General features: G+C 33.2%; 10 protein-coding genes and 1 long non-coding RNA gene across 11 annotated transcripts in view; 5 read left to right on the top strand and 6 right to left on the bottom strand.

The window, feature by feature from the left end:
• Positions 1–10718, bottom strand: part of LOC133171916 (C-1-tetrahydrofolate synthase, cytoplasmic-like) — a 21889-nt gene extending 11171 nt beyond the window's left edge. Inside the window, exons 1-17 of the mRNA XM_061306712.1 lie at positions 10624–10718; positions 8657–8741; positions 8247–8360; positions 8097–8156; positions 7623–7699; positions 5879–5979; positions 5502–5638; positions 4842–4953; positions 4577–4746; positions 4298–4356; positions 3988–4161; positions 3633–3769; positions 3035–3264; positions 2793–2895; positions 2009–2085; positions 1440–1580; positions 1163–1231 (exon numbers count right to left, since the gene is read on the bottom strand). Of these exons, the coding sequence (XP_061162696.1) occupies positions 1163–1231; positions 1440–1580; positions 2009–2085; positions 2793–2895; positions 3035–3264; positions 3633–3769; positions 3988–4161; positions 4298–4356; positions 4577–4746; positions 4842–4953; positions 5502–5638; positions 5879–5979; positions 7623–7699; positions 8097–8156; positions 8247–8360; positions 8657–8741; positions 10624–10658 (1881 nt within the window). The 5' untranslated portion in view covers positions 10659–10718. The remainder of the gene's footprint in view (positions 1–1162; positions 1232–1439; positions 1581–2008; positions 2086–2792; positions 2896–3034; positions 3265–3632; positions 3770–3987; positions 4162–4297; positions 4357–4576; positions 4747–4841; positions 4954–5501; positions 5639–5878; positions 5980–7622; positions 7700–8096; positions 8157–8246; positions 8361–8656; positions 8742–10623) is intronic.
• A 5392-nt stretch (positions 10719–16110) lies between these two features.
• Positions 16111–22609, top strand: LOC133171863 (tetratricopeptide repeat protein 12-like). The gene is made up of 2 exons (XM_061306657.1): positions 16111–16222; positions 20279–22609. Exons 1-2 carry the CDS (start codon positions 16145–16147, stop codon positions 22406–22408), a joined length of 2208 nt encoding a protein of 735 aa, XP_061162641.1. The 5' UTR covers positions 16111–16144; the 3' UTR covers positions 22409–22609.
• A 1036-nt stretch (positions 22610–23645) lies between these two features.
• Positions 23646–31104, top strand: LOC133171927 (signal recognition particle subunit SRP54). Its single transcript, XM_061306722.1, has 15 exons — positions 23646–23954; positions 24267–24358; positions 25317–25401; positions 26106–26210; positions 26406–26530; positions 26619–26769; positions 27315–27374; positions 27524–27612; positions 27759–27859; positions 28103–28189; positions 28315–28388; positions 28737–28845; positions 29363–29533; positions 30016–30111; positions 30351–31104. Exons 1-15 carry the CDS (start codon positions 23877–23879, stop codon positions 30440–30442), a joined length of 1515 nt encoding a protein of 504 aa, XP_061162706.1. The 5' UTR covers positions 23646–23876; the 3' UTR covers positions 30443–31104.
• Positions 31105–32028: 924 nt separating this feature from the next.
• On the bottom strand, positions 32029–42699 carry LOC133171853 (BTB/POZ domain-containing protein KCTD3-like). Its single transcript, XM_061306649.1, has 20 exons — positions 42597–42699; positions 42400–42453; positions 42063–42108; positions 41899–41972; positions 41567–41625; positions 41114–41194; positions 39579–39687; positions 38733–38878; positions 38512–38599; positions 38199–38383; positions 37742–37857; positions 37314–37401; positions 37094–37210; positions 36609–36779; positions 36156–36311; positions 35882–35978; positions 35634–35766; positions 35119–35167; positions 34577–34726; positions 32029–32873 (listed from the first exon to the last, which is right to left on the bottom strand). The coding sequence occupies exons 1-20, from the start codon at positions 42635–42637 to the stop codon at positions 32770–32772; spliced, it is 2064 nt and encodes a 687-aa protein (XP_061162633.1). The 5' UTR covers positions 42638–42699; the 3' UTR covers positions 32029–32769.
• Positions 42700–43433: 734 nt separating this feature from the next.
• Positions 43434–45836, top strand: LOC133171841 (phosphatidate cytidylyltransferase, mitochondrial-like). The gene has a single exon (XM_061306640.1). The coding sequence runs from the start codon at positions 43582–43584 to the stop codon at positions 44650–44652; it is 1071 nt and encodes a 356-aa protein (XP_061162624.1). The 5' UTR covers positions 43434–43581; the 3' UTR covers positions 44653–45836.
• Positions 45837–57278: 11442 nt separating this feature from the next.
• Positions 57279–59540, top strand: LOC133200024 (actin-binding Rho-activating protein-like). The gene is made up of 2 exons (XM_061335793.1): positions 57279–57378; positions 58737–59540. Exon 2 carries the CDS (start codon positions 58750–58752, stop codon positions 59188–59190), a length of 441 nt encoding a protein of 146 aa, XP_061191777.1. The 5' UTR covers positions 57279–57378; positions 58737–58749; the 3' UTR covers positions 59191–59540.
• Positions 59541–61473: 1933 nt separating this feature from the next.
• On the bottom strand, positions 61474–131001 carry LOC133204113 (von Willebrand factor A domain-containing protein 2-like). Its single transcript, XM_061339874.1, has 14 exons — positions 130986–131001; positions 130710–130823; positions 130312–130425; positions 129915–130028; positions 80359–80478; positions 75380–75496; positions 71280–71393; positions 70045–70617; positions 69266–69879; positions 69084–69112; positions 63750–63825; positions 63480–63560; positions 62964–63038; positions 61474–62581 (listed from the first exon to the last, which is right to left on the bottom strand). Exons 1-14 carry the CDS (start codon positions 130999–131001, stop codon positions 62348–62350), a joined length of 2391 nt encoding a protein of 796 aa, XP_061195858.1. The 3' UTR covers positions 61474–62347.
• Positions 71587–74799, bottom strand: LOC133171827 (uncharacterized). The gene is made up of 5 exons (XR_009718877.1): positions 74689–74799; positions 73782–73898; positions 72720–72836; positions 71808–71924; positions 71587–71677 (listed from the first exon to the last, which is right to left on the bottom strand). It is a non-coding gene; the product is annotated as an uncharacterized LOC133171827 (long non-coding RNA).
• LOC133171804 (uncharacterized) lies at positions 105594–107513 on the top strand. Its single transcript, XM_061306607.1, has 2 exons — positions 105594–105762; positions 106218–107513. Coding segments are annotated over exons 1-2 (1125 nt in total). The 5' UTR covers positions 105594–105760; the 3' UTR covers positions 107341–107513.
• Positions 107840–110064, bottom strand: LOC133171815 (uncharacterized). The gene is made up of 3 exons (XM_061306617.1): positions 109920–110064; positions 109559–109679; positions 107840–108940 (listed from the first exon to the last, which is right to left on the bottom strand). Exons 2-3 carry the CDS (start codon positions 109652–109654, stop codon positions 107924–107926), a joined length of 1113 nt encoding a protein of 370 aa, XP_061162601.1. The 5' UTR covers positions 109655–109679; positions 109920–110064; the 3' UTR covers positions 107840–107923.
• A 2274-nt stretch (positions 131002–133275) lies between the features above and the next one.
• Positions 133276–140423, bottom strand: LOC133204102 (matrilin-2-like). Its single transcript, XM_061339862.1, has 10 exons — positions 140349–140423; positions 137891–138122; positions 137705–137749; positions 136827–137381; positions 136155–136265; positions 135961–136080; positions 135771–135881; positions 135055–135171; positions 134815–134928; positions 133276–133283 (listed from the first exon to the last, which is right to left on the bottom strand). Exons 1-10 carry the CDS (start codon positions 140421–140423, stop codon positions 133276–133278), a joined length of 1488 nt encoding a protein of 495 aa, XP_061195846.1.
• Positions 140424–144179: the final 3756 nt, after the last annotated feature.

Below are 144179 nucleotides of genomic sequence, written 5' to 3'. Positions count from 1 at the left end.
TAAATATAATTCGTCGTAGAAAAAGGGGCCGCAGAAAGTAGTTTTGGCACATCATCCTTTAAAGGTAATTTTTTAATAAATGAATAAAGTAACATGGAAAAAGAAAATAGATATTTGAACCCAAAGATCAGAAGAGTAAGCCTAAAATGGATCAGACATTCTAAATGCACTTAAAATTAATTCATATGAGCTTATTCAATTTGAACTATTATAGTATTTAATGATGTGTTAAGATATAGAATCTTCAACAATCTCGCAAAAATAAGGTGTTGCGACAATAAAGTGTACTCACTAGAGGTTAAATGATAGTCGCAGACTATCTAAAATTGTCGGTAGAGTGCTACCGAAAGATTGACAGAATTTTAATTCGCAGCAAACAAATCCATTTTGTGCCATTTCTATGCATTTTATAATTTCTAGAAGGGAAGATAACTTTAAATTTCAGTCATGAAAATGGCTGACGAAACGGAGACTGAGAGCTACATATGTACCCTTACCCTGGGCAATGCAGTCAGACGTTCAGAAGTGTTTATCATTTTAAACCAATCCTTTCTGTTTATAACTGCATCTATTAGTACTTGAACTTGAGTTGTATCATTTACTTAGTAATTAAAGCCTAAAGAAAACATGCCATTTATGATTTTAAACTAGAACAGTATTACAAAAATTAAACTAATTTTAGATTTATTTATTTGAATGAAATTATTAAGTTAAATTATATACTCTCCAATCATTTTTTACTATGAATCAAAAAGACGTTCCAATTTGATTTGATAATTGATCAAAATTTTCTTAAACACTTGTACTTACTAAAATATTTTATCAATGAAAATTACACTCTTGTAAAAATAATATCTAATATATTATTAATTACATATGATGCTAGTCAAATACATGGTTATGTAAATCACCAAATTTACACAACACCTTACTTTCTCGAAATTGTTTTTGGTATTTATAAGTGAGACAAAATTTTCAGGAATTTTGCTTATTGCTATATGATCTTTATGAATAGAATTAAATGCAAGAATGAAATTTTTACTAGAAGAAAGTCTCCTGTAATTATGTGAAAACAAAGTTTCTTGCAAATAAAAAGTGATTTACAATACATGTATGTGTCTGATGCATGATGAATTCACCCTACTTCACCTTAAATACTCACCTCCAGTGTTTGCATAAGATTTGGTCGGATGGCATCCTTCATCAATACAGCTAATGCCCCACTTACACCCTGGAAGAAAATAATCATATGCCAGTAAACTGCACATTTTACTTTTGACCCAGCTCTGATATATATAAGCAAAATATTCAATGTGCAGTTGTACATCATACATTGTCAGGTGCGATCATGAATATGTACTCTCTGCATGTGCATATTCAGTGATCCATCCTCAGATGATGTCATTGCTTATGCTTGCGAGGGAATCATGAATACATACCAAGTCATCTGCTGTGACTGGTACCCCTGCTTTGCTGGTTCCTACCACCATTTTCCCTAGCCTCTCTCTCATGTCTTGCAGGCCTGTTGTCAGTGCAAGGATTGCCATGATTTCACTGGCTACAGTGATATCAAACTGACACTGAAAATTTTACAAAGGTTCCATTTTATTCAGGTATTTCACTCAAATTTTTTGAATTTAAAACACTTGTAGCAATATTATACAGTCAAACCTCGTTATCTAGAACTCCATAGGACCAAGAAAAAAACTTCGAGATATTTGATGATTCGAGATATCGAGGGTAAAATGCATAAAGAATAAGATGTTGGGACTTCCAAATCACTTCGACATATCCATGGTATTCGAGATATCAGTGTTCAAGATACCGAAGTTCAACTGTATATTACTCAACTCCAATGAAATATCTTAAGGAAAAAGTTTTCCATTTTATCAACAACAGATTGATCTACACAATCTGTAAACATAATCCAAGTTCTGCTTGATTCCATTTTTACAGTTCTTTACAATTCTAACTTATATACCACAAAATCAGATTTATTAAACAATACCTCTCGGGTGTGACCTTTCTCCAGTGGCCCTTGACCAACTGTTATTTTTCTCAGGAACCGGTCATTTGTATCCATCACTGAAAATATTAGAAGTATTAACATAAGTATACATATGCATCATGTATTGTAAACAACAAGTACATGCTGCAAAGATGAAGAACAATACAGTTATTCACCAAATACAAGAGGTAGCATGAATATTGCTTTTTTGAGGTAGATTAAATGATGAAATAGACCAAATGAAATCAATATATATTTTATGATAAGATATTACAGAGTTTTGGGGATGCATGATGTTGGGAAATAAAAATGTCACAAAATAATACCTGAAGCATCATGCCATTCTTAAAATCATAGTTATTGTTAGCAAACAAAGGATTATGTTACAACAATTAGAAGAATATTTTCAGTAATGGCATGACAATGGTGGATACAGTTGAACATAATTTAAATAAATAATTACCTACAGATTTTTACCTAAATGGGGATTCACTTTATCACACATGAAGGAAGTAATTTCCAGATCAAAAACAATAATACCCAGTAAAATAATGATATTTTTTTCAGTTCTTTCCTACGAGAATACAGTTAAACTTCATTATCTCGAATTTCATGGATTTCAAATACATGGATATATCGAAGTGAATTATTTGAGTTCCAGTCACTTTTTTTTGCATTTGAACCTCAATATCTCAAGTTTTTTTTTCTTTTCTCAGTTCCATTGGGTTTGAGATATCAAGATCTTTGTGTATATATAAGTATCTACAATAGCACGTGGATTTACCTCTCTGCCATGTAATGGTGGCTGGATCAAGGTCAAGCCGCACAAACTTGTTGATTTCTTCTGGGGTTAGTTCATTAGGGTCTGTTTTGGCAATTCCAAGTTTCTATTAAGGGGAGCAACTCAATTGGTTAATTGAATATTTTTTTTCTGCACAGTGCTTCCTACTATTAACAATAAACAAAAACAATCAATTTTTCTAACTTTCTTAATTTACAACAAACTATGTTATTCATCAACTGTACCTGTAGCCTGGAAAGCTGGATTTTGGAGAAGGCACGTTTTCCTTTGTTATCGGGAACAAGTCTGCGATACAAGTCCTCGTCTTTCTGTGTGCTCTCATGAAACATACGAGCCTCAATCTGAGCTGCCAATAGATTATTGGCTGCTGTGATGGCATGAATATCTCCTGTCAGATGCAAGTTGAACTCCTCCATTGGAATGACCTGTGAATACCCCCCACCTGCAGCGCCACCTAGTAATTAAAACAGAGTATGGTAAAATATGGTCACACAAAAAACAATAAATTCCTTTAATTTCTTTCTTCACAGATAAAAATTTAGTGATTATAGGTGGATTATAAAAAGTATTGCAAAGTAAAAGTAGACAGTCTCATTTATCTTCATTATATATTAATAAAGGGATAAATATAATATTTAAAATTACAAACAGATTTCAGACAGCATTGCATGGTAAAAAGATATAAGACCTTATCCCATATTAATATTTAATGAAGATAAATGAGATTGTTTATTTTTACTTTGCAATACTTTCTAAAATCTTTCAATAATCACTTTATACTTTATCTCTTTACTTAAATATATGACAGGTATATATTTATACCTTTAATGCCAAATGTTGGCCCCTGGGAAGGCTGCCTGACACAAGCAAACACATTCTTCTTCAGTGCTGCTCCTAATGCCTGAGCCAGACCAATGGTGGTTGTACTTTTGCCCTCACCAAGTGGTGTTGGTGTTATACTGCAAAAAAAGTAGTTTAATACATTAAATATCTTGAAGTTGAGTGAAGACATTTTTGGCAAAAAAATGTTATTTTTTTATTTTATTTTTTTTTCAAAAGTCTAACAGCAAAGAATGATGCACTTATATCATTGTGATTTTGACAAAGTTAAAAATGTAATACATATACACATCCTATGTAGAAAATAAATGGAGAATAATCTCAGATAGTACTATACCCTGTAACAACAATGTATCTGCCATCTTTCTGTCCCTGTAGCCTTTTGAGGACATCCAAGGAGACTTTGGCTTTCTTCTTCCCATACAAGTCCACCTCTTGTGGGAGGAGGGCAATCTCCTTTGCTATAAGTTCCACATTCTTTGGAGTCTGTGACTGGGCAACTTCAAGGTCACTATTAATTAAGTTAAAATACATACAATGTATAAATCTGGGTTATCTCATGATCATTGGTAAGTGAAATGCCAGATAAAGTTTCAAATTCTGAATCAATGCAGTAGATGTAGCTGATTTAAACTTTGACCTCTGACCTTGGAACTGGAGTTTTGCAGTTCAAGGGCAGCAACTGTAAATTCCACACACCATTACCCTGAAAAAAAGGATACATGTATGTAATGTACATTGTACATAGTATGGAACTCATATACATGTATATGTACATGTATCAATAGATACATGTATTGGGAAAAATGAAGAAAGAAAATGTTAATCTAAATTGAAAGCATATTTTCACATTAAACCTAATAATTCTGACATCGTCTTGGGAAAAAAACTGTAGATAAGGAAAGATCACAGTATTCTTGAAGTACCCCTGATCTCTCCACCATTCTCTTGGCCTGCTCAAAAGTGTTCTGCAGTAACATAGCCACAGTCATTGGTCCCACACCCCCAGGGACAGGGGTGATCCAGGAGGCAACACTTTTAACCTCCTCAAAGGCCACATCACCGACCAAACGTTTCCCAGACTTCTTTGTGTCATCTTCAAAGATATAGATGATCTTGACAAATTTGAATATTTAATTTTTATTTTTTTTAAATAACTGAGAAATGAGAGAAATAAGGGGAGATGATTACCTGGAATGGAATTGATGCCACAATCTATGACGACAGCTCCAGGTTTCACCCAATCCCCTTTCACAAACTCTGCTTTTCCCACGGCAGCCACTAAAATGTCTGCTGTTTTCACCTTTAACAGTGGAACCATTGTGTCAATATTTTATTACTATAAAACACAATTAATGATGAAATTTTCATTTATGTGAAAGGTTGTATAGATAGATCTGCAATGCATTATAATGCAAAGTAACTCTTCTAACTCATCTTATAGAGGGTGCACAAAAAACTATGCTTTCTTAATAAATTCTGTAATACTGTACGTGTACATAAATTGGTGTATTCAAAATTTAGCATAATCACTAGGTATGGAGTTGTTGGCAAAATCATGAATTAGTGCTATATATGTCTGTAGCGTATATTGTATTTACAAATGATTTCTTAGTGGTATTCATGAATTAGCGCATTGTTGTCTGCGCCAAAGTCGCTAAAATATGAAGCCTGCTTTTTTAAGTACACATACAGTAATTTTGGTATCATAAAAATTAAATCAGAAGAAGTGAAAGTGATTTACAATAAAGTAGATGTTGTTGGAAAGCAACCATGTAAACACCTTTCATTTCTGTTACTGATTATTGAAAAAAATTCATCTGGATAAAAAAATAGGCTCAGCTAGCTTACAATATCTGGCAGATTCTGTGTCTTGGAGTGGCACACTGTCACGGTAGCATGGTTCCATTTTAAGAGGTCTGCCATAGGGGACCCTACAATCTTACTGCGCCCCAGAACCACGGCAGTTTTACCCGCCACCGACACACCTAGTGAAAATTACAACAATTATTTCACCTAGTTTTTTTTTTTAAGATTCATGGACAATAGAAGTTTTTTTTCAGTCACTTTTGATAAATAAAAAAAGGTCAATACATGTACAATACTTTTGAAGCCCCTGACAATAGCAAAGTTTAAAAAAAAAAATACTTCAACCTCCAGGGCTTTAATTCTACTGAAAGTAAACAACCCTACTTAGAATAAGTAAATTCCGAGGTGAGTACACTCACCAGATTTTTTAATAAGCTCTAGACATCCCCTTGGAGTACAAGGAAATATACACTCCTGAAGGTCACCTCTGGCCAGTTTTCCAGCATTGGACTCATGTAGTCTAAAACAGAATTACCAGTTATACTTAGTGATTATAGGTGTGTGGCATGGAAAAAGTCAAATGGTTTTAATGGGGACAAATATAATTCAATTTTAATTAACTTTCTTGCAATTTTACTGTTTTTGTGTCATTTTTTTCCATTTGTTTTATTTTCTGTGGTTCAAGTAAAAGGCAACATGAGGTAAAAAATGTTAACAAATGAGAAAGGTTTAAGTTGGTTAGGAATGACATGATTGGTAATATGCAAGTAAAGCATTATTGATTAATATATCATACTGACTATAAAATATTTCTACAAAAATTAAAAGATTTTTATCTGGAAGTATTTCATTCAATGCTTAATGAAGTTCATCATTGTTTGAAATTTTTGCACTCATAATAATTAAGAAGCAGCAAAATTGAAACATGCAATTTCTGAGATGCAAATACTCCAAGATTGGTTTAGGATATCATAACCATTAAATATTGATTGTGGGCATTGTGTACTTTAAAGAGCAGATTGTAAATAGATTATCAGTTTTAGAATTTTAAAGTGGACAGTCTTCCACATTTCAACTCCATTTTTGCACAAGCCTGTAACTCTGCCTCATTAAGCATTTATTAAGCATTTTTTCTTTCTTTCCTTTTTTTTCATCTTCCATGTTGACAGCCTGCTTATTTATTTTCTTCAAATTCTCTGAAAGTACTAAACATACCTTCATCACAGAAAGAGTTACAACAGTCAACTGAAATTGCATATTCCAGATCTACATGTATATCTAAAACACGTAAGATCATGGTACACCCTACATGCATTTTACTAACATTTATTTAAGGAATCACTGCCTAGTTTGTTGGGTATGCCAGGGCATCAATGACAGTTGGAAACATGGGATAACAGCCTGTTTTACATTATTATCCCACCTTTCCAACGGTTGTTGATGTCCCTGGCATACCAACAAACTAGACAATGATTCCTTATATTTACATTAATTTATATGTGACTGAAATAAAAGTGTAAAATTAAACAAAAAATGCTGTCTAATAGATTTAAAATACACAAGGCATTCCACGTTAATTTCCATAGTCCCTGCCCACTGACATCAGATATAAAGACAGTCATGAGAGATTGACATACGGATTAGGTACTCAAACTTTCAATGGCAATTCAATTTAAGTAATCGAGAAATCAACACACCTAACTTTCAAAGAATTATCACAGAAAAAAAGAGTTGGAAATGTAAATATTTTCTATCAGTTTTTATTTTTTGTTTGTTTGTTTAACATCCCTTTTGAAAATTTTTCACTCATTTTTAGACACCACCAATTGCCGGTGGAGGGCTGCAAATTCAGACCTGTACTCGGCACTTAAGGCCTTGAACAGTGAGGGATCTCTTTCATGCCAGCAACTACTGGGATACGGGACCTCGGTTTATACAGTCTCAAATCAGGGTCTGGTCTCCATGTCCCGCAGTGGGATTCAAACCCACAACATAAGGATCATTTTCTTACTTGTGGACTCTAGAGCAAATGCTCTAACCACTGCACCACACGGGCAACTATCACCTTATAGCTTTAGTTTATGAATTCATAACTTCATTCATATACATGTACATGTATCACAAAATGTTTTATATCTATTCACTTTTGTTCTTATAACTTACCCGTCAACATCCTTCTCTGGTTTAATGGCATTGGTGACCAAGTGTGAATCTATTTCATTTACAGAATCCAAGGGCAACTGAAATAATGTTGTTTTATATATATAGTCAAACCTTGTTATCTCAAGCTCAATGGGACCAAGAAAAAACTTTGAGATATCCTAGTATTCGAAATATCAAGGAGCAAATACTTAAAGAATAAGTGGTTGCGACTTCCAATCCACTTCAACATATCCATGGTATTCAAGATATCAGTGTTTGAGACACAAAAGTTCAACTGTATATTTTTTAAATAACAGAAAATCAATGTGAAAGGTTGGTCCTGATCCTTGGTATGAATAAAATTTGATGTTCATTTTTGACTTCTAAGAAGAAGAAGAAGAGTATAGGTATCTATATTTATTTATAATTTCATCAAAGAATATTTCAATATTGCATTCAGATGTAAACAGTAAAATAGACAGGTATTAAACTCACCTGAACAACAATTCCATGTATACTTGGATCAGTGTTAAATTTCTCCACAGTTTGAAGAACCTTAAAAAAAAGTGTTGATTTGCAATCTGGATTTCATTCATACATTTTTTTTAAATGTCAAAATACTAAAGACAAGACAATGAAGTAAACCTCTGTCTGTGTAGCTGTCTGTGGAAGTTTGGCATGGGTGGCATTTACTCCAACTGTTTCTGCATTTTTGAGCTTCTGCTTAATGTACACATTAGAATCTTCTCTATCCCCTACCTTAAAAGTTAAACAAATAACATTTTGGTCTATTCATGACAGTAAAAATATTTTATACATATATATAAGTAAGGAAAGAGCCAATACTGTAATCATAAAGTACTTAAGTGGAACACCATTAGCTTTCAGATTCATATTATGCATACAGCTAAAAATATATTTTTAAAGGAACATGAATTTTTAAGATTTTTAATCAAGAATATGAATATTTTAATGTTTTGTATTTAATGCAATGGTTTTTATGGTGCATCAGTAAAAGTATTCCATGATAGGGAGGGTCCAGGGCAACTCCTGACCTGTACAACAGCTAGTCCTGGTAGAAAACCGGGTTTAATCTTCTTGTAGCTTTCAATATCTGACTTGAGTTTTGCTCTTATTTCCCTTCAAATTAAATAATCATCTTATATTATAACCAACATTACATAATTAAAACATTTTCTGATTTCTTTTCTCAATTATAGGGCGAGTTCACCATGCATCAGACACATGCCTTGCTTCAGACAATTTTAATCAATAAACGTGCATCCAATCTGAATGTCTTTGTGTTATGACTTGTATCCTTCTTAAAGAGGCTGATTTAATGATGCATATTTTTATTATCACGTGAACATAAGAATACCGCTAGAATGGCCTTGAAGTAACATCATATATGACATTATCAAAGGGGAGTAACCTATATGACATTATCAAAGGGCAGTAACCAGATTTTTTTTTGATTTTGCAAATTTTTGGGGCTTTAGTGAAAATAAAAGTTTCAAAAGTTTCAAAGAGTTGTTTTTCTTTCACTAGACTTCAAGGGAACGAGTCTATCTTGCATGAATTTTGCAAATGATTGATAATTTTATTAAAAAAAATTCATTTCAAAGTTTGTATTCACTAAAATTTCTGAAAGGTGTTTTTTTTTTACTATTATGTTAATTATTTCACCATGCACCATACATAATTTAACCATTCATGCAACACTTTCTGATGCATGGATAACTACTTTCCTTTTCACATAGAAATACATTTATTACATTTTCAACAGTGAAATACTGTAATTTATTTACTGAATAAAAGTGATATTCTGACACAGTGTGAAAGGATATCAAAATGGTATTCTCACAGTGTGAGAATATCAGAAGTGCGGCAAAACTTACCATTTTCCTTCCCTTCACAAATAGTGTTTAAAAAAAATCCCCAGCCTGTTATGAGTTAATGAGCCATCCTGACAGAAACTAATAATTATACTGCAAAGTTTTTCCAAATATGTCATTAAAAATCCATGTTTACAACGTTTTTCAATCTCGCAATCACTTAGCTATCAACTATGACGTCACAGCCTATGACACAGTGTTACGAAAAGACAGAGGCAAAAGGAAAATCTTAGAAAATGTAATAAAAAGAAAATTCAATGTTTTGAAGATGAATATGGAATTTATTTCACTTGTGAGACAAGATTTTTTTTTTTATATTTTCACTCGTGCTTTGCACTCGTGAAAATATAAAAAAAATCCTGTCCCACTCGTGAAATAAATTCCATATTTGTCTACAAAACATTGAATATCCTCTATGTATAAAACCCAACTGAGAGATGTTTTTGTAGAAGTTTTAAAAAAAAATACAAACTCCACATATTCAGTGAAAATACAAGTTATCAATATATGACAACTAGAAGTTGGCTCTCTTTATTTCTTCACTAGAAGATGATAACCCGGAGACCAAGACGAAGTTGCCATATTACAAGGCATTGCATGGCCTGTCCTATTTAAGGCAAAGTGATGCAACTAAAATCCCTCCACATTTGTGATCAAATTAAAATAGAGTTTATTTTTGAATGAATCCTAAAAATAAATTCATGTCACCAATTTAAAAGCATGTCTGGTATTTAAAGGGCCACCACGATAAAGGCAGGACATTTTCCCGGTTCAATATACCGTTAGTCTCATGCATGGTGAATTATCTCCGATCCATGGTGATTTCTGGCTCAATCACAGAAAATCGTTTTTAATGGGTATTTTCTCAATAAATAGCATAAAACTGGGTCACAAATTCATATTTTAATCACATAATACATGTAAAGCTCCATTTTGATAATATCAGATCAGTAGCGATATCGCTAGAATTTGTTAAAGTATAAGGGTGATGCTTGGAACTCGCAATGCTCACCCTATTTTACTTTTACAAATCATCGAGTAAATTCGGATTACAGATAAAATTTCACGCTAAGATTTTTAACAGACAATGACAACAGTATCAATGAATAAAGCACAGCTTGTATTACTCTGAAACATCCTTTCCACTTAGAATATTAGCCATTTTGTTCCAACTGTGCTATTTTCTGAAATGTTAGGTGGATATCATTCCACGCCGAGACGTTCCAGGTATTGAAACCATTAAGGGGCGTAACTCGAAAATTAGTTTGTCCTTTGGACTGCAAATTTTCTACATAATTTGCAGCCCCAACGACAAACTTTGCTTCAGGTCTGTTTTATTTTAGGCCGTGGTAAATAATAACTTTGATTAACGTTCCTTAGTTCTTTTAAAAGGTTCCCTTCAACAGCTGTTCAACACATGTTCAAGCCGACCAAAAAACTAACCTGCAATTTCATTTGGGGGGGGGGGGATAATCTCATTGGGGGCACGATCGAGCAAAACATTCCTTGACGTTTTCTATAATATACTACATGTATTCTATATATCGACAAAGTTATTTACGGCGCCCCCCCCCCTCCCCCCCCTCGGTTCCTACGGATATGATGAAAAATGAGAAAGCAAGTCGACTGTACTCTAATCACGTAAAAATAAATGCAGTTAAAAATTACTTATTAGAATAGACTTGCATTTCTTCAATTTTTTTTCTTACTCGGGACTTTTTATCTGTTTCTTATATTAGAAAAGATTTAGAATGCCGTGGTTTAACCCTAATGCATTCCAATTTTTTAGTGACTGAGAAGAAATTTTGGTACACATGTTTGTTTTCTTGTAAAGTGAAAACCTACCTGCCCGGGGACGTAAAACCAAGAACTTATTTTCTGTGGTCTTATGTCAACTTGTTATTAACTTACTGATTACCTCCGCCAAGAGTTACATTGTGTTTTGTGTGTTTTCAGCTGTCTGTCATCTGTTATCAAGATATATTTCCATGTAGAGAAAAGATATGCACCCTAGATTTAGAGTGAACTCAATAAACTGATAAAAGCGCAAGCTATGCAAATAGAGGTACAGTCTCTGAAACGTTCTACTTTTCCATTTTTTCGTCCGCACTCCGTTCGTTCACCGCTTGACTTGTGGTCAGGTAATTGTTAATAAAACATTCAATCTCAGAAAGTCGGTAGCACAGGTAGCTGCATGCATGGCCTGTCAATCAAATCAGTAGCTATTGTTTTTAGTATGATTGACAAGCGGTAAATTACTGATCTCGACTCAGGTTGATTTTAAGGGAGTGAACATTGGTGAACGTAAAATTGGGGGTTTAACTGTACATTCATCGTGCATTTGAGCTTGCGCACGCTCACTGTTCACAGTTTTGCGTTCACCGTTCATCAATCGCCTCGGTTCACAAAGCGTTCAGCGTTCGTTCACTTTGCGCTCACCGTACGTTCAGCGTTCACTCATCGTTAAGTCTTTGTTTTCTTCATTGTCATTCGGAGCTCCGCAGTGAAAGATCTTTCTAAAGGGAAAAAGGAACGTGTGCGCAAGGGTACAGGTTTTGAAATTTAATACTGGATTGATATCGTATTTTTAAAATTCGTTATTTATGAAAGATATTATCTGACATTATTCATTGAATAAATATAAAGAAAAATGTTGTTGTAAGAATATTTGAAAGATCTTATTAAAAAGATTAAATAAAGATACGGCAATATGCATATTTCAATCGTGGCAAGATTTTGTTGTTATTCGGGTGACCAATCAATTAAAAATAGAGAGATGAGAGAATAAGTCGATTAACAACCAACTAATAGCAAGATAACTATAAACAAAAAATATTTATTTCTCATGAATTAACATGATTTTCAGTTACAACTTGTTCCGAAGTATATTTTATGATGAGAACTATGTTCATTAGATAACCTTATGGATTAAATACATATGTAATACCACAGTGTTGTGTACATTTGTAGTATGATAAAAAAAAACAACAGTAATTGTAATATACGAACACTCATATTTATGGCAGAGCTGAAAGGGGATCAGATGTTCCATAAAAGTCCCTCACTGTAACTACATGTATATGTTTGCTGTTTGAACTAATTATGAGCCCCCCCCCTTTTTTTTTGAAATTCGATGATGATTCAGTTGCTTACGCAGTATTTGCAATATAATTTAATTAACATTAACTAAGAAGTTAATGAGTTTCATGAAATAAAAAAGTAATAATTTGACAGTTTTAAAATATACATGCACCTATGAAAGGTTAATTATTCAATAAATGTAAGTAATTTGGCAATCATGATTCAAAATACACGTGGGGTGGCGAAAGTTTGAAAAGTGACTGGAAATCCATGCGTCTTGATCAAACCAAGTATTATGTCCGATGTATTTTTATTTTTTTTTTTTTTTTTGAGAAATGTTGGAATCAGTTTACCAAGACGATGTATCAAACATGGGAAACACAGACTTTCACAGCACATCAGGCGCGGATCCATGATTTTTTTTCCGGAAGGGGGGGGGGGTGTCAAAAAAGAATCCAACTAAGAAATAAGTTCTTGACAAGAAATTAAATAAATTAAAAATAAAACTAAACTCCTTTCCCAGACGTGAAAAACCTATTTCGTATATATTTATGCATGTGTTTGTGTGTGTGTGTGTGTGTATGTGGAGGGGGTGGGGGTTGAACTGCTTTCATTCACTTCTTAACATTCACATATACATGTATATATATGATCCTAATAACTTCACAGGGTCCGCGTTTTCTAAGGGTCGGGGGTACAAGATTATATTTTTTTTTTAGGTAACTTACTATATACAATTAACTCCTCAAATTTGTATGAAAAAAATTATGTCTTAATGCATGTAAATATAGGTCGTGAGAAAATGCTTTGTAAATAAACTTGAACTAAGTATGTCAACAGATGGAGAAGAAAGTGCAAATTTATGCATGTTAGTAGGTCATTGCATCTATTTGTGAAAGTGGTTCGTCATGCAACAAATGTGCCTTTAGAATAAACCTTATATATACTTTGCAAAGGAATTCCAAGGGGTTTAGAGTATGTTCTTCAGGAGATATATATGCTTTTAAAATGAAATGGCACTTTAGAGCACGGTCAATTTTCAGAATTCTTCGTTTATTTCTATATTTATTTGAGTCTCACGTTGCAATGGAACAAAACCTAGCCTGACTTAAAAAAATATCCTCTATATATAAATCAAAAATAGGTAGGGGGTTTGAATCCAGCGACAATTTAAAAGTTAAATGAATCTGTTAAGTATCTGATGATGACACACTGAAGTAAAAAAAAGTTATGCAGTCATGCATTTCATTAATTGTCATTTTTAGTGTCTTAATTTAATTTTTTTCTTTGAACTGTTCATTTTGATAACAAGTTGTGTTCTCGGTTGGAACATAAATCAATTTAGACTACAATATATGATGTAAATGAACTAATTAGAAGAGCTAATAATACTCCGAATTCAATGTTAAGCTATAGCATTACTTGAATACAATTAACTCCTCATGCATTTGTCTCTTGGTGCCAATCAATGATGATCTATAAAAAGATAACGTTTTACCGGCGCAATTGAAAATGAACGAGATTCCTCGGTATGGAGTTATTTGTAGATATAGATCACCAGTCGTGTCCCATATGATTTTGATTTTTCTCCGTTTTAGGAAAACTAGTGTTTTTTATCCTCTTTCTTTACACCTCACTAAAATATTCACGGCGGTTGATGAGAAACTTCAGGAGTACGTACTGAACTACAATATATATTCGAGAAGTTAAACTGTGTAAATCAGATGTGGATACTTAAAAACTCCAAGGGACTTGTAAAAAATTTGAAATGCCATTATCACCTGCATATGAAGTTTATGTCTCCCAGTTGATTCGATACGCAAGAGCATGCTCTACGTACGAACAGTTTCTAAATCGAGGCAAGCTATTGACAAATAAGTTGATGAAACAAGAATATCAACAGTCTCGTTGAAAGTCAATATTTCGCAAATTCTATGGTCGATACAAAGACCTTGTCAGCAAATACGATTAATGTATCATTAAGGCGAATGTTGACTGACATTTTTCATACAAATTGTTAGGCCATTATTTTCACTGAATTGTCTACGGATTTTTCCGTTTGCCCAAGTTTGACAAGGAGCACGCGTCGGGTGAAACAGGGGATGCTTACTCCTCCAAGGCACCTGATCCCACCTCCTGATGTTTTAGAGGTCCGTGTTTGCTCTGCTCCAAATTTGTATCGTTTAAATGGACGTTTGAGCTTGATTACTGTTCGATATCTTCATATTTCATTCTAAATTTTAAAATCATTTATGCATAAATAATTTTAAATTAAGAGTGTCCATTCAATGTATTTGTTAAGGTGCTCTGCAGGTTTCATGCATTTAACTCGACCCAATACATCAAAATTGGTGAACAAAAATCAGTACGCCTTTTCAAAAGACGTATTAATGCAAAGAAAAAAAACGTAATAACGTGAAGTGAAAGGCATTAAAAAGCCTTTTCACTTCGCGTTCTAGCGCCTTTTTAGCGGTATTATGCATTTTTTCGCGTTATAACTCTCTTTCACTCCGCGTTATTACGCCTTTTTCACATTATTACGCCTTTTTTCACTTTATTACGCCTTTTCATTTTTTTCCCCGTAGATTGATCCCAATAGGCTTTCGTAAAATTAAGCCATTTTTGATAAAAATACATGTATATTATTTCAAAAGAATTTGATGCAATGAAATTCAAACGAATACAAATACGGAATAAAAGAGAGAGGGTGTCTTATTAAAAAGAGAGAGAACAAGAACAAATCATTAGATAAATTTGACGTGGATAAGAATGTTGGATATTTTAAAAGATTTTTATAAACCCACCAGCTTTTGAAAAGGCGTTATAACGCATGTATACTTTAACGCCTTTTAATTGTTTTTTTTTTTTTACCGTAGTTTGATCCTAATAGGCTTTCGTCTACACCAGAGACAAATAATATGTCCATAGGACATGAATGCCCCGCCGAGGGTATATTAGTAATGCAACATGAAAATTTGTTTTAGTGTATGAAATTTGATGAGAATATCTTGAATAGTTTCTTTAAAATTGAAATTGAAATTAAAAAGTTGGATATAGATGATAAATTCTCGCCAAATTATAAGAAAAGTGAGGTCAAGATGTCTCTGTCTACACGAAACATTTTTAAAATTTTACTTATAATTTTGGCTGCAGATTGACCCCCCCCCCCAACTACCACCCCCGCCAAGGCCAATGAAACTGGTACTAGATAGAACGTTCTATCGTTTCAAATGATATTGTCCTATGGACCCGGTTGTGGAGAGGGCTTGTCCCGAGACACAGTTATATTAAATTCTAACTACCGGGCCTGGTACATGTAATATATCAAGTTCTAGTAATATTGATATATTAGCTATATAGTATATTTAGAATTCTTGTTTCTCCGTCTCAATCTCAAAGAGGGAAAGTTAACAGCGGGGTAACTGAAAAAAAATACGATCTTTGGAAAGGGGGCTGATTAAATTTTTAAATTTTTTTCTGATAGAGCTTAGGCTGGATTTACTCTCGCTCTACGTACAACCTAATACCGGAAGCGAGAGTGCGTGGTTGCCAGAGAAAAGCGTCAACATGGCGGGCGACGATATGATGAAAGATTCGAAGAAATTAGATGAATTCATGAACAAAGTGGATGAAATTGAGACTTTGGTACGGCATACATATTGAATGGACTTTTTAATTTGTGTGTTCTGATGTCTGTCGAAACCATCAGTTAACTTTTTCTGATTGTGGTGATGTTGACTTCGACTTCGAGAGGAATTTTCTAGAATGTTTTCAAATTGAACTTGTCTTTATGTAGATGTAAACACAGATTCAGTACAATCCCTTGATTTAGCTTTATAGCTTGAATTAGCTATATAGCTTTATTAAGCTATTCAGAATAGCTTGATTTAGCTATTTTATGTATTTTTTCAGCATGTACCAAAAGCCATACCTAGGTGCAGTGACAGTGTTCAACCTTAAACTGTTCTGAAAACAATGCATATAAAAATTGCTCATCAAATTGTGTCTCCTTGAGTCTCTTTGAGAGACTTTGTACTCAAAAGTTTTAAAAGTTTTGGTTCTATATAAAGATTTGATTTGATTTGTGACCACACAGTTACTTCTCGAATGAAATATTTTGGTAAACAAGATAATTGATCAGTAATAATTCAGCACAATGTGAAGCAATCATACCTTTCCATGCCTCAATGCACACAAGGTGATGTACAGTTATGTAAACAATGGAAATACATCTTTTGCTTAAAAGTATTCAAAAGCTGCAAATTAAAACTATCTTTGATTTGGGTTGCTTTTTTCCTAGCCCATAGAGCATACATGAATAGTTAAAAACTAATTTGTCTATTTCTTACCAAAATTTTTTTTGTGAAAAACTGCATATGTTTTACGGTGTAATTGGGGCGAGTGCAGTTGTACCATCAAAAACATATACTCAACTTACACTTGTAAGTTACAAGTTGTAGCATTGATGGATCTGCCTCTTCAAACTTCAAACCGCATGAGACACAGTCTACACTGTGACGTCACATGACGTCGGAATTTACGAAGACAGTCGAACCTCTGATTGAATGAGACTTTATTTATACAGGGTCTTCGCAATCATAAAGAAATACATTGTAGAGTAGATGCAATTACTATTTTTTGTTTCTTTTAAGCTTTATGCAAAGAAATACAAGTAAACGTATGTCTTGGTAAGGAACATTTATCCTTGGTCGTTTGTATGTTTTGTAATAATTTCGCATGGAACCCTGGTAGCGAAGGAATTCTTGGAATGTTGCAGCAGAAAATTTGCTTGACGTATGTACAGATTTCATTCCGAATTTCCTATGTTCTTACACATTAGTCTATTGAGCTCGCTTTGCGAGCAGCGCTTCGCCCTGCACTCGCTATAAATAGCTTTATCTCATACGTATGGTGGATACTACCCATAAGTTTTATCCATGGGTATGTGCTTTATCAATAGTGCTTCCGGTTTCGACACAATCCCTCGGCCTCACTTCAAATCAAGATGTAAATTTATCAAATCTTCTAATCGTGAAATTTCTGTGTTATCAAATGAATGCTAATGAGCAAAAATGTTCATTAAAAACAAGAAAAACTCATTACACTTCAGTGACTAGCAGTTAAGTTGTAGTTAGAATATTCCTTTGACCATGCAGGAAAGTCTAGCCACTTTCAACAAAGCTTTCTTGCATTATACTAACCATATAACTTACCATGGATCTACAAGTAGCCTAGCACTGCCATACACAGAATGATTTCAGAGGACAAATCATGATTCTTTGGTCCTTATGTACAACACTATACACCTTCCAGTCAAAATTTTATATGAAATAAATCTCAAAAAGATTGTAACAGATTCAAAGATTTCATATTCTGTACAGTCTTGATCTACAAATAACTTTCGGCATGCCAATATCAACAGTGCGACATCATCTATTTATGTGTCATCGATTTGGGTTGAAATTATTCATAGTTTTACAGGGATTTTCTCAAAGTTTTGTTTAAAACAAAAATCACATGAGATAAATACAACATCTATAATTGTGTGATTTGATATTTGCTTTATCCAACTCGTTGAATTAGTGTATATTCGCTCGGCAAGCATTGTGAATATACGCTATTCAACTCTTTGGATAAAGCAAATATCAAATCACACAATATAGATATCCTTTATTTATCAATCTATTTTGAATAGCTTAAAAAAGCTATATAGCTATTTCAAGCTATATAGCCAAATCAAGAGATTGTACTTGACCTGATACAAGTATTAGATATTTGGTCCTAATGTGATAAATCTAAGTTGTATTATAAAATTGAGTTTAGACACTGAGAGCCCACAATAAATAAGATACCGGTAAATAAATAAAAAGTGTGAATGTTATGTTCATAGATGACTTTAACATTCTCCCTACGACACCTTGACAAATAATAGGTATCTGGTCATACTTTTTCTAATCATAACATTTACAGTAAAAGATAAAACTATTTTCTTCTATCTTAATTTGGGGAACCAATTTTTGCATTCAGGCAAGTCAAAGTTTGAGTACACTTGCCCTTCAGGCAATTAAATCTGAAAGTTAATTTGTATCCCTGGATAATCTCAATTATCGGCACAACCTTTGTGCAAATAACGTGCAATTAGCATGCCCGTCGTGTGGATAATCTAGGTTATCAGCACGATTGTTGGCCTAGTTTAATAAGGCAAGATATTTAGCTCCAAATTAAAGGGCATACCCTCTCCTAAAAATTGTACTGTAGTCATTTTTGGTTTCAGTGAAAATGCTATGGAAAAATTATGTACAAAACCATGCATGAAACACTTGTCTTTATCATCTTTTTTCGGTATCAACTGAGGCAAAATATTCCTCCTTGACTTGAGACATCGTTTTACACCATGATATGCTATGTACGGCTCTTTGGAATGGCTAAAAGACTGTTTTAAGAATGACATTGGAAAATATTGTATGTTATTTATAGCATTTATAGTTTTATAGTATTGCATCTAATAATTAGAATCTTTAAACACAATGAAAATCTTATGATTTTAGCATGATTTAATTAACTATTGAAAAGGGGCATAACTCTGTAAATCCAGAAGTAATCAATAGAAAATTCCCATTTTTCATGATGGCATAATCTTGAAATATTTTGGAGTCTATCAGATCATTACTTCAAATAGACAATATAAATTTGAAATGGTTGATTTGAATTTAACTTCATACTTTTTTTGTTATTTTGGAAATATTAGAGTATTTTAATAGATAGTGAATACAGAGTTTAGAAAAGATGTACATTATTTTCCTTTATATTATTTTTAAGTACAGTAAAATTCGCTTATAATGAAGTCACTGGGACCTGTGAAATTACTTCGCTATATCCGTAATTTGTTATATCCGTATAAGGAATTCGTTAAATTTTAATAGCTGGGGATCCAAGAAAACTTCACTATATCCGTGAATTCGCAATATCTGTGTTCGTACTAAACAAGTTTTACTGTATGCACTGGTCATTTCATTTACTTCATAAATACTAAATATAATGATTAAAATTATACTAGAGATTTACAGAAATTTGACCTATGTACAGTTCTGAGAGCTTTTACTGTAAAATTTCATTATTATAAGACATGGAATCTGTAATGAATTTTTTTGTAGAGTATAAAAGGTTTAACTGCATATTTAAATGACATTATACACAGTTCAATTCATTTCCTCTTTAATTCTTAAAAGTAGAAAAATGTTGTAATATTTTAACCAAATTTTACAAGAGTAATGTCCACTTTATGTGGTATTTATCATAGAATATTTATCAAATTATGTAGTCCAAATTTCCCCCTCATCTTATTTTTTTTCAGTTACCACATTTATTTTGTGCATTCTAGAGTTTATTTATAACAAAAAAATTCTATTGCAATTAGTTTGATGTTTAAAATGATAAATTGACAAGACTAATCTTGAAAATATAGGGACAATACTCACAAGAGTTATGAAAAAAAATACATGTATAGGCATTGACAACTTTGTCAGTTCACTGTTCTGAAACATGTTGGTATAGACTTAATTAAGATCAAAATTACCAATAGGCTCAATTTTGGGTTTACAGTAGTTTAGATTAATAATTATTGTTTGCCTAGAATGTGATTAGAGTAATTTATATCAATTAATTTGAAAAAGTGAAATATAAATCTTTTCTTTTTTTTAGGTCAAAACTCTCAAATATGGAGAGGATAAGGATGTCAAACAAGCTATGCAGAAAGCTGATGAAATCATTGCCAAAAACCAAGCAGAGCTCAATGAAAAACTGAACCAGACAGAGGAAGATGAGGAGGAGTCCAAGGAACCATTACCCTCCACTAAAACAGGGTTCAGTAAAACTGTAATCAACAAGTCCCCCTCCACAGCACCAGTTCCCAGTGGTCCCCAGCCAATGGCACCACCAGATCAACTAGGTTTCATGGCAGCAATGGAAGCAGATGCAAGAGAGAGGGCAGAAAGGAGAAAAGTTGGTGAAAAGAAGGCTAATGAGTTGAAAGAGAAGGGAAATGAAGAATTTCGACAGGGAAATTATGAGAAAGCACTGGAGTTCTATACAGAGGGACTCACTCACATCAAAGATCATCTTGCCCTGTGGACCAATAAGGCACAGACCAACATAAAATTAGGTAGATATGAAGATGCTCTTGTTGACTGTGATTGGGCAATAAGGGTTTTCAACAACAGCATGAAAGCCCATGTTCTGATGGGAAAGGCTAATCTTGGTCTCAAGAAATACAAGGAGGCAAGAGAGGCTTACAAGAAAGCTCTTGAATGTGACCCAACCAAACAAAATCTGATCAACGACTACTTGGCAGAAGTTGATAGGACAGAAAGGACACAGCAGGAGGAAGATAAGGCAAAGGAAGCTTTTCAGGCAGGTGAAAAAGGCCCTGTAGCTTTACTTCAGCAACTCCAGAAAAAAGACCAGCTTCCTATTTACTACAGCGGAGGATTCCAAATAATGCAAAATTTCCTGAAAAACAATGAGCAGCGGACTCTCTTTAGAACAGAGGGAGGATTCCAAATTGTTAATGAACATCCATGCTTCTCTAAATGTTTTTCTGCTTCACCAAAGAGCTTATCAAAGGAGGAACTAGATATGTTGAACTCTGGATTGTGCATGTTCAGCTTGGCTTGTGAAGAAAATGAGAAGAATCAGGAAGTTTTCTTGTGTATCGAGGGAATGCCTGAAAAACTGATGAGGTTCATGGAAGTGAAAATGAAAGGTCTAGGTCGTGTTCTGAAATCCAGTTGTGTGAAGATTCTTCACACAGTGACAATATCGGTGACTGGACGATCATTGGTGTTTCAGAAGTTTGACATTTCCAGATTACTTACCATTGTGTTCAATTTAATCAGAGCAAATGATGATGCTGCATTAACTGCAGGATGTGTTCTGAACAACCTGGCACTTGACAACAAGTTTAAGCAGCAGCTAAGAGATAAGATTGAAATCAGTGTGATACCGGCTTTTGAAAACCTTCTGAAAGAGGGATCTAGTAAACAGTCTGTTCTACCCTCATGCGTATCCACAATCACCAACCTCTCAACAGATGTTGTCATCAGGAAAAAGATTTCCGATAGGAAAGATCTCTGGAAAATCCTTTTAGATGCTGTCTCTAGCCACAAACAAAAATTACCTCAACCTATTAGTGTGGAGCTTGTGGAAGCTTGCTTAGGCCTCATATCTAATTTGACCCATGAACAAACTAGTATGAACTTTAAGGAGTTTAGTCTTCCCATTTGCAAACAGTGCCTCATGATCTGTCAGTCACTGAAACACTACAAGTTGATGGTATCTCGCAGCCTAGGAATCCTCAGCCACATCTTACCATACTCCATTCCATCGGTAGACTGGTTCTGTGACAATGGAGGGGTGGAGGTCTTGATGTACATTTTGAAGAATGATGAAGAATCAGCCAATAGGAAGTTCGCCCTGAAGGCCCTTACAGGCTGCACACAGATAAATGACCATGCTCGAATTTTCGTTGTGGACCACAAAGGATTAGGTACTTTGATAAAACAGCTGAAATGTGAGGATGAAACTGTGATAGGAAATGCTGCTCTCTGTCTCAGCCATTGCACCCAGGTGCCCAAAGTGTGTGCAGCCCTGGCAAAGACAGATATCATTAAAGACCTCTTGGTTTTGGCACGAGATGGAAAGAAGTCTGGTCTCCAGCAAAACTGTGCCATTCTTATAGCAAAGCTTGCTCAAGGTGATAAGAGGCACCTAGAAAGACTAAGAGAACTTCATGGAATCGACATTCTACATGACTGCATGAAGTACTTAAAATGATAAAGTGCATTTGTCTTATGTTTTAAAAATGTATTAAGGATTTATTTGGAAAGGTGTGAACAAATTGGATTAAGTTGTACTGGTAATATTTACCAGTAAATATACATTCATAATGACATATGAAGCTTTTAGAAAAGATTCATGGTGTTCTTTCTACTTTTTCTGTTTAACCATATGAAGTGAATCTGTTTATAATATATTACCATAAAAATATACCCTGTTTTGATAATTTTACATATAGTGAAGTTATTTTGAAAAAAGTGAACTTGGAACAAATATCAGTGTTGTTTTGAAGCAGAAACCTCTAATCCCCTTCCAATTCTTCTACTTACTTGCCTGTACTTACTCTGACTAAAATAGCATTGCTAAAGGGAAGCAAACAATTTTTTTATAACACTTCTAAGTATTTTCTATTTTAAAAGAGGAGACATATTTGTTTTGACTTGGTTATCATTCACTAAAAATATTTCAGAGCCAATTTACTCTTTAACCAGTTATTGAAATTGCTCGTGACCTAAAGATAAATTTAGATCCTAAGCTAAGGTCATATCTCAAAGGTCAATGTCACTTAAGGCAATGTATTTCAAGAACACTTGTTCATGCCCTTATCCAGATGACCTTTAGGTGACATGATTTTTATTTGTGAAATTCTTATCTTTAAGGTCAATTATCAATGGCCATTGAAGTAAATTTAAAAATGATTAATCATGGCTATAACTTTGGAACCAGTATAATTAGAAAGCATTAAAATCATGAGTATAAGTTGCTTATAACTAAAGGTCACAGTGCATCATGCCTTTGACTTAAGTCATATCTAAAGTCAGGGTCATGTTCAGGTCATATGACCATGGTCAGGGGGTAAAATTTAGGAGGGGAGATGAAGAGATAGAGAGAAATGAGACATAAAAAAATAGCATGTACATCTTCCTCTTCTTTCTTCTTCCTTTTGTGGAGTGTATTCTTTGACAAATTGTAACTGTTAGTTTCTGGTTTGCATCTCATGATCTGGGTGTAATATTATTGGAGAAATTTAAAAAAAAATAATGCTGTCCTTTTCAATTTAAAAGTTTTAATGTTGCTTCAATGAAAATACTTTGGAATAAAAATTGCTTGTTGAAAAGCTAAGCGATGCACAATGTTAAGGCGAATAATTTTTGGTACGAGTTGTTTATTCCGGAAGTTGGACGTGGAGAAGAAAATATTGCAACAGAAATTGAGAAAATAATTTTCCAGAAAGTCTTGATACTCGAATGAGAAGCGGTTTCAGCGAGAGAATTTCCACTTATTTATTGGAGTGTACGTCACAGAACATTCTGTAAACTATGAAGACTTCGTAGTGATTCAGATATTATTTATATTTGAATTGAAAGGAGAGACATATGGTTTTCTCATAAAAGAGAAAATCCTGGTTACAGCTGTTCCTTATTTTTTCTTTGTAAATCAACATCGTTAAACTTTTGGCAGCAAGATGGTTTTAGCAGATTTAGGAAGGAAAATCACATCCGCTCTGCGGTCTCTGGGCAATGCCACCATCATTAATGAAGAGGTTGGTACATGTCAATATTATAATAAAATACATGTAGTAACTATAATCTTTCAAACACTGTCATGATTGGCATTCCCAATCTTGATTTGTAAATGGGTAAAAACTACTTTCTTATTTGTTTTCTGGAATTTCTGAATAAAAAAGTTATCATCTACAGTCAACACCTTGAATGTGTACATGTATTCAAAGAGGTGTGCTCAATATTTATAGTGCCACATTATGCTACAAATTCTCATGTCTTTCATGTTTGATTAAATATTGCAGGATAAATATAAAGGTATTACATGTAATGTTTAATTTTGGAATTTGCAGGTACTAAATGAGATGCTGAAAGAAATTTGTAAAGCATTAATTGAAGCAGATGTAAATATCAAACTTGTCAAGACTCTCAGAGAAAATGTCAGGTACAGTATAAATTTACATAATCATGTAGTGCAGATGGTTTCAGAGGTGAATGATTGCACAAGGAATTATTATGAGTGACAAGGTTTGACATTAACTTTTATGAGTAATAGACCAGTAGAGCTACTTCCCATATTTTTTACTAGCCCAGACCAATTGCAAAAAAGCCACTAGCCCTGACCTAACTTGTAAATTTACTTCTTATACATGTAACCTGGTAACTTTTATAAGATAACATTTGTTTTTCTTTAGATTCCTCCCAACCTTTCCATTTTTTTCTCTCTCTTCAGTTTTTTTTTTTCAGTGAATGACATGAAACCAAGTAATTATTTTTAATAAAAACATTGTTTCCCAAACATGTGTCAAAGTCATCAACTACTGCAGCTTTAGATGGACAGTATGATAAATCATGGCTAATTGAGTCAGGTTAATCAGGACATAAAATATATAACATTAAAAGTGTTCAAGAACGTTTCAATGAACTTTGATAGAAAAAAAATTATTCTAAATATAAATGAACTTAGTCTAATTAAAGAATACAATATACAATATCTAAATGTACTTATATCAATGAATCAACTCTGTTAACAGCACCTCTTTTGACCGTGACTTGTCTCTTACAGCTATGACTAAAATAGAAATTGTGTCAATCAGGGAAATTTTCCTTTACATTGTGATGGCCATTTTTTTTTTTACAATTGACACATAAAATTTATTATAATATCTATTTGAAAGACTGAAATAGGGGTTTACATTTATTTCATCCATTCAACCAGCTACCAGTCAGCCAGGTCACATAATTTTACATGACTAGACCTCTCATCTACTAGACGGTGTTGTTCGGATGTGCCGTTATAGTGTTAAACCCTGGATGAATGGGCAATGTGGTGAATGAAAATTAGGTTTATGAAATGACAGAAATTAATATGAATACTCAAAAAATACAATGCTTTTTTCTAGGTCTGTCATTGACTTTGACGAAATGGCAGGTGGTTTGAACAAGAGAAGAATGATACAGTCAGCTGTTTTCAAAGAACTTGTAAAGGTAAATAAAATATCATATTAAAATGGTATTTTCAAGTATTTTAAGGGAAAAAATTCAATGTTAAGTGTAAGTCTAGATTACAAATGTACTTTCAAAATGTAAGTAACTTCTTTTGGTTTCATTATTTCCAGACCTGTTTACTCTTATGATTTTGCCGTATTTTTTACGGATTTTGAGTCCAAAATACGTCTCACCTTTAGATCTTATGAAAATACGGAAGTCGGAAATCCGTTTGTTTGGACTTGAGCAGGTAGTTTTCGTTATGATCTGTCCCAGTTTGAAGCTTTTTAATCGCTAAAAAAGAGAGAGATTTCAAACACTTAAGTTATGTTGGGTTGCTAAAACGCGGTGGTTTAAAAAAGAAAAATGGTAATCAGAAATGTAGTTGTTCTCTAGTAATATATGTAAAATTGATGGAAAGTGAAATCTTACTGGCAAATGCCAAATCTCACTGACAAATCAATTAAAAACTACTGAGAGACAAAAGTATGGGTAAACAGGTCTGTATTTCACAGTTAGTAAAAAATAAAATAATGGCAATATTTTGCATTAGTTGGGGACTGTCACATAACACATTTAGCTTTCTGTTAATTTTATATCACATTGCAGTCAGCTGGAACCTGTTAGACTATAAAAAATATGTAAAGAAAAAATTATATGTTGATCTGAGAATAAATTTAGTATATTTTTTATTATTAAAATAGCTGATTGATCCTGGTGTTAAGGCCTGGACACCCACCAAAGGAAAAAACAATGTCATCATGTTTGTTGGACTCCAGGGGAGCGGTAAAACAACAACATGTACTAAAGTAAGAGTGTTAGGCTTGTGTGAAAAGAGATTGCATAAGTAAACAACATTTTTTCTAAAAACTGGAATTTTTAAATTGTAAGGAGATTCATGTATTAGAATTTTGATTTAGCACTAAATTGCATTGAATTGGATTCATAATCAATGGAATACATGTACCTGAAAATGTACTTAAATTGAATATTTTAAATTTTAGCTTGCCTATTATTACCAGAAGAAAGGATGGAAGACGTGCTTAATTTGTGCCGACACTTTCCGTGCAGGAGCTTTCGATCAGCTGAAACAGAATGCCACCAAAGCAAGAATCCCCTTTTATGGAAGGTAAATAACAACCAACCTAGAAAAGCCACTTTTATAAAATGTCATTTTATGGGTGTTTGTAATTGATGTTACAATTTTTTTCACACAGTTACACAGAAATAGATCCTGTGTTGATAGCACAGGAGGGAGTAGAGAAATTCCGATCGGAGAATTTTGAGATCATCATTGTGGACACTAGTGGTCGTCATAAGCAGGAGGATTCCCTGTTTGAGGAAATGTTACAAGTCAATAATGTCACTGTAAGTTTAATTTGGTTTTGTCATAGTTCATAATTTACATTAACTGATATAAAAAAATAATAAAACAAATAATAAAATAAATAAAGCCATTTGATTTTGTACAATCCCTAGATACATGTATATAGATTTAGAGAAAGCATATCTACCTAGCACAATATGCTTTCTCTATAAAGGTCTATATACATGTATCTAGGGATTGACCTCATCAGAAGGCTATATTTGTATACATACTAATTTCTTTCTACTAATAAATGAAAATTATTATGTTCATATGTGGAAAAGTCTGGAAAAGTTTATTTTCTTGTACTAAAGTGTGCCCCTCACTCCATATCAGATTAAAGTTGATAGGGAGGTGGGAAATGAAATTTCTTTGTGAGCATATTTTTAAAGAATAGAAAATGAATAAAATACAGATTGTATTCAGTCATAATGAAGAAATATTCCAGTGTAGGGATTTATGACTGACCAGTTGTTCTGACAGATGTAATCAATTTTCTTCATGTTTGTTGTCAGAAGACTTTAAAAATGTAGATTTTATTTTATAGAATCCAGACAACATTGTGTTTGTGATGGATGCTTCCATTGGTCAAGCATGTGAGGCACAGGTAAGCTTTATTTATCAAATACAGTGTGATTAACCTTGATAAGTGTACAGTAGTTACAGAAGAAAAATAAAATGACATAAATGTCATGATTATTTTCATGAAGTGAAAAATGATGGAGAGAATTCATAGAATGACTTTTATTTGTGTAGGCCAAAGCCTTCAAAGACAAAGTAGATGTTGGTTCTGTCATTATAACCAAACTGGACGGCCACGCCAAGGGAGGAGGAGCACTCAGTGCGTGAGTATTTGATATACTTCTTGTTGTCACAAATGAATCTCAAGAATTCATGAAAAAGAAAGGGAATAAACTTGGGACCTGGGAGTAATTTATGAAGTGTGTTACACAAGAGTTAGTTTGAAAAATTAACCCTATTTTTCTTGTAGGGTGGCAGCCACCAAGAGTCCTGTGATATTTATAGGAACAGGAGAACACATTGATGATTTTGAACCTTTCAAAGTTCAACCTTTTGTTAGCAAATTGTTAGGTAAGACTTCTCCCTGAATATTCTACCTCAAAGTAATTTATTTGTCATTTGAAAATGCTAGGTCTGAAAAATTACAGGGTTGAAGACAATGGATTACCATAACAAACTTCCTGTACAAGAAAGAGTTTTCTTGTACATGACTTAATCACTTATTGTTCCTAACTGTGCATCTGATTTTGATAACATTTAGCAAATAGATAAATGTTTAAACAAATGTCATCAAACAGCTTCTAAACTTTTTAGGTATGGGAGATATTGAAGGTCTGATAGACAAAGTAAATGAACTCAAGCTAGATGACAATGAAGACCTAATGAAGAAGCTCAAACAAGGTACATTCATTGAAGTCAAATTTATTCAACATTTTTTGAGACATTTGACAAATTTAATGTAATACAGTGACAAGCAACTATTTTTCACTTGAGAAAATGTAAGCAAAAATTGTATTTTAATCTAGGTCAATTCACATTACGAGACATGTATGAACAGTTCCAGAACATCATGAAAATGGGTCCCTTCAGTCAGATTATGGTGAGAAATAATTTTTTTTTTATCTAGTTATATGTAAATTTGTGGGAAAATTGATTTCTTAATTAAACTGTTGTCTAAGAAATAATTTGATAAAGCAATTGAAGAGTCTTTTATGAATTCACCATTATGTCAGTATATTATATGCATCAAACTCTCATGTTCTTTTTGCTTGTTAAAAACAAACTGTGTGGTATGCCTCTCTCATCTGTCAAAGCAGATGCAAGTTCATGTATTTATTTTATTACAAATCACAAATCAGGCTACACTATAATATTAATATAAACAATTGTAGACTTTATACTGTAAATGTAGATCATACTTGTAATTTGAATTTTGTGTTCTTGACAGGGCATGATTCCTGGGTTCAGTTCTGACTTTTTGACAAAAGGAGGGGAACAGGAGTCGATGGCCCGCCTAAAGAAACTTATGACCATTATGGACAGCATGAACGACAAAGGTCAGGATCATATATAATTCATATTTATTGTCTATAAAATTTGTCTTTAGGGCCATAAAGAATTAAATCTTAAAGCTCAATGTATTTTGAGCAAGCTGTCAACAAGCAAACATAAAATACAGCCAAACAGTACTGTATAACAGCATTTTTTAGTGGGGTGCAACTTTGGCTAATTTTACTGGTTTGGTAGTATCCCATTAAATTTCAATCGCTTAATTTGCACCAATGGGTGTAAGTACTAAACACATGGAAGATATAGGTTTGATCAGTCTGTTGTTAAACATATTTTTCAACTGGTATTAGTTATACTCAAATTCTTGTGTAAATTGTATTGAACTATACTGGAAACTCTCTACAAGATGAACTTGATCTTATTTGAAAACTTCACTGAACTCCTTGTCAGCCAAAGAAAGTTCCACCAAACTTATACCTTTGAGGAAGCAAAGAAATCTGCTTGGGTATATGGTATTCAACAAGGTGATATATGAATGAGCTAAATCTTCTTTCTCTTTAATAGAGTTGGATAGTTTGGATGGGGAGAGGTTGTTTACCAGACAGACTGGACGTATACAGAGGGTAGCAAGGGGAGCTGGGGTGTCGATAAGGGAGGTAAATGAGTTGTTGACCCAGTACAAGAAGTTTGCTCAGATGGTGAAGAAGATGGGAGGCATTAAAGGACTCTTTAAGGGTAAGCATTCATAATAGCTTTCTGGGAAAAGTATTCAAGAGAAATATTGAGTAAACATGTAAAGATAATTCTAAATATACATGTACATTACATTTTAACTATGCATATATTGGGGGGGGGGGGGGGAAGTATGAAAAAACCTCTGAGTTTAGAAAAAAAATGTACCATACACAGAGACTATGCTGTATATTCACTTTACTTAAGGTTCAATGACCCTCTAAAAAGAGATAACTCTCACTAAGATTAATGACTATTTTTTCCTTTCTAAAAAATCATGTTAAAAGACCATTTCTGTCAAATTATACCATGCAAGGTATGCTGAAATTTTATGCATTTTAGTTATGAATATGATTTCTTTTGGAAAATTATTAAACATTAAAAATCAATTTTTTAATGAGTAAACAGAGGGATGCTCAACCTTAAAATGTCATGTACATAATAAAACACAACATTAATCATATTTGATTTGTATGCACACATAGGTGGAGACATGAGTAAGAATGTGAATCCATCTCAGATGGCCAAACTGAACCAACAGATGGCAAAGATGATGGATCCCAGAGTTCTACAGCAAATGGGTAAGCTGAGCATTTTCGTTAAAAAAAAGAAGGAGGAAACTTTGTAACAAAGTTTTCATTTTGTTTTGTCACAGATCTTGTCTAAGCTACAACACATAAATTTGATTCTAGGTTTATTATACATGTAATAATACAATGTATGTCAAAATTGATGATAGAATTAAAATTCACAATTATGTATATTTTAGGAATGTGTTAAGTTATTAAAAGTCTAAAAATCTACCTCGTTTCCCTTGTAGGTGGAATGCAGGGACTCCAGGGCATGATGAGGCAATTCCAACAAGGAGCTGCTGGAAAGTTCGGGAATATGTTTGGCAACATGGACAGATAACACATGGGGAGAAATGAAGAGAGAAATCATTGTACTTGGATTTTCCTCCAGTATTGTGCTGTGTTTTAGGTCATCGAGTCTCTTACTGTCTGACATCATGGATTAAAAATTGTCAAATGGAGATAAAGTCATCATTTCATGAACTTCAACATGTTTATCATGTGCCATTCTCATTTATTATGTGTATGTACTGCATATTTTGATGAAGTCTGAAATACATGTACGTCTGAATGTTCTTTTGTAATGTACTGAATGTGCATGTACATGCAATTTCATGGCAATAGGATGTTACATATTTATACAATATAATTAATTTTTGTGATAACTGAAACTATGTTCATGTATTTTATTAGGTGATTGGTCTGATAATTTTTCCAATGTTCACATTGTTAACAAAGACTTATAGTTGAGATAAATGAACTTACCAAGACTTGGATTTTTTTCCCTCCAACATTAACTTGGGTAGAATTAAGAGGACTAATGTCCCATAGAGGAAGTGCAACTTGTGTCATTAAAGTGAAATATTGCATGGAGTAAAGATTCCATAGAGGTACCAGATTTTCCAAGCTAAAAGGTAATTACCCATGCTTACGAGTGTGAAATGTAGGTTAGATGCAGTATTTGGATTACCAAAGGTGTATTCAATAAAATGTCCAGAAATACTTCAATGTCTATTTTTTTAATATCATTTGTACCTGTATTAAGTTGAGAATGGATTTAAAGACCAGCTTCAACCAGTCAGAAACGTTAATGTAGATGCAGCATTGAACTCGGTATTCATACACCCTATACAGTGCAACACACACACAGCAAAGTGCCAGGAATGAGAAGTTTTGATTCCTTATAAATTTAAATTGTCATTTCTGTTAAGTATATAATTTGTATAAACTACAGGGAATGAACATCACATAGTTGTCAGCATGAATTCATTATATGCATGTTCACTGTAACAGTGTTTCACTGTACATGGATGCTTGCTTTGTGAACCACTTGTAATCTGAAAACGAAGTTAATCTTGGATTGCAAACAGAAATAGGAGTACAGTTGAATAAATCTCTATCTGATTGATGCATGTCATAGCTTTTTTACTACAGAATCATTGAGATTGGCATTGCATGCATATGTATCATTGGTATGAATAAAAACTTGCACTTCTGTGCAGCAAGCTGATGTATATGTCAAATAATTTGGAATGATATACAACCACATGTACATAGTATATCTAAGGAAATTTACATATAATTTTTGGAAGAACTAAAGCTCCTTTTTAAGAGAAAATAATGAATTCTGCATTGGAACTTGACAATATCTTATTAAATTTCATCATACTTTCACAATTTTCAAGTACATGTACTTAATTACAATGTATTTTAGCTGCTTATAATTTGTGACTGAACAACTCCAATAAAGCACATCAAAGGATAAATGAAACCAGCAGATGGACATGAATTAGTTCAGGGCTTGCCAATCATATGAATATATTGAATACACAAATACACATGCGCTACTAGGGACAAAGTCATTCTTCTTTCTTTAAAAACGAAGAAACTATACTGCCCTGCATTTTTAATGAATTCAAAGAATGCAACAGTTTTAAACATTTTTATTTTATGCCATAATGGAACAGTGATTGCTATACATATTAAAAACAAAGAATCAATTAATATAAAACATCGTAAAGACTTGTACATCACATTGTCAACTTGGAGAGAAAATTAATTATGCCTCTTGCATACTGTAAATCATTAATTTTTCCGACACCTTATTTTTGCGAGATACTTGTATAGAATTTATATAAAGCAAGACAAAATTTTCACAAATTCTGGTTAATGTTCTACATAATCTATACTAATACAATTAAACCCAAGAATGAAATTTTCTTGAAGAGATGGCCTCACATAATTAAGCGAAAATAAAGTTATTGGAAGTAAAACATGATTTACAGTATTGCATGTATTTTTCTAAACGTCTTCACACATAAAAATAGTGACAGTAGATTAAAAAGGAATTCTTTTGATCAGCAAGACCTGTCAAAGATCTAAACAGTTGTACGACAATCCACTCTAAAACGGTGAATTAAAAAGTTCGCATTTTCACTGAAAATGTAAAGATTACATAATATCACTAACATACAAACTTATCACACAATTTAAATAAGCAGATCCTAACTAACTTAATGTAATGAAGCCTTCATATTATACATGTAGGTGTTAATGAAGCATGTTCAGAAAATGCATTAAAAACTTCAGTATAAATATCTTATTCACTAAGTATGCTCCTTTCAACTGAGTCATTTGAATGCTGCTTCTTTTTTGTCCTTGTTTTGTTCATATTCTTGTGACTTGTGTGTCTGTCTCCACGGTTTCCATGTAGTCCCCTCCTGTGGCCCCTTCTCCAAGACTGTCTGTTTCTGACTGCATAATCCATGGACCTTCAAATGTAAGGGTGTCATAAGGCATTTCAATTTCTTTTTTTTGGGGGGGGGGGGGATCCTTAAATTTTCAATTCATTGTTTCCATATAGTAGCACTTTTACCCATATTATTTTCACAAGTTGGAGTTTTCTCCCTTCTTTAATGAATATGATTTTTTAAAAATATTTTTATGCCCCCGTATCGAAGATTTGGAGGTTTATAGTTTTTGCCCTGTCCATCCTTCTGTCTGTCTGTCTGTTTGTCCGCAAAAACTTTAACATTGCCCATAACTTTTGATTGGTTGGAGCTATGGCTTTCGTATTTCACATGTGTATTCCTTGTGACAAGACCTTTCTTTGGGTGCCACCATAACTGACCTTTTGACCTTGACCTTGGAGTTTGACCTAGTTTTGCAAATTTTTCCCCAACTTTAACCTTGGCCATAACTTTTGAACAATTGGTGCTAGGGCTTTCATACTTCACATGTGTATTCCTTGTGACAAGACCTTTCTTTGGGTACCATCATATTTGACCTTGACCTTGGAGTTTACCTACTTTTGAAAAACTTTAACATTGGCTATATGAAACTTTTGAACGGTTGGTGCTAAGGCTTTCATACTTAGCATATGTAATCCTTGAGACAAGACCTTTCTTTGCATACCATCAACTTTGACCCTTTGACCTTGGAGTTGACCTACTTTTGTAAAACATTCACATTGGCCATAACTTTTGAATGGCTGGTGCTAGGGCTTTCATACTTCACATATGTAATAACTGTGACAAGACCATCCTTTGAATTCCAACAACTTGGACCCTTTGACCTTGACCTTGGAGTTTGACCTACTTTTGAAAAACTTTAACCTTGATCATAACTTTTGAATCGCTGATGCTAGGGCTTCCATACTTCACATATGTAATCCTTGTGACAAGACCTTTCTTTGGATACCAACAACTTTGACCCTTTGACCTTGACCTCGGCCTTTGACCTACTTTTCAAAAACTTTAACCTTGGACACAACTTTTGAAAAGTTGTTGCTAGAGCTTTCATATTTAACATGTTTTTCCTTGTGACAAGACCTTCCTTTGGATACCAACAATTGTAATCCATTGACCTTGAACTTGGAGATTGACCTACTTTTGAAACACTTTAACCTTGGTCATAACTTTTGAACGATTGGTGCTTCAGCTTTCATATTTCACCTGTATATTTCTTGTGAGAAGGCCTTTCCTTATGCACCATTAATTTTGACCATTTGACCTTGACCTTGATGTTTGAATTACTTTTGAAAAACTTTAACCTTTTCCATATCTATTCAATGGTTGATGCTAGGGCTTTCATATTTCACAGGTATATTACTCAAGACAAGACCTTACTTTGGGTACCAACGTATTTGATTTGCATTTGAGAAAGTTTAACCTTTGCTATAAGTTACCATACGGGGGCATCAGTGTTTCACAAACACATCTTGTTTTTTTACCAACAATAACCAAATCAGAACATAAAACAGAATAAGTTTTTATTATCTGTAAAACTAAAAACTGTCCTTAAAATATATTTATATGAAAAAAAATTAAACTATTGAATTATGCTATTGATTACCTCGAATTTAGCCTCACCCTAACCTTTTGCTTCATAATTTGAAAAAAAAATAATTAAAAAAAAACCCCACACAACTTAAGAATCTTGTATATGTTTATCTACAAATACAAATTCATCCTACCAGAAGTTGCCCCCTGTTGAGGTGGGGCCATGTGTACCACAGAGGGGGTTCTGCTGACACAAGGGGTGGGTGACCTTGAAGAAGAAAGGTCACATTGTTCAAGGAGTTTCACTAGCTCTTTGGCAGTTGGACCACCATCTTTCACTGTTCCTGTCAAGTATAAAGAAAAAGTTTTAAAGTGCATGGTACATAATATTATACACATGTACATGTTTATAAATACTTTAAAATAATGTAAAAAGATTTTGAAATGGCTATGTGTTCTAATTGAAGAGGCCAAGCTCCCAGACTTTTTATTTTGAATTTGAGAGTTGCAGGTTCAAGTCACATTGTGGGCACCTCTACACAAAATTAAACAGTCACCTAGCATTATCATATCTACAAGGGAAGACAGACTGTTGTTTCATTGTCATGGTTTTAAGTTAATAAAAAGGGTTAAATTTTATGTTACTCATTGAATAAAAAAAAAAAGCATCCAAGATGGTATTTTAGTCTAAACAACTATAACCTACATTCACCTACCATTTAAGATGTGTACTAACCTTGATCAGTTTTGACCATTTTATCCAAAGCTGTAGTTAAATCCCACATCTGAAAATTCAATGAGAAAGCAGATTGTATGTAAATGTGTAGTTGTGTACATGTGCAGTAATGTATATGCAATAGTCTATAGCATGCAATGAAGACACATTTGTTGATGTCACATATACACTGAGAATATGATTCTGTATGTTGTACATGGACCTCATTTTTTTTCTTTAAAAGCTATCTAAGGATATACACTGTATAGCCAAAAGGTATCAATAAAAACCACTTGAGGATTTATGCTGTTTATGCATCTTAAAGCCATTTGATATTTATACCGGTAAATGTCATTCAAGGATATGAAAATACATGTATCACAATAGTACACTATTAAAGCATGTGAAGTCGGTGACACATGTTGGATGACCTTTTCAGCCATCATAATGCTATAAAACAAGAAACTATACATAAAAAAAATCCCAGACAAGAATTAAAGCTGTATGTGAATTTTAACATCAGACTAGTGGTTTACCTGAATGGCACCATTGGAATGACCAGTGAAGAGGTATCTCCGGGGTCGAGAACCCATGCGGTTTGAGCCCTCACACTCGTGAACACAGAAAGCACTGATATTGCAACTATCCACTGACTTAATGACGCATACCCTGAAAAGAAAATAATACGATAAATACTAAATAGTACACAATCAATAATTATCAAGTTAAATAACCTGTATATGAGTATGTGTAGATGTGTTTTTTTATTAATAGTTTGGTGTACCTTTGACCATTTGATGAAAGTCTGATAAACAGTTGATTTGTTTCTGGAACAACTTTCTGAATGAAAACCTGCTGATCATCTTGCTCACCATAGGGACCTGTTAAACATTTTATGCAGAAATGTACCATTTATTACCATTACACGTACATGTATTTTATATTTCCTAATTTAAAACAAGCAATTCATTTTGACAATGCTAAAGTATTTACATGTAAATTTTTATTTTCTTTGACTTTTACTGTCGCCTACAAGTTTAAAATTTTTAGTTTCTTACCAATGTCATTGCTGGCAGAATAACTAATAATTGGGTCTACGTCTTCAAGAGACACGATCTTAAAAGAAGCCAAAGGAGTGGATCCAGGCTGGGTGGAGATCATTCCTCTAAAGCGGGTCACACTCCACGTCCTTACGTGATTATACTCGCTACAAACTACAACAGATTTCAGAGCTAAACCATGTTGCTTTAATGACTGAATGCTAAATTAAATAAAGCAACTTGGGTCCTTGCCCTGCTAGGATACATATATACATCTCACATGCAATCTTTAAAAAATAATTCAATTTTGTTAAAAAACAGGCCTCAAAATTGAGGTAAAAATTCAGAAGAAAAAATTACACTATTAAATCAATGATTTGAAATTGGCAAAAAAAAAAGCTATTTCTGGAAAACAGTGTTCTACAATGTCTACTTTCACAGAGGTACTAGTTACTTCCCCTGAAATTGTACCTGACACAAGGTGTCTCTCTGACAGCATCACTTTAGTAACAGGACTCCTGTGAACTGTGAAGGTCTGGAACAGCTGAGGCCCACTTCCTACAGTTTCTGGGTGTTGGACAATGACCCTCACTATCCCTGAGCTTGTGCCATAGGCTATCTCAATCCAGTTACCACTAATACCTTTAACATCCATGTAAATAACTTGTTATACCTTTATCATAAGGTCAAATTCAGACAGACAATTAAAGAAGACAGAGGTGATAAATTTCTGAATTTTTGTTCATTTTGTTAAATAATTAATATTTCGCAGAAGAAATTCAATTTTACGCTTTCCATATATACATGTACATGTAGTTGTTTAGGTCTGAAGATTGCCTTATCAGTTTTGCAATCACTTTTGTGACGTACACAATGGTTTTTGGAGCATAATAGATACTAGTTGGTCTGAAGATTGGTTATCAGTGTTGCAACAATAATATGTATGAAATACTCACTGGTTTTTGGAGTGAGATACACACTAAGTGCAGTGACCATGTCTTCTGATGGGTCCTTGTATAACTCCGTCACCAAAAGATCATTGTCCTTCATTCTCAAAGGAAATTTCTGCATGTCTGTAGGACAAGTGGTCAAAATGTGATTAATATTTCATGCATCCATCAACTGTGAGAGGGTAGTTCAGAAAATTGAACAGTGGAAGAACACAGCTTGACTTACCTATGTAATAAATGGAACCATTCTCACAACCTAGTAACAGGAAAGATCCTGCTGTGTCATAACTGGACACTGGAACTACATCTTGGATCTGAAAAAAAAAACCCACCAATAATGGAATTACATGTCCAATTGTGTTCAATCATGAACTGTATATGTTACAAGTGCTACTCTGTTATTACATGTAAATACTGAAGATACATATTTCATGGGATTAATTTATGCTATGTATGCTGTCACAGATTTTCCGTGGAAATTTGTAACAGTGTACTTAAAGGGCATTAATAGGACAAACAGTGGCAATCCAAGAAATCCACATAATTTCCTACTCGTAGATTGAACATAAATTGTGATTCCCCATAATTATGACCCCACAGAAAAAAAAAAATGCGTTTACAGTATCACAATGTTTCAGGTTAAGTTGACATTACCTGCCAGTGCTGAGTCATTGCGTGCCAAACCCCAACTTTCCCAGTCTGACTCAGAGCCACCAGCTGACTTCCAATGAAGAACAAGGAGTCAACAGACACATTTAAGCTGAACTTCCCTAAAAATGTATCAAAGGTGGATAAATAAGTACATTTACATATTGCACCAGAGTATTACAAACTGCATTAGCACAGCATAAAAATTTGTTTGCACATCTGTCTGTTAAATGGCACTTAAAATGTGTTAAAATCATTTAGGGCTTATAGCTACATTCTTTTACCACTTATATTTGAAAAATATTCCTGTTCTTCATTTATTTTCTTAAAAGTTTGTCACTACATACATATGAAATCAATGTATAATATATGCACATGTAGTTTATATGAATAACAAATAAATGTTCAAATACTGAATATTTCTTGGTCTACATGTACATGTAAAAGTATTACAAAAACCCACCAATCTCTCTGCTAGTTCCTTCTTCTGTAACAAACCACAGTTGTATCATGTTGCCCATAGCAGCAGCCACCATCTTGTTGGGGTTGTCGGGATTTAAAACCTTAGCATTAATGGCCACTCTGTCGACAACATTCTCCATGTAGGGACTGGTCCATCTCAACTGCCAACCTGCCGAATCTTTCATCCTATCATGAAAGGTGTGTTGCATTGTTATTTGAATAAAACTGTTTATAGAAGTTTAGTTTCAGCAAGTGTGTTCAATATTTCATAAACATGCAAACTTTACCTGAAGCAGCATATATGCAAATTTTACCTGAAACAGCACACAAAATGTGGATATGCCACACAAAGCCAATTGTGATGACCCCTCACCATGGTAACTTTTAAAGGCTCATCATGACCTACAGATGCAAAGAATAACACATCTCATGTTAACTAGTTCCTTTCTTTTTATTTCAGCTTTTAGAACTTTAAAAACATTAAATCCTAAACAAAATGAACAACTACTGTGCTAACCTCTAATGCTGGACTTACTGTGATGAGTTTGTATTTTGTCCACATCAGCAGAATGGCTGGGTAGAACTTCTGATGCTGGACGAACTGGTCTAAGTTCATTGACTGGGGGGGAACTACATGTCTCAGACACTGGGCGAGGGGATCTTGGGCTATGGGACTCGTGTCTAAATGAAAGACTCACATATTTTATTCCTGTACACTCTGCTTATGTAACATAAAAATTTCACTGCTCTCCATAATACAGTTGAGCCTCAGTAATCTGGATACCAATAATCGGGACACTTTGGGGGGGGGGGGGGGGGGGGACAAAATTTACATTTATATTTACCAATAATATTTGGTATATGTTTCACTAATCCAGACACTTTATTAATCAAAGCAATTTACTTGGGAACACAAGGGTCCAGATTATCAGGGCTCAACTGTACTACATTATTAGTTATCCAGGTCCAATCAAGGGTGTACAGGGATTTACCCCGGGTTTTATTCCATACACCTCGGCCGAAGGGTGTATGAAATACAATCCGGGGTAAATCCCCATACACCCTTGATTGGACCTGGATAACAAATTTATTTCCTATGTGCCCAAATAAATTACTTGTTAACAGGTCCAATCAACTGTGTTTCAAGCTATCGATAAAGATTTACTACGTAATACAATGCATTGTGACGTCATGTTATTAGCTTTTTATCATAGAGAAATTATGCATTGTAATGTCACGTTTTTTATACCCCCGGCTGAAGTCGGGTGTACGGAAATTTACACCAGACTTTGTAACCAATCAAAGCTTGTGTTACTAGCTACATAGGAAATAAGTAATTTTACATTAACACAAAGTAAGATGTTCTGACAGCCATAGGTACCTGGAAGTGCTACTAGGGCTCCTGGCATGAGAAGGAGATGTACCTGAAGACCCAACCACAGAAACGGAATGCCTCTTTTTCTCCGCTGTAGGAGGAGGTAGGGGAGGTTCTACAAAACATATTATCCAATTTTTTTAAAAGAAGGAATAGGCTTGTTGAAATAAATTTACAAGTATCATAGTTTCACCAATATTTGAAGACATTGTTCCCTTTTTAAATTTATTCTCTGAATGCAAATTTAATGGGTTTTTTTCCTGGTAAACTAAATAAAAAATTCTTTGAACACTATTTAAGCAATGCTCTTTTTAAACTAACCTATTAATATAAAATTGAGGGACTGTAGTAAATGTATAACTGATCTGGTGGATTAAGACTGTAGATGTACATGTATACACTAACCTGATGGATTAAGGTAGTCATGTATACACTAACTTAATGAATGAAGATAGTCATGTACATGTATAAACTAACCTAGTGGATGAGGATAGTCATGTTTATTATACTTCTGTTAAGGACCCTCTCTACACTTAACCCTAATTTCAGGGTACTTTTGTGTAGTTAGACTGACCCATCATTTGATATAGAAATAGAATAAATTGTAATCTGCACTGTATGACATATAATTTAAAATAAATCCAAGTATTCTAAACATTATATTAGATCAAGACAGAGTAGTTGAAAACTTATTTGCATGTATTTTCTCCATTTGAGTAAGAAAAAGCGAATTTTATTTATAACTACTTCTTTATCTTTGAAGATTTTTCCTGGATAAAAAAGGCACTCTCCCTATATTAAAAATTAATTAGTTAATTTCAAAATATCCTCCTTTACACTATATAATTTTCTCAAAGTCCAAAAAACATTTTTCATCAGTGTATAGAGGGTCCTTAAAATGTTTCCTATATGAAGTTAAAAAGGTAAAAATAGTCATGTATGTACTGGTGGATGAAAATGGTCAAGTATACACTAACCTGGTGGATGAAGATAGTCATGAATACACTCTCCTGGTGGATTAAGATAGTCATGTATACACTAACCTTGTGGATGAAGATAGTCATGAATACACTAACCTGGTGAATTAAGATAACCATGTAAACACTAACCTGGTGGATGAAGATAGTCATTTATACTCTAACGTGGTGGATGAAATGGGTTAAGTGTACACTAACCTGGTGGATTAAGATAGCCATATATATACTAACCTGGTGGATTAGATAGTCATGAATACACTCTCCTGGTGGATGAAGATAGTCATTTATACTCTAACGTGGTGGATTAAGATAGTCATGAATACACTCTCCTGGTGGATGAAGATAGTCATGTATGTACACTAACCTGGTGGATTAAGATAGTCATGTATACACTAACCTGGTGGATGAAGATAGTCATGTATACACTAACCCTGCGGATTAAGATAGCCATGTATACACTAACTTGGTCGATGAAGTTAGTCATAAATACACTAACCTCGTGGATGAAGATAGTCATGTATGTACACTAACCTGGTGGATTAAGATAGTCATGTATACACTTACCTGGTGGATTAAGATAGCCATGGAATAAAACATCACCACAGGAAGCATGTTCAAGATCCTCACAAAGAGTTAAACGTCTCACTGTTATCATAGAAATATACATGTATGTGCGAGAGACAAAATATTAAGAATGAAGTTATTCAAAATATTCATATGTGTAATTATTTGGTTAATAAAATAAATCAGAAACATATCACTGTTTTTTCCATTCTTTTTTTAAAATACTTTAACACATAATCTTTGTAATCTTACAAATATATTGACTGAAAATCTACAAGTAAATTTAGTACAATGAAGAGTTACTGTACAGTATTTTAATAACTGAAAGAAGATAATAGTATTGTGGACTTTATTTCATTTATATAAGAACACGCAAATTCTAACAACAAAATCATTATAAAAAATGAAATGGAATATTGAATGAAAATACATGAAAAGAAAATACAAGTATACCTAAGGGGGTAATGCCAAAATATTCTGCCTCGTGGCGGAGAGCTGATATGTCAACACTTCTGAAATAACAAGATAATGAGAACATCAACAAGGATTAATTGTTTAAACACCGAAGGAATTACTTCAACACCACTGAATGACATCCATGTATAATCATGTAATACATATTTATTCATATGTTACAGTCCGCTACCACTGTCAAAAGAACAAATTAAAACAATGTAAAAATTTAAATCGTATTATCTAGTCATTTTAAACTTTTACTTAATATTATCATAAAGGTACTGTTAATTCCTCTAACTGAAATCTTGAATGATAAAAATGGCTTATACCCAAAGTCTACTTCCTTGGTTCTCATGAAGTTCAGTATCACAGAAAATATCACCGGATCTCTGTCAATAAAAATCTGAAAAGAAAAGAGAAACATTATTCTTATATTTACATTTAACGTAAAATTGTAATCAAGCCTTAACTCAATGAAAATGATTTCACTTACTGCACCAGTTTCATCCATCTGGGATGATATCCTGCCACTCAGCATACTGAAAAAAGATTATACCAGGTAATCTTTAAATTGATACTTTTCATGTTCATGCATTTAAACTAAAAACTATACATATACATATCTTATGAACATCCCTATCTATGGGTACATTGAAATTGATATCAAAATTCAGAAGATCCATTGTGCTCTGCTGTAGTGCATTTGATTACATTTTAGGACAGCTACATGTAGGTGGTGTATTAACAGTACTGTATTTTTACTCTTTGGATCAGGGACCTATATACTAACTTAGTATATAGGTCCCTGTTTGGATATAGCCTACTCATACCTTGTAAAGAATGAATCTGGAATCCATGTCAGGGTGTGTCTTGATGTTGAAAACCTGTATGAAAATGAAACCCTCATGCAATAATGATCTTACTGTGATATCACAGTTGATAAGCAACAAGAAATGCATCTTTTGATATTTTTAGATACAAGAAAATTTTAAGCAACAGAAATTTTACCAGTTTTCTTCTTTTTTACCTTGATCCCCCTACATTGAGATGAATCACGTCTCCTGGCATCGAATTAATTATTTAAGCACTACTACACACGCCCTCCTCGTTATTATAAACCAAAATGAAGTTAAAAAGAATGTGTTTATGTCTATAAATAAGATATCTATTTTTAACTTCATTGGTTAATTTGAACGTTTACTATTTCGAAGAAAATGTGTCTCCTGTTATCAAGATTTTATCATTAAATCTCTTTGAATGCCTTCAGTTTACATTGAGTGAAAATAATAAAGTAATAATATTTTTTTAACGAACACTTTAAGCCCTTTAAAGAAATAAAGGAAAGATCACTGACATATGTACGCCTTACTAAACATTTGCTGGTTCACTTACCATGAAATTAGAAACCAGTGAATCAGAATGCAGTCAGCTTGTGGGTGGAAGGACAAACAAATCCTGGTAGGTCTGATTATTGTGTAATTAAATAATTTCTTTTAATAGTAATTACATCCCCTCAATAGTTAATAATCTTCTGTGGAACTATGATTGTCCCGAATTATTTAACCTAAAAATGATTAGATTATTAGAAATAGTTTATGAAGTTAGAATTTCCTCGACACGTGCCCTGCACATAAATAAAGTTAACAGAAGTATTTGCCAAGGATCAAGTTCTAAACTGAAGAAATGTATGATTTAATAATTAAAATTTAATAATCAATTAACAAAATGTACATAATTAATTTTTTTCATTTCAGATTTAAGTTAATAAATTTTGACATGCCAAAACACAGTCAAATACAGCTTCAGATTTTAAGCCTCTACAAAGAATTTCTTAAACTCTCAAAAGATAAACCTGGTTTAAAAGAGATTATTCGTAATGAGTTTCGCAAAAATGCAAAATTGCCTCGAACAGACACATTGAGGATAGAGTATCAATATAGGTTGGGAAGAAAGCAACTTGATCATCTGAAGAATTCAGAAGTGGATGCTGTTGGTGTGTTTGAGCGAGAGAAATGATGTGGCCTGTTTTATCTCGACTCTCGGTTTGCCGTTCAGTATTTTGTTTAAAACGCTATGCAACATACAGTAATCCCTCAAAGCATTTGGATCACTATGAGGCTATTTTGGAGCAGTTTCCTGGAGGAATACAAATGGCATTTGCTTATGGATCTGGAGTATTTAAACAGGAGGGTCAAAGTGATGCTCAGGTTCAAGGAAATATGATTGATTTGATATTTGTTGTGGACGATTCATACAGCTGGCATTATAAAAATATGAAACAAAATGGGAAACACTATTCATTCCTGAAATTTTTGGGAGCAAAGCAAGTTTCAAATATTCAAGAGAAATATGGTGCTGCTGTTTATTTCAATACCAAAGTGCAGTGTGCTGGGAGAGAAATTAAATATGGAGTTATAAGCACAAAGCAGCTTATAACTGACCTGTTGGATTGGAACACTTTGTATGTGAGTGGTAGAATGCATAAACCAATCAAAATTCTTATTTCACCCAAAAAGGTGGAGCTGTGCTCAGCTATGCAAATAAATTTGGAGAATGCAATACATGCAGCATTACTTTTGCTTCCAGAAACTTTCACAGAGGAAGAATTGTATCAACAGATTGCTGCCCTCTCGTACGATGGTGACTTTAGGATGAAATTTGGTGAAGACAAAAACAAAATTTCTAATATTGTCAAACCAAATATGGCTTACTTTAGGAACCTTTATGAACAAATTTTATTAAAAGAGGAACATGTGAAATGGAATATGAAGCAAGGTGTCTTAGAGCAGTACCCAAATCATGTGTCCCAATTTCATCACTTGAACCTTCTTCCAAAAACAGTTCAGTTAAATCTTTTAGCTTGTATGCACAGGAGGCCAGGGAAATACCCTGATCTAGAGGAAATCATCAGACAGCTAGCTTTTGACAGTAACTGTGCAGACTATGTGAGACAAAGTATTGCAGAGATTGTAAAAAGTTCTAGTAGAAGCCAGAGCATTAAAGGCATATTCACTGCAGGGATAGTGAAATCTGTACTTTATGGTAGTAGGAAAGTTCAAAAGATGCTTGGCAGTAGAACTTAACAAAAAGGTCTCGCAACCCTAATGTCAAATTAGGCCAGGTAAAATTAATCTTTAGATTCTCATCCCTGCCCGCCCCTCTCAAAGTGCCCCGCCCCGTCGTTTTTTATTTTGCTTTTTGGATGTGGAAAGTATTATTTTCATGTATTTATTCAACAAGAATCTGAGTCAAAATTTAAGAGTTATCTCCCGTCTGTATTAAAAGTCGCATGGCGCTATTTATAGCAAAAAAAAAACTATGTGAAGAATGGAGAAAAATCAGCAATAAAAGCAGTTTAAATATGTCAGGAAAAGATAATTTGTTGTATAGAGAAGGCAGAAAAGCAAAAATAACATAAACACATCTAGATACCATCACTGGCATGGGCAAGTTTTTAAAGAGATTTTAACCAAGTAAAAACAGACGAAGAAAATGATACATGGTCAAGTTTTAAATAACGATCTCCAGTTGTATGTGATTTTGCATTAAAAAAATATAAAACATTGTCAAAAGACTTTAGAGAATAATAGTGCTAAGGAAATGTTAAATCTTAAAACTGTTCAGGCCTAGGCTTTTCAGTAGAATATTTTACAGATTTACACAATCCTGTTTTGCAAATATGATATATTTTAATGTCGAACATGTCAAGTCTCAAGAATGATTGAATGTATGAGGACAGTGGAAATCTGTGATATATCACACAGAAAAGAAGGAGTTGTTGGTAAAACTATAAGGTATTTGGGCAAGGCCAATGAGAAAACATGCATATGCAATTTTTTAGGATCAGCACCTCATTTTGTTTGGCGTGTGTCGTATCTGTGTACTTGATAATTCGTTAATAAAACTATAAATATTTTAATTTTCTATAACAAGAATCTTCTGTAGATATTTAAAAGAATATGAAAACAATGAAATCTATTCATATTGGCATTAACATAATATAAAAATTACGTGTACGAATGTTTTGTTGATACTTTCAATTATAAAAAATAAAATCCGCCCACCCGCCCCAATTTTTTAGCAAATTAGGATGAGAATCTAAATTTTAATTTTATGTGGCCTTATATATACTCTAATGAATTTTTTGAAATAAATTTGATACTTTTTACATGATTATTTTAATGTTTTCCTTTTATTTTCTTTGTGTATTTGTAGAATTTTGAATCCATTTGCTAGTATTAAATAAAAAAAATATATTTAATCTGAATGCCTCTTAAAATTCCTTTTAAAATTAGTGTGTTTTTTTAATATGTTATTATATCTTATTTACTTTGAATGTTTAATATTTGGAGATGGAGGTTTTAAATGCAAAAACCATTTTTACAAATTTGAAGCACTGAAAGTGACCATCTCACAAATGTTAAACTGTACTCCCCCATATCTTCCACTTTTAGATTTGACCATTCATAAGTTTTACTTTGCATTTTCTTAATATTTTGAAGAAATTTCTAGAAAGTCTTGGTTTGCATCTGGTAGACATAGTGAATTAATTATTCTCTCTTAGTATGGAACCATAAACTGAGAGCAGAGTTAAGTAAAAATTTTTATACATTTTAATGAGCAAAATTTCTACATGTGTTTGTATTTGAATAATGTACTATCCTGCAATGTAAAAAAATCCATGTAATATAAAAAATAAGGTACCGCCTACCGGTATTCAAAATCAAAATTTTGTCTGAGGTTTGTTTTGGGTTTGTGGTCTGAAGTTCAGTAGATAGGGCACCTTCATGTAACTGAGTTCAGGGGTCCAGGTTCAAGATAATAACTAGATCACTGTTGTGTGCATTCTCTGTTTCCACGTCGTTAAGCCAACATTACAAAGTTCGTTTTTTGACATAAACTGAATGTCAGAATGAACAGAATATTCAGCATTTTCCCCATTATGGAATTAGTTGTTTACAGGTTTTATCTACTTTATTCTTTATTATTACGTGATGGATAATGACCCGTCGGTCGACACCCTCACGTTTCAAAATTGAACCAAACTTGCATAGGTTTTTGGATGCAACCCGTTGAAAGTAATGAGATATCTAATAGATTTTCTAGCGTTTAATTTTAAGTAGGTTTTGTAAACGGAAGGGAAAAGTTTACAAGTAAATCGTCTAATGTAAGAATGAAATTCCATTTAATTATTTAAAAGTGTAATTTAAACAATCTTGTTATAAAAGAAATAAATTTGTAATTAAATTAGGAAGAATAATTGCCTATTTAATTTTCAGATTTTGAAACTAAGGGAGATAATATCGAGATATGAACACGCTGACCTGGTTTACCGAAGCCCATTAGCGCCAAACAAAGAAATAAAGAAAACACTTGTATATAAAGGATAAGCGTCACATAAAAACAAAACATCCTAACACATATGAGTTTCATATATAATGAATAATATATAAGACAAAGAAAAATCACTTGTCATAGGCACTCCCCAGCTTAATTGTTTAAAAAATACATCTACTATACTATAAGCATAGCAATCTCTCACCAGAGGGCGTATTACGCTGCGCTACAACGCTAAGTGGAGCGAAGCAGGAACGATAACTCTGGGCAGAGATTGTAAACAGCGTTATGTTTATAGTATAGTAGATATATATTTTTCAGCAATTAAGCTGGGGAGTGCCTATGCACTTGTGTGTAATGGATAAGCGACTTATAGGTCTGATGGGCCGGATGTTGTACATATATGTTTAATCTAAATAATGTATATTACAGTATATACACAAATCAAACTATATAAATATATATTATATTGAATCTTGGCATGTTGACCATGTTTTGGGGAACGAATTTAAACAGGTAAACAAGAAGAAAATTTCTCGAACACTCCACAATGTTGATAAGATGACATCGCAAAGTTTCTATTATGCCGTTACTTAAAGCCATTCTAGAGTCTTGCAACGACATTCAAATGTAAATTTTGCAATTTATGTCTATTATTTATTGTACTTACGTGATGGACAACGACCCGTCGGTCGAATTCCTCACGTGTCAAAATTGAACCAAACTTGCATGGGTTTTTTTGGATTCAACCTGTTGAAAGACTACGATGTCTTAAACTTTTTCTAGTATTTAATTATAAGTAGGTTTCTTAAACATAAGAATAAAAATGTATAAGTATATTGAACCATTATTTAAATAAAATTTTATTTATTTATCTAAAAATGTAATTTACACAATCTTGTTATAAAAGGAATAAATTATTAATGAAAATGGGAAAAATAATTGCCCATTTAATTTATAGATTTAAAAACAAAGGGAGATAATTCTGAGATATGAACACGCTTCCTAGGTGTTTGTTACGGAAGTTTCTCGAACACTCTATAACTATGTATAAACTGTTTATCATTTCAAATAGTTGAATTGTGTTAAAGTTTTAACTACATGTTGTTATGTCAATTATTGGAGAAATCAGTCTCCTGATAGACTATTACATTTATCAAAAATATGAAGAAGTACTATACAAATCTATTTATTTATGAATGGAAAATTCAAAAACATAATTCGCCAAAGTGTTTAATAAGACTGAATTTGGATTTGAGAAGTATTTCTGTGTTAGCTGTTGATCTCATGTATATGAAAGAAGTGAAAGAACTTGTAATCTGCGCAGTTTAGGATAACTGGATGTGCTTCATTATTTGTTCAAATCTGATAACTTTAAGGAGGCTGGGTGGTCAACAAATTAACCACAAATTAACCACCAGATTTAACTTAATTGTTTAGATATGATATCTTAAGCTGTCAACTATCATTTGGCAAAGAAAAATTTCAAAAATTTTAGTTTTAAAATTTGATCATTTTCTATATCTCCATATGGAGCTCTTCTTCTAAAGGAGATCAATATAGTCTAAAAATGGCCACAACCCCCCAGCCTCTTTAAACAAGAAATATATAATTTTTTACCCCATGATTTATGCAAAAATAGATGTATTATTAGTTCGATGCTCAAAGACCAGTTAATACAAAAATAGCGATATAAATAATTCCAGTAAGGATATTACATATACAGATTTTTTAAAACAAAATTTGGATGTTAAGTATACTTAATTGTTTTACCAAGAAAATTTAGAAATAATTTTGTAAAATTGAGAACTTCTTCGAATAAAGGCGGGTAGACGGAATAACGTTGAGAGAAATGAAAGAGTGTATATTACCTGTGCAATAATGATCAAATTGGAGATGAATTTTACTACTTACTGGAATGTAATGTGTAATATTCGGATTTTTTTTGGTATAAAAATATTATGAATATCCAAATACAATGTATTATGAAATTAGGTAGTTTAATGACAAATACTGATCCTGCATTCTTCAGAGCCACCGACTTTGGGTTTGAAGTACGTGACCACATATAATACACATTTTTATTGGAGGAAAATGACGGTATAGAAAAGTGCAGAACTTGAAATGCGTCTAGATTGCATAGTAATCTGAAGGAATATTGACTGTTTAAAAATATTACCAAAATTGTTAAAACTAGAGCCAAGCTCGTTGCAAAGCAACGAGTAGGTCTTCCGTTGGAGCTGCGGACAGAAAGAAGGGACCTCCAGTCAAAGTCATGCCACACTCTTTGGTTATAAGCAATCTTGTAATGGGTATCAACTTAACAATGTATCGCTGGTAAAAAGACAGTAAAGGAATGTACGTGACCTTTTGTCCAAATGACCTTGCGTCAGGCAATGGCATACTCTGGTTATGAGCAAACCCCATCTGTGTGCTTCCGACTTGACAAGTTCACATCATACATCCAGTCAAAACATCTATCATTATTGACCTTGAACATGAGTCAAGGCCATGTCACACTCTGTATGATACCAGCAATGTTTCACTAGTAGAAAGAAGGTAACGTATTTACAGTTTCTCTGTGACCTTGAACTTGTCCAAATGACCTTGCATCAAGGCCATAACACACACTGGTTATGAGCAATCCAAATCTGAGGGTTTTTGACTGGATAAGTTCAGCCATGCTCTTTCAGACCATACATCGAGTCAAAGTAATTTATTAGGTTCAACACAATGATTTAAAGATTCATTGTGAATGTTTTATGTCCAGTGTGGATATTGAACAAGACGTGTTTGTGAAACACTGGTGCCCCGTATGGCAGCTAATGGCAAAGATTTAAGTTTCTCAAATACAAATCATACTCCAAGGTCAACGTCAAGAAATAAAAAATGATGTTACCCTAATAAGATCTTGTCTCAGGGAATATGCTATGAAATATGAAAACCCTAGCACTAGCTGTTGAAAAGTTCTGACAAAAATTAAAGTTTTTTGAAACGTAAGTCAAACATTAAGATCAAGCACAAATTAATGGTGACCAAGGGAAGCCCTTGTCACAAAAAATAGACATTGAAATATGTAGGTCCTAGCACCAATTAATCATAAGTTATGGAACGTTTAACGTTTTTTAAAAATAGGTCAAACTCCAAGGTCAAGGACAAATGTCAAAACTGTTGGTACTCAAAGGAAGGTCTTGTCACAAGAAATGCACATATAAAATATATATGTAAAATATAAATGTAAATTTTGAAAACCCTAGCACAAACCATTCAAAAGTTAAGGTTTTAAAAGTAGGTCAAAATCTAAGGTCAAGGATACAAAGACAAAAGTGTTGGTATTCAAAGGAAGCTCTTGTCAAGTGAAATATGAAAGTCCTAGCACCAACCATTAAAAAATTATGACCAAGGTTGAAATTTTTAATAGTAAGTCAAACTCAAAGGTCAAGGTCAAAGGTAAAAACTGTTGATACCTGATGATAGGCGATGTCACAAGGAATACACCTGTGAAATGTGAAAAATTTAGTCCTAACCGTTCAAAGTTTATGTTTAAGCTTAAAACGTTTTAAAAGTGGGTCAAACTCCAAGGTCGCGAACAAATGTCAAACTGTTGGTACTCAAAGGAAGGTCTTTTTATAAGAAATACACATGTAAAAATAGGAAAACCCTAGCACAAACCATTCAAAATTTATGGTTTTAAAAGTAGGTCAAAATCTAAGGCCAAGGATACGAAGTCAAAAGTGTTGGTATTCAAAGGAAGCTCTTGTCATAAGAATTATACATGTGAAATATGAAAGCCCTAGCACCAACCATTCAAAAATTAATGATCAAGGTTAAATTTTTAAAAGTAGGTCAAACTCCAAGGTTAAGGTCAAAGGGTAGAAATTGTTGATATCTGATTATAGGCGATGTCACAAGAAATACACCTGTGAATGTGAAAACTTTAGTCCTAACCGTTCAAAAGTTATGTTTAAGCATAAAGTTTTTTTTTTGAAGTGGGACAAACTCCAAGGTCAAGGCACGAGGTCAAAAATATTGATTTCATTCCAAGGGAAAGGCCTTGTCACAAAGAATTTCAGATTTGAAGCATGAAAGCCCTAACACCAACTGTTAAAAAGTTATGGCCAATGTTTATTTTGCAAGGTGGGTCAAACTAAAAGGCCAAGAGGTCAAATATCTTGTTATTCGGAGAAAGGTATTGTCACAAGGAAAACACATGTGAAATTTCATATAAAAAGGCCATAGTTCCAATCAGTCAAAAATTATGGGTAATCATGAACTTGTTTTTCAATAACTTACATCGTTTTAGAAATTGTTCATACGTAGAGCATGCTCTTGCGTAACGAATCAAGTTTTTGCGGACAAAGTGAAAATAAGACAGACAGATGGACGGACAGAGCAAAAACTTTATACCTCCGAATCTTTGATTACGGGGGCATAAATATATCGTGCGATCGATGTCTTTAGGTTTCTGTGCTTGCCTGAAGTCCTCTTAGTAAACAGGAGCAAAGTTGCATTTCATGTACGATACGCATTTACATCAAATTCAACAAGAAAACATTGGTGTTGCCATCAATTGTCGCCCGGGAAATAAATTAAGTAAAATCTTGATCATCAAACCGCTTCGATTTGCGTGATAAAGGCATACGTCTGAATGATCGAGACTATAGTTGAGAAGATTTACGGAAAGCTTCTAATCGGACGAAAAACGATATCGTTTTAAACTTTATCATTTCCTCAAGTAACTGTTGGCTGCATAAAATATAAACAAGCTTATCTTTTAAAAAGATAGGTGAGCTAGCGCTGTAGCTATCATAAACCACAGAATGAGGTATCTAAATTATTGGATTAATTTGCTGAATCGATTAAGGGGACGACCATTTGATTCTGAGGAGGGGGGGGGGGGGTCGGGTGGGGGTCTGGCAAAATTTTTCGAGTAAGATTATTTATCTTCATGCCAGTCAAGGACAGATTATTTATTTTCAAGATGATCAAGGTCAGATTATTTATTTTCTTAAAAAACAAACAAACAAAAAACAAAAAAAAATTTCAAACGGGGACGGGGGGGGGGGATAAGAAGTAATAGTCAAGGACAGATTATTTATTTTCTTGCCGGTCGTGGAAAGACAGTTATTTATTTTCAACTTTTTTGAGGACAGATTATTTATTTCCAAAATCTGCCCCCCCCTTCAGAATCAAATGGTCGTCCCTAATTATTAATAGGAAGACACAGTGGTACATGTACACTGGAGGTGGCGTTGGGGGAATGTGGCTTAATTCAGAATGGTGAATCTAGAGTGGGTTTTCACATTGGCAATGGCATGAATCATTTACTGTGCTTTAAGCATTCTGTAGTTTACTGTAATTTCAATACTGAAGTGAAAAATAAGAGATAAGTAGAAGCAATGAACACCTAGTTTAAAAATATTCCAGTGTGGTACTGTTTTGTAGCAATCGCATTCTTTCGGGCCTTTCCGGCAAGCTCGGAAAACATATCCGAGGTTGTTTTTCCGAGCTTGCCAGAAAGATCCAGGAAGATAGTTAAAAATAGCTAGGTTTTTTTTTATTATAGTTTTAAAAATTATAACTGATCTGTACAGTTTTGGCAGTCACTGTTACCTTTTGTACATTTATTTAAGATTAGACAACAAAACACGAAAACTTCAGATCATACGATTTTTCAGATTAAAAAACGAAATTGACATGGTACATTTATCTACAGTAGTATTCCCAGAATGCCCTACCGTGAAGTCGAGCATACGTATTCCAGTAAAAAAGACTAACGTAGTTGCTAGCGCTATAGCAATAACAATCGGATCATTACTCGGGCTTTTCCGTCAAAAAAGGAAAAAGGAAAAATGAAAAATTAAAGAATTATAATATATCAGTGCTAATGCATTGTATCAATCGCTTCTCGTGTCTGTCCGACATACTCTGAAAGATTTATTGTTTTTTTTTCTGAGCTTGCCGGAACTATCTAGGAAGGTACATGTAGTATACATGTACATGGTTAGCTGTAAGGAAAGCTAGGTTTTACCAGTTGATCTCTACAATCTTGGAATTATATGACCCAAATTTTTCTTGTACTTTTAATCTTCGGTTAGACAATAAATTTAGAAATTCAGAATTCGGATCATATCTATTTTTTATGATAAATATAGGATCTCCCATGATTTGTAGTTGGATATGATTTTTATCCAACGAGTTGTGTGTTTTTTATCCCCGAGCCTTGGCGAGGGGATAAAAACACACAACGAGTTGGATAAAAGTCATATCCAACTACAAATCATGGGAGATTCTTTTAATCCCTTGTTTAATACTTCACAACCAATGTTTTACACTGTTTTATATAGGACTCCACTTCATTTTACTTCATCACGCTAACGCAAAAACCATTGTGACGTCACAACTGCACTTAACTGTGGATTATGAAAAATTTATCCAATGAGTCATATCCACGGGATAAAGGGGTAAACATGGGATAAAACGAAATTATCATCGTACAGTCTATCTTCAGTAGTTTTCCCAGAATGCCCGACCGTGAAGTCGAGCATGCGTATTCCAGAAATATAGACTAACGTAGTTGCTAGCGCTCGAGAGCGCTAGCAATTAGAATCTGACACATGTATATAACCTATCATAAAAAATGTATTTGACTTAATGAATATAAAACATAAATTGTGTAACTTACATGCAATAAGTAAAATTTAATGTTTTAAAAAAAAGGACCTGTCGTTTTGTCGATAGTAAATGATAAGCAACTTTGTATACATATGAAAAACATATATATTTTTAAAGATGTACTTCATGGAAGTAAATATATTGTGTATCTCGTAATTTTTAAAGGGAAAGAACATCTGATGTATAATCTTTTTAATGTATAGTTAACCTTTAATTCTGAATAACTTCTCCCACTGCAATCCCATACACCGAAACTTAAACTTATATGTATAGAGCAGCCCGGTCCTCCGACCTTCAATAACGCATGCCATATTATAAATAAATATATTCAGTTTCCGTGTTTAATTACTTATGCTGATTTCATCTGAAGATCTGAAAAAAAAAAATCTTAATTAATATTAAGGGGGGGGGGGATGTCTTTCAATGAACATTTTATTAATAGTAAAAAGTTATGTTTGGAAAAAAACCTGATGCTACGTGCCTTATATTTATAAGCAAAACAAAAAGTATCATGCATGATATGCATGAGATCATTGAGGAGGGGGCGCAATTTAAAGCTTAATGATGACTAGGAAAGAATAAAATTGTAATTTGTCAAGATCTATTACCTAATCTCTTCACTTTTAACTTTCAATCACAGATTCTTCTTACAAAGAAAATTGTATACATTTATATGTGGTACAAGTATCTATCAGATGCATTATTTATTTATTAATCATTAATCCTAAAGGAAAAGTAAAATCTCGGTCCAGACTTTCTCACATTTTGCTCTCTGATTCATTATTTAATATACGTACATGTATGTAAGAACCGGTCCTCGGTAAGGAATGCAGGTTTCATAAATTCACAGCATGCAGCTGCAGTCTTAATTCCAAATTTATTCCAAAATAACATCTTTACAGTAGTAAAAGTAGAATTGAAAAAAAGAATATTTTAAATCATACGAGAAATGTTTCCGAGGCACCAGACATATATCATAGGTTCACATTGACCCTCCCAGATTTTCTATTTTTAGAAATCCATTTCAACATTTATTTTTAATTTTTCAAACTGAAACATTATTTCATTAAATTCTAATTTTTTATAAATTCATTTATTTCGTTTCAATGTCGGTTTATCCATTTCTCTTAAATTCCTTTGTTGTGTACAGACTCTAGAATTATATTGTGATAAGTATATCTTACATTCTTTTTGACAATTTTCTTTAGAAATCTAAAGAAATCAATTAGTGTCACACAAATCAAAAGAAGCCGATTCACTCTATCAATTTATTAAACAAACTTAATTTCGCACATGTGTCATTCCCCTTTTTCATCGATATCGTAGATAAGCCCTTAGGCAAATCGCGCCTTTTGATGGCACCTTTGAGCCCATTGTTCTTCTCACCTTTTCAATGCAATTATGTTGACAAGATTAACTCAAGTTCCGGACAGGGGACGCTTTCTTGTATTGTCCGATCACTTTTTCCTCGGACTTCAAGAAATAAACACGTTAAATTCTACTGACGTCTCCTGTCCTATTTTACAGGTTCAAGCTTTTAATTTATCACTAAATAACACAGTGATACATAGTTCACAATTTTGATTGACAGGTGTAGCGCCGTACATGGATTTCGTGTAACTATACATGTACAGATTGTGATTGAGAGTAATAAACAAACAGATCTAAAGAAAAGAGTTACTGTGATTGATATCGTAATCAAAAGAAAGACAATTAAGATTAGTCTGGCTGCGCTGGCGACTCTGACTTTTGAATTAGTTGATTTGGAATAATTAATCATTGAAATGAAGTTGTAAAAGTGTATTATAAATTATTTTCATCATTAGATGTCTAATAAGTTGTGATATTCAAGTACATGTATGTATGTTCTTCTACATTTTTTGGAGCCGCGCATTCAGGTGTGATTGAATTCATTCGGCACTCAACTTTTCAGTCCCAGTAATCATTTAAAACATACCACATGAAATTTGCAGTTCTGGACGTTCGAAGTAAGCTTATAGGCAGCAACTAAGCTGTTACCAATATTTTATCGTACTAAAAACTATGGATAACATAAACGTATTTTTAAAAATCCATTACTATATAGATTTTAAGTTACTTATACAAACAAATCAAATTACATGTAATTCCTTTCAAATGTTGAAATATTTTATTGACACTTTACGATCTCTCTCGGTACACAGGTACAATGTATGTTATGAACACGACACAGAAGTCGCTTATGAAGGTCACATCTTGGCCACGCGCCCAAGTTACATAGCCACAATACCAAGGGCGTTTAGAGTTGTCGTAATCTGCACTATCATGAAAACCCTTAAAAAATATGCATGAATGTTAAGAGGTCATTCTTTATGTTTTCAAAATGGATCTGTTAATTTTGATTCTTTTTTACAACACAGAAAATCCGGATATCTTGCGTTTTAACTGGTTAGAATTAACTGCAGAATTAACCACACGCGATGAATCATTCCATTACACATGACTGAGAAATAAATTATGAAATATGCATTTTAATGTTTATGATTCATAAAATCAGGGACCTTTATATCATTGATAAAAATGTTTCCGATTTAAATTAAATCAAAGATAAGATATTATATCATTTGAAACACCCGATGTTATTAAAAAATATTTTTTTCTTAAATAGAGAATATAGAACCTCAATGTTTGTTTTATGTACGCAGCTACTGATAGGTTCATCGGTCACATGTGATCGAGGGAAGGGTTGTAAACAAACACAAAAACGGGCTGTATGTAAAATGTGTGCAGTTAAAGATCTAAAGATTTATTTTATGCTAATTTAATATTGTTTGTTTCAACATTAATATGATTAAACGGAGAAAAGATAAACGCCGATGTTTGTTTTGTTTACGACATGCACGTGGTATATCTCTGGTCACTGCGCGATCGATGGATGGATTACATAACTGTAAACACAAAACAGTCAGGGTCGAGGTGAATGTAAGATGTTAGCAGTAAATGACTGGAAATTATTTTACGCTTAAAAGTTTTTTTTAAATAAATAGTGCTTGCTTTAATATTAAAAGAAGAAAATATATTATTTTCTCTCTCCCGTTTATTGGAAGTCTTGTTTATTTTAAAACTAAATACAAGAAGAAAGTTGTCTTCTGTTGGAACGGAAGACCTTAAATATAAGTATGTAAATTTATTGATGGTCATGATTGCTGAATGTTGCTGTACGTACCATTTCACATATTTAATTTTTACTCGGTATAGAATTTATAAAATTTCTTAAAATTCATACATGTATTATATAATTTTTTTAATTCTCAGTTCTTCATATTTATTTTTTTATTTTGTCTTCCGATTCAGTTTTTCTGATTTTTGCAAGATGAATTCTGTCACTCCTGGACATCAAGCAGTCAAACTGCTGGCATGATTATAATAAGAATGGAGCCTTCTAATAAAATTTTGAAATTTGTGATAACAGGGTTAGGGTTTCTGAGGCAAAAGTGGAGCTCTTTTGGTCATATAGTAAAAATGCGTATAATGTTCAAAAAAATATTGTTCTGTTCTCCTGTTACTGAGTGCATAGTTATGATGCAATGGTGCCTCATTCAAAATTGGGAAGTTCATTGCCCCTGCGTCAGGGATTCTGGTGTTAGGGCAGAGCTCTATTAATCATATAGTGAAAGTGCACGAATTCTTTAATGAATTTGCAGATAAGTATTTAAAAATGTCCGCCTTGGGCCACCATACGTAAACAATCCCTCCCACGCAGCATTTCTAAGTAGGAGGAATTATGTACAGCTCGAAACTCGACGACCGACACAAAGGTATGTGTATTCTGTATTACTCTAACTTTATACATGTTGATCACTTGATGGTAAAATGCAGTATTTATATTTTTACATGTAAATCAATTTAACTTGTTTCTGCGCAGAATGTATAACGTTATAATGTGTGACCCTTTGAATATATAATACCGGTAGTACATATTGGTCGTTAGCCGAAGACATCCCAAATACCTCCTGCTGGGGGATAAGGGTTTTGTAGAGTCGGAGATTGGAGATGGGCGTGTCGCTGATGCATTACTTTTCATATGTACTTTGTGCAAAATGGTAATTGTAAAACCACGTATATTAATATTTATAACTCAGTATATGTATGACATGAACCTAAAGGAAACCAAAAACAAATGGGTTACTGTTTAAATTAACAGGTCTTTTCGATAAAAAAAATACTCGGTATATTTCCACTACATTTCGATTAATCTCATTATATAATAAGGGTGCACTTCTATAGGTTATCCATCTAATCTATTATCAATATGTACCCCCCCCCCCCCCTTTGTCCACCTGCGGGTGTTCGAATCTAGTTACGAAATAGCTAAAAATATTAGATATTAATAGATAATGCCTTTTGTTGTCTATAACTATTGTATTTATATTAATGTACAATATTCCTAAGAACTGCTTGCAGACGTGTGCATTGTCGGAGGAATGTGTGCTGGATTAGTTCCAACAATCGAGCAAAATGATTAAGCACACGTATACTAGACATACTATCAGAGAAAGAAGTAATATTTCTGTAGAAATTTGCTTGTACTGCTCATAGACACATCAACTGATATCGGAAGGATGAAATTTAAATAATAAAATGAACTACACTCTAAGAAATTCAATATTGCAGAGTAATAACCCCCCCCCCCCCAAACCTCGACGAGAATAATCAATATATATTTACATTAATTTTATCGTTGGAAGATGTCTGCTGTTAAAATTCTGCAAATATGCATAATAAAATTTTTTGTAAAGTATTTGTGCTTTTTGCTGAAAATAGTAACAGGATCATGCACCATTGACGATTCTGAAAAAAAAAAAGAGTGGGAAAGGGGTCTTGAAGGGGTACCCCTACACAAGATCCCCCACCCTTTTTTGTAAATGGAAGCCATTTTGGTTGTTTCTGGTGCATTTAATTATGGAAATTTTTCATTTTGTTCAATTTCTAAATAAATAAAATCTAGCCGCACATATGCAAAAGGATTTTTTGTTGCAAAAATATTTTGTTTTTTATTCCGACAGCCTTGACTTACCCTTGAGTAATATTTTGTTTTTATTCCGACAGCCTTGACTCACCCTTGAGTAATTCATTATGAATTTGTAAAATTATGCTATATTGTTTATGTGTACAGAATCCATGTTACCATGGCAGGAATATCGAAGAGAGTCAACCAGTGGCAGAAATTTTTTGACGACCACGAACAAAAACAGAAAATAAACCCCTTCTCCGAGTGGGAGGGGGCCTCACATCGACAGAAACTGGACAAAAATGATCCTAACTACGGACGCCCCGTGGAAGGATCCATGACGGAATATAGGGGTCAAAAGGCCGGAGAACTCATCAGCGGAGAAATCGTGGAACTGTGTCACGTGATCGCTGATCTTGGACAAAAGAACGCGGATGGATCATTCAGTATTTCCTTTGGAAATCTATTTGAAGCATACACAACAATATCAAACAAACTGGTGGGGATGTTGATGCGAGCACGAAAACAAAATTTATTAACTTTTCCTGGAGAAATGTTGTTTCAGAGAAGAGATGACGACGTTATAATTACTTTATTTAAAATTCCGTATACCGATTGATTAATATTAAAATAATTTATTTAAGATTTTAATACATAAATGAATTCATATGAATGGTTGCAGTATATTCAATTTATTTTTCATATTAAAAATATATCTCACCCCTAAAAGGATGCATGTATGTATAGTGCCCTTGCAGAAACATGACGACATTTTTAATACATGTATCATATTTTATCTATCTCTGACACACTTTTTCAGGCATGCCACCACTTCCTGTTAGCGTGGTGTCCAGTGTGGTGATTAACTTGTGCCGAAATGATTCATTGCTTGTTATGGTCTATTGGTCGTGTACCAAAAAAATTAATTATATCTTCAATTCTGAATTAAAAAATTAATTATATCTTCAATTCTGAATTAGTGACATTTATCATTAATATTATAAATCGCTGTTGAAGATCATAAATTTTTTAGCAAGAAGATGTACTAATGTATATTATGTTCATACCACTTTATAAGCAGACCTACTATTATATTCTTGTGAAGCAGAATTAATTCAAAGACTTCTGCATGAGAAGAAGACTCTAGCTGTTGCTTTCAACATTTAAATTCGATATATCCATGACGTTTTATCAATTAACAATATAGTCATTTTCATACACATGTAAACTCGATATATCCCAGTGAACTTAGGATAAAAGACACCACAAAGTCAACCACACCTATTTCCTGGTCAGCGGCTAATTAGGGTACACCGGTGTAATTATGTTGGAATACTCAGGTGAAATCATAATGTAATTGTCTAGTTTTGGTGACAAAAAGCGCCGGAATTCGGAATGTATATAGTGGTCGGAATATACAGTGTTTTCTAGATAAATTATAAAGAAATTTTTGGGAATAAAATATGATGTCGGAAAGTCCTGTGTGCCGGATTGCACAGATGTCGGATTGGACAGTAGACACTGTATTTGGATGTTTTACTGACTATAGACGTCAATGGTCAACTAACAACTATACGACAAACGGGAACATTTCACTATCACCTGTACGTGGAATTTATGTCTCCCAGCTGATTTGGTATTATAATACAAGAGCATTCTCCGAGTACGATAAAATCTTAAACCGAGACAGGCTACTGACAAATAAGTTGATGGTACATGGCTTTTCAGAATCTCATGGAGTCGGTATTTCGCATATTCAGTAGTCGTTAAAAATGACCTCATTTAAGGAATGAATTTGATAGCTACCCATTTTATACGGTATAAACTGGGTTGGGGCAGTTTACGCTTTATAAACCGTGAAGCGGTTTATAAAAAAGCATAAACTGTTCCAACCCAGTTTATACCGTATAAATTGGGTAGCTATTAAATTCATTCCTTATAATTTAATTTTCATTCATTTGGTGTTAGAAAAAAAGATGATTGTCCTTAAAAAATGACTACAATTTGTTCAAAATTTGAATGTCACGTCAGGCGGATCGATGCGTTTTTGACGTAAGTCATTGTGACGTAGGCAACCCATTTTATACGATATAAAGTAAATTTTTTATCCGATCAAATACAGCGTTACATCCAGAATTAAATTATTTGCAAATAAAACATATCATTGGATCGTATTTCGACAGACCTGTTTCATACAATTGTTTGGACTATTTTTAATACTTAATATTTTGACTATGGTTTACTTCGTTTACCTGATCTATACAGAGTACTCATATAGGTGTGACCGGTCGACAGAGGATACTTACTCCAACCTCTGGTATTTCCAGGGGTCCGTGTTTTTTGCCTGTTCACAATTTATTTTGTTTAAAGGATTTATAAAATTGATCACTGTTCGTTATCTTTACCTTTTTCGTGCCAGATGAAATATTCTTTGTATTCACTTTCTAGGATTAAACTGGGTTTCAAATATCATGAAAATAAAAAAAAATTACTTTTCACAACTAGATATTCAATAGACCTAGAAATAGAAGGAGAAGAGAATAATATATCCACTGAAAGTATTTTGAATTTTTTTTATAGCAGATGGTCTTAAAACAAACAAGCGCTAACAAATATCTTTTTCCAATGGAAGTACAGTATACACATGCTTATGAAGTCAATGATTGCTAGTTTAAAGAAAAATACTGTTCAATGACTGTATACCATTACACAATATTTCACTACAAAGGTAATTCACATGAATGAAAAATAGTAGTGTACTACTGCATATTTTCAATTAAACAAGCTTTGTATGTGGTACAAAAATCTCCCATAAGTGTGGCCAAATTGTGTTGGATGAACTTGACTGGATCAAGATGTTCTAGAAGGACATTTTTCTATGGGGCAGACTCAAACTTGCATGTTTCAAAAATTGCATTTATTTCTATTGATCAGTACATGAACATGTATCATAAAAGTTATACAGTGTATTTACTTTATTGACCAGCACATAATTCAGGGCACTGACGCATTTTCCCTGCATAAAAAATGATCTGTATCAACTTCAAGGTAAATCAAAAGAAAATTATTAATAAGTGACCTCTATGTCAAATGTGAGCTTCTAACATTTTTTTTCAATACAAAAGTTATAATAAACAAAGTTATAAACTAATAGGATTTTTTTTACGATTCCAATCCCCATGAATTTGACTTTTTCAGACACCGTACAGCGGGTTTTCTTGGCGGGTGTAAAATTTGCCGTTTTGTCTGCTCAAATGTATACCAATAATTTTGGCGTAATTTATTTTAGCGGACAGGGGTTTCCACTCTTTGCAGACGAACACTAAGATTACTAAATATTTTAGCGACTATCAAAACGCCAAAATTAGCACCCCGCTAAAATAACCCGCTATACGGTACTAGTATTTTCTTGGGTCTCGATATTTCACTCAGAATAAAAGTTTATTTGTGTCTAATACATGGTTGTAATCCATTACCATAATAGCAGACAATACTGCAATATATTTTCAATCCTTGTGATATAATTTTGAAATAAATCTTAAACTACAAATAGTTTCAACAAAAAACAATTTTATTTAAATTTGTTTCTTAACCTTATATAAAAAATATTACATACATCCATTTAATGTTTTCAAATATCTTTCACACACACACATAATGGATCTTTTAATTGAAAACACATTTCTGGGAACATAGCCAAAGTTAATGAAGCTTTGTTCCACACAATCTTTCACTTAAAAATACCATATAACAATCACAGTAAAAGAATCTTAAATTCACTTATTTTTCATCGCAATATCCTGCTGATGTTGAATTGTTTCATAAAATTTTCTTTTATTTTCCTGTTGTTTTTTGTAGTCCTCACTGCTCCTTAATCGTTTGTTTTTGGCTGCGATTTCTCTGTCTCCCTCCTCTTTGATCTTCATGAAGGTTTTCATGGAGTTATCATCATCGGGCCGAGGCCCTCGGAAATTCGACCATTTATCTAGCTGACCATATTTCTGGGTCTCCTGAACAGGCAATACATAGTCAAGATTATTGATTACTGTGGAATCATTAGATTTTGTGGTGGCTCAATTTTCTTGGAATTCGTGGGTACCTCCTATCTTTCATGAATTAATAAACTATGGTCACTAAGTCACATTTCCTTTTGTAGGTATAAGAGAATACAAGAAATTACAACCCCTATAAAATTTAAGCAATCCACGAAAATTGGCCCCAACAAATTTTGATGATTCAACAGTAGTCTTGATATTATTATGAACTATTATTTTTTGCTTTTCTTACAAATATTCAGAATGTAAAGTTAGAAAGATATTCACCTTTTGAAAAACATTATAGTTGTACTTTTGGGTACATGTTATTTAATTGTTTAACCAAACTTTGACTCACTTTTTGAAGTTCCTGTAATGTTTTAACATCACCAATTTCATCAAAAAATTTCTTGGTTTCTCTGTCTGACAGAAGCTAAAATGAAGAACATAAAATTGTTGGCATATTTCAAGTGTTTTAAAAATATAATGCACAAAAATGATGTGCATACTGCATATACATATGTATTTTGAATTATGTAATAAGGAAAATAGGAATAAGAGTGACACAATAAGCTTAAACAAATTAAAGTTTCAGTATTTGAAGAATTAAGGTATGACACTTGTCAGCTTTTGAGAAAAGTTTGGTGAGAACATTTCACTTCAAAATGATTTTATTAAAATTAAATTTTTATAACATATTTGAATGAAACAATGCAAATTATACAATAATCAATTTAAAAACTGTTTTGAACAGAAAAAAATGAAATACGGAGTACAGGTACATTAACGTGTAAAAGAATGACCTACCCATCTTACAAAAATTTTAAGATGATAAAAAAAAATTATTTAGATAAAAATTTTAAATTAAACTTACTGAAGATTTCTTTCTGTCTCTTTTTCTGTATACTAGTTTTTGTGTCTGAACTAATATTGCTGCACCTGTCAATACAAATAGCTGAAATAGAAGACAAATAACTGAAACAAAAGAAAAAAATATTTAAAATTACAATTCCCAAATGCATATGTAATGTGTATATATACTGAAGGTAATTTCTAAATATTGACAGAGATTTAAGCTTTCTGCATTGCAAGTTTAGGTACTTCGCACGTGAGTTGACTCAAAAAAAAGTATATGTAAATGTACCATTAAAGGCAATCCCTTGTTAAAGAAAGGGGATCGTCTGAGCTCCCGAATGTTCTGTTGGAAGGAGGAAAACATTCTATGTCAAATTCATGAAGAATTCAACAAGTAAACAATGTCGTTGTTACTCATGGAGTCATTCGTAACATATAACATTCGTTGCGTCAGGCCATATTTCGTTTCAATTTCAAACAGAAAGTACTAATAGCAACGTGACGAGTTAGCCCGTACATTGAAGTTTCTAGCAGTACGTATCGCGCAACAAAAAATCGCGATATACCGGTATACCGATAAAATTGCGCATCCCCAATATTTACAATTTACCACATAACTTAGTTTATTGCGGGAATAGACTGGAAAAGTCTATAAAAAGTATTTTACCTCAGAATTTTACTGATTTTGTTCACAAAAATACAGGGCTCCGTTTTACAATTTTATGAACTTACGACTAAGATCAGAATGTTATTATGCAAATAACTTTTCTTTGTGCATTATTTTGAAAATGGTTTTAATCTTTTTGAAAAGAATTTAGAAAGATATTTTATGCAAACAATTTTTAACAGAAACATAAGTTTTGAAAGATTTTACAATCAACGAAATATTATTCTTTTGTAAAACGAGCCCTTGGGGAGGATTAACCATAATCCAATTTCCTGTGATTTTCTCTGTATAAACAATTTCAATTTTGTGAAATACACAATTATATTGAAGGAATGTTTTTAAGTTTTGTGAGAGACTGGGTTATTGATGTGTAAATCACACAGACTTGTCACGTAGGCATATTTTATGAAGCGCACTATGCCTACGTGCAAATCGTGTGATTTACGGAACTTAAAAACATTCCTTTCTAATATATTTTACATTTTAAAAGCACCAAAAATATACTTATAATTAATATTTGAGTTTCTCGTGTCCTATGTTCTTTATCGTTATATTTTTATGGAATAGCTAACGCGCTTCATGAAATATGCCTACATGACAAGTCTGTGTGATTTTCACACCAATAACTCACACTAAACTTAAAAACATTCCTTAATTAAATGACTTTCAATTTTCAATGACATGCAGTTGGTCACATGATCAGACTTTCTTGTGTATGGAAAGCAAACTGCACGAGTCATTTCGAAAGTTCCGATTGTGACGTCATATGACGTCGTGGGTACGTTATGTTGCATTTCCATAACAAGGTCTAAATAGTGCATATTTTCCCTTGCAATACGAATAAAAGTAAAATATAAATATAAGAAATAAAATATCATTTTTTAGAGTTTCATTGGGATATGACATGAAGTCGGTACGCATGATCAAATCTACTATAACGCCCTTCTGGCGTTATAGAATTTGATCACGTGACATATCCCAATGAAACTCTAAAAATGATATCTTATTTCTTAAAATCACACAGGCTTGTCACGTAGGCATATTTCATGAAGTGCACTAGCGCTTCATGAAAAATGAAAAATATGCCTACGTGCAAGCCTGTGTGATTTACACAAAAATACATGTAATTCACACTAACCTTAAAACATTCCTTATATTTACATTTTACATGTTCAAAAGTACCAACAATGTATGACTTTCTCGCTCCCCTACTGTATGTCGATATATTTTTATTAACGTTTCTACCCTCATCGCTACCTCATCGTGACGTCACTTTAGCGCGAGTTTCTCCGTGTACATTTCTACGCGTGAGTATACACTGGAGAATCGTCTTTAACGCCGGTTTCTTCGATTTTAGTTTGCGACTACCCCCTCCATTGAAACTAGAAATATCCCCCGTCTATTCCTTATACGAGTATTTTCCAATTCCAGATTGTGAAACAATGAAGATCATCAAATAATAAAAAAAAAGTCATGAAATTTATACCAGGGGTCATTTTTCAACAGCTTGGTAATTTTGTTTCTCGACATTTATGACATAAACCCTTTGAAAATTGGATCCTGTTAAATACTGATCCCCAACTGCAGCGTTTCGCCGTGTGTTTGATCTGGAAGTTGTTATACATGATTGATATGTACATGTATATTATCTACTAAGATATTGATCAGTTTCAGAATTTTAATTTCTTCTAGAAACGGTTGAAAATTCATGCAATTATTGTTCTAATCGATTCAACTGATGCGCACATCAATTCATTGGATGCGCACATCAATTAAATTGTTGCAGTTTACAGCTTTACAAATATTTTATAAAGACTTCACTAGAGGAATTAAAGCACGCATCAATTCTTTAAAAGAGAGCAACATTTCCAGTAAAGAGACTATTTTATAAATTATGGATATGTTGAGATGATAATATCACTAATTTGTTGCTCTCCCTAAAAGAATAGATGAACGCTTTAATTGAGTTAATGATATAATTAATTCTATTGAAGAAAGCAATAATTTGATTAATGAACGCATCAATTAAAACAACGGGAGCCTTAAATCAATTTTTGCTTTCGTCAATTCAATTGAAGCGCACATCCAATCAATTACTTCTCTCACTAATCCAATAGATGAGAGCATGAATTCAGCAAATAATAATTGATAATATCACAATCGAATCAATGCGTGGAATAATTCCAAATTGAAAACATCATTATAATTTGAAGAAATCTTCAATTGAATTGTTGCGCGCATCAAATGAATTTAGGATATTTTCAAATAATTAAGGATATTTTCAATTATTTTAGTGTCAATTTTTGAAGTTTTTCCTCCAATATTCTTTATTCAAACAAATTATGGGAACAAACACAGTCTTATTTCATCTTGAATAGACACATTAAAATTTGTGACAACAAAAAATTTTCAAATTACTTCGCATGTTCAATTATTTGACTTTTTTGCACTCAAAAAATATTTTTTCCGGCATTAAAAATATAACAAGCAATAAAATCATTTGAAAGTAATGGCATTTTACTGAATTTAAAAAGAATGGTTAAGGTCAAGATCTAGTAAATGAGTTTAGACTTTAATCGTGGTGCTATGTCCATTATGACGTCATAATCAATTTCAACTTTCTTTTTCCCGTACTTTACGGCTCTAATAGATTTATGTAGAAAATAAAGTATTTTCATGGAATTCAATTTGAAATCATGTGAAAAGTAATCCCGATACCTATATTCAATTTAATATTATTTTAAAGAAGAAGCCAAGAACATACAAATTGCCGTTTTCTGAGAGACTGTAGGCAATCTGGATACATTTCCTTTGTCTGATATGGAAAAAAACTCCTACATTCATGACTGGTTTTCTTAATTTTTTCATCGAAAATGACATTTTAAAATATGATTTTTCGTCTTGTTTATCTACAAATTATGCCCCAAAACACCTTATTTGACCAAGCTTAAGTTATAAAGCATCATTAAAGGAAGTGATTTCTCAGATTTGAGAAATCTGTAGGCACCTTTCATTTACTAGATCTTGACCTTAAAGATATCTTATATATTCAGAAAAGAAAATTGAAAATGGGGGTCTGTGATGTTAATTTTTAGATATTACTAAAAAAGTGATAAATTTAAGCTTCAATTAGGGCAATTTTTTTTCTAGATTTTCAAAATATATTTGCTATATTTATCAAATATCATGATAGAATTCATGATAGTTTATTTAATATATAATTTAGGACCAGCATAAAACAGTTCACGGCACAGAAAAACTCTGTATGCAGGCTGGATGGGAAAAAAGGAATCCAAACGTAACATACTTTAAAAGAGAAAAAATTGTAATTTTCTTCTAAAAAACCTTCCGCCACAAAATATAGTTCCTCATTTAATGCTTTCAGTATGGAATTTTATCATGGAGTTTTAACTGAATATAGTTTAATTGGTATTGTAGAATCCAAATTTATTTTTAGAACTAAAACATTATGCAGAATTTTTGAAATACTGATTAAGAAAAAATCTGTTCAAAAGCTCAGGAGCAAACCTCGTTAAGCCATTGCCTGTGTAAATCTTTACAAAATTTTGCGTACATTTTTTACAGTAAGAAAATCTTACAAATTTTCCACACTCTCTTTTTGCAGATAACCCCCCCCCCAATGAAATCGTTCATTTTGGTGGAAAACCTGTGAACACCATATACATATATGTTGTAATACAGTCAGGGTAATCCTGATAAATGCATTTTAACAGAAACAAGATAATTCAGAGAATTTGTGTCCTACGCTTAGGGAAAAAGAAGAGCATGCGCAGTTCTGGGGGGACTCCCCCTGGATTTGTAGAATTATTAAATTTATACTTGTATATTAAAGCAAATAAAAAATGCCAATATGGATATAAAGAATTAACTGCTTATTCTTTAATATGAGTATGGAAGGTTCTTTTTATTAGAATATTTGTAACAATGATTTCATGAGTTTGTACACGCCAGACGTCATAACTTTTTCATTTCACATGTTGAATACTTTCAACTAGTAAATAATAATAAAAAAAATGTAACCCCCCCCCCAAAAAAAAAAAAATCGTGCGGGATTTGAACCCGGGACCTCTCACTTGCTAAGCAAGAATCATGCCCCTAGACCAAGAAGGCACTTGATTATACAGCAAATTAAATGCAAACATTATAGGTCACATATAATGTTTATATTCACGTTCGATATTGTCAAAATTTTACACAATACATGGTGTCTAATTTAGCCTTTACTAAAGAGTTATAATACACGTAATTAGAATAAAAAGTCCGCCGACAACCTGTATTATACGTAATAACTCTCCACACGCCCCTGTGCTAAAAATAGTGTCAAGCGACTTTTAATACAATAAATTAAAAAAAACCCAAATTAATATCTCCCACTTTCAATGAAAGCAGGGGACAAAAAACGGAACGGGACACTTTGAGAGGGGCGAGAGAGGCCATAGGGAGTTATGATACAAAATTTCCTTGCACAAGCTTCTGGAGATATCGCCCGGAAACGAAAGTGTTACACACAGACGGAATGTATGAATTTACGACCTTGAACTTTGACCTTTTGACCTCAAAATCAATAGGGTTCTTCCTTAGGCCACAGAAAGTTGTTATGTAAAATTTCATTGCAAAAGCTCAAAGGATTCTCGAGATATCGCGCCGAAACGAAAGTGTTAAAACAGACAGAATTTATGAATTTACTACCTTGACCTTTGACTTTTTGACCTCAAAATCAATAGGGTTCTTCTTTAGGCCATAAGGAGTTGCTATGCAAAATGTCATTGCGAAAGCGCAAAGGGTTCTCAAGATATCGCGCGGAAACGAAAGTGTTAGAGACCGACAGATATACAGACGGACGGACGGGCAGACACACCCAAATTAATATCCCCCACTTTCAGTGAAAGCGGGTGACAAAAAGTTTGAATCTCATATCAATCCCGTATGATATACAAAGATCGTATACTAAAGCATGAGCTAATCTGGCAAATATACAAAGAAAACATGCAACAATATCAAAAAGAAATGCATGAAGCAAAGAAAAATATTGAGCAATTAATCGCTTTACATGTTTAACTATAAAATTAAGTAATAGTAAAACGTTGTTTAAATGGTTATTAGTCTTAAGCGTTCACTCTTTTTGTGCACTCTAGTCGACTTAATTTTTTAATGAAGTCGATTTCAATATTTTGTAAAGTCCACTGATTTGATGATGGATCCTGATCCGCAAAATAAGCATGGAAAGCACTAGAAGCCGTTCCCAATACCTGTTCATATTTGTAATTCGCCCCAACACCAATTGAGATCAGTGTTACACCTTTGTTTGTCAAATCTTCAACTACACGAATACAATCTGTTAACTTAGTATCAAATCCATTATGGACGAAAACAATATATTTCAAAGAGACATCTCGAGCTCCATGCTTGCCCGAAATTATTTCTTCCTGAATAAACTGAAGAGCGTTGAATAAGTTTGATGTACTATTGTGACGATCTTGTTTGGAAGCTTGGAAGGTACTGGCAAAAATATCTAAATTATGTGTAAAATTCAAAGGAAGAAAGAACGAAGCTTTGTTAGAATAGTGAATGGCGCCTAGTTGTAATTGCTTGGAACCCAGGGTTAAGAATTCACTTGTAGATCGAAGAAGTTGTAGGAAAATACCTAGGCTGGCTGCGTAAATAGTCGGTGATTGAACTGTCGATGTATCCAATGCAAAAATTAAATCTATATCTTCTCTTACTTCACAAGCTGAAAAATAATGTAATATATATTTTTTTGTGAAAACCATCTTTTAAAAAGATAAAAAGATGAGTGGTGTCAAAACGAAGCAAATTTGATTAAGAGGACGTAATCGAAGATGCAGTTCATGTACTTAAAATACAATAAACAAAATCAATAGGATTGAAGTCTTACCGGAACACTTGAAGTTGACAGTTTTATGGAAAACACGATACAATGGTTCAAAATTAATGCTGGAATAAACATCATGACTTCTGTGATCTCCAGACAGTTCTTTAAATCCAGCATGTCGGACATCATCCCCAAACGCCACAAGAAATATTTCATTTGAAGAGTGAGCTAATTTAAGATAAACCCTCAAGTCTTGAATAGAACGTCTAGCAGAACCCAAATTCGTAGGCATTCCATCGGTGAAGAAAAATACAAACTGGAAGTCCCCGGGAGTTAAAGACATAACACTTTTGATTTTGACACATGCAGGTTCAATATTTGTTGGGCCGTTGACGAAAGTGAGGTTGTTGATTTGATTTAAAAGGTCCGTTTTGTTTTCGTACGAGTCCAAATTTATGGCTACTGTGGCCGTTGAACCGTAAGAAATGACTGCAATTTCATATTTCTTTTCTGAGATGGTGATTTGTGAAACAACGTCTGTAATGTATTGAAGCTGTTTTTTGAATGTTACACCTTGAGAGCTGTAGGAAGTATCCACCACGAAGATTAGTTTCGTTGCTTCTGTTTTACAAAGATCTAAAATATATACGAATAACAGGAGTTAGATATTATTATTATACCCCCCCCCCCGCTTGAAAAGTGGGAGGGTATATAGTGATCGGGATGTCCGTCCGTCCGTCTGTACGTCCATCCGTCCCTCCGTCCGTCCGTCTGTTACGCTTTGGGGTACCCATCTCTTATCCGCAACTCCTCTTATACCACTGAATGAAATTTTATGAACCTTTCACAGAATCCTTGTTACATAGTGCCATTGTGCACCTCCTATTTTACTTTTTGATCGGACACATATTTCGGGTTTCCCATAGCAAAAGATGGACACTGCCATTCTTTCTATAATATTGAAGGGTACCCATCTCTTATCCGCAACTCCTCCTATACCACTGAATAAAATTTAATGATACTTTCACAGATTCTTTATTACATAATGCCATTATGCACTTCCTATTTTACTTTTGATCTCACTCTTCTTTCGGGTTTCCGAGAGCAAAACATGGACTTTGCCATTATAATCATATGGGAGTCGGGGGTATCATTTAGTGAGCTCAGTGCTCACAGTACCTCTAGTTATCAATACTTTGACATTTTTCCAGATACGCGTTTATGTTTCAAAGGATGTTCACTTAGTAAATTAAATACCTCCCCTGTATCCAGCTTGCAATTCTTTTTTAAAATCTTACCCTTTTCACAGAGTGGTCCATCCCAGTCGTTCACACAATTACAGTAGAATGACCCTGGTGTACTAACACAAGATCCGTTATTTTTGCATGGCTTCAACAGACACTCATCAATATCTGTTCAATAATACATGTATAAATACTTTAAGAATATTGTTCGAAAATACATTGTATATTTAGCTTTTTTTGTCATTGACCATGGACTATTGTCCTAAAACTTTTGTAATGCTATTTGTTAGACATCTGACGTATGTATGTAAATTATCTAAAAGTGATTCACAAACCTTCATTACAAAGGAATCCGGTGTACCCGATGTGACAGACACAATTAAATCCACCGTTAAAGTTGTAACAAACACCATGGTTACAGATACTAGAATTTTGTCGACACTCATCGATATCTAAATGATCGTTTAAAATATGCATAAAGGTAGATTGCATTTAAATATTTATACTTCGGATTAGTATTTCTCAGAATAATTTACATTACGCATTGCAAACACCATATGAAAGATGAAAGGATAGAGATACCTTCACTACAGACAACTCCTGTCCAATTAGATGTACAATTACAGAAGAAAGATCCCTCAGTGTTGGTACAGTTTCCTCCATTCTGACATGGCTGATTTTCTTTACATTCGTTTATATCTGATATTTATTTGAATAGTATTAAGAAAGAAAGTTAATGAAGATTTTATTTGAGTAAACATTGTTAAGCAACAGAGTAATAAGTTGGAAGAATGCATATTAAAGGAAAGAACAAAAAGAATATCAAATCCGTCCCATGGTACCAATATCATCACTTTTTGCATAAAATCTCAAAATATCCTGGCTTTTAAAATAACTTCGTTCAACAAAGTATCCCTGCCTCTGTTTGATCCTTCAGGTTCAACTAGTGACAAAAGTAGCACATTCGAAGTCTATACGGGAATTTAACATTTAGAAAAATGTCTGCAATATCAGGAAGGGATCTATTTTCCGTAACTTGTCAAAGGTGACGTATTAAATGACTTAGCAAGGTTCGGATAAAGATCTCTAGAAATAACGACTATTCCCCTGTTATCTTTATAGCTATGACCCAAATTAAGATTGAATAAACATCTCATATTGTTTTGATTTAGGATCTATGTAATTTATCCGACTAAAACTGTTTGGAATATGTTGATAAAGTTTCATGCTTAATGATAATTTAATTTTTGAAACAGTAATGAAGTTAAATTTTATTTTACTTTCGTCAAAAATGAGGTATAAGCTCTCAAATGGGAGAGAATATGCGTAATGATTATAAACTCACAAGTGAGGAACATGAAAAAACTAAATGAGCATATCAAAATATTAACTGATGGTTGTAATAAACGCAATATAGTTACAGATACATAAATCATAAAGTGGTCCATTGCATCATACAAATTTGGTAAAGTCACAGAGTGATTCATATCGTACCTGTATCACAAAGAGGCCCTGTGTATCCGGTTTGACAGGAGCAACTGAACCCACCATCAAAGTTGTAACAAACACCATGAGTACAAATTCCTGGACTTTTAAGGCACTCATTTATATCTAAACATAGAATACATGTATATTTCAATGATATAAATATCGTGTCTTCATTTGTTTTCACGACATTTCTTTCCACTAACTATGGATGTGAGAGAGAGCATCTATGGATGTGAGAGAGAGCATCATACCTTCACTACAGACAGCCCCAATTAGATGTACAATTACAGAAGAAAGATCCCTCAGTGTTGGTACAGTTTCCCTCGTTTTGACATGGATGGTATTCTTTACATTCGTCGATATCTATTTCAGACTATTATTATTTTAAAACATGAACAGATCTGGAAAATTTCGAATACTGAATACTAGCTTTAATTTCGCTCATTGTTATTTTTCACTTTTTCTGAATACGTTTTGCAAACCCTGAAAATGCACGATTATTCTGTGTTTCTTTCTTTCACGGAGTGCTATTTTCACTCTGACAGAGAAACATTATTTTAATATATCGTATACATACCCATATCACAGAGTGGTCCAGTGTAGCCATTGTGGCAAGAACAACGAAAACCCCCATAAAAATTGTAGCAGTCACCTTTGTTACATATCCCAGGGGTTTGAAGACACTCATTTACATCTAAAATGACATTACACTCATGAAGGGATATTGAAAAATTTTGAATCATTTTAAACTAGTTAAATATGTATTGCTAGATAACGATGAAAGTGAAATTAACCAAATTCACATAACTGATAACTTATAAGTGCACCATAAACATTTTTGAAGAGTTATCTGACCTTGATGAAAAGAATAAAATTTTAATTCTGTCAAAATATCTGCGTTAAATGATCGATTTTATTTCATATTTTAACAAAGAGAGAGTACATGCATATTTTCACCAAGAGATTTCTATAAAATTCAAACTACCTTTTACGATATCTTAAGAATACGTGCACTGCCAGTGGAGTTCAGGGTGTGTGTGTGTGTGTGGGAGAGAGAGAGAGTCATACCTTCACTACAGACAGCTCCCGTCCAATTAGATGTACAATTACAGAAGAACGATCCCTCAGTGTTGATACAGTTTCCTCCATTCTGACATGGCTGATTTTCTTTACATTCGTTAATATCTATTGTTATTTGAATGACATTAAAAAGAAAAGTAATGAAGGTTTGCTTTGAGGAAAACATTTTTGGCGATAGAATAATAAGTTGGAAAAAATGCAAAATAAAGGAAAAACACAAAGAATATTAAAATCTTTCCCACGGTACCAATGTCACCAGTTTTTGCCTAAAATCTCAAAATACCCTGGTTTTCAAAATAAGTTCGATCAATAAAGTATCCCTTCCTCCTTTTGATCTTTCGGGTTCAACCTGTGGCAATAGTGGCAAATTCAAAGTCCATAAGAGGATTTAACATTTATGAAAAGTTTCGGATGGGATCTTATTCCCGTCACTTGCTAAAGGCTATGTATTAAATGACGTAGCAAAGGTTTGGATAAAGATCTCTGGAAATAACGACTATTCCCCTGTTATTTTGACAGCCATGACCCAAATTAACATTGAAACACATTTCACACTGTTTTGTTTCAAGATTTATACAAATAATCCGACTAAAAACCGTTAAGAATAAGTTGATAAACATTTCATGTTAAATGATTTTTTTCAAGACAAAACTGGAGTCAAAATTTATTTTACTATCGTCAAAAATAAGAGATAAGTGGGACAGATTATAAATTCACTAGTGAAGGACATGAAAATCTTAATAAGCTTTTCAAAATATTAACTGATGATTGGAATAAAATCACTAGTAACACGTACATTTTACCCTTTTTAGTATTACAAAGTGGTTTGATCAGTGTATCACACAAATAAACAAGTTTAGAAATGGTCACAAAGTAATTCAGAGTCATATCGTACCTGCATCACAAAGAGGCCCTGTGTATCCGGTTTGACAGGAGCAACTGAACCCACCATCAAAGTTGTAACAAACACCATGAGTACAAATTCCTGGACTTTTAAGGCACTCATTTACATCTAAACAGAATACATGTATATTTCAATGATATAAATATCGTATCTTCATATGCGTTTGTGACATTTCTTTCCACCAACTATAGATGTGTTAGAGAGAGAGAGAGAGAGAGAGAGAGAGAGAGAGAGAGAGAGAGGATCATACCTTCACTACAGACAGCTCCGGTCCAGTTAGATGTACAATTGCAGAAGAAAGATCCCTCAGTGTTGGTACAGTTTCCCTCGTTTTGACATGGATGGTATACTTTACATTCGTCGATATCTATTTCAGACTATTATTATTTTAAAACATGCACAGATCTAAAACATTTAAATTACTGTATACTTAGTTTTAATTTCGCTCATTGCAATTTTCACTTTTTCTGAACAATACGTTTTGAACACCCTAAAATGCATCTATGTTTCTTTCTTTCACTGAGGAGCTATTTTCACTTTTTGACAGAAAAAATTATTCTAATATATTGTATACAGTAGCCGTTTTCTTTTTTCAGTCGTTGAATGTAGACAATAGAATGTTAATAGCCAAAATATGACAATATGGATAGGTACTTTCCATATACAATAATATAAAACATACCCATATCACAGAGTGGTCCAGTGTAGCCATCGTGGCAAGAACAACGAAAACCACCATAAAAATTGTAGCAGTCACCATTGTTACATATCCCAGGGGTTTGAAGACACTCATTTACATCTTAAATGACATTACACTCATTATATAATATAATATTGCAAACACAATATGAGAGAGAGAGAGAGAGAGAGAGAGAGAGAGAGAGAGAGAGAGAGAGTATTATACCTTCACTACAGACAGCTCCGGTCCAGTTAGGGGTACAATTACAAAAGAACGATCCCTCAGTGTTGGTACAGTTTCCTCCATTCTGACATGGCTGATTTTCTTTACATTCGTTTATATCTAATATTATTAAAATCATATTATAAGGAGAGTTAAGGAAGATTCAGTTGGATTTAATTAAAACTCTTTGGCAATATGATATTTAGTTGTAAACAGTATGTTCTAAAATAGAATATATTTTTTCGCAGATATGGCTTTGAATAAATATCAAATCTAATGTTTCTCTTTCTTTTTTGTAGACTTTAAAAGAAAATAAAAGCACGTTACAGAAGCAATTTTGCATAACTTTATTTTGTATTGTATTTTTCTCCATTTCACCGGCCACGGTAGCCTAGTGGTAGGGTGTTCGCCTCGTGATTGGGAGGCATGGGTTCGATTCTCGTTTGCAGCGCTGCGTCAAACCTAGGACGCAAACAAAAAGTTGACTGTTCTTTCGCCATGTGCCAAGCATAAAAAGTGAAAGTCACGGGTCTTTCCGATGAGACCTTGTCGCGAAAGGCGTTGGCACGATAAAGAACGCTCACAGCTGAATTTTCTTGAGTGCCGAGCATTGGACCTAGTTTGAAGCCCGTCCCGGAGTACGGCGATGTCTCTAGATGAGGGATAATTTAAGAATGGGATGTTAATCATTATATAATCAATCATTCGATCAACACGATTTCATCGCAGGATACAGAAGTTTACAACTCCTGATCATATTATATTATTATTTTCCAACATATAATGGGAATCTAAGGGTCTTTTCAGAATCTCAGAAAAGAAAACATCGAATATACTTTCAACGATTGCGATAAGCCCAAATAGATTGTCAATCTTGACTCGTCCAAGTTTGTACCCTGTGGAGTTAACTACTATAGTACACGGCTGTGATATTTTAACATTTAACAGCAAAAACAGTCGTGACTTGACAGAGATCGAATCATAGAATTATCATGTTTCGTTTTTCACTTTTCACATTTCAAATATCAAGTTTAAAACAATGATATATTTAAGACATGACTTGGGCTCCATACGTTTCCTCAGGCATTAACATTTCGATAATTTACTCGACAACTAATACGTAGAGAGCTTGCGTTTTCCAAACCTGTATCACAAACTGCTCCAGTATATCCTGAAAGACATACGCAGCTGAACCCTCCGATTAAGTTGTTGCAATCACCATGGTTACATATTCTTGGATTTTGAAGACACTCATCTATATCTGAATAATAATTAATTACACTTTTTAAAGACATACTAGTTCTAGTATATGAATATGATTCATTACATTATGAAAAGTATAAATGCTACCAAACGGATTTTCCGTTTACAGTTGTTAATATATTTTCAAGTGAAATCATCAATGTGATATAGAGAGACAAACCTTCACTACAGACGACTCCTGTCCAGTAAGACGTACAGGTACACAAGAATGACCCATTTGTGTTTGTACAGTTCCCTTCATTCTGACAAGGCTGGTATTCCGTGCATTCATTAACATCTGAAATACATTAATGAGGTTTTATATTTTAAATTAAAGACGACTTGCTTGTACATTGAAAAAAAGATATGTAAAAAAAACACCCCCTCCTCAGTATTTTCTCATTTGAGATCTCAAATGGCAATTAAAAGATTTCTTTCTTCATCAAATATGCTCATGAAACAAAAGATATGAAAAATCCAGAACAGTAAATTTTGGGGAAAAAAGGAAATCATATTACCTTTATCACAATGTGTTCCATTGTTGCCCTTTGTGCAGTGGCACATGTAACTGCCTAAAAGATTTTCACATGTTCCCCCGTTTAGACAAAGTTCCGCATTTTCAATACATTCATATATATCTGCAAGGGAGCAACGTTTCCAGTGTAACGAAAAGACAAGCTACTGTTTCAATACTAACTTCAAGGCCCAAATCTTACATAAAATGTGAATTTAAATAAGAAGACATGTAGAAGATTTTTCTATATTCAAAAATAAAATTTTTAATAATAAGAATAAAACAGATATAACTAAAATTAGCGACAAATGATATCTATAACTTTTTCATTTTGATGAAAAAAACCCCACATCTTTCTCTACGAAATAACAATAGAATGAGTTTCAGTGACATGCATATGAATCAAACCTAAACTCCTGATCAAGATGCTTGTTTTGCAATCCGTTTGCGAAATAAACACATCCTTAGTAGTCGTATTACCTGCTTGATCATTTCATTTCTAAAAGGTGAGTAGTCATATTCCACTTGTAAAAATCACCAGTATTGAAATTTTAGTATACCTGTTTCACAGTTGTTGCCTGTCCAACCATTCATGCATGTACAATGGTATGATCCGTGAATGTTATGACATGTGCCATTCTTACAAGGGTTTGAAACACACTCGTTTATATCTAAAAAGGGAATGGACATTGCATTTATAACACATTAAAAATCAATGCAAAGCTAGCATTTGAGAGTCAACATTTTGTGTGTAACAATTCACCTGTGCTGCAGTCAGGACCATCAAATCCTGTGTTGCATGTGCAGTAATAGCTCCCTAAAGTATTGTTACAAGCTCCATGGAGACACGGGCTATTTGTGGAACATTCATCGATATCTAAACACATACAATTACAGCTTATTTAATTTCAACAATGATATATTATACAATTATTGCTGTTTTTATTTCAGTTAATAAGATGGTTTAGCCACCTAAGGAGTGCATTATTTACTGAGCCCGAAATGTGAGGCGAATATATTGTACTTCCAAGGTGGCCAAGACATCATATTGACTGAAAAAAAATATTTGTTTTATTATATGATTCAATGATTAAATGATACAAACTCGTTAAGCAATCTATGCTATCATTCTTATTTATATTTACTGAAGTCTTAGCTAAACGCAATGAGAGACATTGGGTTAAACTAACCATAACCAGTTGTACTAATTTTGATTTAAAAAAAAAAATCTAGTCATGGTGCGATGTAGAAAAATAATTTAATGTCAAACACCAAGGGTGGATTTTGAAAAAAAAAGGGGGGGGGGCATTATAAGAAAAAAAAATCGACAACTTTCTTTTTAAAAAAATGTTGACAATACCCCCTCCCCCCAAAAGAGGAGAATGCTCCAAACTACATCAAATTTTATTTCGGGGATGGGGGTGACGGAGGGTGTATTAAGGTCCATTAGTGGAGGTTCACACCTAGCCTCTCAATGAACTTTTTCATATTTAATTAAAAGTAAAGAGTTATGTTCAGAAAAAAATGTGGGGAGGGGAAGTACCAATGTACCCCCATCCCTCACTCCTACCCGCGGTTCTATGTTCTTGAATATTATATTTAAGTAGTGGAAGTGGGGAGCAATGAAAATAACTTTCCAGAACTAATTGTATCAACATGGAATTTCCCAATTTATTTTTAGTCCAACGTAGGAAAAAATAAATCTTATGTTCACCTGGCAGGTTACATTCAGGTGAACATAACGTAGTATTTTTTCTAGAATGTTGGATCTCAGCTAATCAAAGAGCTAGGAATTATTCAATGATATAATAATTCAATTTATCAAATAAAAAATATTATTTTCACAGTCGTTTTATGTTCACGGTGAATACTACAAATTCAAGGGAAAACTCTCCCTCCATACACAAAGAGTGTTGAAGACACTACTCCCTTTAGAAAGCGAGAGGGAATAAAACCCTCCCGACACTGACTAAAACTGCCAAAAATTCTCCAAACATGTTGAAATCCATGTTTTAAATGTTCTAAAACCCAAAGGTATTCTTCCATAAAACTATATATACATGGTAAGTTAGACATTCATCAATGTCCGAAAAACTCCGAAAAACACAATTCATCCGCATTGTGTAAATAAAATAGATCAAACAATGAATATGCAAAATTTTCTAGTTAATCAGTGTAGTGAACCTTAATTTTACACTTTAAAGTATTTTGTTGATATTTATTAAATGATAGAAGTTTTGTTATAGGATACCTGTATCACAGTTTTTCGCTGTCCAACCACTAAAGCAAGCACAAACGTATGATCCCGGTGTGTTATGACACTGTCCATGCTGACATGGACCGGAGGGACACTCGTCTATATCTTTAACAAGGACATAAGTATGGATAATGAGATAATTAATGGACAAATATTGTTTAGAGTGATATATCAACCATTCACTTAAACTACAATTATTGGAATAATCGAGGAGATTTTATATTACTGTGGAATCATCATTGTTCGTGGTGGATCAATGTTCGTGGATTTCGTGGGTAACCCTTACCCACGAATTTACATCCCCACGAACAATTATTTTGTGAACGTACTGATTAATTAAATCTACCCAATAAACGAGCTGCCCATGAAATTACATCCCCACGAACCAATAAAATTTTGCTTGCCCACGAACATTGACCTCCACGAATTTAAATGATTCCACGGTATGCTGTAATTATGCACCAAAGAGCAGTGATGTTTCAAACAACTTTTGCAGAGATAATTTAATGTAAATCAGTTATATTTTGCGTGCCTTGATATCTGATATACATTCATAAAATCTCATTATTCAAATTAAAAACTTGCTTTTATATTTTAGAAAAGATATATGTCAAAAAAGCATTATTTTCTCCTGTGAGGTCTGAAACGGCAATTAAAACATATCTTCCTTCATCAAATCTGCTCATGAAACAAAAAGTAATGAAAAATCAAGTACAGTAAATTTGCAAAGAAAGGGAATCGTATTACCTTCGTCACAATGTGTACCCTTGTAGCCCTTTGTGCAGTGACATGTGAAACTGCCTAAAAGATTTTCACATGTTCCCCCGTTTAGACAAATTCCCGGATTCTCAACACATTCATTTATATCTGCAAAGAAACAACTTTTCAATTGAAAAGAAAAGACAAGTTACTGTTTCAATATCTTCTATGCTCAAATCTGACACCAAACGTTAATTCAAATTAAAAAGACATGGAGGAGATTTTGGTACATTCAAAAATATTTTTTTTTGATAATAAGAATTAAACAGATATTACTAACATTAATGACAAGTGATATCAGTCTATAACTTTATTTCATATTAATAACAAAGACATTTTCTTCACGAAAGAACAGAATGAGTTTCAATCATAAGCATACGAATTGAATCTAGCCACCCCCCCCCCCCCCCCTTTATCGTTCAAGATGCTTGTTTTGCAATCCGACTGCAAAATCAAAACATTCATAGTACTAGTATTAACTGCTTATTCATTTCATTTCTAAAAGGTGAATAGTCATTTTCATGCGCTTGACAAAAACATCAGTGTTGTATCAAATCGAGAACTGAAATTTAAGTGTACCTGTTTCACAATTTTTTCCTGTCCAACCACTGAAGCATGTACAATAGTATGATCCTGGAATGTTATGACATGTGCCATTCTGACAAGGGTTTGAAAGACACTCGTTTATATCTGAAAAAGGAATGGACATTGTATTAATTAATAAACATCAATGCAAAACTATCATTTGAAACAAAAAAAATGTGTGTAACCATTCACCTGTGCTGCAGTCAAGACCATCAAATCCTGTGTTGCATGTACAGTAATAGCTCCCTTGAGTATTAGTACAAGCTCCATGGTGACATGGGGGATTTGTGGAACATTCATCGATATCTAAAACGTACAATTACAGCTAATTCAATTTCAACAGTGATATACTGTAATTTATCATTTGAACAAAATTATTATTTTCACAGTCGTTTATGTTCACGGTAAAAATAACAAATTCACGGGAAAATTCTCCCTCCATTCACAAAGATTGTTGAAGACAATTACTCCCATAAGAAAGCGCGAGGGAATAAAACCCTCCCAACACTGACTAAAACTGCCAAAGTTTCTCCAATCTTGTTAAAACACATGTTTAAAGTTTTAATTTCTAAGACCTGAAAGCTTTCTTCCGTAAAACCATATATACATAGTAAGTTAGACATTCATCAATGTCTGAAGAAAACCCGAAAAAACATGATTTATCAGCATTGCATAATTAAAAAAGAAATAGATCAGGCAATGAATACGCAATTTTTTTTCTGGTTAATCAGTGTAATGAGTCTTAATTTTACACTTCAAAATATATTGTTGATATTTATCAATTGATAAAAGTTTGGTTGCTATAGGATACCTGTACCACAGTTTTTCGCTGTCCAACCACTAAGGCAAGTACAATGGTATGACCCCGGGGTGTTATGACAGGCTCCATGCTGACATGGACCGGAGGGACACTCGTCTATATCTTTAACAAGGAATAAGTATGGGGTGAATATTATTATTAAAAATTATCGGATAATTTATGGACAAATAGTGTTTACAGTGATATATCAACAATTCACTTAAACTGCATTTATGAGCAGAAACAAGGACATTTGATATTATGCTGTAATTGTGCAACAAAAAGCGGTGGCGTTTAAAACAACTTTTGCACAGGCGATTTACTGTATATCAGTTATATTTCGCGTGACTTAGTTTCACGAAAAAACAGCGGTGGATCTGCTATATTTGGACAAAATTTTCGAGGATCATTTGGTCGAAAAAATAATCAAAATTACTGCCTAATAAGAAATTAAAAAAAAGAATACACAACTGTCGCTTTTTTGTAAAAGAAAATGTGATCTTGAATTACCTGTATCACAGTTTAATGCTGTCCATCCGATGTCACATGTGCAATAGTATGACCCGTTGGTGTTGTGGCACGTTCCATGCTGGCATGGTCTGGAGAGGCACTCGTTTACATCTGGATCATAATAAAGGGATGTAGGTTAAAACTACCAGTAAAATTAAGTTAAATGAAATACGAATGTTAAATACATGTAATATTTGGTAGTTTTACCTGTACCACAGTCATGACCAATAAATCCCGGATCACATGTACAGGTGTAGCTCCCAGGGGTATTAGAGCAGACTCCATTGATGCAGGTAAGACTAGTGGTACATTCATTGACATCTATAAAATTATTTATTTAAAATAAGAATATATTTACTGTTGTAGGAATATGAAAATATGCAGGTTTTATATCGATAAGGGTAACAGAGGGCCGACAAATTTACCAGTGTGAAATAAAGGCAGAGCAACCCAACGATGCAAAAATATGAATTTTGGAAAGGGGGTGGATTAAAATTAGTTGATGATTGCTTCTCATAAAATATCTATTCTACTGGACCGAGAATCATACATTTGTGTTCATTTCATAAAACAGTATATTTTACGATGAATTTTAACAATATTGTATAGTACCTGCATCGCAGTTTTTGCCAGTCCATCCAACATTGCATGTACAGCTGTATGAGCCTGGAGCATTATGGCATGATCCATGTTGACATATTCCGGAGAGACACTCGTTTATATCTTTTATTACATGTAAAGATTCAGCATACAATAAATTATAGCTGCAATAATGTAGCCCTCTCCGATTTTTTTAATCTGATATTTTCTGGAGAGGGCTACAATTCCACCGTATCTCCGTAATGGTGCAAATATATTTGTTAAATACGGACGACTGCAGGCAAAATAAATTGGGTTTTTTTTTTTTTTTTTTTTTTTTTTTTTTATACATTTAACTTACTTCTTATTAATAAGACAACATTTTTATTGACTGTCAACAAATAAGCCCCTTAAACGAGAAAACCAGTTAAAATAAATCTGCGTGTTTACCAGTCGTTCTTAGCAGCCATGACAGTTCTCGCGTGATGTAGCTGAGACTTGCGCTTGAAATTTAGAATAACTTGATAAAGCAAATGTCGGTGTTTATAAATGATTGCGTTATAAGGTATCACTAAACATCGATAAATAAAACCATTCCTTGTGAATTTTTTTTTTCGTAAACAACGATATCTTTGCTTAAAATAAGTGAATTCCTAAAGATCCGCTCCCTAGAATCCGAATATTCTGATTGGCTGTCCTAAAATAAGATCGATCAAGGTCAGTAAATGGCGGATAAATTCAAGTTGTGATGTTGACATACACGAAAAATTACCTATATATGACTTGTTCTGTATATTTTTGGATCGATTTATGTCTTGCCTAACTACATTTTTGGAGTTCAGGTAAAAAATGTTAGTAAAATAGACATTTACTGATAATTTGAGCCGAAATCTGTGCGGGAGTGAATCACTCCCGCACTTGCACAGTTACGGAGATCCTAAGGAGTTGTAGCCCTCCTCCCCCCCCCCCCAAAAAAAAAGAAATAAAATATTGGGAGTGGGCTACATTATTGCAGCTAAATAAAGAAAGAAATAACATATAGGACAAGGATAATTTATACTTCAACTCTTAACTCCCCTTTGTTCAAGCATCTGTCAAATGTCGTAGGTTAATTTTGAAACATTTTCTTCTCTCATATTTTTTTTTACATAACTAAAAATTCTGTTTTAGACTTACTGTGTCAATGAGAGCTATATGACTATGATGTGAGTAGCATATTGACATTTCATTTTTATTTTATTGAAATATCTAATCACCAGTGCCACAGTCACGGCCTTTATATCCAGTGTTACAAGTGCAATAGAAGCTTCCTGGGGTATTAATACAGACTCCATGAATACAGCGATGACTGATAGAGCATTCATTGATATCTACAAGAAAAAAGAAATTCAGGATATACACTTCATTTTCTTTTCATCTAAAAATATCGAAAAGTGAGAGCACTTACACGTAATTGTAGCAGAAAGCTACTCACCCATGTCACAATGTGTAGATGTCCAACCAGCAATGCAGTTACAGTAATAAGAGCCGGGAGTGTTCACACACGCACCACTTTTGCATGGGGTACTTTGACATTCGTTAACATCTAGTATTTAGAGATAATATCATTGAAAGTATCATCGCATTTATTTAGACTGAGCCGAGAATATATATACACATGTTCTTTTAATGGGTTTTGTATTTCCTTATTAATCTAAATAGAAAAAATTCGTCCCTCGAAAAGAAAACAGTTTCAAAAATTTGCGTAAACCTATATCACAGTCTTTGGCAGTCCAGCCGCTAAAGCATGTACAGTAATATGACCCTGGAGTGTTGTGGCAGCTACCATGATGACAAGGGTCGAAAAGACATTCTGAAAAAAGAGGTATCACTGTATAGTGTGTAATATAAGAAACCTTCACAGGGAGGTCAATCTCATGTATTACTAAAAAAAGTGTCTGAAAATACTTGCTAGCATGTATATATTAACCAATACAAGTTTTGTGGTAACTATGCAATGAATGCGCTAAATATGAATATTGGCAGGATAATCTAATTGTATACAATACCCGGTTCAGATAAGATTCAAAAAGACGGGATGAGTAAAAAACAAATATAAAGACTCTTGTGAGAAAATTTTCTCGGGTACGACATTTGTGCAAATATATTGAAGATCCTAAAATTGCAATATCTACAAAAGCAAATACTTTTAAGAATGTTCATGTAATTTGAAGGGTGGGTGGGGAATTGCATAACAAACGAAATTTGTTTAGTGCATTTTACAGTCAGTTTCATAGGTTTTTTTTAAAGCAAACATACGATTTCCAAATGTATATGACATCATGATAATACTTTGAAAATCTGTGTCCAAGCCCTTTTAATACAATTAAAAGAATACAAAGAAACAAATTCCATGAACTCTATAGAAAAGGTGTATTTTACCAAATGCATTAAGTAGTATATTACATAGTATTGAGTTAAAGAAATTTAGTACCTGTTTAAAAAACAACCTTGAACTCTAACGTATTGAGAAGAGCTAGGTTCACTAACTCCATAATATGGCCCTGTCGATATACCAATTAACTGACCAATATCCCATATAAAGTAGAAAATTTAATATAAAGTTGCTTTTATTTCCTATTAAAAAGTTTCCTCTCGGAGTCCAGGTATTGAAAAAGTGGCTTTGTGAAATTGTGATGATCTTGAATTTTGACGAAAATGGATGTATCTGAGCACCTTCAGCAAAGAATTAAAATATGAACCCACCCTGCGACCCAAAAAATAAAACATGGATTATAATCTTCTGAAACAGTACTTTTATTGTATAATTCAACATTTTAGATCATAGGTAGGGGTCTATGCAAAATATTGAAAAAAAAGCTTAAATTTTTCGCCATTTTTGAAGAATTTTTTCAGGATTAAGAGATAATGACGCAATTCATGACATCATAATGCATGAACTAGCAAGAAAATCTATGTGAACCTTGTTCTTTACAGTTGCATGTTATAGTGCTCTATCCAGAATGAAAAGTAGTCAAGCTTACCTTTACAGAGTTCGAGTGTAAAAAATTGGATTTTATCAAACAGGCCTTGGAAGTTTACTGTAGTTTGGAGAAATTTTGTGTCAGGATCACTAGCAATAACCCTTAGTTCATCTTCCCGGACATTACTCCCTATAGGAACACAAAAAACTTTGACGCCTGTAGCTTGAAGTTTTCTGGCATTTTCTTTGGTTGCACTTGGATTGTTTGACTCGCCATCGGTTAAAACAATAGCCAATCGATGAACATTATAACGCGTGTAACTGACTAGATCTTTGGCTACACGTAAGCCATCTGCAGTGTTAGTACCACTACCGACATAATCGTTTTTCAGATTTTCCAGAGCGATATATATATCTGAAAACGTGCTGTACTTGTCAAAACTGAAAACGAGTTTTGCATTGTCGCTGAACTTGATCACAGCCACTCTCATATCATATGGTCCAATCTTAAAATTTCTAAGCAAGTCCCTGACAAAACTTAGTATTGTTTTATAGTTTTCTAAACCAACACTTCCAGAGTCGTCAATGATAAACATCAGATCTATTGGTGAACAATCTGTAAAGTAATTCATTCATCAATAAAAAGTTCTTATCAACTGAGGAGTACATTCTAGATTAGCTAAGAGGAAAAGATACTAAATATTGTGTGGTTCACAACACTAAATGTGACATTAACTATAAGTGGGATTTACTACTATACAAGTAATGGGATTAACCACCACTAAATGTGAGATTACCATAATAAATGTGGTATTTACTACCACTAAATGGTGAAATGAAAACACCTCCGATGTAAGCTACTACACTATTAAAAAACAATTCATAATATCTCTTTAGTAGTGGCTCTTGTGGTATTTATAAGGACCAACTCCTATAAAGGAATGATCGATTCTAAAGTAAATATTAAGACATTAAAGCAATTTAAACATCAATTCTTTATAAAATTTTGTGCTCGACCTCTAAGATATTAGTTGGTAATAAATATTTTCGTAAATTTTATTACTGATCGCTTTGTGCAGTTTAAAACACCAATCGAACATTAGCGCTAAAGAGAATTCCCATCATGTACAATGAAGTGCAATAAATTTCCCTACAATTACTTTTCTTGAATCAGCAGAATTAATTTTGTGAAAAGGTGATGTAAGAAACCTTAACTATGACAGTTCATTCAACATAGTTACTGAAATAAGATGTCTTACGTCTTTCTGCTGATCGCTGTTCCCTTAGAAGTGGCATTGGTTTTTCTGTAAAGTAAAGTTAATTTATATATTTGTCAAAGTTGATTTTTAATTTTTTGAATTTGACAAAACAAGATAAAACAAGGAAACCGATATTATATTGTTTGATAAACAGTTTTCTTTATTAGATATTGATAACTGATCGATATTACGTTTAGGAAGGCAGGTTAAGAAAAAATCCCAACAGCAGTCTCCCAATTCTATGCAAGCATCATCACAGTAACAGTTAAGACCTTTTGAAGTCTGTGAGTGACAAGTCCTGTTGTGACCCAAACAACACAATCCCATCTCTCTACAGCTTGTGCAGTCCACAGCAGTCAAACACATCAATATCAACCATGTCTCCACAATCAGGTGTATCAACATCTTCAAAACCAGTGTAGAAATCTAACGTGGAAATATATGATAAGTTCCAAATCTAAGAATTGATAAAATGAAAAATTTCCTCCTTCAATGTTTTCAGTTTTGTGATATATATTCTATAGAAGACTGTCAGGTGCATTTAAAACTATATTTTTAGGATCAACACTCTTTGGGGGCGTTTGGACTTTTAACTTCCTGGTAATTTATCTTATTTAATTTGGAATTTAATCTGATTAAAATCAGTTCTTTGTTACGCTCCGAAATTCTGAAGTCGCTGAACAAAGATCAGATCTTTGTACAGCGACTATCAGAATATCGGAGCGTATCAAAGATCTGATTTTAATCAGTTTGTTTTGAATGGTAGTTGAAGGGACCAGATTAACCAATGAACGAAAGAAAAAAATGAGCATATTCATGCAGCTTGTCTCCTAGAAGCTCAGGAGTAAAGAAGATATGGAACTTTCAATATAAAACCAACTGAGCCTGACCATTTGACTCAGGGGACACCATTTTTTTAACAAAAAAAATGTAGAGGGCTCATTATAATCATTATAAAATGAAATATAAATATTTTTTCTACCAGATGTTCATGACTGAAAAAGTTTTTCAAAAAGTTAATGTACTGTATCAAAAAATTGTTTCAGTTTCCATTCCAAGTTTATAACGCCCTATAAAGTGATTAAAACTTTCTTAATATTTTAGAGACTTTATATATGCTTAATTTACAACACGTTCAATAAAGTCAAGCTGTATATGTGATAGCAAACTGGGTTTTCATTTGTGTGAACAGTACTGGTTTTCTTACATAAATTATATGAATTTTCTATTCTGTAAACTGTAGGAGGTGACATCCGGACAATATTAATGTAATTTATAAACATGTTTTTCATAAAAATGACTAAGTTCAACAAATGGTATTTTCTGCATAAATGACCAAAATGAAAATATAACTAGTTATAATTGTAACGGGGACCGTTACAGATGTTCCCCAAACGCTCCTCAACCTCCTTTTGGTGTCTTAATTCCAATAAGTTTCATTAAATAAGGCAATCAAGTACATTGGTTGTTTTACGCATTACACGAGCGCGCACGTGCATGCATGTGCATGCTGACCATGTCATCTTGTCTATACTATAAATACATCTTTCTATTCTGAGTGTCAAAACATTTCATCAAAAAATGTTTTAAGTTATGGCTATATCAGATATATGAGTCTTTTTAGAATTTCATGCGTGCGCAAGTGCAGGATGACCACACCATTTTGTCTATATTATCAATATATCTTAATATAATGAGTATCAAAGCATTTCATAAAATATTATAAATGCTACAGCTAAATCAAGTATATAGGTCATTTTAGCATTGCATGCACGTGCGTGCATGCATGTGCATGTTGACCATATCATCTTGTCTACACCATTAATATATTTCTATATAATGAATATTAAATCAATTCATCGAAAAGTATTAAAGTTACGGTTATATAAGTGTATAGGTTATTTTAGCATTGCACGCGCGCGCACGTGCATGCATGTACATGTTGACCAAACTATCTTGTCTACACCATTGATATCTCTCTATATTATAAGTATTGATTAGCATTTCATCAAAAAGCATAAAAGTTGCAGCTATATCAAATTTATAGGTCATTTTAGCATTGCACTCGCGCGCACGTGCATGCATGTGCATGTTGACCATATCATCTTTTCTACACTCTTAGTATCTCTCTTTAGTGTAAGTATCAAAGCATTTCATCAAAAAGTATAGAAGTTACGGCTACATCAATTATATTGGTCATTTTTCGCATTGCACGTGCGCGCACGCGCATGCATGGTCTTGCATTCAATTTTGATAGTAGCATAATGTAGGATTCCATTATACCTATTTATATTCTAAATTTCATCCTGTTTTGTTGAGAACCAAGAGTGATATAGCAATTTAAAGTTTAAGCCAATCAGATTGCAGCACACGCGCATGCGCGTGTTTTCTTGATAATTCTTATATACTATATTGTAGAACCTTCTAATGTATGACTATGTTTTAAATTTCAAAGTATTTTGTCAAAAAACAAGGAAGATATTGAGACTTTTGTTTCAGCCAATCAGAGCGAAGCGCACGTGCATGCGCGTGAGTTCATGCTAATTCAACCATTTCATCTTGTTTACTCTACTAATATATACTTATGTTATGAGTTTCAAAGCATTTCATAAAAAAATGTAAAAGTTACGGCTATATGAATTATGTCAGTCATTTCACTCATTGCACGCGCCCGCACGTGCATGCATGCGCGCGCAAAATGACCTTCGTTCCGCACATCTACACAACATACCTATTAACCCTAAAAAGGTTTTAACTCAATTGGATGAGCAGTTTCCGAGAACACTCGCGGAACAAAAAGTACCGGAGAAGAAATAAGAATAAAAAAGAATAATATTAATAACTAGAAACTCATTGCGAGCAATGAGAGGTCTTCCGTCCGATTCTGAAAATAAAAACGAAAATTCAAGCTGAAAAAGAGATAAAAGAAATTCAGACACTCTGGAAATTTAACCCTGGTCGTCAGCGTGAAAATCCAACTTGCTAACGTTAACCATTCATTTTTTACATCACTTCCGGTCACGACCGGAAGTACCGGAAGTAACGGCGATACAAGATTTTCTCACGATTCATATACCTGATGACTGACCATCAGTCCTGAAAGTTTTAGACTTCAGTCGTTTACTGTTGCCGAGCAATATTGTGAGATCAAATTCTAATTTTGAGGACAGGTAAACACGAGACCGGAAGTGAATTTTATAAAAATCTTTGACTTTTCTCTAGACATTTGCAGTATATACAACATACATAAAGTCATTTCAAGTACTTTATCGATGAGCAATATTTATGAGAAAGTTAAATATCAAAGTAAAGTAGTTTATCTCCTAAATCCGGAAGTTGACGTTTTTGTTTCCGGTGGAATCTAACACATTTCCAAACAGCAAAAGAGATGCAATAAAGTGATGCAAGCATTAATTTAAAAAAGAAAAGTTAATTTTTTTTATATTTCTTTGAACACTTACTGTGACAAGCGGAAGTGACGACTGACGCGTTTCACCCAAATGGTTTTGCCTACTCCTCAAGGTCTATTACTCATAAAAGTTTGGTGTTTTAATCTTTTACCTGGTTTTGAGATCTCGCTCAGACAACTTCACATTTTGAGGACAGGAAAACATGCGACCGGAAGTGAATTTTTGAAAGATATTTACGATTACTCTAGACATTTGCACTCTGAATAACATATTTAAAATTCATTTCAAATACTTTTTCTAGAAAAAATATTGATGGAAAAGTAAAATACTCAAATTATGTAGTTTTTCTCTTATAACCGGAAGTTGTCACTTTTGTTTCCGGTGAGACCAGCATCTTTCGAATCTGCGAAAAAGATGCAATAAAGTGATGCAATTTTTAATTAAAAAAAGAAAAGTTGAAATTTTCGATTTCTTTGATCACTTCCTGTGACGACCGGAAGTGACGGCTGACGCTCTGAACCCAAATGGTTTCGCCTACATCTTAAGGTCTGTTGCTCATATAAGTTTGGTGTCTTAATCTCTCACCGTTTCCGAGATCTTGCTCAGAGAACTTCTCATTTTAAGGACAGGAAAACACGCGACCGGAAGTGAATTTTACAAAGATATTTGATGTTACTCTAGATATCTGCAGTTTGAATAACATATTTAAAATTCATTTCAAATACTTTATCTACAAAGGATATTAATGGGAAAGAAAAATACTAAAATTATGTAGTTTTTCTCTTATAACCGGAAGTTAACGTTTTTGTTTCCGGTGGGACCAACATATATAGAAACTACAAAAGAGATGCAATAATGTGATGTAAGTATTGATTTAAAAAAAGAAAGTTGAAATTTTATGATTTCTTTGATCACTTCCGTAAACGACCGGAAGTGCCGACGACGAACGAAAATGCGATTCCACAAATTTAGAAGTCACGATCTTTGCTCTCCAATAAGTCTCCAGTTCATATCTTTAGTCATTCTTGAGAACACTCGAGGACAAAATTTCATTTTAAAATCAGGAAATTGCCCGTAACTTGGAACCAAAATGGAATTTTCCAAATTTTCCTTGTGATGAAACAAGTTCATACAATGACTAATTTTTCCTGAAAGTTTCACGAAAAACCACTGAATAGTTTTCGAGAAAACGCCTGCACAAAATTTGGTCAAAATAATAATAGTAGAGATTGTTCTATCTGACGTATCCGTATACGTATCCGTATCCGTATACGTATCGAGGTGAGAGAGGCATCTCGATCCCGATGATTTAACCGTTGGGTAACATTTCCATCGTTTCTTGTTTGATTTTAACCTCATTCATTGGAAAATAAGATATATAGTAATATTTCTACTAAAACGTATCAAGTTGTTGTTCACACCTATCATTTTATGGAAGGATTTGAAAAAAAATAAAATTAGTAAAAAAGTAAGTATATTTTTATTGATTTGTTTAAAAATAAAAAAAGGTTCAAAAAGGGACTTCCCCCTTCTCTCTCTCTCTCTCTCTCTCTCTCTCTCTCTCTCTCTCTCTCTCTCAATATCAGGATATATTATTGTTTCATTCTCGAAGTAACCTTTACCAGTACAAGACATATTCCCCATAATGCATACAGTCAACGCTCGTTATCTCAACTTGATTGGACCAATTCAAACTTCGATATATCCAAGGATTTCAGTTAACAAAGTTTAACTGTACGAGTTGTCAGAGATCAAACATTCTAGATGAGTATAAGTTTGTATACATCAAGCAGACACTTAAAATTGATTAACAAAGTGGAGAAGGTGGAAGCTGGGCCAAGGCATGGAGAAACCAAAAAATACCAAGTCACCTTTGCAAAACTTTGACAAAAAAAGGTGTAGAAATTAATCAAACCTTTAAAAAACCTATTACTGTGTGTGTGTGTGTGTGGGGGGGGTTATGGATATTAAGTCCTGAGTTTCTCTTTTCCACAAAAATAATTACGGATACATTAACTGTGAAAGATTAACTTGACCATACTGCATACTCTGTGTGTGTGTGTGTGTGGGGGGGGGGGGGGTCACTGAAAACTTCCATCCTTATTTTCTTATTATCATTATCAAAATTCTGTATATCATTTGAGTATATTTGATGGACATAGTTCTCCAGAAAAGCTTTGGAAAGCTGGCAATTCTGGGGTGGTTTGAAGACCCTAAATTCCCTAAATTGTTAAGTTATAGCCGTATCCGATATTCCAGAGAGCTTGAGGAAGACTACCATTTCCGAAAGTGATGCAATTACACGCAGTTTTTGTCGGGGATGAATTAACAATTGTCGATAAAAGGAGAAAAATTTTTATGTCTCATACATTACTTTATATACATGTTGACTAAAGTGTACTTAATGATTTATTTATTGAAATTAAGATGACTGTAATTCTTTGTGTACAAGAGGGATCAAAACTCTGAAAAAATGCTGACATTTTATCAATTAAATGTTTTGTATAAATTTTATCCTTTATTCTGTGTTTTTTATTTTTCTGCTACGTTGAAGCAGCCTCTTCTCTTCAATTCTGTAAACTGCGTGTTGAATTGACTCACACTTTTGGGCCAAAATGCATAAATAAATAAATAAAAATAAATGAATAAATAAATAAAAATCAGCTGGATGGACAAGGTAGCATAGAAGAAATAGATAAATCTATTGTTTTGGCATTTTTTAGCCTAATAATTCTTTTCTTTCTTATAAAAAGAGAGTTAAGATAATGAATACCCTATTCTGAAACAGTTTCTATATCAAACCATGAATTATAATACGCATGTACGACAACAAGAGAACTAAAAGGAAAAATCAAATTTAACAATTGCAGTTTCATTTCATTACCTATTTTTTTGTCGCCATGAAGTCTTTTCAAGTTTATACTGCTGAAAGGACAAAATATAAAGCAAAATCAAGCTGTATGAGAATAGGCACGAAAGTAGCAATTTCAACTCGGGAGAGGAAGGGGAGACATACAGGTATTTGTCAATTAGTTCATTGAAAAAAAAAAGAATGAAGAAAGTTAACAGACGCTATGAAAGTATATGCTTAAAAATGCCAGTTCAACCCCCCCTCCCCCCTGGGAAGGGGGGGGGGATGAACTGGCATTTTCAAGCATATACTGGTAAGGGTCTGGAAGCTAATTCTCTTTAGAAAACGGCTACACGGTTTTATTGATTGTGTGGATACAACGTCTTTTGCATTTTACTGTGTGTGTGTGTGTGTGAGGGTGTGTGTGTGTGTGTGTGTGTGTGTGAGTTGGCGGGGGTGGGGGGTTAATTTTATGTCATCTAATGTAAATTACAGAATCAATCAATAAAATGCCTGATGTTAAAGGAGAGAGAGGGGGATCCCGATAAATGTTTTTAAACAAAATTGCAATTAAAGTTTTAAATAATATAATGAAAACAAATACATCTATTTTTTAAGAAATTTTCCAGCGAAATGATAGACGTTTACAGCAGCTTAATACATTTTTTATTAGAAAAAAAATATCATATGCTATTCTTAAATGAATGAGGCTGCTTTAAAACCAAACAAATAACGATGGAAATTATAGTAAATAGTTTAGACATCGGGATCGAGATGCCTCCCTCACCTCGATACGTATACGGATACGGATACGTATACGGATACGTCAGATAGAACAATCTCTATTAATAATAATAATAACTAGATACTTATTGCCTAGGCAATAACAGGTCTTCCGTTTTCTTGACTTCTTTGAAAAAAAAACCCCCACAATCATCTCAATAAGATTACTCTAAATAATAGCAAAAGTTATCTCAAGGCTTCCAAAGATATGTAGATACAGATAAAAACAAACGGAATTACTTTTCTGTTTTCTTTATGTACTTCGTCATGAACGAAAGTGCTCCAAACGAATAAAATGTATAAAAATAATTTGCATGGTCATGGTCTATCTAACATCTGCATTAGCCAAACATTTCTGCAAAAAAAAAAAAAAAAAAAAAAAAAAAAAAAACAAACAAACAAAAAAAACCAAAAACTTTAAAAATTCACTTTTTTGCATCGCTTCCTGTCACGACCGGAAGTGACGACAACGTACGATTTTTACATGATGTAGATAAACTGGTAACTAACTATAAGTTCTGAAAGTTTTTGACTTCAGTCATGTAGTGTTTTTGAGCATTTAGGTGAACAAAATCTCAACTTGAGGACAGAAAAACACGCGACCGGAAGTGCATTTTCCTAAGATGGTTGACTTCACACTAGACAATTGCAGTCTCAAAAACATATGTAAAAATCATTTCAAAAACTTTATCAATAAGTGATATTTTTGGGTATGTTAAAAATCCCAATAACATAGTTTCTCTTTTATAATCGGAAAGTGTCGTTTTTTGTTTCCAGTGAGACCAACACATATAGAAACTGTGAAAGAGATTCAATTATATGATGCAAGTTTTATTTCAAAAGTAAAAAGTTTAAATTTTCGATTTCTTTGATTACTTCCTGTAACGACCGGAAGTGACGGCTGACGCTATTAACCCAAAAAGTTTTGCCTACTCATTAAGTTCTATTACTCATATAAGGCTGGTGTCTTAATCTCTTACCGTTTCTGAGATCTCACTTTGACAAGTTCTTATTTTGCAGACAGTAAAACACGCGACCGGAAGTGAATTTTACCAAGATATTTGACGTTGCTCTAGACATTTGCAGTCTAAATAACATATCTAAAAATCATTTCAAATACTTCATCTATAAGCGATATTTATTGGAAAGTAAAATACTAAAATTATGTAGTTTTTCTCTTATAACCGGAAGTTGACGTTTCTGTTTCCGGTGGGACCAACATATTTCGAAACTGTAAAACAGATGCAATAATGTGATGCAAGATTTAATTAAAATAAGAAAAGTTGAAATTTTCGATTTCTTTGATCTCCTCCTGTGACAACCGGAAGTGACGGCTGACGGATTTAAACATATTCTGCAAACGTACTTGTCATGATCAATAATCCGTGAAAGTTTGAGGTCTTAATCTTTTACCGATTCTGAGATATCGTCCGGACATGATCTCTTTTGAAAAAACGGAAATTGGACATATCTGACGACCGGAAGTGAATTTTGCAAAATTCTTAAAAATGTTTTTAGGATATTTTATTTGTCATAACTCCTGAAAGTTTCAAGAAAATCCATCGAGCCATCTCTGAGAAATCGCTTGGACAAAAAACGGGAAAAAAAAAAATAATAATAATAAACAGTAGAATCACTATAAGGTCTTCCGTCTGAAACGGAAGACCTTAATAAGAAACAGTAGAATCACTATAAGGTCTTCCGTGAAAACGGAAGACCTTAACTAGATACTCTTTGCGAGCAACGAGAGGTCTTCCGTCCGAATAACCATCCTTAACTGTAATATTCTTTGCACGTAAAATTACATTTATATCTGCTCGTTGTAAAGACACCTAAAAATTTAACATGGGTCTTTAAAAAGAGTTTTTATTCATAAAAAAAAATAATAAAAAGAGCACAGAATTCACAAAGAGAAAAACAAAGTTCAACATCATTGATAAAGATGAAAACGTAAATTTAAGCAAAAAATTCAGATATAGTCGGGATTAAACCAAAATCGGCTGCCTGAAAAGAGCTAGGTTCACTTTATGCATAAAATAGCCCTGTAGATATACTAACACTTTATGTTCCATTTTAAGCAACAAGATAAAGTAGAGACTTAGTGTTTTCATTTCTTATTAAAAATTTTCTCCTTATAGCCAAGGTCTTGGAAAACAGGGCTCCTGAAATTGCAATGTTCTTGAATTTTTATGAAAATAAGTATATTTGAGTACTTTCACAGAAGAGAAATAATATGAGCACACCCTTTGATCTAAAAAATAAAACAGGTTTTTGTAATCCTCAGAAATAGTTCTATCATTTCATAGTTGCATATTTAAGATCAGATGTTACGCTCTATATTAAATATCGAAAAATCACTTTAAAATTGGCTGTTTTGTAGAATTTTTCACGATATGAGGAAAATTACGCATAACATGACGTCATAATGCATTGGCTAGCCAGAAAATTACGTCATTTTTGATAGATACGCAGTCATCAAAGGTCTAAATGATATTCAATGCATTAACTAAAACCAAGCAGTTTCAGTTTTTCTGAAATTCACAGGGCCAAAAAAGGCCCTAAGTGAACCTTGTTCTTTGATATTGAAACCACTACACTAGCGAAATGTACCAGCCATCACCGATGTCTACCTTGCACTCATTCCCTGAAGTAATGAGTGTCAGGCAGGTTAATCTTTTTTTCTTATAGTGTGGAATTATAGGATGAAAACTAGCCAGCTAAATTTTGTGCAAGTACTAGTAGATTTACATCGGATTTGTTACTTGAGTTTTAACAATAACTGATAGCAGAGAAAATAATCTTTTACTGATAAAAACTATAAAAAAAACTATTGTGTTTACTTCCTTTATTCTTTATGCATTCAACTTTCTATTCTATGCAATTCCAAATTCAGACATGTCCGTGTAATCTTTTTCTGTACTTTTACACTACTGCATCAGACCTTTGTGAAAGGCGGGTCAAGATAATTATTTCGCGCCAAACGTCACGAGTAAATCTTCGCGCCTTTTCTTTGGAATATGTCTTCAATTGAATAAGTGTACATGATAGTTTCAATGAAATTTTAAAAACATATGTTGCTATAGCCTGATTTTCTAGCCTAAGAATGTATATTTATCACACTGTACATATAACATACCGTATACGGACAAGTAACATAAATGCAGCGCTAAGTTTTCTTACACATTTTATATTCCTCTTTACCCCCAAAGTGGATTATTCCAATTAGTAACACATTAATGAAAAGACTGGAATGTTTCGCAACAAAACACGTCTCGCCATATGACGCTCAAGGAATCTGATACCTATTATGTTCAGTAACTTGCATCTATAAAGGAATATTGCCCTACTAAAATCAAAGAAAAATATCATTGAAGTTTATTTTTCTCTCATTTGAAATTGCTATATGTTATTCAATCAACATGAGAAAGTAACAAATTCTACTTTCAAAATACAATTCGACAACTCTCCAATTTAAGATACAATTGCATAGGTATCTAGCTACATATACATTTGTACCAACATGTTTTCCTCGTTTTGTCATATCACAATTGCATCTATGCACATTAATTAGTGCAAAATTCAACTGCAAACTCTTTATGAGGGAGTAAAAAGACACGCTGATATTGTGCCGTCAAACACCGCTGCTCTGACGTCGAACGACATAGCCCCCCCCCCCCCCCCCTTAAAGATAAAATCTTATATTTGAGCCCAAAAAAGTGAGAAAAAATTCGGACATTCTTTGGATTGAATCCGGATCGTCCACGTGAAAATTCAACATGCTAACCATTACACTATCAAACATCATCGCTTAAAATTGAAAAATGATAAATATTTAGAGTATGGGTTAATCAGTTTTTAAACAAACTACATATTTAGCATTCTTGTAAGACTCATTATTTAGCCTATCAACATCATAAAAAAATAATGAAAAACAAAAAAGTTAAAAAAATTACCCTTTTTAAATCACTTCATGTGACGACCGGAAGTGACGACGACACACGAAATGTTTCCATCACACATCTACAAACCAAGTTCTATCATACCTGAAAGTTTCAGACTCCTACCTTTAATAGTTTCTGAGAACATTCACGGACTAGATTTTTAGTGGAAAAAGTGAAAAATCGTAAGAATTCCCGACCGGAAGTAACTTTTTCTGAACTTTTTCAATATTTCAAAATGGCATGAGATAACACGTCATTCCTGAAAATTTGAATGAAACTGAATGAGTAGTTTTTGAGATATCGCGATTTGAAAAGGTCAAAAAAATAAAAATGAATAATAATAATAATAATAATAATAACTAGATACTTATTGCCTAGGCAATAACAGGTCTTCCGTTTTCTTGACTTCTTCGAAAAAAAACCCACAATCTTGTCAATAAAATTTCTCTAAATAATTAACAAAAGTTATCTCAAGGCTTCCAAAGATATGTAAATACAAATAAAAACAAACGGATATACTTTCCTGTTTTCTTTATGTACTTCATCATGAACAAATGTGCTCCAAACGAATAGAATGTTCATTCTACACTTAAATTATTCACAACTGATCCTCCCTAAAAGTTTCCATGAAAAACTACTCATGTTTGAGACAACTTCCGGTTTTTCGGTTAGCACTTCCGCTGAAAATAAATTGCATGGTTATGGTCTATCTAACATCCGCATTAGCCAAACATTTCTGTAAAAAGAAAAAAAACTTTAAAAATTCACTTTCATCGCTTCCTGTCACTACCGGAAGTGACGGCAACGTACGATTTTTACATGATGTAGATAAACTGAGGACTGACTATCAGTTCTGAAAGTTTTAGACTTCAGTCAAGTACTGTTTTTGAGCAATTAGGTGAACAAAATCTCAATTTGAGGACAGAAAAACACGCGACCGGAAGTGCATTTTCCTAAGATTGTTGACTTCACACTAGACAATTGTAGTCTCAATAATATATGTAAAAATCATTTCAGAAACTTTATCAATAGTGATATTTTTGGGAAAGCTAAAAATAGCAATTACATAGTTTCTCTCTTATAACCGGAAGTTGTCGTTTTTTGTTTCCAGTGAGACCAACACATATTAAAACTGTGAAAGAAATTCAATTATATGATGCAAGTTTCATTTCAAAAGAGAAAAGTTTAAATTTTTGATTTCTTTGATCACTTCCTGTAACGACCGGAAGTGACGGCTGACGCTAATAATCCAAAGGGTTTTGCCTACTCATTAAGTTCTATTACTTATATAAGTTTGGTGTCTTAATCTCTTACCGTTTCTGAGATCTCACTTTGACAAGTTCTTATTTTGCGGACAGTAAAACACGCGACCGGAAGTGAATTTTACCAAGATATTTGACGTTACTCTAGACATTTGCAGTCTAAATAACATATCTAAAAATCATTTCAAATACTTCATCTATAAGCGATATTTATGGGAAAGATAAATACTCAAATTATGTAGTTTTTCGCTTATAACCGGAAGTTGACGTTTTTGTTTCCAGTGAGACCAACATATTTCGAAACTGCAAAACAGATGCAATAATGTGATGCAAGATTTAATTAAAATAAGAAAAGTTGAAATTTTCGATTTATTTGGTCACTTCCTGTGACGACCGGAAGTGACGGCTGACAAATTTAAACATGTTCCACAAACGTACTTGTCATGATCTATAATCCTTGAAAGTTTGGTGTCTAAATCTTTTACCCTTTCTGAGAAAACGTCCGGACATGAACTCTTTTGAAAAAACGGAAATCGGACATATCTGACGACCGGATGTGAATTTTGCAAAATCCTTCAAAATGTTTTTAGTTTATTTTATTTGTCATAATCCCTGAAAGTTTCAAGAAAATCCATCAAGCCATCTCTGAGAAATCGCTTGGACAAAAAATGGGAAAAAAATAATAATAATAATAATAACTAGAAACTCATTACTAGTAATGAGAAGGTCTTCCGTTATACTACTTCCTGTTTGCATAAACATGTCTTTTCCAACGTCGGTATAAGCGTAAAACTTATGTAGAAACATAATAACTTAAAAATAAAAATACTTTTTTCTTCATTTCCTGTCACGACCGGAAGTAATGACGACATACGATTTTTACACGATGCAAATGAACTGATGACTGACTATAAGTCCTGAAAGTTTTAGACTTCAGTCTTTTACTCTTACCGAGCAATTGTGAGAACACATTCTAATTTTGGGGACAGGAAAACACACGACCGGACGTGAACTGAATAAAAATCTCTGAATTTTCTCATGACATTTGTAGTATCTACAGCATATGTATAAAAAAAAACATTTCAAATACTTATCTGTAAGTGATATTTATGAGAAAGCTAAACATCGAAATAACGTAGTTTATCTGTTTAAACCGGAAGTTTAGTTTTTGTTTCCGGTGGAATCTAACATATTTTAAAACACGAAAGAGATGCAACAAAGTGATGCAAGTTTTACTTTTATAAAGAAAAGTTGAAATTTTCGATTTTTTGATCACTTCCTGTGACGACCGGAAGTGACGGCTGACGCGTCTAACCATATGTGTTTTGCCTACTCCTCAAGGTCTATTACTCATTTAAGTTTGGTGTCTTAATCTCATACATTTTCATTTTCGTTTGCATAAACATGTCTTTTCCAACGTCGGTATAAGCGTAAAACTTATGTAGAAACATAATAACTTAAAAATAAAAATACTTTTTTCTTCATTTCCTGTCACGACCGGAAGTAATGACGACATACGATTTTTACACGATGCAAATGAACTGATGACTGACTATAAGTCCTGAAAGTTTTAGACTTCAGTCTTTTACTCTTACCGAGCAATTGTGAGAACACATTCTAATTTTGGGGACAGGAAAACACACGACCGGACGTGAACTGAATAAAAATCTCTGAATTTTCTCTTGACATTTGTAGTATCTACAGCATATGTATAAAAAAAAACATTTCAAATACTTATCTGTAAGTGATATTTATGAGAAAGCTAAACATCGAAATAACGTAGTTTATCTGTTTAAACCGGAAGTTTAGTTTTTGTTTCCGGTGGAATCTAACATATTTTAAAACACGAAAGAGATGCAACAAAGTGATGCAAGTTTTACTTTTATAAAGAAAAGTTGAAATTTTCGATTTTTTGATCACTTCCTGTGACGACCGGAAGTGACGGCTGACGCGTCTAACCCTATGTGTCTTGCCTACTTGTCAAGGTCTATTACTCATTTAAGTTTGGTGTCTTAATCTCATGCCGTTTCCGAGATCTCGCTGAGATAACTTTTCATTTTGAGGACAGGAAAAACACGCGACCGGAAGTGAATTTTACTAAGATTTTTGACGTTACTCTAGACATTTGCAGTCTGAATAACATATCTAAAAATCTTTTCAAATACTTGATCTATAAAAGATATTTAAGGGAAAGTAAATTACTCAAATTATGTAGTTTTCCTCTTCTAACCGGAAGTTGTCGTTTTTGTTTCCGGTGGGACTGACATATTTCGAAACTACACATGAGATGCAATAATGTGATGCAAAAAAAAATTCAGAAAAGAAAAGTTGAAATTTTCGATTTCTTTGATCACTTCCTGTGACGAGCGGAAGTGACGGCTGACACGCTTAACCCAAATGGGCTCGCCTACTCCTCATGATCTATTACTCTAATAAGTTTGGTGTCTTAATCTCTTACCGTTTCTGAGATCTCACTCGGAAAAAATATTTTTGAAAAAAACGGAAATCGGACATATCTGACGACCGGAAGTTAATTTCGAAAAAATGAAAAAAACGCCTCGGGGTATTTTCATTCTCTATCAACCCTGAAAATTTCAGGAAAATCCATCCAGCCATCTCTGAGAAATCCTGCCGACAAAAAAAGGGGAAAAAAATTATAATAATAATAATAATAACTAGAAACTCATTACTAGTAATGAGAAGGTCTTCCGTTATACGACTTCCTGTTTGCATGAACATGTCTTTTCCAACGTCGGTATTAGCCTAAAACTTATGTAGAAACCAAATAACTTAAAATATACTTTTTTGCTTCGTTTCCTCTCACGACCGGAAGTAATGACGACACACGATTTTTACACCAAGCAAATGAACTGATGACTGACTATAAGTCCTGAAAGTTTTAGAGTTCAGTCTTTTACTGTTGCCGAACAATTGTGAGAACAAATTCTAATTTTGAGGACAAGAAAACACACGACCGGAAGTGAACTGAATAAAAATCTCTGAATTTTCTCTTGACTTTTGCAGTATCTACAGCATATGTAAAAAAAAAAAAAAAAAAAAAAAAAAAAAAACATTTCAATTACTTATCTATAAGTGATATTTATGAGAAAGCTAAACCACGAAATAACGTAGTTTATCTTTTAAAACCGGAAGTTTAAAGTTTTTTTCCGGTGGAATTTAACATATTTTAAAACAGCGAAAGGGAAGCAATAAAGTGATGAAAATTTTAATTTTAAAAAGAAAAGTTGAAATTTTCGATTTCTTCGATCACTTCCTGTGATGACCGGAAATGACGGCTGACGCTTTTAACCCTATGTGTTTTGCCTTCTCACCAAGTTTTATTACTCCTACAAGTTTGGTGTTTTACTTTCATGCCGTTTCCGAGATCTCGCTGAAATAACTTTTCATTTTGTGGACAAGAAAACACGCGACCGGAAGTGAATTTTATTAAGATATTTCATGTCAATCTAGACAACTGCAGTCTCAATAACATATATAAAAATCATTTAAAGAACTCTATCTATAAGCGATATGTTGGGGGAAATTCAAAACCCCTATTATGTAGTTTTTCTCTTAAAACCGAAAGTTGTCGTTTTTTGTTTCCGGTGGAACCAAGACATCTCGTAACTGTGAAAAAGATACAATTATATGATGCAAGTCTTATTTCAAAAGAGAAAATTTGAAATTTTCGATTTCTTTGATCACTTCCTGTGACGACCGGAAGTGACGACTGACGCTCTTAAGCCAAATTGTTTTGTCTACTTCTCAAGGTTTAATACTCTTATCAGTTTGGTGTCTAAATCTCTTACCGTTTCTGAGATCTCACTCGGACAAGTTCTCATTTTGCGGACATTTAAACGCGCGACCGGAAGTGAATTTTACAAAGATATTTGACGTTACTCTAGACATTTGCAGTCTTGATAACATATTCAAAAATCAGTTCAAATACATTATGTATAAAAAATATTTATGGGAAAGTAAAATACTCAAATTATGCAGTTTTTCACTTATAGCCGGAAGTTGACGTTTTTGGTTCCGGTAAGACTAACATATTTCGAATCTACAAATAAGATGCAACAATGTAATGAAAGAAAAAAATCAAAAAAGAAAAGTTGAAAATTTCGATTTCTTTGATCACTTCCTGTGACGACCGGAAGTGACGGCTGACGCTCTTAACCCAAATGGTTTTGCCTACTCCTCAAGATCTATTAACCGTATAGGTTTGGTGTCTTAATCTCTTACCTTTTCTGAGATATGACTGGGACAAAATATTTTTGAAAAAAACGGAAATCGGACATATCTGACGACCGGAAGTGAATTTTGAAAAAATGAAAAAAACGCCTAGGGGTATTTTCATTCTCTATCATCCCTGAAAATTTCAAGAAAATCCGTCCAGCCATCTCTGAGAAAACGCTCCGACAAGAAAAGGGGAAAAAAAAAATAATAATAAAAAGAAACAGTAGAATCACTATAAGGTCTTTCGTCTGAAACGGAAGACCTTAAAAAGAAACAGTAGAATCACTATAAGGTCTTCCGTCTGAAACGGAAGACCTTAATAAACACTACAATCACTATAAGGTCTTCCGTCTGGAACGGAAGACCTTAATAAACAGTACAATCACTATAAGGTCTTCCGACTGAAACGGAAGACCTTAATAAGAAACAGTAGAATCACTATAGGTCTTCCGTTGAAAACGGAAGACCTAATAATAATAATAATAAGAAACAGAGTAAAAACAATATGTTCCCAAACTCCGTTTGGGGAACATAATAATTAAGCGCATCTCTGATAAATGCACAAACGATCTGCTAAAAAAATAACTTTCTATCTTGAAATCTGTAGGAGGAGTTATCCAGACAAATGATGTACCATATAAAAATATTTTGCATAAAATTGACAGGTTCAATAGCTGGTATTTTTTCAATAATTATCAAAAATAAAATCAAAGTACCATGCATATCTCTGATGTATGTATAAATGATCTACGAAATACGAACTTCCTTTCTTAAAATCTGTAGTAGAGGTGATCCGGACAAACGATGTACCCTGTAAACAATATTATGCACAAAAAAGACTGAGTTTGTTCAAGAAATAGTGTTTTTCTCATTAATTATCAAAAATCAAGACCCAAGTACCATGCTCATTCTGATATTTATATCATCAGTTTGTCAAATGATCTTTGGAGAAGATTTTCAATGATGCACAGAATTTTTAATATATGACCAACTTAGCCCAACCCTAGGGAAAGAACATTGGACTCTGGAGACATAAATTCATTGCAAATGTGCAAACAGTTTGCCTGCTAGATGTCAATGAGTAAAGCTGGGACTTGCACAGTTAACCGAGAGGACATGAATTTAACAATTTTGGTAACGAATTAAGTACACGTCGTATTCATATTATCAGTATGCCCAGTATATGTCCTTGGGAAAAGAAACCTTTCCAAAATGCAAAGAAATTTAAAAATATGACCATCTTAGACCCCTCCTTGGACCTAAACATTGGACCCTGGAGTCATAAATTCATTGCAAGTGTTGTTCAAACAGTTTGCGAGATGTGAATGAGTAAATGAGAATATTTTCAAAGGTATAATTCAAACCAAACATTGTCCCACCCTTGACCTGAACTGTGGGTCACAGAGCCATGAATATCCCTTTTTGTGGAGAGCTTAGTTTTTATCATAATCTTAGAAACTATTTGCTTGCTTAATGACCATGAGAAGAGAAGAGGATTTTCAATATAGGATCAATTAAGCCCCTCCCAAAGGCCTGAACTATGGATCCATGTGCCATGAATTTCGTTATAATACTCCTTATTCACGGATTGCGTCATCTAATCTCAAAACGAGGCTATGAACGCAAACAAGATGGCGAGTTCGAGTAAGGCATGTGCGAACTGTACGGGTACAGCTTATCATTGTTGTGTCCCATTGTGCAATAATGATTCCCGGTATGACAGCAACAGAGAATTATCCTTCCATAAGTTTCCTACCGATAAAATTAAAAGGAAAGAGTGGATAATTAAAATTCGAAGGGATGTAGGTCAAACCTTCAGAGTAAGTATGCCACGAAGTTGACAAGTGTTGACTTTCGTAAATAATCAATGCTTGAAAAAACAAAAGATAGATCAACTTTTAAACCATTCAATCAAAGTTCGAGGATTGTTGTAAGCATATTTCATAAGTTCATTTGCAGATGATTACGATATTTTATATGCATTTATGTATTTGTAATGAGCAAATTCGGAACACAAATCAGTTAAATTATCGTATGATTTTTTTTCTTAGATATCCGATGCTACCAGGGTATGTTCAGCACATTTTCTACAAACCGAAGTACGTCGGTCCTTAAATGGTAAACGACTTCTAAAGCCAGGGAGTGTACCAAGTATATTTGCTTGGAATTCCCCAGTAAAAAGAATCAGGCCACTAAGGAGATCATTGAAAAACATGTAAGTTGATATGGTTCTAAAGAATAAGTCGAAAATGTTAGAAGTTTATAGATGAACTGTTGTGATAATATTACAAGAAGGTATTGTTAAAATGTACTGATATACTTTAGAAATTTAAAAATACCTAAAGAAAGTGATACATTGATTACGATAAAATTTGTTGACATGTATCGTCATCTTCATTCGAGCGATCAAGTGTGGGGGTGCTGAATGGGCAGAGAATAGTGCCCCACCCACATTTTTGAAATATTTATGGTACAAAGAAAGAGCAGGCAGAAGATGATTGAATTGAATCTAGTATCCCAGTCTCTAATGTTTTTATTGATTTATGTTTTTAGTATGTTAGCACCTCCCCAATTTTTAGGTTTTCACCCCTCCCCATATATGCTCCCCTCTAATATGTTTGTGCTGCTTCCTTAGGTTTGTAACTCAACATTGATATTGTTTTCATTTAGGTCACCAGCAAAGTCTGCAGAGGACAGCATTGAGGAAGCACCTGAATTATTGTCCATTTCTGTGGATCAGACTCCACCTGTGTCAAATGACCATGACTACATAATCCATACTTCAGTCAACAACCAACTGCAGGCAGCCCAAGAAGAAATCGTGAATTTACAAAGAAAACTTGTGGCGGTGGAAAGGAGACTTTTTTCTTTGGAACGATTCACTACAGATCCCCAATTGATAAACTTTTATACTGGTTTTAAAGATTATGAAACCTTAAAATGTTTGTATAATGCACTTCAGCCAACAGCAGCAACAATGATTAGATGGACACAAATGCAAAGACATTCTTCAAATACAGAGAACATGAAGTTGAATGCTATTCGTAATGAAGCATTGCCTCTCATAGATCAGTTCTTTATGTTCCTTTGTAGAGTGCGACAGGGATTTCCAGAACAGGATTTGGCTGTTAGATTTAACATATCTCAACCTTCAGTTAGTAGAATTTTAATAACTTGGTCTAATTATTTATATACGATGCTGGGTAGTTTACCCATTTGGCCACCTCGTTGTGTGATTGACAGTAACATGCCTAAATGTTTCAAGGAGTCTTATCCCCATGTTAGAGTCATCTTGGATTGTACAGAAATTAAAGTTCAAACTCCTAGCTCAAAAGTGTTAAATTCTGAAACTTACTCTAATTACAAGAGTCACACAACATTTAAGAGCTTAATTGGGATAACTCCATGTGGTGCTGTGGCATTTATTAGTTCATTGTATACAGGTAGCATTAGTGATAAAGCTATAACTGCATTGTCAGGAATTTTGGACCTGTTAGAGCCTAACGACCAAGTAATGGCTGACAAAGGGTTTTTGATAGAAGACTTATTAGACAAAAAACAAGCATCTTTGATAATACCTCCTTTTCTCGGTGAAAAGGGTAAATTTTCTGCTAGTGAGGTAGCACAAACACATGAAATAGCACGGCTTCGTATTCATGTAGAACGAGCCATAAGGCGTATAAAAGAGTATCACATATTTGATGGGGTCATCCCTCTAAATTTAGCTGCATCCATTAATCAGATATGGACAGTTTGTGCAATACTGACAAATTTCAGGGGGCCTTTATTCTAGTTCAAAAGTTACATCAATCCAATATATGCAATTTGTTTGATTATTTTGAAATGTAAATACTACTCTGCATTTGATATGCTCTTTCACATTCAGTATTACTGTATTAGACTGGAGACAGTGGTCATCAACAAGTATTGTAGTCAGGGTTACTACTGATTGTGTAGCATTACAGCTTTTCAGTGCAAATTATGTATTTTACTTTGTATACAACCTTTTTCATATGAATTCAAATGAAATAAATGATAAATGTGCATGTATTTTTTAAAATTTATTCTGCCAGGAGTAGATAGGTATGTTAAATTGAAATGATTAAATTTTAATATGAATTGAAAATTATTTGTTACACTTCTGCAAAAAAAAATCAAAGTGGCATCTATTGAAATACTAATATTAATGTAGTCTTAAAAAAGTTTTACAATAAATGGCAGTTTCTCAGGCATTAAACAAAACTGTTACAGTAGTACATGTACATGCATTTACAATGTATGTGAAATTACACACAAAAGCATTGTTAAATTCTTATTGTTATGTTCAATCAATTCTGAACAATATTTATTGTCATTAATGTCAAGTAAAAAAAAGACTACTTCATTTTAAGAATTTCGGACAAGAAATAACTGAAGTAAAATCTGTCCAGAGACAACTTGATTTCTTCCCACTTCTCTGCATTAAAGTTAATCCTCTCCTTGTGGTAATCATGTCTACATTTCACAAAAAAGTCGCACCACTGGAGTCCAGTAAGACCCATCTGCCCCATCACTTGGTAATAGTATTGATGAGATTGCTTCAGTTTGTAAGTCCCATCATTGGTAATTTTAAGGTATATACATTCCTGGAAAGAATCTTTGTCGGGACATTTGATCTCCAGAAGCCCAAACTGTGGTGTAGAATTTGGATCAAAAATCTTTCTGTCAGGAGATGCTCCAAGGTATGGAGAACTAGGGTTAATTACAAAACCACACAAGTAAACATTATTTCCAGTTATATCTGAATACAATTTAGCTGCAGCAGGTTCATTTTCCAAGCCAAATTTCATTGCTGCAGTTTGAATATTTTTGCTCTTTAAAAGACGCACTGCCAGTTTTTCATGATTTGCCCTCCTGACGCATATGTCTTTAAACATGGTAGAGGTGATCCTGTGGCATCGAATTTCATGCCATAATTTAGTAGCACTCTGTGAGCGAGTCTGCTCTTCTAATTCTAGTGCATGAGTTCGATCAGTCTGCATGCCCATGAAAATGTCATACTCAGCACAGTTCAATACTCTATTATAGTGATCAGGTTGTTCTGGTAGTAAAAATTCTGGGAAAGTTTGTTGTTCATTGTCATTGATTATATCACCAATTTCAGTAAGTGGTTTTTGTTGGTAAGAAAGCACAGATCCTTTCGGTACTGCTCCAAACTTGGATGGCGACTCTTTGACATCTGAATGGGATAACGTGCGTAAAATCTGTGCATCACTTTTCATTGCCGAGAGTTGCTCAAGCAGTGTGCTTGTGAACTGTGCACTTGGAATCGACTGAACTGGACAGTAAAGGTTTGGTAAGACTCCCTCGGTTACTCGCCTTTTCTTCTTGGGTGGTTCCTTTTTAGGGTTCACCTGTAAAATTATTTTAAAAAATATCACATTTACCAATATACAATATTTAATTAATATACTTTTCTGTAAATCAGTCTCGCCAAGGACAATTTGTTAAAAAACACTATTACCCTCTAAACAATGAAACCAGGCCCAGCAGCATGATTGAACGTTGCAATCAACATTGCTTGACAAAGGTGACATTAGGAAAAATGCTGAGAATGTGCAGAATTTATGTGTGCATAGCTCTGCTATATGTATTTGAAAAAACATTCAGTATAATATAAATTAAATTAATGTTATATTTATAAATATTTATAATATTAATATATTATATTGTATATATATAGATATACATGTATATATTATATATATATATATATATATATATATATATATATATATATATATATATATATATATATATATATATATATATATATTAACATAATTAATATTTATACATATAACATTGAGAATTTTACCCCTCAAAAACCATTCAATTGTCAACAAAGCCAGGTACAGCATTTGTTGACAATAGATTTCTTGGGTGAATATTTTCAATGTTATCTTAACTACATGCAATATTTATATGATTTAAAATAAAATTAATTAATTATATTTTTTATTCAAAAATACCTTGCAAATTTCCAAACTATGTACTGGCTTTGGTTCCAATCCCTCTGTTCTCTGGGGAATATGCCAGGTCTGTGGCAAAGATGTTTTACTCTGCATTGGTGGTACAGCCTTCAATCCGAGTCTTAAAGCATAAAAATAACCAATTTTTCCCTCAAGCAATTAAATTTTTCAAAACTAATTTTCATAGGCTATTGGTGTAATTGAAACAGATTAACTACCAGGATTATTTTTAAGATTTCTATTATAAGCTTCTTCACTTTAGTTAAGCATGGTTTTGATAAATTAAAAGATGGAAGTTGTCATTATAACTGTAATTTTATGAAAATTACTCCAACATGTGAGAAATTTGCATATTTGATACCTTTGGTAGTGACACAAAAGGTACAGTAATCCTATGCAATGACTGCAGTGCCCATTTCCAGCTTTACACTCACACTGTGAAAGCAAAATGACTGAGGATGTTTTACACAATTCAACCTATAAAAGAAAAAAAAATTGTAACTTATTTTAAAAAGAATTTCAATATATGTACAGACTGTACTTGTCTACCTAAAAAAACCAAACAAACAAACAAACAAACAAAAAAGAAAAAAAACATAAATGATATTGTAGAGTAGCAATATATCAGTTAGACCAATCACAGTGTAAACAGTGGTTATTAATGTAATTTAGGCCCCATTCATTGATCAAGTAGTACTAAATATTTATATTTAAAAATATATAAATATTTAACATTCAGTTCATGATCTTTAAAAATATAAACAACAAATTATTTACCAATTTAATCTCCCTGGCATTCAAGTACACTCGAGTATCATACATATTTGTATTTCATAGATTGAAATAAAAGAAACGCATGATGAACCAAAAAAAAAACAAAACCCAATTTAAATGACAATTGGCAAATACAATGATTCTTAGTCAAAATCATATTATTTTTTAATTACTTAGAAAATTTTGAATATTTTTTAGTAATTATTTTCATAACATTTTCAAATTATTCAGGAAAAGGAAGATAATATAATAACATGCCTCTGAGCTGCAACAGAAAAAAATAAGGCAATTAAAAAAAAAAAGAACCAACCAACCAACTAACAATCGATAACAATTAAACTTCTGAACTAGCCAACCATCAATTTATATGGTGGGTTATTTTTTCTCATGGATGGGAATGCCTTGGCTCTGGCACGAACAACATCCTTGCATGTTTGTACTACAGACAAGACACAAAAGTATTAAAAAAAACTTTAACAGATTTACATTTAACCTAAAATAAATACGATAATGCAATGCATGTTTACACCATCAGCAGATCAGCGGTAATATTCCAGCGGAACATTTCCCGAGGAAATTCGGTCAATACCAGTGTACCCTGTTAAATGCTCGTCACTTGTAAATTGTATTTTTCTTTAAGCATTGCCGATAAATAACAATGCACATTGTTTTCGTTTTATCATATTAGCTAAGTTATGCATTTGAAAAAAAAATATCATCCAACTATATTAATAAGGCCTACAACAACATTGTCATGATTATGATGCTTGTAAACACGATCAAGAGCAGGCACTTACTTTCGACTTCATGTACATATCCTTCATGAAGTTGCCATAACCCTTTTTCTGTTTTGATCGAGGTATTTTCGCCGTCTCATTGGCCCAGTTCTCAATTTTATCTTGTGTCAGCGGTGGGACGAACTGTAGGTTTTTACTCCATGCTGCCATGTTTGCGTTCCCAGCCTCGCTTTGGATTCAAAATGGCCGCGGTGTGAATAACAAGTATCATGCGAACAGTTTGCTTTCGATGCTCATGAGTAAAAAAGGACTTATAAGATATAATGGATTTTGTATTCTGTTGGTATTCTTTTTAATATAAATGACCATCATATCCTGGAGCCTGGAGGATATGAATTTCACAATTTTGTAAAAAGGTGTATTCTGTATTCATGAGAAAAATTGCCTGGTAGAAATACATGAGTAAAGAAAAAGATTTAATCAGATATTATGACTAATTTAGCCTCATCCTGGAATATGAGGTATGGGTAACCCAGAGGCCGTAAATTGAATATTTTTTTTGGATAAAAAGGATGAAAACTCACTATAATCCATCCAATGTCTGCTAGATGTCCTTGAGTGAAGATTTCCAAAGGTGTGGAGTATTTTTAATATATGACTAACTTAAATGCAGCCAGGGGCCTTAATTATGGTCTGAAATAAACCGAATTTCACAATTTTGGTAAAAGGTTAAATACTCATTATATCAGACTGATATTTTGCCTGCTAAGGAAGACGAGTCTTTAGATAAATTGCATTTTCAAAATAGGACGGACTAAACCCCAACGTGGAGCCTGAAATCTGCACCAATGGGTCATGATTTTTTTTGGTCAAGGGCTCATTGTTTATTACAATCATGCCAACAGTTCGCCTGAAAAAAAAATCCTGCAATAAAGAAGAAAGTTTTTGCAGATTTCCCTATTTTTGGAAGTTTTCAGCCCCTCCCCTAGGACCCCCAGGGGCACAAAAAATTTTAAGTTTACAATTTAAGTTCGTGTTATATTAAAGATTGGCCTTCTAGTTCTTAAGAAGGTTAAAAATGATGTTCAATAAGTATCAGACGACACCAGACTGAAACCAAAAGCAAAAGATCAGGTACCCCCAAATTACAACATGGCAATTACATCAGTGTCTTTTTCGTAACTTTCTTATAAAGATTGCAGGTGTTATTGTAATAGTGATAGTTTTATGTTGTTTTAATTATTATGATATTCAAATGTATAATTTATTAATTATACATTTATGAATATGCCACAACTGATTTTAAACTCTGAAGTGCATGTATTAATCTGTGTGTCAATCATTATTGACAAAGACAAATAATTTAAAATCAAATATCAATAATATTTAATAAAATAATTTATCAAATAAAATAATTAAATAAATTAAATAAAACAAACTAATTGAAATAAAATAAACAATCAGCTAAAACCTTAGATCCACTCCTTGTTTTATCCCTACACCTGTAATAAGCTACCTGAGTAGAATTCAACTTTCTTTAATCCTATTGGTCAAAACTTTTACCTCCAAATTCTGGACATGAGACAAAGACATTATTCAGATTGCTTTCAGACTGAGAAGACATGATTCTCATATATGAATTATAACTTTTACTGTGAACTGGCAACCAGATCCTAATATGTAAGTAACTTATTTACTTCTACTTATTAACAAAATATATTTCAAATCTGATTTATCTGAATTATCTGAAATTAATAAACTAATGAAAATATTGAGTGTGCAAGAGTTGAGAGTGAATGATATTATTTTATTACAGTACATACAATGATAAAGTGCCAGTAATTGTTGTTAAAACAAAAGTACCTGATGAGGCACTCTGTTCCATAAACAGGTACATTTCATATTTTTACAAATGTACTTATTATTTTTATATTTTCTTAATTAATAAGTGGACTTAGAATTCACTTAATGATTGTAATAAATAATGTAAAACAATTCAATATATGTTTCAAAGGAATATATATATAAATTGTACAAGTTTTTATAAAATGCTGTGAAAAGGGGAATAACTCTTTCAAACTATGCATAGTAAGAATGTATTATGATTTTATGAGTATATTGCATGTATAAAGAATTGTCATCCTGATTATATTAAATTGTACTAATACTATTTATATGTATATTTACAGGGTATTATTATCCATGATATTATCCACAGATATTATCATCTACATTAACAAATAAAATCACCATCAACGAACCCGCAGGTGTCTTGGTTATATTTAACATCTTTACCTGACCCCTGTTACAAAATGGCGCCCACGTTGGGACTGGTGAAACTGGTAATACTGGGACATCGATGGAAAAAAAGTGGATTGACTCAATGACTTTGCCTAGAAGAGTTGACCGAACTTGGTGGAAAATACTGTGATCATCATGATTGTGCATCTTTCTTCTGACTGAAAATCTCTTCAATATAATAGTTTGGCGTATACGCAAGTATTTAGTTATATGTGCACATTTTATTATTTGTTTTATAGAATATAGCATGCTTTAGTGTTTACAAATACCAGACAGTATTTTTTTTGAATTTTTTTTTTGGGGCACTTCTTTATTTTGTTCTGAATTTAATATTTTTATTTTTGGTTTCAATTTGAAATATTTAAATACAGGCAAGAAAGTCAGAGTGAAATGAACCATTAATTGCTAACAAACTTATTTCAAATCATTCCTGAGACTTTACTAAACTCTGTTCTGTACTGTCATAGACTATTGATATACAGGTAGTGACAAAGTTTGACTATTGACATATTGACAACTTTTAAAAAAAAAAGCAAATAAATAAGAATTAAATTTAAAAGTCCATAAATATCAACCTTAAAATTATCTTATGATTTCATGAGTTTTCACAAATTAGAAAAATTTGTAAGTAACCCTACTTGTCTTCAAGGTTTAAAATCTAAACAACCAATCCTAGTGTCCGACAGTAAAGGGTTTACAATTAAAAATAATTACCAAGGTAAATTTCCATTGGAACTTTGGTGTCACCCAGGTGCTAAAACTAAGTTTTTAGTTGACCAAATAGAAACTCATATTGAGTCAGCTTTGAGATATCACAGAAATATTGTATACTTTTTATGGTCAGGTACCTGTGATATTACACAAAAGACAGGCAAGTTTGTAAATTTGAAAAATCCAGACACTGAACAAGTTGTCAGTGACTTGGTTGACCAATATAAACGTGCATATGAGATTGTGAATCGCTATAGCCCTTGGGCTACACTGAAAATTATAGACTGTCCGTTATTATCAATCAGTCAATGGAATGAATTTAAGGGGCACACAAATCCTGATCAATTTAAGGATGAAGATAAACAAGCCACTGAACAGATTATTTTGTTGAACACTGAAATTCAAAAACTCAATTCAGAAAATTCTCAAAATACCATCAGAGTCAGTAAGTTCTATTTTCGATCACGTAAAGTAAAAGGCAAAAATTCGAGACATTCTGTAAATTTGGCACTAAATTATGATGGAATTCATCCAGGTAATCTGTTGAGTTTGGCCATCATTAAGGAAATGTTGGAAACTGTTCAGAAAGATTGCTATAATGTGACTGATTAAATTTTCTGTATATACAGTGAGTGTCTGTAAGTTCATGTTATAGACGTGGTCAGGCGTTTGAATTTCTGATTGGAATTTTCCGTTCGTCAAGTTTAATTTATGTAAAACTTGTAAATTTTCTTGTCGTATATATTATGTCTAAAGTTCAACCCGTATTGGCTCGGTATTAATTAGGTGTGTTAATCTCATCAATTAAGAAAAGTCAATCTCCATGTTTATTGATCTTACCAATAATTAGGTGAGTAAATCTCATCAGTTATCAAAGGGTCAATAACTCTGTATGTCATAAAATATCCAAGTTCTTTTGGTTACTTTGTATGAAGTATATTTCAATACGGTACAACCTTCCTGCTTATCTATTTTTATGTGATTACGTTTACAAGTGCACACAGATATTGTGTATTTCGTGCAATTTCGTGCAATTTTACGCGTGCATTTTTTTGTCGATCGAATTACAATATTGCATGCAATCGTGCGGTTTCTTTTACATTGTGCGTTATATTATTTTTTTTGATAGTTACTGTAGAATTATAGAACAATAGAGTGTATATATATTTTGTTCAGTCAAAAATGGCTGCAAAAGATACTGAGAAAGAAACAGAAAAAATTGTCAAGGAAGAACAAGTAGAACCAGTAGTCACACAAGCTGACATAAAAACCATGGTACAGTTTTTAAAACAAAATACTAAATACAAAATCTTGACACAAGAAGAGTATGAAAACCTCACACATTCTCAAGCAGAATTAGAGGATGAACAAGGCATCCCCAGATCCTCCACACCAAAGCCTTACAGTATGTCTAATGTCCCTAGGGTAGATTCTTTTCCCATGTTTAGCAATTCACCACCTAGCAATACTATTTCTTTATCACATCCAAAGATACCAGTATTTTCGGGGGAAGAAAAGTCTGAAACATCTTTTGAAGTGTGGAAATTTGAGGTTAGATGTATTCTTAAAGAGAGAAATTTCTCTATGCCAATAATATTACAGGCAATTAGGAATTCTCTGAAAGGAAAAGCTAGGGGATTACTACTATCTTTATCAGAGGAGGCAACTCCTGCAAACATTATTGAAAAATTGGAAGGTGTATTTGGCAATGTCTATGATAGTGAAACAATCATGCAAAATTTTTATATGCAACGGCAAGAAGCCAATCAATCTGTAGCAGAATATGGAATTAAATTAGAGTCAATATTACAGTCAGCTGTAGAAAAAGGTCATATTAGCAAAGATGCCAGAAATGATATGTTAAGAACAAAATTTTGGTCAGGATTGAGAGATTCAGAATTGAAAAATGCTAGCAGATATAAATATGAAACTGTAAAAGATTTTGATGTTTTGAGAAAAGAGATTCGAGCAATAGAGTTAGAAATCTCAAATTCCAAAGCCAATAGCAACACAGAAAGTTCTTCAAAAACAAATCTAGCTCATAATCCTTTGACTGCTACAACAGATCCTACCAACAAAATGTTAGAAAACATACTTAAGAAAATTGAGAGGATGGACCAGAAGATGAATACTTTTGAAAATACTTTGTCTGGTATGAGTAGATCAGGGGGAGATAATTCTACCAGAGGAGGAAGGAGTCATGGTAGATTTCAGCATACCAGAGGTGCTAATAACTACACCCGAGGTAGATTTTACCAACAACAGAAAAATCAATCACAACAGCCCAATGAATATGATAGACCATCACCAAGAGATTCAACAAATTACAACAGAGGATTTTCTTACAGAGGCAGACCATTCAGAGGCAACAGAGGTTTCAGCGGAGGTTATCCCAACAGAGGAATCCCATCTCCTGTTAGTTACAATACAGAAAATCGAAAAAACTAGAAGATGTCTGTATTGCGGAGCAAATAACAGACATAGATGCTGAAACACAACAAAGCTCCAATTTTTCTGATGAATGTTTTAAAGAAATAAAATGTGAAATATGCAATCAATTTGGTCATTCTGATTTACATTGTAGAGTTAGGAAAGATCATCTAAGATCCTATCACAAAAGGCCTCAAAATATTACAAATCATAGACAAACTAACAGAACATGTACTCTAGTAGGTACAACCAATGAAGTCTCTGTTGGTATTAATAGTATCATTACAACAGCACTTGTTGATACAGGTTCTGCTATTTCAACAATTTGTCAAAGTTTTTATGAAGAACATTTATACCATTTGCCTTTGAAACCTGTGACAGATATTCTGCACATTGAATGTGCAGATGGTCAAACTTTACCATATTCAGGTTATATACAATGTCCTTTGAAAATCAATGGCATAGGTAATGAACAAGTGTCAATAGATGGTTTGTTTCTTATTGTACCTACAACATCTTATAACAACAGTGTTCCTGTCTTAATAGGTACAAATATTATCTCTGAATTAATGAACATAGTCAAAGAATCCCATGGTCCTAGATACTTACAGGAAGCAAACTTGTTTGCCCCATGGTATCTTGCATTTAGATGCATCTCTTTAAGAGAAAAAGAGTTACAAAGACACAAAAATGTTCTCGCTTTAGTACGATTAGCGGAACCATCTAAAGTTACCATCCCCCCAAATACAGATATTGTATTACAAGGTTACCTTCAAAAGGAACTTCCTTACCAGCCAGTCTGTGCATTATTACAACCTACACCTAAGTCAAAAATACCAAATGACATAGACATTTCTCCTGTGCTTATACCATACAAACACCAACATAATGGTGTAGTACCAGTACATATAAGCAATATTACAACAAGAACAGTAACTCTCTCTCCACATGCTTTACTTTGTGAAGCTCAGCCTGTAAATGTGGAAGATATTGCTTGTCATGTCCAAAAGTTCAATGAATCCTTAGATATTGATATTATAGATCTTATTAATATACCAAAAGATGAACTATCAGAGGAAAATTTCCAGAATCTATCTAGGTTGATTCATGATTTTAATGATATATTTTCAAAAGGTGACACAGATGTTGGTTTTACAAAATGTGTTAAACATCAGATAAAATTGTCAAATGAAGTCCCTTTTAAACAACGGTATAGGAGAATACCTCCATCAATGTTTGATGAGGTTAGAAATCATCTTCAACAATTGTTAAGTGCAGGCATTATTCGACAGTCACATTCTCCTTTTGCGTCAAATGTTGTTCTTGTAAAAAAGAAAACAGGAGAACTACGTCTTTGCATTGATTTTAGAGAACTTAATCAAAGAACAATTAAAGACAGTTACTCCTTACCAAGAATTGATGAAATTTTAGATTCTCTATCTGGAAATAAATATTTTTCAATACTAGATATGAAATCTGGATATCATCAAATTGAAATTGAAGAAAAACATAAAGAGCGCACTGCATTTACAGTTGGCCCTCTCGGTTTTTATGAATACAATAGAATGGCCTTTGGGCTAGCTAATGCCCCCGCCACTTATCAAAGGCTAATGGAACAATGTTTAGGAGATTTACATTTAAAAATTTGTTTCATCTATTTAGATGATATTATTATATTTTCGAACACTTACGAAGAACACTTAGAACGATTAAGTCTAGTGTTTCATAAACTACGTGACGCAGGAATAAAACTGTCACCAAAGAAATGTTCTTTACTTAAGACTCGTGTTCGATACGTTGGACATATCGTATCAGAGAAAGGCATTGAGCCTGATGAAGAGAAAATTAAAAAGGTTCAAGAATGGCCTCGTCCCAAAACTCGTGAAGAAGTCCGTCAATTTTTGGGATTTGTAGGTTACTATAGAAAATTTGTTAAAAATTTTTCAAAAATTGCAAAACCTTTATTAAATCTCATGCCTACTCCCACAAAGAAAAGTCGCGGTAAAAATAAAATGTCCAACAAACAATTACCAGAATTTAAATGGGAAGAAGAACAAGAACATGCTTTTAATTTTCTGAAAAATCAATTATCTTCTTATCCCATATTGGCCTACCCTGATTATTCAAAACCATTTGAGTTACATACTGACGCATCTTTGCATGGGTTAGGTGCAGTTCTTTATCAACAAAAAGATGATGGACTCAAACATGTTATAGCTTATGCAAGCAGAAGTCTTAGCAAAGCTGAACGGAATTACCCAGCGCACAAATTAGAATTTCTTGCACTAAAATGGTCCGTCACAGAAAAATTTAAAGATTATTTATATGGACATAGTTTTACTGTTTTTACGGATAATAATCCTTTAACTTATGTCCTAACAACTGCCCAGCTCGATGCTACCGGCCATAGATGGCTTGCAGCCTTGTCTGCCTATAATTTTGACTTGAAGTATAGACCAGGCAACACAAATGCAGATGCAGATGCACTATCTCGTCTACCTGGTTTGTTACAAAAACAGAACTGTACTACTGTTACATCAGATTCTGTTAGTGCCATATGTAATATGACAAATATTGTTCCTTTTATTGAAACTCTTCCAGTGTCTGAAGAAGTTCTCAATATAAACATCAATGCTATACATGATGGAAGCCTACAAAGTGTTGATATTGTCCAAGAACAAATTCAAGACCCTGATATATCATACTGGTTTGATCAAGTCTTTAATAAATACAAACCACATAAAGATGAAATACCACCAACTCCTTATAGTAATGCATTATTTCAATGCTTTGATAAGCTTACAATTATTGATGATAAGTTGTACAGAGATGTAAAAACAGACACAGGTATTGTACATCAACTTGTTATTCCTCTGTCACTTGTCAATCTAGTTTTGTTTCATCTTCATGATAAGATGGGTCACCAAGGTAGAGATAGAACCCTTTCACTTGCTAAAGATCGATTTTATTGGTACGGTATGACCCGTGACATAGAAAACCATATTCAGAATTGTGGTAGATGTATAAGGAGAAAAACTCCAACAAATATGAAAGCTCCATTAGTAAACATCTCAACTACTCAACCATTAGAACTTGTTTGCCTTGATTTTTTAACTCTTGAACGTTCAAAAGGTGGTTTTGAGTATGTTTTAGTCATTACTGATCATTTTTCGAGGTTTGCTATGGCAATTCCTACAAGAAATATGACAGCTAAAACCACAGCTGAGACATTTTATCAGAATTTTATTGTTTACTACGGTACACCACTTAAGATCCACTCCGATCAAGGAGCTAACTTTGAAAGTAAAGTCATTAAAGAATTATGTTCCTTACTTGGTATGCAAAAATCAAGAACAACTCCATACCATCCAATGGGTAATGGTCAGTGCGAAAGATTTAATCGTACCTTAATATCAATGTTAGGAACTTTAAATCCAGATAAAAAACGAGACTGGAAGTCTTACATTAAGCCAATTGTACAGGCATACAATAGTACCAAGCAAGACAGTACATCATTTTCTCCATACTTTTTGATGTTTGGAAGGGAACCACATCTCCCTATAGATATAATGTTTAACAGTATTACAAATGGCAAAAATATGTCCAAGTCAAAATATATTGAGTCTTTAAGAGACAGACTCAAATTTTCCTATGATCTTGCTTTGAAACACATACAAGCTTCACAAGAAAAGCAAAAGAAAAACTATGATGTTAAAATAAAAAGTAGTGTTTTAGAGCCAGGTGATCTGGTATTAGTCAAAATTGTAGCTTTTGACGGCAGACATAAATTGTCAGACAAGTGGGAAAATGACCCCTATGTTGTTGTGTCACAACCAAATACTGACATTCCTGTCTATAAAGTGAAAAAACAAAATGGTGATGGAAAAACTAGAGTTTTACATAGGAATTTGCTTCTACCAATATGTACATCACTTGATAGTGATAAACCAAAACCAGTCCCTAGAAAAAGGAAACCAGTTCCTAAAACAAGAAAACTGACATATTCAGACTCTTCTCAGAACAAAGATAGTTCAAATAAAGTTGATACTTATAGTATAGAATCAACTAGTGATTCAGAAAATGAATCATTTACTTTGTATATTGCAAAAACTCAAGATAACGAACCAGTAGTAGTTGATAAAACAATCAACGAATCTGCAGCTACTGAGTTAACAGAGAATATTTCAGTAGATCCAAATAATAATTTACACAGAGCTGAAAATGTACAGCCAGATGTAGGTTCAAATATTCATTCTGAAATTGAATTAAATACATCTACAGGTTTACACCAAACAAATATGTTTGATGAAATGATACCTGAAAGGTCACATGATTCAGTTGAATCTAATGGTACACTTTCTGAAAGGGAGATAACTACCCAATCTCCAGAAAGGTCAGATAATGAACAAGGTTCTTTTGTTCCAAGAAGGTCTGCTAGAGTCAAATCAAAACCTCAGTGGATGAAAAACAATGAATATGTCTTTTCACAAGTTAAAATACCTGACTGGAAATCCAGAGCAGAGTATTTACAATCTTTAATGACCACAACAGTTTTTAAAGATGTGGACAACAGAGTTATCTCAGATGCTCTGATTAAAATTGTCACTGAATCAGCTGAATAATTATTTTATTTGTTTTATGACAAAATACCAAATATTTATTCTGTTTTTTAGCAATATTTTATGCCATGAATTATTTTCAGCATTATTGTTGCCCATGAATAGATGAGCAATATATTTAATATGAATTGCTGAGAATATTTGAATTGAATTTGAATTTTCTGTTGAGTAAGTATATAAATCTTATTCAACTTGTAAGATAAATGTTTGCATTCTATATAATTTTTTCCCATAGTTCCATAGTGAATGACGAGGACGTCATTTGCTAACGGGGGGAAATGTGTAATAGTGATAGTTTTATGTTGTTTTAATTATTATGATATTCAAATGTATAATTTATTAATTATACATTTATGAATATGCCACAACTGATTTTAAACTCTGAAGTGCATGTATTAATCTGTGTGTCAATCATTATTGACAAAGACAAATAATTTAAAATCAAATATCAATAATATTTAATAAAATAATTTATCAAATAAAATAATTAAATAAATTAAATAAAACAAACTAATTGAAATAAAATAAACAATCAGCTAAAACCTTAGATCCACTCCTTGTTTTATCCCTACACCTGTAATAAGCTACCTGAGTAGAATTCAACTTTCTTTAATCCTATTGGTCAAAACTTTTACCTCCAAATTCTGGACATGAGACAAAGACATTATTCAGATTGCTTTCAGACTGAGAAGACATGATTCTCATATATAAATTATAACTTTTACTGTGAACTGGCAACCAGATCCTAATATGTAAGTAACTTATTTACTTCTACTTATTAACAAAATATATTTCAAATCTGATTTATCTGAATTATCTGAAATTAATAAACTAATGAAAATATTGAGTGTGCAAGAGTTGAGAGTGAATGATATTATTTTATTACAGTACATACAATGATAAAGTGCCAGTAATTGTTGTTAAAACAAAAGTACCTGATGAGGCACTCTGTTCCATAAACAGGTACATTTCATATTTTTACAAATGTACTTATTATTTTTATATTTTCTTAATTAATAAGTGGACTTAGAATTCACTTAATGATTGTAATAAATAATGTAAAACAATTCAATATATGTTTCAAAGGAATATATATATAAATTGTACAAGTTTTTATAAAATGCTGTGAAAAGGGGAATAACTCTTTCAAACTATGCATAGTAAGAATGTATTATGATTTTATGAGTATATTGCATGTATAAAGAATTGTCATCCTGATTATATTAAATTGTACTAATACTATTTATATGTATATTTACAGGGTATTATTATCCATGATATTATCCACAGATATTATCATCTACATTAACAAATAAAATCACCATCAACGAACCCGCAGGTGTCTTGGTTATATTTAACATCTTTACCTGACCCCTGTTACATTATTTTGCTGGTTATGTAATTACATGTATTTATCTTTATAACAATGGCTGAACACAGTAATTATTTTTTTTAGATAAATAGTGACGTTCAAAATTTGATGAGCAATTTATGTGTCATTTGTTTAGATGTCTTTGCTAGCATACATCCGATTTTCATCATAAGATTAAAGGACTATTTCTTGTTGTTATGTCACTTTAATCTTTTGAGTTCTAAAGAAATAAATAATTTCTGATCCAGTAAAAATTCCTATGAATATTAGTTAGTATGACGTTAAATCTTAACTACGAGATCAACTTCGCTTTAACATTCGCGATGACAGCATCCCATTGGGTTGTTAAATCTCCTACATATTTGGTGTATACTTAACATTTCTAAACTAATGCAGTTATACAATTAAGTGCAAATGCGAAAAGATATTTACAACAGCTGTAGTACCATATGAGTTCTGCTGGTTACATTGTCTTGTCCTTTCAGTGAAACTAAAACTAAAGCATATTCGAGAAAGCTCTTTGTTGTAACAAGTCCTCAAACATCTTGTCAGTTATAGTCCATTCTGGGATAAGTGTATCTTGATTTTGATTCTTTGGTAAAATTCTACTTTTTTATATGTACGTTTTTCGAAGAAGACCTGTGTCTCCCAAACTTCTTTTGAAATTTTTAAAAAATTATTTATAGATTAAAGCTTTACTTTTAAGTTTGTTTTTTTTGTATGTTGTTTAACGTCCTTCTCGAGAATTTTTCCTCATATGGAGAAGCCACCATTTGCCGGCAGAGAGCTGCAAATTTTGACCTATACTCGGCACTCAGGGCCATTGAGCATTAAGGGAGCTTTTGCGTGCCAGCACCTATTGCGACACGGGACCTCGGTTTCTACGGTCTCATCTGAAGGACTAGTCTCCACGTCCCTCAGTGGAATTCGAACCCGCGACGTAAGGATCAACTCCTTACTCCGCGACTCTAGAGCAGACGCTCTAACCACTGCGCCACGCGGGCGACTCTACTTTTAAGGCTTTCAAAAAAAAGTTCTATAGCATACTAGTACCCAAGGATAGTTAGAATAATTTGTGTCTCGGGACAGGCTCTCACCACAGTTATCGTTAAACCGGATCCGTAGGACATTTATCAATTCAACGATATAGAACATTCTATCTAACCAAAGTATCAAAGGCATTTCATGGATAATATTCCTTCCAAGGAGAATGTCTTTTTCAAGGAAACAATATCCAAGTGAAAGAAAATGCCTCAAACTCGGTATACTCTGAATGGAGAAAAAAAAAGACTTTTCATGAGATATTTGGAGGTATGGCGTTAACTTTAATTTTCTATGTAATGTTTTAGTGTCTTGTAAGGATTTGTTATCCTGTATGTTTAAAGTATATGTATACGTTTTGTGAAAGTCTCTGAATTAATATAGTTGTATGGTTCAAATCAAATTTCCATTTGTCAATAATAATGTTCATAATGAAATTTGATAACAAACAGTATTCTGGCCCCTGAATCAAACATTATATTAAACAACTGAAAAACAAAAATAGTCTCAAGGGACATTTTTGTCTTGGACAGACTAAAAAAATCATATTGAAGTATGATGTGAAAGGTTGCTAGTTCTTTTGATATACATATATTTACACAGATAAGTAGCATAATAAACTCTTTGTGCAAAATCATTTCTATCCTTCAGTTGGATTAATATGTGTAAAATAATTTAAGAAATGTGTCTATTTCTAGTGTATTTATGTGGTAATAGTTTCGAGGGCGCGTGACAATTCACATCAGCAACGAAACCAGCAAAGCAAAAACTGTCAAGTGTTTCATATTTAAAACTTTTTTTCTTTACCTCATAATTGCTATATTCATGCCTGGCTCAAGCTTTAACATTTAGAGGTATGCATAATTTACAAAAAAAAACTTTCATAAAGCACTTTCTTTTATCAACTTCCCAGCTCTGGTTTCTATTCCTTTCCTTTTCTAGGGATCTATTTATTGTTCACCCTTCTGATTTAATAAATGAAATGAGTAAACATATACAACACAGAGAAAAGTTCAGTGGTCACAGGGAGGCGATGTGATTTTGAAGAGTGCAATGCTGAATTTAACAGAATTCTTTAATATTGAAAAATATTTTCGCAACCAAAAGCCAATCATACATATTTCTTATATGGATAGCTTATGTGCAGACATTTACGATGATAACTGTTTCAGGGTTCTCCATCATTTCAAATTTAACTGTGGCGCAAGGCTTACGCGAAGTGGTAATATTCGCAGTCATTTCGCGATCAAATTCGCGAAGAAACCATGAAATAAATTGAAAAACACAAAGCCCTTATGAAACAATAGTTTAATATAAAAATTGCATTAATTATTTGTCAATATGATTGATGAATTCAATAATAAAAACAGTTAATCGATATCAATTAAACATAGTGTAAAACAAAAATTTTGATGTTTCCATGATATATGTATACTGTGAAAGAGACCCCCCGAAACATATACGTACTTATGAATAAACAAATATTAGCTTATGGAATTTATATTATATATAATATATATAATATATAATATAATATATATAATATTATGGAATATGAAAATTAATTGTACCAGTAATAACATGTTTTAAGCATTTAACCCTTTTTTTTAAATAAATGTTTACAAAAGGTAAATTATACACCTACAGTGTTCATAAAAGGACAGAGGAAATTCTGGTAGGTCACACAATCAGGATTATTATACTCGTATTTTGCAATTATTGGTCTGAAGGCTGAAGTATCTTAAAACTTGTGATATACAAAAAGCATTTAAGCAGTTAAGAGTCATAAAATTATATTTTTGTGGGTCTATTGCTAATTTTTCAACATTACAAAAATACATGATAAGTAACAATATACTTGCCATGTTTCACCTCGCAGTACCAAAGCGATTTTAAAGACATGGTTATCTGTAGAACTATTAAAACATGAATTAATTGATATTTAAAATTTCATTTGTAATTATCGTGAAGTGTGAAAAAGAATGGCTTGTCTCTTTTTATTCATGTGTCCAGCGAGGTCTAGAAGATAATTGATTTTGCAAGCCAAACAATGGGCCCTAATTAGAGCAAATTAAAAGTTTAGCAATAGAAACTGAAAAACGGTACATAATTTAGAGGTTCATTTGATTTATAAATTTATATATTTTTCGTATTGATGACGAAGATCTTACTTTGGCGCTAATATTTTAACCGTGGCTGAACTATGGCGCTGATTTTTTAACTGTGGCGCTACAGAATTTAACTGTGGCGGGGTCGCTACGTTAAACGGCCCATGAAGAACCCTGAATGTTTATTGGATTATGGCACATTATAAATATTGATCCACTAATCGCACGATCAGCAAATCTCTTTGTAGATAAAACAGATGGAATAGAAATGTATAAGATATATAAAAACACATCTGTATCAAACTCTAAAGCGCACATATAGTGATATTATTGTACTTTAAATTACATTTTAGCATCTTTGGATGTGTCACGTGATGGCATCTCAAGCATTCACTCTACTTGTACACTTCAGCCTACTATTAATTAGTTTTTTGATAAATTCGAACTCAGTTTCCTGCAAAGTCCACTGATTTGTTGATGGATCCTGTTCCGAAAAATAAGCATGGAAAGGACTAGAAGCCGTATTTAACACCTGCTTGTGTTTATAATTCTCCCCGACACCAATGGAGATTAGGGAAATTCCATCCTTTGTCATTTTTTCTACTAAGCTAACAGTCTCTGTCATTTTGATATCTAATCCGTTATCGACGAAAACAACATACTTCAAAGCGTTGTCTCTAGCCCCCTGTCTGGTCGAAAACATTTCCTGCCGGATAAACCGAAGAGCATTTGCAAGATTTGACGAACTGTTACGGTTATCCTGCTTTGAGGCTTGAAAAGTACTTGCAAATGTATCTAAATCGGTCGTAAAATTCAACGGCAAAAATGATACTGCGGTATCAGAGTAATGAACGGTACCCATTTGCACATACTCAGATCCTAAGAAAACAAATTCATCCATGGATTGAAGAAGTTGTATAAAAATACCTAGACTGGCTTTGTAAGTAGTCTGCGATTGAATGGTTGATGTGTCGAGAGCAAACACTATATCACTATCCCTTCTTACTTTGCACGCTGAAATAAAATGTGGACTTTGATCATATAAATTATTCAAATACTTAATATTCAAGCAGGTCTACTTCAGAAGGGAGTAATTTGGAATCTATTCTTTTCAAAGGGTATTGATCATATAAAAATGTTTTTGCTTATTCTAATCCATACCTGAACATCTTATGTTTACAGTTCTCTTATATACTTGATGCAGAGGTTCCATATTAATGCTGGGATAAACATCGCCGAATCGGTGATCCCCGGACAACTGCCTAAATCCCTCATGTCTTACGTCATCACCAAACGCCACCAGGAAGATGTCATTCCACTCATTAGATCTTTTCAAGACATTTCTCAATTCGCTAATGGAACTTACTGCAGCACTCAAACTTGATGGCATGCCATCGGTGAAGAAAAATACGAACTGAAAAGCACTGGGCGCTAATGTCAATATCTTTTTGACCTCGATACAAGCCGATGCTATGTTTGTCGTTCCGTTGACAAAACTGATGTTTTTAATTAAACTAAGAAGTGTAGTTTTGTTTTCATAGGAGTCAAAATCGATGTCTAATGTTGCCTCTGTACCATATGAGATTACCGCTACTGAAAATTTGCTTTTAGAAACTGTATTTCGTGAAACAATGTCCGTAATGTACTGCAACTGTTTTCTGAACGTTTCTCCTTCTGAACTATAGGAAGAGTCTATCACGAAGATTAACTTGGTGGGGTTTGTTTTACAAAGATCTGAAATATTTTAAGATTAGCAAAAGATTTCAGCAATCATTTAATTTGAAAATTATAGAAATTGTCGTGTGCTTCATCACTTTTAGGTTGCTTTGAGAATTTAAAATTATTTTTCATACAAGAATTTAACAATGCATTGAGCTTGAATCTTATGAATGACATCTTTATACCTACCGTTTTCACATAGAGGTCCATCCCAGTCATTCACACAATTACAATAATACGATCCTGGGATATCAACACAAGAACCACTGTTCTTGCACGGCTCCAACCTGCACTCAGTAATATCTGTCCCAAAGAACATTATTAAAAACTTCACTCGACTCCTGTAATTTTATAAATACAGATATGCCAAAGCAAAGCACCTACATGTATATATATTCCCAAAATGTTTAAACCGATGTACATAGATAGAATTTGAATACCTAGGCATATTTCAGTGTATGTCACACGTACCTGTATCACAGCGTGGTCCAGTGTACCCAGTGTGGCAAATACATCTATACCCACCATCAAAATTGTAACAATCACCATTGTTACATACAGGGTTTCCTGGATATTGATATTGACGACATTCATCTACATCTGAATAAGTATATACCGATATCAGCTGGATGTATACATTTATAACACTTAAAATTTTATTATATATATATATATATATATATATATATATATATATATATATATATATATATATATATATATATATATATATATATATATATATATATATATATATATTCTTTGCAAACACAATATGAAAGAGAGAGAGTATACACATAATATTTCGTCGCCCGCGTGGCGCATTGGTTAGAGCGTCTGCTCCAGTGTCGCGGAGTCAGGAGCTGATCCTTACGTCGCGGGTTCGAATCCACTGCGGGACGTGGAGACCGGTCCTTCGGAAGAGACCGTATAAACCGAAGTCCCGTGTCGCATTAGGTTGCATTTAGCATTGCTAAATGGAACTGAGTGCCGAGTATAGGTATTAATATGCAGCTCTCCACCGACAAGTGGTGACGTTAAACAACAAACACACAAAACAAATGTATCATACCTTCAGTACATACAGCTCCTGTCCAGTTTGATGTACAAGTACATACAAATGACCCCATTGTATTAGTACAGTTCCCTCCATTCTTACACGGCTGGAATGCTACACATTCATCAATATCTAAAGAGTACATGTGTATGAATTATAATAATTGCTCTAATATTCAAATGGATTAGATAAGAAAATATTATGCGAGGGGTGATCAAAAAGTTCGCTAACTATCTCTATATTTACAAAACCACAATTCAGATCAAAATAATATTTGGCACACATATATAGTCATAATCAAGCCATTGTTCTATAAAAAGGCTGATGATACGTTATGTTTGCTCCATGTTTTGGACGTCACAATGCGAAAATGATGTCAATGGTTGCTTCAGTCGTACTCGAGCAACGAACGGCTTTAAAATTTAACGTATATCTTTGAAATTCCTTTGCAATATCATATAACTATTTGTAAAGTTTTATGGAGACAAAGGACTTGCCAGAAGTTCAATCATTAATTACACAGTAGATTGATTGTTTTAGCGAAGGAAGGGAGATGGTTAAAAATGATGTTTGTTGTGTTGCCCAGTGAAAGTAAGCTGGGGGAAGAGATGTGTCCTTAGTTGAGCAATTTGTTACGAAAGATCTCCAAGTTACAGTTAGGAAAATAGTTATATATCTCGACAATAATACAATTATTTTTTGAAATCCCTGAAATATTGTTTTCTTTAGACTTTAAACATATCAGATATGATAAAAAGAAGGTATCCATACTTTATCCACAATGGATAAACGAAGCACCCAAAGCAAAAGAGTCGGGTTGTGATGGTCACCATTCTCATTCTGGGAAGAAAAGATACTTAGTATCCTTATCCACCAATCCAATGTGACAAATGGGCTATTCTTGTTTAAAAATAATTCTTGCTTGATAAGAAATATAAGACTCGGAAAAATCTTTCAACTTATGTGAACAGAACGCTCCGGAGCATGTCACGTGACAACCTGGATCACTCTTGGGCAGAACGATGGCTGATGTGCATTAAAATCAGAGAGGACTACTTTAAAAAATAATAAACACTGACACCTAATTTTATTTCTTTTATGGTCGTACTTTAGTTAGTTCGCGTACATCAGTACCAAGACAAAGAAATGTGTTTTTCTCCATGGAAGTTTACTTACGTGCATATATTTTGATCTCAATACAAGGAGTTATGTTTTACATCTTTAATAATCAACCATCTTGCAAACGACATTATTTAAGTGCTTAGACTTCAAATGATACGCGGTTACCTTCGCCACAGTGGATACCCTGGTGACCCTTTGGACAATGACATTTGTAATTTCCACATAAATTCTCACATTTTCCTCCGTTAAGGCAAATTCCCGGATTCTCAATGCATTCGTTCACATCTGTAATGAGTTAAACGTAACAAGAAGGTCAAACAAAAAATGCGTTCACTTACATTCACTGTCTAACAAATAAGTCTTACCTTCTTCACAGTATTCTCCCCTGAAGAATTTTGTGCAATGACATTCAAAAGAGCCGTTGTTGTTTATACATGTTCCATTGTTAGCACATCCACCAACAGTGCACTCATTTATATCTAAAAGAAAACTACCATGATTAATTATGAAATACATGTATTCTTCTCGCCATTTTTCTTGAAATTTGATCGGAAATATATCCTCAACCTGTTTTGCATTTATTTTCTTGCCAGCCTGCTCCACTTGAGCAATAAATGAAACGCAGCTCCCGCCATTGTCGCAAGTCTCCTCTTAACATTCATCAACAGAATTTCGGACTAATCATGTAAAAATTTTACAGACTTTTCATTGGTTATAACATAGAAATGAAAAAAAAGTGATTGTAGAAAAGCAGAAACCTACCCAGTTCACAGTTTGTACCGTTATATCCAGAGGTACAAACACAATCATTTCCTCTGACCAAGTTTATGCAATAACCACCATTCTGACAGGTTTCGTTTTCACATTCCTCAAAATCTATGAATGGGATTAAACTTGATATTTATGCATTTATTTTTTTTTTGTTTCCAATAAAGAAAAAAAGTTTTAAGCACTTAAATTGATTCTGGTGTTATTTTTCGGCTCAAAACTTGAAGGCAAAATAAAAAAATACCCATAAGAATAGTTTTCCACATGCAGCGATGTACAACATAAAAATGTATTTATTGACATTAAAAATCATACTCTCTCCCCAAGCATTTTTGTATTGCAAAATGGTACTAGTATATAATACTTTTAAAATTGTGGACATGTGACGATACCTTGGTCACACTTCTGTCCAGTGACTCCATCATTACAATGACAAAAGTATGAACCAGTAGTGTTTGAGCAAGTCCCATTCAATCCACATATATTTTGTTTGCACTCATCTATATCTGAAAATAGAGATTCTGATGATACATTTCTTGAACCTTAACCTTTGACCTACTTTTCAAAATAGATCATAGTTTCGATATACAATATATTTTTGAATTTAAGAGGTAATGCTATGCTACTAAACGTGTCCACTGTTTGTCATAAAACATTACGAAAAATACCTGCGTTACAATCCATTTTACCTTGACCTTTTGACCAACTTTGCAAAAAATGTCCTTGGCAGTTTAATTTAACTTAATCTTTTGAATTTTGAGAGACAAGATTTTGATTATAAGCATTTACACATGTTTATGAGCTAATGATGCTGTACTTTGAAACTGTATGATATTCAGTAACCACACAAACTTGTATTTAAGAGCCATTCTCTGTAACGAATTTACTCTCTTAGTGTTTTAGTCTTATCCTATCTTTTTAAAAAGCATATTTCTATATAACTAATGATCAATTTTTAAAGACGTTCATGTGACCCTAATTTTCACATTTCAAAAAATTCAAATTCAATTCTTTAAATAGAGCGTTGCTATGGAAATAAGTCGAAAAAATACGCATAAAAATCTGAAAAATATTCTGTTTCCTTGGATACGTACCCTTGTATATAGATTCCCAAAACTTTTATGATTGATAATTATGAACAACTAACCTGACTTTCAATTTTGACTGCCACCCAATCTCTGACTGGATGCAAAAAGCTGGCACATAGGGTTTAATATTGATATAAAATTCACAAAATCGAACATTTTCCCTTCTTGGTTACCATAGCAACAGTGTTGTATTTTTCAACAAACTTTATCAATATATGATATTCAACTTTAGTTCTACCAGATAATGACTATTCAAGGTGATTCAAATAATATATTTCTTGAATAAAAGATAAGTAAATTCCTAAGGCAGCAAAAAAAATATCACTTTAAACAACTGGTACATTGTTTCCATGGTTACACTGCAAAGTAACAATTAATCCCAATTTTTCTTATGTTGTCGGTATTGCAAGGTCCTAGGGATGTATTTGTGCCAGTCATGAATTTTATTGTTTTTCCTGAAGATAGCAGCATTAACCCAATCTTAGCAACAGATTTTGCATGGTTATACTGTGTTACCATGGCAACCATGAAAGTTATTTTTAGAATAATATTGCCAATACCTAATTACTTAAGGTCAAATATTTTTATTGTTTTTTCTTCGGTTGTTTATTGAGTTTGATCATTTAACATCTATCATAAGTGAATATTGAGCGTTTTTCTGCATTTTTCAGCATCTAAAATGTATTCCAAATGTACCCATGGTTACCACTTACTTAGAGATAAATTCTAAAAAGTTTCTTTATAGCATAAGTGGCAACAAGGTGTCAGGTTTTTGAAAGAATGGTTTGTTTGTTTTTCTTAGTCTTTATTAAGGCTTAATAAAGATTCAAAGTAGCTGAAAATCTCAATTTTTCTAACTTTTCTGGCTGTTACCATGGCAACCGAGATACATAGCAGCGAAATATGTTTCTGGTGTCAAGTAGTAATAATGGGCAAAGTTTCATCAAAATCGGTGACCATGCGTGGCAAAGAAGTTTAAGTGGTTACAGAGAATCGCTATTAAATACTATGAAAATACATCAGGATTATAGTGTAGACTGACAATTGCAGTTAAGACAGACTGAAATAATTATTTCTAATAATATTCATTTGAGGGTCGGGGAATAATATTTCTTTGATTCTCAGATGCTATCGTAGTCTTATACTATCCGTGGATGATCTTTTTCTTTGCAGACAAATGCATGAACCATTGTTACAACGCACTTTGAAAAATTACGCACTTTGAAAAAAAATTTCGAAGTGCGTTGATTTTGGGACAACGTTAACGCACTTTGAAAAAAATTCTTTTCAAAGTGCGTCAATATCGACCATATTGACGCACTTTGAAAACAAATATGCACTGCTTGGTCAATATTCTTGCAAATGTTAGGTATGATAAATAAATATTTGAACTTGGTTGGAAAACTTTTCGATGATGACGTCTGGATCTGAGATATAAACGTTTTAAAGATTTTTAGGAGTTGTCTTGTTTGCAAAGGTTCTCGTAACTGTTATAAAAGGGAAATGGGTCTTAGAAACAATGGAGGAATGATTGTTTAACAGCACAGTTTCGTTTCTTTTTTTCTTTTCTTTTTTAAATTTTATCCAGTCTCTAATAAGTTCGGTAGATGTAGGTGTCGATAAGTGACTTAAAGCATCGCAGGGAAAAGGGAGCAATTATGATTTTTCCATACCATGAAAATTCTCTCTCTCTCTCATCTATTTTTCTATCATATTCATTTATCTATCTGTTGTGAACATATGCGAAATAATGGTTGACTCATTTATTTGATAGTAAGAAAATAAAAATTAGCCACATTACTCACTCGACTGAAATTTTTACCTCGTTCACTAATAAATTTTTCTCAAAAAAGTTATGCAGTCAGATTACTTATAAATCTGTAATTTGATATCACAAAAACTCTAAACATGTCAAATAGCATGTTTTAATTACCATGTAAATGAGGAATCATTGTGGATACATTTTGAATAAAGGTTATGCGGCTCATAGGGTGCGTAATTTTTTTTTCAGGAAAGCTTATCTCAATTTTTTTCATCTATTTTACGTAAACTCAAATTTATTGAGAGAAATAATATCAATGTCATACCAGTTATGTAAATACATATATTTGTGTAGGAAAGATACAGAGTTGCGCTGAGGGACTTTCTACCTGTCTTCTCCTCGTTCTCGATGAGGGTAGATCAATTCATCAGTTTTTCGGAAGAAATATAACAAATTAATGCTGTCTATTATTAAAATCTAAGTCCGAAATTTTTGTTTTATACGCATTTTTTCAAAGTGCGTTATGTGTCTTCATGGTAAAAAATGTTGATGTACACTCTTAACGCACTTTGAAAAAAAATTTCAAAGTGCGTTGATTTTGTCCCAATTTTAACGCACTTTGAAAATTTTTTTCAAAGTGCGTAATTTTTTTTCAAAGTGCGTTGCCACAAACCATACGCTAGTAGTAAAAAAAATAGCTGACACTTTTAGATTTATTTACATCTTTAATGAAGCTACAAAGCAGGAGACACAGGGGTTCCTTGGAACACTCTAGTTTTTACACTAAATGTGCCAACAGAATATTCCGTCTACTTGATCAAACAATAGGGCTCATGGCGGGTGTGACCGGTTGAAAGGGTATGCTTACTTCTCCTAGGCACCTGCTTCCACCTCTGGAATTTCCAGGGGTCCGTTTTTTATGCCCTGTTCACAGATTTGTATTGATTTTAAGGTTTGTTTTTTTTTTTTTTTAGATCGATCACTGTTCGTAATCTTCACCTTTTTCATTCAAAAAAAAAAAAAAAAAACAAAACAAAACAAAAAAACAAAAAACTAAAGCCCTCACAAAAATGGTGATTTCACAGTATATGCATTGGCTGCGGACATGGGGCCCGTTTTACAAAAGAACTTACGACTAAGACCAAAAACTTCAGTTGATTGTAAAATTTTGCAAAATTAATTATTCTGTATAAAATTGATAGCGGAAAAGTATCTTTCTACATATTTTTAAAAAAAAAAATATTAAAACCATTTTTTTTAAAGTGAATGAGAAAGTTATTAGCAGATTTAAATTTTGGTCTAAGTCGCAAGTTCTTTTGTAGAATCTGGCCATGCTGTCTTGATAAATATTGCTATTTACAAAAAGAAAAGAAGCGGTTAGTGAAAAAAATACTTGTTAAGTTTTAATTAATTAATTAAAAGTTACATTTAATACTAGTGTAAATGGAAGTCAAAAGATACATGTAGATAAATGTGAGGATCAACCTTAGACTTCACTTAGTCATGAATCTGACGTTGCACGAGATCTATGCACGGCGGAAAGGATAAGGAAATAAAATTTGGAACACTTCATCATTTTTAGACGAATATTTTTTTCGTTTCAATATTTTTTTTTTATAAATAAAAACAAATAAAATGATAACGCACCATTTTGACATAAGGCTCCCGAAAACCCATCACGACAACGGCACAGAAAATAACCAGGTAAGTTGACACACACTCCATCATTTTCACAAGGCAATGAATTGCACTCATTGATGTCTTAAGATTAAAAGAGTTAATAAACAACAAAAGCAACGACAACATTTCCCCCATTCAATTCATTAATGATGCAAAAATAAAATCTTCACATAATTCATATCAGTGATTGATTCTGATTTTAATTACCCTTTTCACAAATACTTCCGGTCCACCCTGGCTGACATCCACAGAAAAACGAGCCTGCTGTGTTTGTACAGTCCCCATTACAACACACCGATGGCGAGGTCAAACACTCATCGATATCTAATACAAGAATTTAATAATAAAGGATTTATTTTCGCTATACTTTAGAGTTTATTACTTGTTCTCTGTAAGAATGCAACTATTTAAGAAAACATAATCTCAGCATAACACAATTTAAATTCTTTAAGTAATTCTGAAAGTCGATAGCAGTATAATTTATATTCCATTGATTGCATAAATACCTTGCCGGGTTGATTAAGCTTGTTTTTTATCATACAGGCAGAACCAGTAACACAGTGTTCAATTTTTAAAAAATGTCATTTAATAAAGACAAATATAAAACTTGTACAAATAATGACTAGAAAATATTGACAAACAAAGAGTATCTTCAATAAGTATTATGCAATCTGACCCCCAACAAACATAACCTAAACTTGCAATAGAATCAACTTCTCAATAACCTACAAAACACAACCTGCCTGTCCACAAAAAGGTGGGTTATCTAATAAATAAAGGCCACAAATCCAATGGGATATTGGATCCACCCAATCTATTTTACGTTAACTTTTTACTGTTGGTACAGATTTTCTGAGTAATATACAGTTGTTTCTTTTTAAAATAAGTATTAGCTAACGACTGGAAGTCTGTCCATACTGTACCTCCGTCACAGTGTTTGCCAATCCATCCATTATTGCAGGAGCATTGGTATGATCCGGGTGTGTTTTGACAAACTCCATGCTGACAAGGATTGCTTAGGCATTCGTCTATATCTGATTCAAAGTTACAATTTACAAAAGAGCATTATATGATTTAAATGACATTTTTATATCAATTCAATAATGTAATCACCTTTGCTGCAGTCATCACCAGTAAACCCTGTTTTACAGTTACACGTGAAGCTTCCCGGGGAATTGGCACAATCTCCATGGATACAAGGGTAGATTGGCTTATCAGTACATTCGTCAATGTCTGTAGAAAAGAACATTAAAGACTTATTTTATAAGAAAACTCAAATTTTATCGTAAACTTTTGATGACACTCACCCTTATCACAGTGTAATGATGTCCAACCAGTAAAGCAGTTACAGTGATAAGATCCAACAGTATTTATACATAACCCATTTGCACAAGGTGAAGACTGACATTCATCAATGTCTGAAATAGATAAATAAATTTATTGTTATTTTTAAAACATGATAACCCATTTCAGAACTTTTTATAAAGTACTGGAAAATTTGAAGAGGGGAAGGATGTTGAGTGATCTTTGACTATATGTGCCTCTATTAAATAAAACACAGCCATATAGTAATACTTTATCATTCAATGTACATAAGAAACAGAATATCTAGCTTAATGAAAAAAATGAAAGGACTTCTTGTGGCTACAGTTACTTTGCCACATGGAAAATACGTCAGACTTCTTCGTTGGTATGCCTCTCTTTCTTGCAGCATGCTTTCTAGATTTAGTCCAAGAAGAGTAAAAAAAAAAGACATAAAATGCATATCTTGACAATCACCTGAATGAAGAGTGCTCTTGTGCTGTATTAAACAAGAGATCAACATACATGTTTGCATTCTTCATTCGAGCTTTTGTCCAGATATATATTTTTAGAAACTTAGAAATGAGTCTAGTGCAAAAGCACGAATCAAAGTCCCATAAATGCTTTATACTTGACTAACACAATATAACAATTACAGAATTTCTTATCAATCTCACCTTCACAAAGACCATTAATAAAATGTTGAAGTTTGTTATATAAATCGTTGAAGTCGATGGTAGTCACAAGGTAATTAGAGTCAGGGTCACTAGCAATAATTCTTAGTTCTGTCAAGTTTACAAATCTTCCAATACCAACACAAAATACTTTAGTGTCTGTGCGTTGAAGACTTCCTGCTTCGTCTATGGTTGCCTTCCAATTGTTTGAATGTCCATCAGTTAAAACAATAGCAGCTTTGGCGGCATTGGGACGACTATACCTGGTAATGATCTGAGCCTGTCTTAAACCAGCTGCTGTATCAGTTCCGCCTCCGGCGTAATTCGATTCCATATTTTGCAAAGTATGACGTATATCTAAGAAGGTTACATAGTTATAAAAATTGAACACAAGGTCTGCATAAAAGCCAAATTTGATCATAGCAACCCTCATATCACTTGGTCCAATTTTAAAGTTTCTTAGTAAATCTCTGACAAATCTTAGCATCTTCTTGTAGTTTGCAAATCCAACGCTTCCAGATTCGTCCATTACAAACATAAGATCAACAGGTGCGCATTCTAATAAAGAAATATAAAAGTTAACACAGCTTACCATGGTTGTCCATATGTTTACCTTATCGGGAAATAAGACAACTCTCTGATTACGTAAACTAAAAAGGTTAGTGAAAATTTTTATTTTCTTTGTGTCCAAAATTTGCAAGCACTATTTAAAGTTTAGTATTGAGTTTTTGAAAATTGGTCTCCCAAAAATTTTCATTGATGTCAAAGTTTTAGAAAAAATCCAAACAAGGACCTGAATATGCGAGGACATACTAGTATCTTAATGAGATATGATATGATGGGTGAGAAACCTAAATAAGTGTACATATATCATAACTTACTCATTCCTGCCGACCTCCGTTTTCGACGAACTTGATAAGATTTTACTGTGAAAAGAAACAATAAACATGTGTAATATCTTGTAATATAGCACGACCCTTTGTGTGCACTATATTTAAAAAAGTTTCAAAATTTTATAAAAACATACTGTATATTGACCAGTAAAAAATGAGTGATTAAAAACATACCTCTATTTACACAGGTGAATAGAAAATCCCCACAGCAGTCCCCTAGCTCTTGACAAGCATCATCACAAAAACAATGGTCAGTGTGTCCAGTCCGTGAGTGACAGGTCCTGTTGTGTCCAGTACAACACAGCCCTGCCTCTCTACAGCTTTCACACTCAACCAAAGCAAAGAATATGATCACCAACACTATCCCCAAAACCACCTGTCCTAACATATTGATATCTTTAGAGTTCTTTAATAAAATGTTCCACACTTCCCGGTTATCTCAAATTCTTTTTTGTTTTATTTATATACTGCTATAAAAGGTCGGCAACTCAGAATTGCTTTAACTGGTGTTATAAAATCATCAGCAAACATAAAGTGCACGTTGCCAAGAAAATTTGTTTTACAGAGTATATGTTTGTTGAACTCATTTTTTAACAGCACACTTTCACTATGTGCAAAAAACAATAAATTAATTGATATGCACAAACATGAATTTTGACTTAAAAAGAAATCAAAGGTGTAGAAAGTATCAATGTCGTTCTAGTTAATGAAATTTTAAATCAAATACTGCTTCAGCTTTGACCTAGATTGCTCGATTGAATTAGTTTTAAGCATGCCAAGATAAAATATTTTAATCTTTAAAAATATTAATCATATTTTGTTGTTCATTGGGTGAACAAGAAAACCCAAATTGTGCAAAAGGTGGAAATGCTACTCTGGTTTAAACAGCGGATATAAAGCTATTTTCATCCAAACTACGGTGCCTGTCAATGTGACGAAGAGAGAGACTGCTGTGGCGATTACATTAATCACTGCACCAAACAGGTCACACGTTCTAGTCCTTTAAAAGGTATTTGCGGTTACGGAAATAGCCAAGTATAGTTGAGATTGGTACTGCACAAGTTTAAGCTCCCTCAATATTGTCTGATTTTCTCTCTCTCCCTCTTATTTTAAAGACCATCCTTGTCTTTTTTGCTGTTCATGTTTATTTTGTGTCATTTAATTATGTTCTCTACAAGAATGGAGCTATTTGAGAAAACATGAACATTAATAGTATATATATTCATTAATAGTATATATATTTCAGATTAACAAAAATTCTTAAATTAGAAATAAACAAGCTAATTCGGAGAATTTGTGTCCCCCGCTTAGAGAAAAAAAAAGAAGAGCATGCGTAGTTCGGGGGTGGGGGGTGGGGGGGGGGTCGGACTACCCCCCCCCCCTTTGATTTGTAGAATTATTAAATGTATACATGTATATTGAAGCAAATAAAAAATGCCAATATGGATATAAGGATGTCATTGCTTATTCTTTAATATGTGTATAGAAGATTCTTTTTGAATAGTATATTTATCACACTATATTAATGATTTTGTTTGTCCAATCCAGAAGTCATAACTTTTTCATTTCACATGCTGAATCCTATCATTTATGTAATAAATCAAAAAAAAAAAAATCAAAAAAAAGGATCGACTGGGATTTGAACCCGGGGACCCTCACATGCTTAGCGAAAGTCATACCCTTAGACCACGGAGACACTTGATTATACAGCAAATTAAATGCAAACATTAGGTCACATAAATTGTTTATATTCACGTTCGATATTGTCAAATTTTTACACAATACATGGTGTCTAATTTAGCCTTTACTTAACAGTTCTGATAGATGTAATTAGAATATACAGTCCGCCGACAACCTGTATTATACGTAATAACTCTCCACATGGCCCTGTGCTAAAAATATTCCCAAGCGACTATTAATACAATAAATTAAAAAAAAACGGGGCGGGACACTTTGAGAGGGGCAAGAGAGGTATGGTGTAAAATTTCATTGCAAAAGCTCAAAAGCTTCTTAAGATATCGCCCGGAACGAAAGTGTTACACACAGTCGAAATGTATGAATTTACGACCTTGAAGTTTGACCTTTTGACCTTAAAATCAATAGTGGTCTTCCTTAGGCCACAGGGAGTGGCTATGTAAAATTTCATTGTAAAAGCTCAAAGGATTCTTGAGATATCCCGCGGAAAAGAAAGTGTTAAAACAGACAGAATTTATTAATTAATGACCTTGACCTTTGACCTTTTGACCTCAAAATCAATAGGTTTCTTCTTTAGGCCATAGGGAGTTGCTATGCAAAATTTCATTGCGACAGCTGAAAGGGTTCTCGAGACATCGCGCGGAAACGAAAGTGTTACAGACAGACAGAAATACAGACGGACGGACCCAAATTAATATCCCCCACTTTCAGTGAAAGCGGGGGACAACAAATGTAACTTTAATAGAATAAGGCAAATTATTAAAATTCAAAGAAAGAACAACGAATCTTAAATTGCAATTTGAAATATTTTATATTATCTAAAACAGTTGTCATTAGTCTTCTCTATTAACTTTATATGATCATCATAAATTTTGTGCGTAGTGCGCTATTGTAAATAAACATTAGCTAAAGATTACATTTTTTTCTCAATTTATACCTGCGTCACAGTTGTAGCCATTCGATCCATCATTGCAGGAACATTTGTATAATCCTTACACTTGGTAAACTCCATGTTGACATGGACTGTTGAGGCATTCGTTTATATCTGAAAATCAATCTTAAAATTTACTAGTAACAACACAAGAGTTAAATGATCTGCACGATCCAATGAATTAAAAAAAACCTATTTTGTTTCAAAATATGACATCTAAATGTTTATTGGCCATTAGGAAATAGTAATAATAATAATGCAAGTATTTTCTTTTGACCTGTGTCAACAAATGTTACATTATTTGTATAGAACTTGCTATGCCTCTCACAGACTCAACACGCTGACCTCATTTTTTGTGATTACGCTTTTCAAGAGCAAGTTCTGTTGTGTCTACTACAACACAACTATCTACAGCTTTCACAGAAGCCAAAAACATATTCACAAATACTATGCACAAAATCACCTGTTCTAACATATCGATATCCTAAGAGTTTAAATAACGTTTCAACACATCTTGGTTATTTTTATATATTTACTGCTTTAAAAGGTCAGCAAAAAGATTTGATTTACCTGGTTTTATAAAATTATCAGGGAACAGTAAATGCACTTTCAAAGAATATAAGAAAATAAAAGCACAGAACTACTTGAACACTCTACCTGACATTGTAGCTCAAGTAAACCCGGAAGTTTTAGATCAAATAATACAGCTTAAGCTTTGACATCGAAAGACACATTTGATTTAAGCATGCTAAGATCAAATATCTTAATCTCTGGAATATCATTCATATTCTGTTGTCTAGTTCAGTGGGTGAAAAGTGCCACAAATTGTGCGGGAGCTGGATTGTGTTGTCCTGGTTTAAATAGCGGATGTAACGCTCGAGGACCTTACCTCTATCATTCTGGCTACGGTGTCTGTTACTGTGACGAAGAGTGTCTTCGGCTAAAAGATTGCTGTGCTGACTACATCAAGTACTGCACAAGTAAGAATCCTATCCTACATAGTTTTCCTCCAATATTTTCAGATTTTAAACATTTAATTTCTCTCTCTCTCTCTCTCTCTCTCTCTCTCGTTGTGAAGACACAATTTATCATTATGTATATTAATGGTGGCTGAACTTTTCTTATCAATAGACACCATTTCAAATTTCAGATCTATTCAAATGCGATGGGACAAAATGTAAAAATGGAGGAACGTGTCATGAGAAACCAACAGGATTTACCTGCACATGTCCAACTGGATTTAAAGGAAGCAAGTGTGAAGAAGGTTATATACCGTTTACCTATGTAAATTTTTTAAATGTATAATATCTGCCATAAAATCTCACTGAGTAAACTTCTAAAGTCAAGTATGAGAGTGTAAACTTATAATGTCAAGTATGACACTCACAGTATGTTGATATACTGTACAAATAAGAAAATTCAGTTTGGAATTTTTTTAAGTCTCTCTGATAGCATTTTGACTGTTTTATATTTGTTTTATTTCAATAAAATAATGATTTCATAATCAATAAATGATTAAAATGTCCTAATAAAAAGGAGAAAAGAATATCAGACAAAAGAAATCACACATTTTCATAATTGTACAAAAATCCTAATTCTCATCTTAAGTATTTTTTCATAAAAATGTTTTAGGGTATGTGTTCAAGATGCTGAATTATCAATCTTAATACAGAGATATTGACGAATGTATGAGCGGTCCGTGTGATAACCAAGGAAGATGTGTGAATACCCCTGGTTCTTATTATTGTGTATGCAAAAGCGGGTGGACTTCAAAGCAATGCGATGTTGGTAAGAGAACATTGTGTGTTCCCCTTTTGCACACATTTGAAAATTAGGTATAGAACAATAGGTGTGAATTGTGTTTTCATAACAATATAGTCTGCATTCTACTTGGATTTACCTTTATTTTACAAATGTATTTTTGAAAGAAAAAAAAGAAAGAGAATATTTAGATCCCATTTCAGTCTGTTTTTCAAATAACAGATTAAAAACAGACAAAAATAATGCCTAAATATATGGTCTTATGAAATAAGTTAATCAAAGATAAAATAAACTGTAATAAATCTTGATATCAAGTGCATATGACTTTATTTCCAACTATTTCCTAGATTCAGCTTTCCTTATATATACCAACTATGATACAGGCTATAGCAATTAAGTAATTATCTTTCCTGGACAAATTCCCATTTTGCACACATATTTTTCTATACATGAATTTCAAATGTGTGTAAAATGGGATCAAACCAGAGAACATGGAGTGAAAAACTTCTTATACACCGACAAAAAGTTGTATTGACTCACGCTGTATTACTACAGTAAGTAAAATGACAAAATTAATATACATGTACATTCTAAACTGACATAGAACATAGACTAATGTGTATATTTCATCGAACAACTTCTACTGATCGATAAAATGTACAATAGTTTTCGTCCTGAAACTAAAAAAATGTTTGAGCAAACAGAACATAGAAAATAATGATAAATAAAGAAGATAATCACTCATAAAAATACTTCTTCTAACACAGGCTATATCATTCATACTATTAATACTATTTTTTTTTTCAGTCATATTTTAGACAGAAGAATATTTTTTCAATCACTGTCAGAGTGTTCTGTTTGAACGCTTTGTTTTTTGTTTGAGTCAAAAGTTATTTCCCTTAATTTTTCTTCAATGGGCATGTTTGTATATCGTTTCAAAATTGAATAACAAAACGTAAAACAGGATCGACGTGATTATTTAGTGAACCATTGATTCATTTAAAAAATGTATGGATTGCACTGTTGCCTAGATATTAATGAATGCGACGAGTCTCCATTTCCATGCCATAATGGAAACTGCACAAACACTCCAGGGTCTTTTACATGCAAATGTAACACTGACTAGGAACCTCCGAATTGTGCTCAAGGTATTTTACAAATATTTTTATTTCTCTGTCTATTATTTTGATATATTATGCTTTCTTGTAAATGAGTCAAGAAACGCTTATTAAAAACAAGATGTGTTTGTGAAACACTGATGCCTCCGTATGGCAACTTATAGCGAAGGTTAAAATTTAACAAAAGCAAATCAAATATGTTGGTACCCAAAGTAAGGTCTTGTCTCGAGAAATATACCTGTGAAATATGAAAGCCCTATCAACAACCATTAAAAAGATATGGAAACGGTTAAAATTTTTCAGAAGTAAATCAAACATCAAGGTCAAATGGTCAAAATCAATGGTGTCCAAGAAAAGGCCTTTTCACAAGAAATATGAAAGCCCTGGCATCAATCGTTCAGAAGTTATGACCAAGGTTAATTTTTTTTTTAAAAGAAGGTAAAACTCCAAGTTAAAGGTCAAAGTTGTTGGTATCCAAATTAATATTCTGTCACAAGAATTACATATGTGAAGTATGAAAGCCCTTGAGCCAACCGTTCAAAAGTAATGACCAAGGTTAAAATTCCCAAAAAGTAGTTCAAACTACAAGATCAACGTCAATGGGCTATAATTGTTGATATCCAAAGGAAGGTCTTGTCATAAGGAATACACATGTGAAGTATGAAAGCCCTAGAACCAACTCTTCAAAAATTATGGCCAAGGTTAAAGTTTTTCAAAAGTAGGTCAAACTCCAAGATCAAAGTCAAAAGGTAGTTGTTGGTATTATATATATATATATATATATATATTAATATACTCTTTAAAATTAAAGTTCCTCAGTTTAGATAGTTGTCATTCAAGATTATTTGTTTACGTTTAAGACATTGATGAATGTATAATGGAGGAAGCTGTATAAATACACAGGGGTCTTTCTCCTGTAGCTGTTCCAACGGATGGCTTGGAACTGCTTGTGAAAAGG

This window comes from Saccostrea echinata, unplaced genomic scaffold (assembly GCF_033153115.1).
Source record: "Saccostrea echinata isolate AGI-Se365-2 ecotype Australia unplaced genomic scaffold, CSIRO_AGI_Sech_v1 ptg000002l, whole genome shotgun sequence".
Lineage (NCBI taxonomy): Eukaryota > Metazoa > Mollusca > Bivalvia > Ostreida > Ostreidae > Saccostrea > Saccostrea echinata.
This window is presented reverse-complemented; position numbering and strand designations above follow the sequence as displayed.

Coding starts and splice junctions, on each gene's coding strand:
- LOC133171863 (XM_061306657.1), top strand. CDS start 16,145: ATGGCGGGCGACGATATGATGAAAGATTCGAAGAAATTAGATGAATTC. Junction 16,223..20,278: donor TGGATGAAATTGAGACTTTG/GTACGGCATACA, acceptor TCTTTTTTTTAG/GTCAAAACTCTCAAATATGG.
- LOC133171927 (XM_061306722.1), top strand. CDS start 23,877: ATGGTTTTAGCAGATTTAGGAAGGAAAATCACATCCGCTCTGCGGTCT. Junction 23,955..24,266: donor CCACCATCATTAATGAAGAG/GTTGGTACATGT, acceptor TGGAATTTGCAG/GTACTAAATGAGATGCTGAA. Junction 27,613..27,758: donor GGAGGAGGAGCACTCAGTGC/GTGAGTATTTGA, acceptor TTTTTCTTGTAG/GGTGGCAGCCACCAAGAGTC.
- LOC133171853 (XM_061306649.1), bottom strand. CDS start 42,637: ATGCCAGGAGACGTGATTCATCTCAATGTAGGGGGATCAAG. Junction 42,109..42,399: donor CCAGATTCATTCTTTACAAG/GTATGAGTAGGC, acceptor ATCTTTTTTCAG/TATGCTGAGTGGCAGGATAT. Junction 34,727..35,118: donor AATGGTCAAAACTGATCAAG/GTTAGTACACAT, acceptor TATACTTGACAG/GAACAGTGAAAGATGGTGGT.
- LOC133171841 (XM_061306640.1), top strand. CDS start 43,582: ATGATGTGGCCTGTTTTATCTCGACTCTCGGTTTGCCGTTCAGTATTT.
- LOC133200024 (XM_061335793.1), top strand. CDS start 58,750: ATGGCAGGAATATCGAAGAGAGTCAACCAGTGGCAGAAATTTTTTGAC.
- LOC133171815 (XM_061306617.1), bottom strand. CDS start 109,654: ATGCAGAGTAAAACATCTTTGCCACAGACCTGGCATATTCCCCAGAGA. Junction 108,941..109,558: donor ATAGTTTGGAAATTTGCAAG/GTATTTTTGAAT, acceptor ATAATTTTACAG/GTGAACCCTAAAAAGGAACC.
- LOC133204113 (XM_061339874.1), bottom strand. Junction 69,880..70,044: donor TGTCAACTTCAAGTGTTCCG/GTAAGACTTCAA, acceptor ATTATTTTTCAG/CTTGTGAAGTAAGAGAAGAT. Junction 63,039..63,479: donor GAGACAGAAAGAAATCTTCA/GTAAGTTTAATT, acceptor TCTTCATTTTAG/CTTCTGTCAGACAGAGAAAC.
- LOC133204102 (XM_061339862.1), bottom strand. CDS start 140,423: ATGGAGTTTACCAAGTGTAAGGATTATACAAATGTTCCTGCAATGATG. Junction 135,882..135,960: donor TGGTGATGACTGCAGCAAAG/GTGATTACATTA, acceptor ACTTTGAATCAG/ATATAGACGAATGCCTAAGC. Junction 134,929..135,054: donor CGGAAGTATTTGTGAAAAGG/GTAATTAAAATC, acceptor TTTAATCTTAAG/ACATCAATGAGTGCAATTCA.